Here is a 121,896-nt window from a genome sequence, read left to right as displayed (position 1 = left end):
TGGGAGTTTGCCCAGCCACATGTGTTTTGTGGACCTGGAGAAGGCATTCAACCGTGTCCTGCAAGAAATCCTGTGGTGGGTAATCCGGGAATATGGGGTACCAAACCCTGTCACATGGGCTATTAGGTCCCTGTATGATCGGTATTGGAGCTCGCTCCGCATTGCCGGTTGTAAGTCGGGCCCGTTTCTGATGAGTGTTGGACTTCGCCAGGCTGCCCTTTGTCACCGATTCTTTTCATAACTTTTATGGACAGAATTTTTAGGCACGGCCAGGGCGTCGGGGGGATCCCGTTCGGTGGCTGCAGGATCGAGTCTCCGCTTTTTGCAGATGATGTGGTTCTGTTGATTTCATCAGGCCATGATCTCCAGCTCTCACTGGAGCGGTACGCAGCCGAGTGTGAAGCTGTCGGGATGAGAATCAACACCTCCATATCCGAGACCATGGTGGTCAACCGGAAACCGGTGGAATGCCCACTCCGGGTTGAGGAAGTGGGGATTCCATTACTAATGATTATAATAAAATTAAATAAAGCATGGTAAAATATGGATCATTTACTTCCTTATGACACCCGTGTTACCAATCAATGCTCTTAATATTTTTCCGAAAATAAACTATCTTTTTCCCACCTATCTAACAGATCAGTCCACATTTTTATACTGACATAAACTGAATAACATAGCAGGAAATACTACGTCACGCTTTATTTATTTATAATATGCAGCATTCAAATCCTTGGATCGCAGTGGCGGTCATCAACCACGTGGGACAAGTGGGAATTGTACTCACTTCCTTAGCAACGTGTATCCGAACCAGGAAGTACTTACATGCATTGCAGCTAACCAGCTAAACGCTGTAGCACTGGAGTGAGAGCGTATGAGAGCAAAGTTTTTGAAGTTCCACTACGCTTTATGCGCATTAGACTCATATAGTACAACCGTTGCTGTAAACACACGCTTTTCTCGTCGATAGGAGAGGAATTATAGATTGTAAGTTCGATGGTATTTCATTTGCGTTAACAAGGTATTAGCCTGCAAGCTAACGAAACATAGGGCATGTCTACATTGACAGTGTTAATGACAGAGTACTACATTGTTAAGCGTTTAAAACCATGGAATGTAGTTGATTCTCGACGTTAATAGATTTGAATCAACATTGCGTACAGAAACGGTTCATGCGGGAGTTTAAGAACATCTGAAATTGTCAATTAAAGCTGAATGAGACTTAACGGATGTTTAAATGGACCAATGTCTTCGTAAGCTAATGACACAATTTCAGATGGTACATTAAACCGTCAAACTAATATGTGGTCTGAAGTAAATTTGACATTGATTGTTGTCCATCTCTGTCATCGATCACATCAAGTTTAGAAAACCAGACTATTGATTTAGGACTTCAATCGCCTATGTTCAGGTTAATTCATTAACACTAGCGGATAAGCGTAGAGACCTGAAGCTTACCCCCAGCAATGATATAATTTTCCCTCCACAGATGTTTGCTTCAAAATGTCTTTCTCTCAATTGTTTGATAGGCTATGATAGGCTATGCAGGGGTTATGGAAAGTCTCATAAATTCTGCTGATAAGCAGCAGTCCCCCTTTAACCTGTCCAATCCATGGTCCAGTAAGCTTGAATCCAGCAAGAGTCAAAAGCCAAGTGTTGGTGGATTTGTTTTAGTACATGCAGGTAAGTATGTGCGTTATCATTTATCATCCGAATAGAGAATCAAGACAACGCAGGATACTATGAATTTAAGTATACTAATTAAGTAAATATTGAATAGATATAGGGAAAGAGAAAGGTCTCCACAGTCAGAAGATTATTATTCTAATTTGATGTTGATTTTTTTGCTCACCACTTTTGTATCATATTTACTGCTCTTGAAAAAATTATAAGACTACTGAAATTTTTTGATTTTCAGCCCTCAAATATTGCAAAAAAAACACATTCATATTAATTTAAACAACACATTACTAATGTTTTGACTTCAGAATTATTCAGATATCAATATTTGGTGGAATAATCCTGATATGCTATCATAGCTTTCATGTGTCTTGGCATGGTCTCCATCAGTCTTTCACATTGCTGTTGGGAGACTTAATGCGATTCCTGGTGCAAGAATTAAAGCAGCTCAGCTTCGTTTGATGTCTTGTGACTGTCCATCTTCCTCTTGATCACATTCTAGAGGTTTTCAGTGGGGTTCAAGTCTGGAGATTTGGCTGGCCATGAGAAGGTCTTGATCCAGGGGTACTTCATTCACGTCTTGATCGACCTCGCCATGTGGCATGGAACATTGTCCTGCTGAAGAAAACAGTCCTCAGAGTTTGGGAACAATTTAGAGCAGAAAGCAGCAAGTATTCTTATGGGATTACCTTGTGCATTACGTTGTTGATTCACGCGTCCTTCGTGGTAAAGACGCATCTGCCTGACTCCAGCCCTGCTGGAGCCTCCCCTTATCATCACTGATCCTCCACCAAATTTCACAGTGTAAGACACTGTGGCTTGTAGTCCTCTCTAGGTCTCCATATATCCATGAGACAACCAGGTGTTGGACAAAACTGAAAAGTGACTTTGCTCTAGTCCTCTGTGGTTCAAGCGTTAAGGTCTTTTGCAACTTAAGCCTGGCTCTTCACTGCTTCTCATTGACAAAGGGCTTTTTCTTGCTTTACACAACTTGAGCTCTGCCTCTAAGGTCCTGTTTGAATGACGTTTCACCATTTGCTATTCTTTTCGAGGGTTACTTGATGTCATCCTATGGTTCTTGAGTGACATCCGAGTAAGGTGACCATCTAACTGGTCAGTGGAGAGTTGTTTTCGGCTTTTGCCAGACTGTAGCTTTGTTGGAGAGGAATGTCTGCTGCTTGACCTTATGCTCATGAAACGGTGTCTTGGAAATTTTATGAATGGAAGCAACCTGACCCTCACTGTATCTATCTCCTAGTAAAGCAAGAATAGAACCCTTCGTTTCCCCACTCAAAACTTTTTTCGGCATGGTCAGTATATATATATATATTTTTTTTTTTATTCCCCTAATTACTTTTGATGAACTACTAGCACTGTTTTTGCCTTACAGGTGGTCCTATTCCAAGGGGATAGTGATGACTACAGAAATGGCCTTATTACTTTTCCCTGTTAAATAAGATTAGTTTCAGGTAGTCATCTCAGCAGTACATTATTAGGTATTAGGTAGAAACCGGTGTCTTTGTGTTGGGATTCAAGAGAGCATATTTTACAGTAAAACCTTTTAACCGAGGTCAAGGTGCCAAATTCATTAAATGCGTACCTGTAACCCCCAAGAACAGTAGAAACACAAATCAAGTTACTTATAATTCATGATCTAAAGTCCATGATTTAACATTTAATGGATGTAATTTGAAATGCCGACTGGTCAAGGGTGTACCTTGCCTCACGCCTGATGTGAACAGGGACAGGTTCCAGCCTTCTGCTACCTTGAGTGCAGGATCAGTGGTATAAATGATTAATGAATGAATGAATGAATGAATGAAGGAACATAAAGGTAGTGTTGACACACGACAATTCAACTAGGGTGGAGATTAGGTAACTGCTCATCTTTTTCCTGTGTCTCATTAACTTTAGATATTAAGTTTTGCTCATAAATTTTCCATAATATTTGTGATTATTACTAGAAGCATCATCTCTATTTTTAGAGGAGAATATTAAACAACAAACCATACATCAAGTATAAAAAAAAAAACGTTGTAATGCTAATCAGCGGGACAAGCACTAGATTTCATACATTTTTGTTTCATTGCCCCAGGCTGTTTCTTTGACCTTTTGAATATTTTATAAATTATCAGTGGATTCTTCTCAGTGCTGTAGCTGTAATATGATATTTACTATCTAATTGGTGTTACATGGCTGTGTCTGCTTTATAAATTAACATAGCATATTTCCTTTTGAAACATAGAGTGCTGAAAATTCTTCTGTATTGGAATATCCACAAATATTTAATGAATATACATTTTATAATCATTCATTGTTCTCTCAAATAGTTTGAACAACACTTTGGGCAGTGAAACAAGGAGCTTTAAATGTCACCAATGTCACCATGCCAGCCATGTCACCAAGTCGCAAGAATCCACTTCCAACAACATAACAAGCATTCACGTTATTATGTTTTTGTTTGTGTTTATCAGCACAAATACATGAAAGAGCACATATGTCATTGTGTTAAAACTAATGTGGCAGTTGAATTGCATGTCTGGATGTGGTCTTGCATGTAATGTATGTAATGTATAAGAATAAGAATGGGCCATCATTGTCCCTTACAATATGAACGATCCCTACTGGCACATAGATGAGCCCAAGCTGGAACTGAGAGTCAAAGTTCAATTTGTTTAAAAAAATAGTAATAAATCTTAGCTAACTGGATTGCCCTTCTTATGATAGCATCCTTTTAGGGTTTCGGGAAGAAGAGTTTTATTTTATGGTCATTATGTGTTCAATTTTTTACTTAATACCATGTTGTTTGCTTTCAGGAGCAGGATACCATTCTGAATCAAAGGCCAAAGAATACAAACATGTGTGCAAAAGAGCCTGCCAGCGAGTAAGTTAATTTAAAGGTGTTACCAAAAAATTGTACACCAAAGTGATTCGATACAAAAACTACTAATTTATAAGCATAGTGTGTTTCGCTGTCTTCCGTCTCTCGATATCTGCCTCTGGGACGCCTTTGAACAGTGATGATACTAAATGGCTTAGACTGCAGTTATACTGTTGAAGGAAGGCCATTCAAAGAACACCACCATGACTAAGTAAAGGTTAAAAAGAAGTACGGTACATTTTACTGTTATTTATATGGGTTTGTGAATTTTGACTTAGTAGAATAGCATTTTTTGCAGAAACGTAAATGTTCAAATACAGATAATCTGCCGCGTTAAATAAATGTTGTCAAAGGCTACACAAATGAAGCTGTTCAGTTTTTTTTTTAAAGGGATTTTTATTAATTGGTCAACATACCTGTGACTTCAATAGTTATTTGAATCTACTAATTTTGCTGTTAAAAAGGTCTGCGGGACTCAAATGTTTCTTTGTCCCATGCTTGACACTGATTTGGAAATGCAGCTGTTAGGATGTTGCCATTTATCCTTTCTCTTTCTCTTTCTCTTTGTCCTTCTCTCCGTCTCTCCTTCTCTCCAACTCTCCCTCTCCCTCACCCCCCTCTCTCTTGGTTGTTTTTGTAAAAATGCAGAAATTAATTGGATATTCATTTATACCCTTTTTGGTTTATAAAACAAGCTTCAGAGGTGTACCTGTCTTTTTCAGGCTGTGGATCGGCTCAGAGCTGGAGCACTTGCAGTTGACGCTGTAGCAGCAGCACTTGTTGAGCTTGAGGTTGGTTTATATATGGCTAAGATATGATTATATATATTCAGCTCTTAAACATGGTTAAATAAGTATTATAACACACTGTGCCCCAACATACCGCCATTATTAAGAGGAGATGACTAGTTCGATCAAACAACATCGAAAACGCTTTCAGTGCTTATAGGGCAGGGATGGGATTTGTCTTTTAATCCGGCCAACCAAAGATTGGTACAGAAATCATACTTGATTTAAATGATTGGATCAGTGAATGTGGGAGTTCAAACAGGAGATTATTTCATTTTTGAGGCTACTTGAGAACACTTGACAATTTTCCTGAGCTGAATGACACAGATTGGCTTTTTGATTTAGCCTTTACTGTGGACATACTGACACATGAATTAGCTGGATGTGAAGCTACAAGGAGAAAACCGGTTTGTGCATGAAATGCAAGCAAATGTGAGAGCCTTCAAAACCAAGCTGGTTTTATTTTCAAAGCAAATGTCAGATGATTCTGATATGTACTGTTAACAAATGCGTTTTTATATGTGGTGATCCTGCCTGTCTGTCAAATTTTAACTCAATGTGGCCCCTGAGCCAAAAGGTTTGGCCACCCCTGTTATAGGGAAACATCATTTGACACATATATGTATTTATCACAAACAGCTTTATTCTGCTCCAACTTTTGATGCATGTACGTACATCCTGTGGGATAATGTAAGAGGTAATTTTCCATGGGGCTGGGCTTGAAGAGGGAACAATTCATTTATAGTAGTCTGCTCAGATCAAAGGTGTCATGGGACATAAAAGTCCAGGGAAACAAGAAACCAAGAAAAGAAACAAATATTCAAAACAATATACAGGTTCCTTCTTCATTGACTGAGGCATTCTCATTTTATTGATTACTGTATTGTTTAAATTAATTTTATGATTAAATGTTACTGCATCTGAAATATTACCTTATATTAGTGTTTGGGAAATATCTTTGTATGCCGGTAATATACTGACAGAAATATTCTAAAGAAATAGTTTCCTACTGGTCTTGATTAATTTGCAAAATGGGGAATTCCTTTGTGGTGTAACAAGAAATCATAAAACAGCAAAACCATTTTTAATCTTTATGTAAATCTAATTATGAAGCCCTTAACTGAAGAAGCCAAATTTTTCATTAAGAAAATCAAATATGAGGCATCAAAACAAGGAAACATATCAGAAAAGTCAAGAGCATTAGCCAACTTGTCTTTTCTGTTCAAGAAAAGATTATTATTTTCATCAAGCAGATTGTTCACTGTGCTATACTGGCTATGATGACGGATGTTAACGGCAGTGTTTCAGGGTCTCATTGATGCTGTGGCACAGACAGCAGTTCACACAATCAGGACAATCTACAGGATTGCCTGGATATGGTTGAATCATATTTAAATTAAATTGCCTTAATACTCATTCTGTAAATAATTTTCAGCTGTTTCTGCAGTAAATAAAGCCACATTGTATGCTATGCCTGTCTTATACATCATGCCTATTAAGGAAAGTTCTCACTTCTGCATATTTTCATTTTTCAATTTCTCTCAGGATTCTCCTTTTACAAATGCGGGAATGGGCTCCAACCTTAATTTGTCAGGGGAAATCGAATGTGATGCAAGCATAATGGATGGAAAGTCGCTTCATTATGGAGCTGTAGGTGCCATCAGCGGTGAGCTTCCCAAGTTTGTATTTTATACTGCAATTATGTCACACCTCAAGTTGACTAACCTCAAGTTTATTTTGTACCATCTCTGATTTTCCTAATGCGACTGGGAGATTTAGCGTAAAAATCTTGGACCGGGCCACCACCCACTTTTGCATTAATGGACGTCAAGAAATTGTGTTAACATACACACATCAGCATTCTGAAAACGTTTTCCTTAAATGCTGTTATCAAAGCATGTTTCTTTGCGAAAAACAACCCATGGATGAAAATTTGCACTTTCTTTTTGAGACAACAGATTATTTTAATTACCACACAGGCAACACTAAGCATATGATATATAAATAATAAGTGGAGGTTTATTCGCCAGGCTAAAAATGTGTGCTAGACATTTTTTTGTTGTCTTTGCAACCATAGATTTTTTTTTTCATTGATCATGTTTTAAAAATCAAACAACTTTCCCTCCAATTATTTTTTGCAATTTGTCACATGCTCATGGTCAACAATAACTAACAGTTCCTAATAATATTAATGAATACAACATGCCAATATTTTTTTCCACGGGTTTTCCTATGAAGTACATTGCGATGTTAAATCTGCAAAGTATCAAAATGCGTTTTATAGAAATGCTTAACGTAACTACTACTTTGACTTTGTGATTGCGCCATTTTCAAATAACTCAATACATTGAAGATAGGGTACTTCAAGTAAGGACATTCACATAGTTAAATTCTTAACTATTAGCTATTGTTGCTATTGTTGTTCAAAATCAATATTTAAAATGCAGCTGAACAACAATCAGAAACTTTCTGAACTTGGAGATTTGGAGACTCATTTTACTTGTGTTTTTATTGTCTTTCCCAATGTTATTCTAAACATGTCTTCAGAAATGTATATTTTCATAATTGCATACAAATGTCTCCTTTAAGAATCATTTAACTGACTATTTAATTGTAGTTTAATATGAGTGGAATTTTTTGGGTGATGGTTGAGTTTAGATGTTTTTATACAAGGGGTCATGATTTTCAAAGCACCTGGTCAAATTGTCATCTTTTTTCAGGTATTATGAACCCCGTCTTAGTTGCAAATCATCTACTGAGTGAAGCACAGAAAGGAAAGCTATCAGCTGGCAGAATTCCCCCTTGGTGATTATCTTGGCAATCAATTACTCTTGTGTTCAAATGACTGTATTTCTACATGTTAATTTCATTTTTCAGTTTTTTAGTGGGTAGGGGAGCACATGATTGGGCTCTTAGGCATGGTATTCCTTCATGTCCATCAGAAAAAATGGCCACTAGTAAGTACTTTTGTTGTATCATTTCTGAAATAATTTCTGAGAGAAAAGAAGTGATCCCTTGGCTTTTGTTGATTCAGTCAGATAAGAGTATTTTGTCATATACAGAGTTCAGTTTATCAGCATACAAGAGGAACAAGAGAAAGATGGAGCTGGCAGAGAAAATGGACACAGGACATAATCAAGCAAAGAAAAGACGACAATCATGTGAAAATGTGAGTCCTATTCTCATTTTTAAGTGCTGCATTAATTTGTTTTAAGTATTAATCTGTTTTTCTACTGTAGTTAAGTTAGAATTGGCATGGAGCTCCAACTGATTTTGCCACTATGTCTGCATCTGGCGCATTTTCTTTAAATAATGTGTCATGTTAACGTCTCACCCTATTTGAACAGTTTGCAAGTGGATGAAGTACAGTCAAAAATGTCACAGTAGTAAGATACACCTTAGTTTTAAAGGTTTTTTTTTTAGGTTTAACACTGACCAGGTCAACAAATAGCAGTGGATCTATTAAAGATAACACACTGCATGTTCAGAAGGGCCAGAATGTTACTTAGCCTATTTAAAACAAAAATAAAAATGTAGTTTATTAAACTTAATTGATTTTGTTTTTTGTATTTTATTGTCACCCTTTTGGATCCATTTTTTATCTTTGTGCATCCCTCACTTATGTTACCTATTTCATAGTTTTCTGGTTCTGTTGTTTTTTGTAACTGTTAGTGAAGGCATTGGATCTATCTCTTCTTTTTTACTAGTTGATTGAACAATGCTGTTGTAATCCTGGCTAAGTGTGGGAATATTTAATGCATTCTGTTGTGCAGCAAAAGTGTTGTTTGGAAATAAAAAAATTCACAGATGTTTAGTTTGTGTTGTGTCTACCTTCACTTTAATGTTTGCTCCATGCATGTTTATATACAATGCAGTAATATCGACTCCCACTGGTTGTATGAGATGGGACTCAAGGTTTGAAGCATATGAAAATTTTACATTTTCGCTGCAGATCTACTTTCTTGTAATTTTCTAGTCATTTTCTAAAACTGCAAAAAAAGGAGACAACTTCTTCAAATCACAGACCTTGTTTTAAGTTGAAATTTGGAGGGGATGAAGAAATGTTTTCAAATTTTTGAAAATTATCTTTGCCAGAGAACATCTCCTTCAAAAGAAAGCAGCTTCAAATCACTCCTTTATCTAATATTTATATTATTTTCTGTTCACCAATTTCTTCATGTGTTTCAGGAAAATGTTCCAGGGTGCCTTGACACAGTTGGAGCTGTTGTGGTTGACTTGGAAGGCAATGTAGCTGCAGCTGTTTCGAGCGGGGGGCTGGCCATGAAACACCCTGGTAGGGTTGGCCAGGTAATCATACTTTATTGATTGCGTGTACTTTAAAGATGAATGGTTTGGTTCCAATATATAATCTCAAAGATGAAAAAGTATTAATGTACACTTGTATGCAGTATGTGTCATGTCTTTCAAGGTTTCACTTTATAAGGAAGCGTTGAAGAGATACACGTTACCTGCAGATTCATTGACTTATGTTCCGAACCATGATTAATTCTTTATATCAAACGTGAAAGGGGTTAATCATTATGATTTGATTCCCTCTTGTGTGTACCATAATAATTTGGGGTTTTATAACACTCATTCTTGCTAGACCAAAAACAGGCTTGTGTTTTTTGCTCCGGAACTTTTTCTTCCTCAAGAACAGAGTTGAATATTATTTTCAAATTTTTCATTTAACCAAACCTATGTTGCCTCTTTTTGTTACTTTTAATTGCTAAGTGAATTTCTGGTGCCAAGCCATATTTTTATGGTATTCTATACGGTAATGTTAGTAATTGATCAAATAACAGTTGTCTGTATCTGCTGTTATTCCTGTTATGTAGGTTACTTTATATTTTCGAAGCAATCTTAAAGACATAGACCACCAAATGCAGTTCCCTAACACTTCCCTTGTTCACATCAATTCCTGTTTCAACTGCTGCACTGAAAATTTCTGCATCTACAGGTGGTCATTCACTTATTATCTAAAGAAGATTATAGGTTTGCTACCACTTCAATAGTAAAAATGGTTAAAAAGTACAAAAAACTATAGGTGTTAAATAGGATGAATTAATTTGCAGAACCTTAATGTCTGGAACTGCTGAACGTAATTACTCGTGATAGGCGGATCGATAGGTCAGTCAGTTTTTGGTATTATTTTTGATCATCTTAATCATCAGTCTTCCAGAAGAAGAGATAGAAAGTTGGTTAAAAACACAGTGGCATGAAGCCGCAGAAAGAAAGTAAAGTGCGCTGAAACTGGATTTTAAAAGTCATACTTTTTTTACATAGACACACACACACACACACACACACACACACACACACACACACACACACACACACACACACACACACCTGTATATATGCGGTAGTGGCTTTCCTATCTAAATTGATTTTCTTATTGTACAAGATCAAGTGGTAACATCAGTCCTATTTGACCTTTAACCAACATCGTACAGTACCCTTAATGTCTTTCCAAACCTCTTTTCTCAGGCCGCTCATTATGGATGTGGTTGCTGGGCCGAAAATGCCTGTAATATGAGTCCATACTCCACAGCAGTGAGTACCTCAGGTATAGCACAGCACATTTTCTTCTAACTGGATACATAGCATGTGTGTCGGCATGGGTGCAAGGGAACATGTGATTTATTGTTTTGGGGTTTGTTTTGTTTTTATTTTTTTTCTTTCACATCAAATATTTGTTACTAGCCTATGGATTGTTGATGATGTTATATGCATTAGAAAATTGATATTTAATACAAGCCCCCTAATTCAGAGCCTATGAGTCAAGCTTTGAAAAGCCTGATAATACTTTCCAATTGCCTCCAGCCATTCTTGCTTAGTGACTCTCATCAGTTACTTCCTCAGATGATTGAGTCGTCATTCCCTGCTCCTAGTCATCTGTGTGCCAGGTGCCCTACAAAGCTCTTTGGATTTGCAGTTACATTTTGACCATGAGACACCTGTTATGAAAATAATAATTGAGAACCAGTGGAGTGGTTAGCTTTCAGATTCAGGTGTTGCTGCCTAGAAGGGGGTCCTAATGTACATCTTTCCGTCCATTCATCTTCTGACGCTTATCCTGCACTCAGGGTCACCGGGGATGCTGGGGCCTATCCCAGCTGTCATTGGGCAAGAGGCAGGGTACACCCTGGACTGGACGCCAGTTGGTTGCAGGGTCCAAATGTACCGTAATTGGTTTAAATTTGTGCCATTATATATGCAATTACACCTATCAATTAGAGCCATCTTTTAGATAGTAAATTGTATGTTGTAAAATCATGTCCAAATGGTGTCAAGTATTGTGGTTTGATTTGCTGTGTTAAAATCACAGTTTACAGTTATAGACAATTAAATGCAGTATTTGCAGAGGGACAAAGATCAGAAATGTATTTCACACAGTTCAGATCAGTTCTGTTTATCAATAACTTTGCTCATTGAATTAGTTTGGAGCCTTTCATGTTGTTTTTGGTTTTAAAATTAGCAAAGATAATCCTCATGTCATTACCTTTCTAATATTGTAACCTTGTATTTTGGATGAAGTTTGAAGTCAGTATGGAGAGGTTGTGCACCACATATACAACTCTTTCATTAAATAAGAACACAAGATGTAGCCCTGACACAACATTATTTATAAAAACAAGTGTTTTTGCCACTATTTATTATTGTCTTGTCATGTCTTGAAGGTGCTCTCATGAAACAACACTGGCCACATTTGTGCCACATCTACCTATTAGCTACAGGCACAATTTTCATTGGTGAGGGGTTGCGTCTCCCATGGCACTTGTGTTATATGGTCTCTATGTAAATGCTACATCAACTGAACAAAGTCATTGTCATCTTTTATGACCATTAATTCTCTATGTGGAGCTGCTTTAGTGTTTATCATACTGTTTGTATACATCTCATAGAAATGTACTGAAAAGTGGGTTTTCGTCTCTCAGCTAAAGCAACTTTTCTTGTTGTGAACTCTGCTTTTGAATGTGAAGAAGAGAGGCTACATTAGTCGTCTTTAAGATCTAGCTTCTGAGGAATATTAAAATCATTTGATGTGGATCTGTAGCATAATGCATCTTTGTTCAGATGTGTTTAATCAGACAGAGCAAAGTTGAGTCAAATGTACGGTATGTGAACCACTGAGATGGTTTACATTATGAGCCCCTGATGCTAACTGCACTGGATTATCACAAACACTCAGTGAGAAATTTGTCATAGTGTTACGTTCAAGAAAATTGTCGCAACATCAAAGATCAAGAAAGAAAGAAAAAGTTCCCCAGTGCAATTTTACCATTTATTGATTCACTTGATATACTGTTGTGGTAGATATAGTCACAGACTTCATTCATGCTTTGGATTAGGATTGTACTGCTTGAAGGTGATGAGCACAAGTATTTCATTTTGACCACTACCATTACATGCAATTAAATCAAATATGATAATTCAAAGAGTGTCTTGGTTATGTTCTACTTTTAATCAATTACTCACATAGATAACTGTGGCGATATTTTATTTCGTATGTATTTCCACTCCGTCTTCTGTCCTCCTATATTTTCTTTGATGTTGTGAAAAAAAAGAAAAAGAAAAACTCTTTCCTTATGGGGATGGAGACGATAATGTGTGTTCCAGTACAACACCTGTTTTTAATTTCCTAACATGAAAGGCATTCCCATCAAACAAAACAGAAAACAATCATTTTCATTCTGACATGTGGAGTATGATCCTCGGACTAAATGTCACTCCTTCTTCCCTCATTCAATCTCCCCTTCACCCAACAGCCTCCCCCCACCTACACTATTCAGTTGTTTTTCTAACCTGTGGCACATGTGGGTCTTCTGTTTTATACGTGTTGACTGCTTCATTTGCCCTTTACTTTGCTGGGGCCAGCTCACCGATGGCACTGTTTACTCCTGCTGCCGTTAGCTGTCATATCCTGTGGTTTACTTCTTCGTTTTCCTGTTCAAGCCTGTTCTTGCTGTTACTATATTTCACTGCATTTGTGGTACCTTGATATCCACATCACCTGAAATAGAAAAGTAAGGTCAGTATCTGTAAAGGAGAAATTATTTGCTCCTTTTCACAAGAGGTAATAGGAGTAGATTGCTCAAGGCAACTTGGTTGAACTATTTCCGAACATTTTTCAGTCTGTATCTAAATATCAAGTCAACATGCAGTATATTTTTCTGATATTTTAATGTACCATTCTCTGCCCTTACGTTCTTTTTTTGTCTGTGTGTGTTTGTTTGTATGTGTATGCATAAGCTGTTCTTTGTGAACGTCCAGATCTACACATACTTGTTTTTTTTTATAGGCTGTGGATCACTAACATTTTCACCCAAGGCTTTGCTACCTATCCTTTCTTGATAGCACATGGAGGTTGATGGAAGAGCATTGATTTATATCAGAGCTTTTAGCAATATTCATTAACAGTTTTACTCAGTTTCTCCAGGTTTTTTTTTTCACTTTGATTTAGGAAGAATATTTACTACGTCTTTTGCATTATATTTGAATGTCAACAGATTTATACCTGTGTGGAAAAAAAATCTTTGGCAAGTTTGCATGCAAATATTTCCCTAGATTGTATGGTTAAGTTCTGTTTATAAAAGTGAAAGTGATTCTGGTAGGTTCTGTTTAGTATCTCAGACCAGCCTTTGTTGGCAGAAAAACTGAGAGAACAAAAACCCTACTTCAATAAGCAAGTCAGCTGCCCGAGCTTATGTCACCTTTCCCTGCAATAAGAAATCTTTAAGGCATGGTGCTGATGAGAGCACGACTGTTGTACTAAATCATTTTATACTAACAATATCTGAAAACCCTTTTAGTGTTGCATCATTTTCCATTACCCAACTGAATATTCAGATTTATTGGGGAAAATTGCAACTTGCTTGACCATTTTTGAGTACAATTAATCATGAAGTGCTTGTACGATCTGGTCAAAATGCGCTGAATGATGGGAAATGCCTTTTACTTTAAATACTGATGTAGGAAGTTTGTAATCTATGTGCAACAAACTCAGACGTTAACAGTCTAGGGACCTTGTGCAACTCCGACTGAAGGCTTGTCTGGGTATAACAAAGAAAGCTTTTAATGTAAAAGAGCTATAAATATTGGCTCATATCTGTTTATGTTTTGCCAGGCTGTGGAGAGCATCTGATGCGCACCATGTTGGCCCGGGAATGTTCCGCAGCTATGCAGTCTGAAGATGCCCACCAAGCATTGCTTGAGGCTATGCAAAACAAGTTTATCAGTGAGTCAGGCTGGTTCCTATGTAAATTTTTGATGGCCAAGAACATGTAAAAAAAAACCACAATTATTCACATAAAGAATTAAAAATAACAAACAACAAAGAAATGTTGAAATAATTGAATTAGAAGAGAAATCTCCTGCTTTTTGGATTATTTTCACTGCGTAAACACGATCCTCAAATGGTCCATAGCTGATACCCTCATTTTGGAAAACCAAATGGTTTTGTTTAATATTCCTCTGATTTTTTTTCATAATACTCTCAAAAGTGGTCATTTTGAAAAAAGTCTTTTTAACTGTTTTTGCTGAGCTTATGAATGGTCATTAGCATAGCTCAGAGTAGACAGAAGGAAAAAAAAAGAAAGGACATATGGAAATGTGGTGGTTTCTTACCCCTCCTTGTTTCCCTCAGAAGTCTATTCCAGTTTGGCTTTGTCATGTACATCTGCACCACTAAGACATTTGGACAGGGTGGATGAAGTCAATTTGAAATTAATTCCTATGTTCTCTCTCAAAGCCCTCATGAAATTAAACAAAGCTCAAAAACGCGATATCTGTGATGTGGAGGTAGCTCACTTATGTGATATGATGCATTTGAATCTATAAGGGGAGTTTAAAGACAAATCCATATTTTTTCAGCAGCTTTTTGTGAATTACATTAAGTCTCACTGATTGTACCACTCATCATATCCTATCAAGATAATTATGAATACATTTTTAGAAGCATCTAAATTGTAATACAAATTTAGTTTTTATTTTGCTAATGTTGATCATTTAAGTAAATTTAATTGACAGCAATAATTTATAAATTTAGTTCACAGCAATCCTGTGCATTTTAACCTTTATTGGCATATTTCTAAACATCATTTGATCATACCCTGAATATTTTACAATATAAAGGTTGTCATGAGTCTATGTCATGAGTTACTCAAAAGCATTTTAAATAAGTAAGGGAGATTACATCCAAGATATAAGAGTTGTTTAAAATGCTAAAATGAAACGTAACTAGGTTTGACAAAGAAACACATTTCAATATAGTTCATGATTTATTTCTGGAATATTTATGTTGTGTAATCTAACAATCCTGTTCTATTCCTCTTCTTTCCATAAGATAATGTTTGATTTTTTTTAAGTACAGTCTGAGGTCTAACTACCAGAATTATTTTCTTCACACTTTGATACAGGTAGTATGTAGACTGTAAGTTGATTAAAGTAACAGTTTTAAGCACTCATGTTCTTATGTGTCCATATACATGGGCTGAAATATTTGTATTTAACAATATGCTTAGCAAAATAGATATTGAGACTGAATAATTGCTTTCAGTTGTTTAACTTGGCCAGAAACGAAAAACACAGAACTTAATGGAATGATAACCTTAGTTGATTAAAGAGGCTGTTTTGGTCTAGTATTTGTTTCTTTTGGGTTGACATGTCTTAAGTATTGACACATGATTTATTTGTAAAAGTTGTCATTTTGTACAATGTCTGTGTCATGATGAGTCATTCAAATTTAATGCTTTGTTTGTGTGCCCAGGCTCTCCATTTCTGTCCAGTGAAGACCGTGTTCTGGGCGGAGTAATACTCTTGCGTTGCTGCAGATGTGTGGAACCTCCGTCATCTCAAAATATTCAGGGTATACTGGGTGAGACATAAATCATTTCAGTTCTGTACCCCCTTGAACTTCACGTACTGTTTGGCAAGTATTTGACTGCCAATATTCAAAAATCTATTGGCAAATAGCAGGTAAGGGTACAGACTGCAGCTTTCTTTGCGGGTGGTCTGTGTTCTAACTTCCAGATTCACAGTCTGGTTTCACACCCTTTATCCCACATTCTAACCCAGACCTCCCATTGTGGAATCAACCACTAATCTTTAGAGGTGAAAGCCTCCTTAACACTGCCCAATCTAGAGGATTCTGTTGGTGGATGTTTCCAGCCTTTTGTTCCGTTGTAGGTACAATCATTTTAAATCTGATGTAAAGTCTGATAAATCTCAGAGGAGATAATTTGATATAACAATGAATAATGTATCGCCCTAACTTCTCAGTTTTGTGTAATAGTTTTTTTTTTCCCACATGGAGGATCTCATGTTTAAAATGTTTGTCACCAAACGTGAGTCATCATGAGGTATCACCTGAAGGCATTGTGATAGCATACATATTGTGATACATTGAAATACTCAGAATGATTGATTGAGTTGAATTTCACATATTTTATAGTTTACGATAGTATGCCAAGTTTAGATGTGTTTATCTAAATAACCAAGAGCACTGAGATGTTGACTGACATATCAGGGTCATTCTCATGTTATCTTTGTTGTCAAATTGGTATCATCTCCTTCTGCAAGAAGTCCAGGTTAATTCAGGAGTTACACAATTCAGGTCAGTTCAGGAGTTACACAATACAGTGGCCAGGAAAATGGGTATAGTAATTTCATGAATTGCTGTATGCATATATACAGTTAGGCCCAGAAAAATTTGGACAGTGACACATTCTTACTGATTTGGGCTCTGCATTCCACCACATTGGATTTGGAATGAAACAATTACAATGGATTTGAAGTGCAGACTTTACGGTTGCTTCAAGCGGTTCAACAAAATATATCATTAAACATGTAGGAATTATACAAACGCTTCCAATGCAGCCTTATGTGCCACGGGCCGGTGTCTTCCTGAGCTTGTATGCTCGGTTGGACAGTAAGGAGGGAAAGAATGATATATACAGGTTGGCGAAACAGAAAGATAAAGATGGAAAGGATGTACAACAGGTCCAGGTGATTAAGGATTGTGAGGGAAATGTATTGGCAGATGCTAGAAGAGGGATGGGAAGGTGGAAGGAGTAATTGAAGCGCTGATGAATGTGGAAAATGAAAGGTAGGCGTGGGTAGAAGAGGTGACTATTGTGAACCACAATGTAGCAAAAATTAATAAAAGTGAAGTGAGGAAGCCATTGAAGAGAATGAAGAGTGGAAAGGCATTTGATCGTGATTATATACCTGTGGATGTGCTGAAGTGTCTAGGAGTGGCAGCGGTAGAGTTTCTGACTACATCAGACCTGGCCAACCTGTGGCTCCCGAGCCACATGCGGCTGTCACTCATGTCAATTTCCGTTTTTGTGTGTTTTATTTTTTTTTGCTCTGCGTGGAGAATGCTGGAGAGGCACATGATTGCACAAGTAAAAAACACACAAACACAAAATTCAGCATGAACTTAAGAGCCGCATGCGGCTCAGGAGCCACAGGTTGGCCAGGCCTGGACTAGATTATTCAACAAGATCTTAGAGAGTGAGAAGATGCCTGAAGAATGGAGAAGAAGTGTGATGGTGCCCATTTTTAAGAATAAGAGGAATGTGCATACTTGCGGTAACCAGAGAGGGAGAAAGTTGATGAGCCATACAATGAAGTTATGGGATAGAGTAGAGGAAACTAGACTGAGAGCAGAAGTCAGCATTTGTGAACAGCAGTATGGCTTCATGCCTAGAAAGAGTCCCGGTACTATAGATGCAGTATTTGCTTTGAGAATGCTAATAGAGAAGGCCAGAGGAAGTTGCTATGTGTTTTTGTAGGCTTTGATAAAGCATATGACTGGGTGCCAAGAGAGAACTCTGGTATTGTATGAGGAAATCTTGAGTGGGAGAAAAGTATGTTAGACTGGTGCAGGACATGTATGCTAGCTGTGAGACACTGGTGAGGTATGCTAGGGGGTAACAGTGATGTACATGGGTGGACATGGGACTCCATCAGGGATCAACTCTGAGCTCCCTCTTGTTTGTAGTTGTGACAGATGACATGACAGATGGCAGATGGACAGGTTGACAGATGAGGTTAGGTAGGAATCTCCATGAACCATGATGTTTGCAGACCACATTGTGATCTGTAGTGAGAGCAGAGATCAGGTTGAGGAAAATCTAGAGAGGTGGAGGAATGCTAAAGGAGAATACCGCAGCAAGACAGAGTATATGTATGTGAATAAGAGGAACCCGGCTGGAACGATGAGACTACAGAGAGTGGAGATCAAGAAGTTGGAGGATTTTAGGTTCTTGGGGTCAACAGTCCAGAGCAGTGGATCATGTGGAAAAGAGGGAAAGAGACAGGGTCATGGACATTGGAATGGGTGGAGAAAAGTGTCAGGGGTACTATGCAACAGAAGAGTATTAGCCAGAATGAATGGAAAGGTGTACAAGACAGTGGTGAGACCAGCGATACTGTATGGCCTAGAAAATGTAACAATGACGAAAAGACAGGAGGCAGAGGTCGAGGTGGCAGAGATGAAGATGCTAAGGTTCCCTTTGGGAGTGACCAGGATGGATAGGATCAGGAATTAGTCCATCAGTGGAACAGCACATGTGAGATGTTTTGGAGAGGAGGTCAGAGAAGTCAGACTGAGATGGTTCGGTCATGTACAAAGGAGGAATAGTGAATAGATTGGTAGACAAATGCTGGAATTGGAGTTGCCAGGCAAGAGGTCTAGTTAGACGACCAAAGAGAAGATTTATGTACGTAGTGAGTAAGGATATGAAGGTAGTTGGTGTGAGAGAGTAGGATGCAAAGAATAGGGTTAGATTGAGAAGGTTCATTCACTGTGGCGACCCCTGAAGGGAACAGCAATAAGAGAAGAAGAAGATGATTTGTACAAACGCTCCTCAATTCAGAGGCTCAAAAGTAATCTGACAAATAAAGATAACCCTAAGTAAAACGGTTCTTTTCAATGTTTTGTTGAGAATCCTTTGCAAGCAATGACTGCCTCAAGTCTGGAACCCATGGATATCACCAAATGCTGGCTTTCCTCCTTTGCGATGCTTTGCCAGGCCTTTACTGCAGCTGTCTTCAGTTGTTGCTTGTTTGTGGGTCTTTCTGCCTTAAGGTTTGTTTTGAGCAAGTCAAATGCATGCTCGATTGGATTGAGATCTGGTGATTGACTCGGCCATTGCAGAATATTCCACTACTGTGCTTTGGATCATTGCCCATCTGGACTGTGGAGCGCCGTCCTATCAACTTTCTGCATTTGGCTGAATTTGAGTATTTTCCTATCCACTTCAGGATTCATCCAGCTGCTTCTGTCTTTTGTCACGTCATAAGTAAACACAAGTGACCCTGTGCCATTGGAAGCCATGCATGCCCATGCCATCACTATGCCTCCATCATGTTTTGCAGAAGATGTGGTGTGCTTTGGATCATGAGCTGTTCCAATTCTTCTCCAAACTTTCTTCTCACCATCATTCTGGTACAGGTTGATCTTTGTCTCATCTACCCAAAGAATGCTGTTCCAGAACTGGGCTGCCTTCTTCAGGTGTTTTTTGGCAATATCAATTCTGGCCTTTCTATTTTTGAGGCTGATAAATGGTTTGCACCTTGTGGCAAATCCTTTGTATTCACTCTCTTGAAGTCTTCTGTTTATGGTAGAGTTAGATACTTCACTCTCTTCAAGTCTTCTCTTTATGGAAGACTTAGATACTGATATACTTACTTAATGGAGAGTGTCTCTTCACATGAGTGGATGTTGTGAAGGGGTTTTTTTCTTCACCATGGAAAGGATTCTGCAATCCTCCACCACTGTTGTCCTCCATAGATGTCCAAGCCTTTTTGAGTTCCCAAGCTCACTGGTGCACTCTTTTTTTTCTCAGAATGTACCAAACTGTTGATTTGGCCACTCACAACATTTCTGCTATTTCTCTGATGGATTTCTTCTTTTTTCAGCCTTAGGATGGTCTGTTTCACCTCCACTGAGAGCTGTTTTGACCGCATGTTGTGTGTTCACAGCAACAGGTTCCAAATGCAAATGGAACAACTGGAATCAACTCCAGACCTTTTAACTGCTTAACTGATGACAGGTTGCCAAGGGAAGAGGCCATGCAGCCTTGTTATTTTTTTCAGTCTTCTGAGTCAATTGTCCAATTACTTTTGGTCCCTTGAAAAAGAGGTGGCTATGTATTAAAGAGTTGTAATTCCCAAACCCTTGCTCTAATTTGGATGTGAATGCTCTCAAAGGACAGCTGAGAGTCTGCACTTTAAGCACATACTGATTATATAATTGTATTCTGAATCTGTTTTTGTAAACAGCTAAAATAACAAAACGTGTGTTACTGTCCAAATATTTCCTGCCCTAACTGTATATATCATCCATGAGATGTTATAATCTCAAGAAATATTTTAAGAAATTAAGTGTCCCTACACAGATTCCATCAGTGACCTTAAACATAGATATGAAATGTTTGGACTGCAATGGGCACTTGTTTCTTCAAATTAAACTTTTCATGAAATCCACTGTCCTGTCAGTTGTTCTTACTGTATGCCCCAATCAAATGTCCTATATTTCTAGGTTAACTGAAGTTGAATCACCAGGTTGCCGTTTGTCTCTTGCAGAGGCAGAAGCTGTTTCCATGAATATCTTTCACGTAAATGTTAATGTGTATGCAGGGGGGAATCATTCTTGCCTTTGGTGATTACCTATTTAAAAACATGTTGTATTATAGGTTTAGAGGGAAACATCCATGTGATATCATGCAATGTCAGAGTTTGAGAATACCCACTGCTTTTGAAAAATCGTAATGCTTAAAAAGCCTATGTACTCCTTGGGTAAAAACTAAAACTCCTCTGACAGAGCGTTTTAACAGATTAAAACATGTTGCTAAAAGATTTGGAAGATAACGGAGAAGGCTTCCTTGTGCTTTGAAATGTAAATTTAAGAAACCCAATTTTCATTAAAGAAAAAGGTGGCAAGAAAATGCTTTTTTTATGTACTCTCTGTGTAAATTGTATCGTATTAGTTTTGGTCTCATTGAATAGCAACTTGATATGAGTAATGAGATTTCATTGTAATTTAAATAAACTACACATTACTGTTGTTATTTGAAATATTATTTGAAAAAAATAGGTACTTAAGTTGCCTATTCTATATGTCTCTACAGTGGAGTTTCTATGGAGCCACACCACAGAGAGCATGTGTGTTGGGTACATGTCTGCCCAAGATAGCAAAGCAAAGGTAAGCTTTATAAATTGTTTTAAACAGCAAATACCTTCTCATTTACATTTATAATACCTCAAGAATTAATTGTATTTAATTATGTTAAAAAAAAAACAAGTATATATTTTCATCATAATTCCTCTGCGGTCAGTAAGTTATAGAAATAGATGATTTTCTACATTAAAATTTGATCTGTAAAAAAAAGATTTGAATATTTCCATTGAAGAACACCATTCAAATTATGGTCAAAGACTAACCACCATGTAGCAGATATGAACAGGGATGGAGGAGACCAGCACTACAAAAGTAAGATACAGAGAGATATGAAGCTGACACTAAAACACCTGGAAACATTTTGGAAGAGGATACAGCAACGAAACGTGTTGTAGTAGTCATCAGGTTATCATACTTGCAGCTGTTTTACAGAGTTCTGGTGCTCTGCTTGATTCCACAAGCTCTACAGAATCACAAAAAGTAAGGCTCATTTGGAATAATCCAGTCATAGTAGGCATCTCAGTGTGACAGATACTGTGCGCACATTTCTATGTGTCTTAGCAGACAATTTGTAGAATTTTCTGAAAACCAACAATATCTCCCTAATCTTAAACCATTTCAGCATGGGATCATTAAAGTATATCTCATCTCATCTATTCATACCTCCATTTAAAAGTGGTCTTCATGAAAAACTTATTAGAAAAAAGCATTTCCTCTCTATAATGTGGGTTGGAGGGGGGACGTGATTAGTAAATTACATGTGTATACACATTACTGAATATAACAACACTTACAGTAAACTGATAACTCGAGAATGGCTGGATATCACAGGGCTGAGAAGAGCAATATGCATTTCTACAGATATAAGTTAATCATCACAAAGCTTCCTTAACGGTTTTTGAGTTATATTTTCTCGAAATTGAGTAAAGGGTCTGATCAGTAATATTGTTCTCAAAGGTGGAAACTTTTAACTACCGGTATTATATATCATACATCTGATTACTACCATTCTGCAGCATGTTAGTTCCCCGGCACATACAACAAACATTTAAGATAAAGTGTCTGTCAACAAGAAGTAGCAAAAGCCATGCAGCACTGATCACACCACTGATCTTAACATCATTAATCCAATAACTGCTGTATTAATTCAGAGACAACCAACATTTGGCCTAAAGCCACAGAGGACCTGTGGCATATTCACATTGCATATAAACCTTATCTGCCAAACACTTTGGAAACTTGGTTATTGTCTCTATAGTTTCACTTCAAGATGTGTCAAATTCACATTCTTAATTGATTAGAATTTTTTCTGACAGATGTTCTTACAACCACTAGGAAGAACAAATTAAGTTGCTTTTTACCCGTTACTCATTTGTGAAGGTATACTGCATTATTTGTGACTGATAACTCAATCTTATATGATGAACTATGTTGTCTTATCAGCTTGTCTTTGTTTTGTGCCTAAAACCATCTTCAAAAATTTAATACAATGAATTTAATACAATATGTATCCTCAAAGTTCCACACTGACTCACCCTTATGACACCTATGTGGGTTTTTTTTGACCCTGGCATTTAGATTTTTATGTACTGCTCCGTTTAGCAGCTGTTACCCTTACAATTTGATACACAGAATTTCATTCACCAGCAAGGAAAACTTTTTAATGATTATCTCAATAGCAATGCAGATTATATTACTAGCACACCAGTGAAGCGACAAAAAAGTCAGCATCTTTCTCCCTAGTGTTTGTTTCTCTCAACTAGGTGAGGCCATTGTTATTTGATGTACTTCAGATTGCAAACTAATTTCTCTGTCCTGCTGAGCCAGGGGTGGGGGATGGGATGCTATCTTGCGGTCTATCTCCCTTGACACACACCCAACACAGACCCCTCCTGGACCTTGAGTATGTTAGTGTGCTGACAGCCATGCATCACTATATCAATCTGTAGCTTTATCAGGCTGTCTCTGCATTTGTGTTTTTTTTTGTGGATTGTGAGCCTGCAACCTTTGCTGCCATACTTGTGTCAATATATAGAGTGATTGGAACATTGTAACCGTCAGGTGTGATTTGAATCACTCAGCATAATGTACATTTTATTTTGTTTGCATAAACATGCATTGGCTCTTTGAATTTTAGTGAATGAGAAGAGGGAACTGGAGACATATGTGTGCGATAGTAGTCACCCAGCACTTCATTAATGCTCTCCGTGAAATAGTGTCACTGGAACAGATACTGGAATGTTGTCTGTCACTACTGGTTTTTGGATCCGCTGGGAATGTATTCACTTCCTGTCTTGACACTGAAGTTGACACATTGAAATGTACAACTTAGGATTGGTGACAGATATATCAACTAGTTGAGGGACTGACGCTGCAATGCTTTCATGTTCGTCTGTTTGTCATTTGTATATCAGAGGAGCTGCCTGTTCACTCTCCCAAGCAAGAAGTCCAAATACAAAGTTTCATCCCACCTGTATCCAAACAGCATTTCTCATCTTGTTGAAAGAATAGTTTCATAAGACCTTTGTTTACTCCCTTATTGTTTTTGTTAAAATTCAGCAGTGTTCTTTTCATTTCGCCTGCTCCTTTCAGTAGCTGCCCCAGTGACTCACCTGCCTCCATCTAACCTTATTCTCTTCATCCTCTCGTACCAACTAACTTCATGTACTCTTTGCTGCATTCACAAATCTCCTCTCGGGTCTTCCACTAGGCCTCCTGCCTGGCAGTTCGAACCTCAACATCCTTTTGCCAATATATCCATTATCTCTCCTCTGTACATGTCCAAACCATCTCAGACAGGCCTCTTGACGTTATCTTTAAAACATTTACAATGTGTGTTCCCTCTGATGGACTCATTCTCCATCCTCTCATCCTCCTCCCAAAGAGAAGCTCAACATTTTCATCCCTGTTACCTCTAGTCTGCTTCCTGTATTTTCCTTAATGCCAATATCTCTAAACCCTACAGCATTGCAAGTCTCACCACTGTCTTGTACACCTTTCCTTTCGTTCCAGAAAATACTTTTGCAGCATATCAAAGCTGAAACTTTTCTCCACCCCTTCCAACTTGTTTGCACATGTTTCTTAACGTCTTTTCCAAACTACATTGCTCTGAAATTTTGACCCTATGTACTTAAAAACCTCCATCCTTTTCTCTACTCCCTGGAGCCTCACCATTCTGATTTAGCATTCACAAATATATATTTTGATTTCCAGTGACTCATCTTTCATTCCTCTCCTTTCCATGGCATACCTACACTCTTTCGGATTTCCTCCACCTGTCCCCTGCTCTTAATTCCAGATCCCAATGTTATCTGAAAACACCATAGTCCAGGGTGATTCCTGTTCCCCTCGTCTTTCAGCCTGTCAATCACAATAGCAAACAAGAACGGGCTCAAAGCTTATCCCTAATGCAGTCCGACCGCCATCTTGAACTCCTCTGTCACCACCACGACACATATCACCACTGTCTTACATCTCTCAAACATGTCCTTCATCACTCTAAAATACTTTTCTAGTTAAAAATGTAAAATTAACTTGTATAATAATCTATACATCCATTTCCTGGTTAGTGATTGATATTTCTTAGAAGTCTCAAAGGTACCACTTTGATGCTTATGGTTGGTTCATAAAATAGGGGTTATGGACATTGCAAAGATAAAGGGAAAGGCAATTGATAGAAAGTCACACTAGATAAACTGAACTGTCAAAAGCACTATTGGTTGTTATTTTTTGGGTTTCTAAATATGATATTTTATATATTGTATGTAGTCTATATGTTATTATCCCTACACTAAGATAAGAATTTGATATTCTTTCTAGCTAAAAGTCTACTGTGAAACTTAGTGCTTATGACAAAGCTTGAGCAAAATATTGAATTATTTAACCATATTTTGGTCAGTATGTCATAACAAAAATTTAGATATTATTTGTTTTTCATTGCATTCATGTTTTGTGAATAATTCATATTGCTCAAAGTGTGCACAAGCACAAACTGTTGCTACCCTACAGACATTCCTCTCTTTAGCATCTTACTGTGCTTTGCTAAACCTTTAGTCAGTTTACTGCACTCCCTTTCTGTGGCAGTTACTTGTGCAATTACTTTCCTATAATGAGTAGTTTCTGAGAAATGTTGTATGTGTATTCTTATCCTTTTGACATTTGGCTGTAATATCGGCATAAAACAGCCATGATGCATAGAGAGAGCATCTGGTTTCATTCAAACACTTACCTGTGCATACACTGGATAGGACATCAGAACATCAAGCAGGCTTTAAAGAGGTCCGCCAAGCTACAAGAACAGTCCATCGGGCGGCACTCCTGAAACAGTCCGCCTATTGTATTGTCCATTGTCATGATTGGACAGATGAAAGGGAAGTGTAGGATACACACCACACCAATGCTGCTTTGTTCCCTCATCCTGGACATAATTACCACTACAAAGCCGAATTGCCCAAACTGTGTTCGCCAAAGGAAAATCACATGGCATGGAATATTGGCCTCTGGGACATTGTCTGCTTTCTATGTTACATTACGAATGTCTTTTATTACACTACATTTTGTTTTTATTAAGTATCTTGCATGGAGAATAAATAGCAAATGAATCTTTTTGGTTTTTTTTTTCAATTTATCTTAAAGAAAAAATGTAAAAACCACAACACATAAACAGCAGCAAATTAAGAGACCTGAATTTATAATTTGTTGCACACTGTGGTGTTACTTTGTGGCTTCTGGGGTCTCTAAACACATTTCTATTACCGTAGAGTGTTGAGTCCTCTTGTGCAAATGCACTGGAATCTGTAACGTTTCGTCTCTGCATTAACCCTGTGTCACTTCTTAAGTTCTGTCCTTGGGTCATAACTTTTCAGTTGCACGTTCTCAAAACCTACTGTACTTTTAGGTAACTCTTTCAACCTGGCTCAATGAAAATAGTCTCGACAATAAGGATCAGATGATTCAGTACAGCATGAAGCAGTTATCAAGATGTATATCACCTGCACAAATGGACCAGATTGAAATCAGCTCATCAATGCTTTCAAATGTTATGACACGGGTATTGGTCATTTGTGGGCTACCAACCATTCCTTGAATTAGTGTTTATGCATGTGTTTACTGTCTGAACAATTGTCCTATATGTACTTGGAGCTATTATTGGGGGCTGTAGTTTGGACTACAAAAAAAAGATTTGTAGAAATGGATGCTCTCTGCAAGTAGGGGATCAATGAGTGCATCTCAGTGCACTTTTCACTCAGTAGACTGATCCAGTGTTAGCCTGCTCTGAAAGAGTTGTGCAGATAACAGCTATTATATTCACAGTGAGTTTGTCACCTGGGATCCTTCCTCTTTACCCCATCAAAGATGAATCTAAGGTGACGTTCCCTTTCTCCACTTATTCTGTGCTTCCATTGACAATTTCTGGATGAAGTCCATGTTGTCATGTTCTTGTCATATTACTATTCTCACATTTGTGGATTGCTGAAAGTTTTTGGTTGCAACATCTATAATATGCAAATTTGTGAATTATTTTAAAGGGGAATTTTATTACTTTATGGAAAGTTCTAAGTTACTTTTCATACTATCAACGAAGTTTATACTTTATAAAATAAGATTAAATGTCATACTTAAAATATTTGTTATACAGTTCAGATTTAGTGTCAATCAATTTAGTACTCTGCTTCACCATACTTGTGGTCTTGCAGGTTTATATTAAAAAAGAAAATGTAAACAGCAGCATTCAGATCGGGATCTCAACAATATTATTGTTACCGTACTTGTCTCTGAATCTCAACAATATTATTGTTACCGTACTTGTCTCTGAATCTCAACAATATTATTGTTACTTGTCTATCCAAAGCCACAGGCTAAAAATGAATGTTCAGTTATGTAGCTGACCACATATCTTGAACAAGAGAAGATAACGTTAAGCCATTGTGTGTGGAGTGGGATCAAGTGATGTTGATTGGAAAAGATTTGTAATGTAATTCTGGTCGAAATCTTCTTGTGGCAACTGGAGTTAAGTTTCTTCTTTTGAAAATGTTTCACCTCTCATTTGGCCTCTTTGAGAGGCTTCATCAGTTTGATGATCACGCCTTCAATGCTTCATCATCCAGTCCAGTTGCATGAAAAAGATTTTTACCAGAATTTACCATGACCTGCATGATTGAGAACATCCATGGGCATTTATAATGTAGAAATGTTTAGTGTGGGTATGCTTACCAGCTTAACCACAGCTGGAATAAAAATGAATTGGACTTCCGGCTTATATAGCCATTGGGAGATTTTAATTCATGTTTAAAACAAAACACCCAAAATTTTTGGCAAGCACAAAATATTTACATATTAGTAAAGAAAACTGTAGGACTCTTTTTCCCTTAAGGGGAGGGGTCTTTATTGTGAAGTCTGTTAAAACAAAGAAGGTCAGATAGCAGTGAAACTTCCATCCATCCATCCATCCATCCATCCATCCATCCATCCATCCATCCATCCATCCATCCATCCATCCATCTTCTGCCGCTTATCCTGCACTCGGGGTCGCAAGGGATGCTGGAGCCTAATCCAGCCGTCATCGGGCGATAGGGGGGGTACACCCTGGACTGGGTGCCAGGGGTGCCAGTCAGTCACAGAGCCGAGGAGAAACTTATTAGTCATTATTTTTCCCTTGTTAAAACAATTAAAAAATAAGAAGATATATCTATCTATATATCTTAATGTCCTGGCCCTTCAACCATTTTACATCCTGATTTAGCTGAAGATTGCCCCTGTGAATTCGTGGGAGGGACGTTTTCTGTGCAATTCCCTTTTCTTTACAAGTAGGAGACTGCAAATTTAAACAATTTATGAGAAAAATTAGGCTGTTTTTCAACCTGGCCAATCTGTCATCTTAATCTCAAGAGAAATCTAGTAAAAGAAGAACCTCGGGGGTCAAGTCAAGTTTTAATGGTAAACCTTTTGTCTTTCTTTTTTTGTTGCTTTCAGACCCACATATCCAGATTGCCACCAGGGACAGTTCCTGGGCAATCCTTGGCCATTGAGGGAGGCGTTTGTCGTCTGATGAGTGTTATGGAGTGAGCCACAGTCGCCTTTCTTCGTTACTTCCAAAGCAATTTAAGCAATACTCAAATACAAACATACTCACCTATGTGATGCTTCAACTAATAAGCTTTAGCTGTTTTAACAGGTGTTCAGGAAGAAGAACGGGGTGGTTGCTTCTAGTTAATGCACTTTTACAACTCTGTGTCTACAACATGTGCTCTAAGCCAACTCAACCCCCACCTCTGAGAACAGAGATACACAGACTCACCTGGATTAGACTTGATGCACCATTGCCTTGTTGCACGTTTTCTTTTCTTTGTTACTCTTTTCCAACTATAAGTGGCATTCTTCCTTTTGTGAATAAGCTATTAATTAGAGGTAAACAGGGTGGATGTTGATCTTATTTTATATTGCTAAACAGATGTGACTATTTTCAAACCTTTGGTAATTATGGTGCAAGATCTAAGTTGTAGTCAAAGTGCTTGTCCATGATAAAAATATCATATGCACCTTGTAGAATGCAGGCAACTAAAGTTGATTATTGTGAATGGAGCTTTTATATCCATGTGGGTTGAACAGTGACAATGTGAATTGCAGTGGCAAACACCTTCTGTGTACTAATTCACATATTATTAATCAGCATACTGTATTATGTAGCATACTCTGCATCTTATATAATGTCACATTTAATGTATAACTAATGCAGAAACAGAATTTGTTTTACAGCTATTCTTTTGAAATGTGAACACTTTGCTATTGCATGTACAAAACTTTGCATAAGTCACTACCCATAGATCAGTGTTTGGTCAATCAAGATAATGTACTTAATGCACTTCCAGAGAGACTTTAATACTCAGGTAGCAGTAATTGATCACATTGCTGAAACGTGACTGTTAATCATCATTTAAAAACATTCATGTTTATACTGTTGCAATGACAATAATTTCATTGAAAGGATTAAAAACAGACTGCAGAAGTCCCTGCTCTCAAAAAGCTTTTGAATGAGCGCTATGGGGATTTTACTTTAAAAGAGTAGTGGTCTAACTTGGCACTTCTTTCGATTTGCTGCCTTTCTCTTTCAGTAATGAGAATTCCAACATCAGCCTGACCATTGTAGTGCTTGTTTTATCCTGAAAATGCAAACAATTGACAATTGTTTAAGCTTTGGAAGTGGTAATATGCGCTCTCTTGGCTGCAGTCTCCAGAAGTAAATAAAATCTTTGTTGCTACTTTTTATGTTGCTTATTTTGTGTCTATCTTTAGTTACTCAGGCCTTAAGGCATGAGGCACATTATTTAAATTGCAGTGCTTCTAGTCCAAAAAAGACACATATTGCTATATCTAGAAGAGTTTGTTTAAGGCCTAACAGACAGCATTATAATCTCCACTGTGGATAGCCAAAAATGTATAGTCTAGGAATAAATTACATACTGGGCAGTTTCTGGTATGGAGAAAGAATTGTACATAAGGATTTAAGTATGCCAAATCTGCTTTCTATGCAAAATTAGGTTTACATACAATGTACAACTACAACAGACTTTAAGAGGTGTATCAAGGCAACCTGAGCTACTGTAAATTATTGCCATTTTAAGAACAATGTCAAATAGAGATGAGTTCACGGTATTCGGTGCTCGGATGTGAAACGGAAAAGTGTTTCAGCTACATCTACTGCCAGTTTGCCTTTCGTATGTAGGTGATGTGACAATCTTTTGACATAAAGAATATAAATGAATCTCCTGGTTCAGGAGATGTGGTAGATGATTGATAAGGACAAGCTCTGCTGTCGGTGTTTGTTTTGTCCCACACACTTTCTGACCTTTGATCTGACGTGTTCATCTCAAAGGACATAGATGCCCCTCCCCCAAACTCACACCATTCTCCATTAGCTTGATTATGTGCTGTTATAGAACACCCACTTTTCATCATTGCTAACCTCTGTTGTTGGGAGATCCTCAGCCCTTCTCAGTACTCTGCCCTTCAAACATCATCCCTCTCTGTCCTGGATCCCCTTGGCTTTGAAAAAGGATCCAGAGTCTTTAAAAAGTGGACGAAGCCCTGAGCCATTCAAGGTGTATCCAATGCTTTGTGCTCAGCAAGGCTCTTAAATGCAAAACAGACGGTGGAGCAAATAAAGATCAAAGGCAACAGCCTTGCCTGCCTGGCCTGCTGTCCTCGCATGCCAAGCGTTGCTGTCACAATGAATCACAGCCATGCAGCTTCTGTGCTTATGCACCCTCACCCCAACCCAAATCACCACCTCATGGCCACCAACCCCCTTGTCACTGTCACAGCCCAGTGCTTACCATCAATACACTCAGGGTCAAACCCAACAGTTTGAGCGGGCTTCATCATCTTGTTGACATTGACTTTGAGAAATAGGTATGGTTGGATATGTGTCACCTCCTATCATCCTTCTCACAACACTCGGGCAAACACGAGAGCCGGGCAAGTTCAGTTTCACCACAATATTTCTCAACATGAAAATCTGTATTAAGTGACTCTATGTTCTGTGTATCCGATCACACGTGGAAAGTTCCGTTAAGTTTCTGTTAAATGATGGAATGGAGAAATCATGGCCACTAACAATTCAGAGTGAGGGTGAATACTAAATGTACTTCTTGCTCCATCATTGCACTGCTGCAGGCAAAGTAGCTGCTTCTCTTCCATGTTGTGCTCGCAAGGGCTAAGTAAGGCACCCTGCTGCCCTCGTAGAGGATCTGCCACATGACCTGCTTATTCAGCTGTGACCCCCGACCCACCCCAAGACAAGACTCGCTTTTCCTACGGCAGGCATGGTGCCAGAGTCCTCCCAATCCCCAACTCCAGCAGTTGCTCATAAGATAGGAGAGCTGATGTTGGAGAAGGAGGCACACAGCAACTAGATAAGCAACCACCACATCCAGGTGGGCTGTTCCAGATTAAGAGACCAAAGACAAACCTTTCAATTACTTTTGCCTTGCATTTGTTCCCTGTGATGTGATTTTGAGGCCCAGACACTTCCTGCATTGTGCTACACCACCCATAAAGTAGCAAATTGAGAGACTGAATGAAAGAAAGTAAGGGAAAGGCTAAAAATTGCTCTTCCGCATCTGCGCCACACCACAAAACAAAGAGATGTTGATTGCTGCCATGTTGCGCATTGTGGGAACACCTCCTACACAAGGATCTTTACAGTGAACTTGAGTCATTACAACAAATCACTGGAATCCATGGCAAACATATTATGATTTTTTCTATATATATTCTGTAAATACAGACAAGTAACTTTTAACCAGTCATATATCTCCAGATTTTTTCCTCTATTGAACTCTCTTTTTCTAATTTCCACATTTAGTTCTTGCATGGATTTACTGAGAAAAGACCCACCCTTGTCAGATTTGGTAACAACAGTGTGAGTACTTTGGACTCTTAAGTCCTTCTCAAAACAAAAATAGAGGCAAAATACCAACAATCATATCTTGGTAATTCTTAATGAGCCCTTGCAGATCCTTGACAATATACCACTAATAGGGTGCTTTGCATCCTTTGAAACATACCAGAGAAGAGTCCTGAAAATAGTAACACTAAAACGAGACCTCACTGACGCCTCAGCAGCCAGCACAAGAAGCTTTTCTCTGCAAACAGTTTATCGTGCCACATTCATTTTTACTTTGATTACAGTGACAATTTAAGTCACTCTATTTGTACCTGGAAATACAGGAATCACAGTGCTGGCTTGAAGAATTGGATGGGACAAGATGTAAATATGTTATAGTAACTGGATGTTCTCTAAAAGGATGGTTCCTGTCATTCTTATCAAGACTTCTTCATCAGAGTTTGGTTCTAACATTTTAAAATAAATACAAGCCCCCTGCCATGTTCCTATGCATTCGATAGACTCAGCTAAGATAACAAAGCTTGACAGTGTATATGGGCCTCTGATCATATTTTTTTTCTTTTAAGGATGAGTAGACTTCAGCTTGACCAATAGCAATCTGATCATACAGATATTTATGTTTTAAAAGAATGTTTTGAAGTTATTCCCAACAAGCATCCGATGGTGTGCAGCGAACAAAGGTTTGAGTTTGAAATAAATGGGTAGACTGAGGTATGTGAAGGAATTCTGGGTAAATACTGAAACAACCAGGCGGTTGGTAGTAGCACCTCAGGGGTGTTGAACATGCTGAGGCTTGCTGCATTGCAAAGACAAACCCTGCACCAGGCCAGCTGTGCCACACAGAAGACTCCAGGAATGGGGGCACCATGAATAGCGTTCTCTGTGTGACAATGACTGCAGTACTTAGTGGAAAGAATCGGTAAAGGTCCCTTCTATGGACAGGCAAAACTGTGTGTGTGTGTGTTAGTGTGTGTGTGTGTGAACACACTGTGTACTGAGAAATTACTTAGGTATTTGTGGATGGATGCCAAAGACACAAATAATTTGAGTTGCTTTCAAGGGAATCGTACTGTCCTTGAACCTGAAGAAATATCACAATCCCATCAAAAGGCATGTCCCGAGGGCCACACTAGATGGAACTAATGAAAGTCTTGTGCACTGGCATTAGTCCGAAGGGAGGAGTTTAATTGTTGAGATGTGATGCATTTTTTCTGGTGGATCTATTTCTCTGACAGCAAGAGGAAATTTAACACTAGCTTCTCTGAAGTATTGGTCATACAGTTGACATGCAGAGGCAGTAAGGTGCACAAATTGTTTTTTTTTTTACCAGCAACAGAGTAAGTGACTTTTTAGAATTTTATTTAAAGATTTATAATCTCAAAAATATTTCCATACATTTGCATTCTTACATTCTTTACTCACTATAATTTTCTGTTCATAACTTGAGATGGGGATACACACATTGATGATGGAGTCGAACAAGATAAGTCTCAAATTAACATTCAGCAAAAAAGTGACTAAAAAACACTGTCACACATGCCCGACTCAGGCACAGCTACAACTCAATAAATACTTTACAAAAACATAAGAGACTTTTTTACAATGAAGATCTTTCTGAGAGGGAAAGTGGAGACTGTAGCACTTTATATTCAAAATCATTTTAAACATGTGCATGCTAGATAAATATACAAGTTTACATGAGAACGCGGATACTGCAAATAACTAAATGGGAAAAGCGGCGTACCTGGCCATTTGTACCATCCCACTAATTCCTCAGCACAAGCCTAAAGGAATTCTATTATGCAATTACCACAGGCCTTTCAGTTTCACCAAACATAAACAATCAATGGAGACAATTAAGAGACAATCTAAACAAATTTTCCTATATAATTGATTTTCCCTTTACAAATAGAAACTCAATTCTCCCTTTTGTGATCAGATCTGAAAAATGTATTGGACAAACTTAGCACTTAAAAAATACAGTATCAAAGTCAGGTTTCATTTTTGAAAAATGACATTCCTCTGTGCCTACATTTAGAGAAGTCAAGAATAGTTTGGCGTGTCCAAGTGTTCAAAACTCATGTTCATATCCCCTTGGTTCAAAAGACCAGCAGTAGCACTTATTCATCGTAATGTACGTTTGTATGCTTTTTGACCGAAGAAAGATTTCAGCTTCATATTTCAGGTTGAGCTGAGCACTCGAGCCGTGTATTTTCCTTTCACTTTTGAAGACAGTTAGAATTCTCTTGCTTCTTCAAATTGCTTGTAGTAGTCCTCATCCTGTGGGTTGTCATGACATTTCTGACCATTATTTGGTGGCCTGGCTTGGTTGTATCGGCTCCAGTCTCCTTTGCATATGATCCAGGGCAAGATGTCCACTTTATGGTGCAAGTCAGCTGAGAACTCGGTGCTTATGAGGTTCGGCGTCCCGGCCCCTTTGCCGCGAGTGATGAGCTTCATATTGTCATCATAGCAACAGTGCTGGGCAGCCAGTGTAGTGGATTCCAGTGTCAGCATTGAGCGGATGCAGTAACGTGCCGTGGGTTTATAAATCTCCAGCCTCTCCTTTGGCCCGCTGGCATCTTTCCAACGGAAATCCCGACGCGATGGGGCATCGTGTACGTCGGCTGTGCTGTACGCCACCTCGGTCGGGTATGAGCAGGGGCAGCTAGGGAGGTCGTTCGCCACTTTACTCATGTATTTCTTCAAGAAGTCACTCTTGCAGTTCATCCACCGCTCACAGCTATCTGTGTCTAGAAGATATGTAATCATTCTCAAAATGGATATTCTTCTTCTTATTGAAAAATAACAAGATTAGAGATAAAGTTTATTTTGTGATGCATGATTTGATTGTTTGTCTTTCCTAATTTAAGTGGCAGAAACAGAGGCCGCTACAGCATTTAATGAAGTCCACTGAAGTGTACTCGTGATATACAGTGACTGCATGAGAAAACCAAGGGTGTGCAGGAATGCTGCCGCCAGATGAATGCCTTTGATAGAGTAAGAAGAACATTTGATTGAGGGATAATCTGGACGCCTCTTACCAACAAGAAAGAGCTCCGTGGCGTTGAATCCATCTGTTCCAGCTAACAGGCTAACTTCAGTCGCTGCTGTCTTGAAGGCATCTTCAATACCTTTAGTCGCAAAATGAAGATTGGGTCAAAAATGGAGAGCCTCCACCTAAAAAACGATCTTACATTTGGCTTATACACTTTGATACACTTTTGATTTCCAGTTTTTACCTGGGCAGTTCGGCAAATCACAAGTCCTAGACTCTGTGGCTGTGCAGGCGTAACCGCAAGACCTTGTTCTCTTCTGGTTACCATGTCCACAAGTGACACTGCATGCTGACCAGTTGCTCCAGTCCCCCTCTCCATCCATGTAGTCTGAATCCGAGAGAAAGAGAAGCTCTGATGTAGACCACATGCTGAACATACTCGAGCCTGTTAGCATGCCTCACTAATAATAAGTGGGAGGAAGACATGAAAGGGGAAGTGGGGGGCTCAAAAATCTCTTGACTTGCCCCTCAAAGTAAATATCCAGCAAGCCTGTCTGCACACACATACAGACAACACACACTCTTTGTTATACAGTCCATAGTAACTTGGAGTTGTTCAAGTTTGTGTGTGAACTAACAGAGAAGAAAATGTCCTTCAGTGCTACACAACATCTTGAAGATAGAATACAAATTTACATTTCCTCCAGTGCCTGAATATCATTGGTACTTTCACACACACACTGGCACACGGGACACCGTTCACGCACCGTGATTCATTGGTTTGAAAATGGAAAGTGAAATGGCAACAAATCCTATTTAACTCCAATTATTGAGCAGATCCCTGTAATGGGTATACATGGAAACAGTTATACTGGGCTCTACCCCATCCACACAACCACATGCAAACTCACACATGCACACTCTTAAAAGCAGTACTCCATCAATGAGGAGAATTAATGTGGGCATGTTGGGATGGAAGTATTTCTGGCCAAGGTCCAAACCCTCCTATACACCTCCTCCACTGCCATCTGCCCCTCATTATGATGAGATAGCCATCCAGCGCTGCCTCGCTCCACTTCCATAGGTTATAACTGTTAAAGAGCTGGTCGCTGCTCAAAAACATAGCAAAAACCAGCTAATAATTCAAAGAAATGTAAGTCATGCTAAGTCATGCCTGGTCTCATCCCACAGATGAGATTAATGAAAGCACAAAACATGATCTTATAGTGGATAATCCAGATTAATTCTCACTCACAGGTCTAAATCTACAGCTGAGATGCAGATAAGTAATTTCCTTAGACATTAGTCGAGTTTAAACAAAAGGAATGAGAATGAGACCGGATAAAGTGATAAGCCAGAGACTATCGACGTTGTACCTTGTTTGACTGAAAATGGTTATCAAGTTGTACTCTCAACCACCGTATTGCTAGAGCGGGTACATGAAAATTATATTTTCCACACTTACATCCAACCGCACAGGTTTAGGTATGCAGCAACTGGACTTGGGCTAGACGTACGCTTGTACATTGTATGGACTGCACCACAGGTACATTCTTCCGCAAAAGGTTTATCCTACTTTTGGTGAGTGTTTTTACAATAGTGTGGCTGGCGATGTGTGCTCCGGGCCTCGCTGCAACTTTGATGTTGTGAGGCATTTAAACTGTGACACGTAGCTAGCTCCACGCCATAAAGGAATCTGTCTCATAAAAGAGTGTTAAGGGCTTCAATCAGCGGCTCCCAAAGGCCCGCCTGGGATAACAGCACTTATTATGGTGACAGCCTAAATCAGCAAATCTGTAAATTACAGATATCACATCAGACTGTGGCCCTCTGTGGAAAGGCTGAAGATCAGTGCTTAAATAAGAGACTACGTGTCCTGGTAAAAACTCTAGAGTGCATTAGCTTAACTGCAAACACGCAAACTTCCTTTAATTCTCACCATATTCGGATGGAGATTTGCCTCCTCTCCTTTCCCAGTCCACTGGCGGACGGAGAAAATTGCTGTCCTCACTGTTGCTTCCGTAGGAGCGATCGCGGTCTTCTGTTTGATGAGTCGTGGAGGACGAAGTTGAGGAGTGAGGCCACCAGTTTTTCCAGTTGGGAGAAGCCCAGTTAGGTTTACTCTCCTTGTGAAGACCTTTTTCTGGTTCATGTGCTTCCAACCCATCCACCACTTCAATGGTCACCTGTATTTATCAACAACAATAACAATTTCAAAACATTACAAGTCAGATAGCTGATGATCATACCGTATCTAAATCCACCAGTACACCATCATTGTTAAAATGTTGACAATTGGCTGGACATAGAGAGGCATCCCTGTCAATAGGGAGCGAACCGACAGATTAGGATGTTGATGACATTTAATATTGATGTTTTGACATAAGATCACATAATTCTTAAACAATTTAAGTTAAAATGTTTTTAGATTCTTTTTGATTTGATACCTAATTTCATTTTTACTTCCTTTTGAACTTTTTTTGTAACCTGAGGTACTCGGGGATATATCATTAGCGTTTTTGGAGGATTACGTTTTTTTTTTTAACTGGTCGCATATACACTCGAGCTGATATCGAGAAAGCCTTAGCACCGTTCTTTTGTTAGACCCAGTATTTTTTTTGACCGAGAACTAACTGCAAAGCATTTGCTGATTTGTTTGAGGTAGTTTAGTTTACTTTACTTGATCATCACACTTTGGATTTTTGCTTGATCTAATTTGTTTTTCCAATTTCACAACACTGACTGCGTTGACTTCAGATCCTGCTCTTTTTTTACAAACCCCATATGTACCGCCTTCTCTCGAAACCTATTTTGCGAATCGGTTTTGAAAGATGCTATAACTAAAGTTTGTTACCGGTATTATTTTATCAGTAGTAGTAGTAGTAGTGTTATAGATGGGTCAACTGGGTTTGGGGAGGTGACACTTTCTGATACCCCTCCACTCAATTTTGCCTCCCCTGTTTCTGTACAAATACATGTGCCTCCCAGATGAGTTGGGACCACTACCCCTTCTCCAAAGCAACCCTCCCACCTCTTGGGCTCACTCCACCTAAACACAAAGTTCAAAGGGCTACTCAGCCTCCTCCAGACCATGAAAGCCAGATGAATCCAAGGATCAAAGAAAGCCCTATCCTCCCCCTCCTTCTCTCCCACAGCCTCACGCCCTTGCTCAATTGGTTGTCCCACTCTTTTCCCACATCTTGAGATGTTAATACACTTTGTTCATCTTCGGATTTAACTGTGATGCCCTCAGAAATGGAAAGACCCCCTCGCTGGATTAGACAGGAGAATGATTTAAACATGACAGCGGTTACCCGGCCATCTGCACTCAGAGGGACTTATGGGTGAGGGCCGGCCACACATTTACATAAGCTGCCGTCTGTCTTCCTGCACATGGGTTAGGGAGTAAGGCATCGGTTAGTCTCAGCCTTTATGATGGACCCCGGTGTCTATTTTAAGCTTCCCTACCAGCCAGAAAGTGTGAAAGGAGGAGTAAAAGCATTGAAGTTCAATGACAGGTGCAAATATAAATAGACGATCACCTGGATGTTAGGGTTCTGTCCATTGATATCAGCTTTGGAGAGGTCTGGAAAATTGTGCAAGTCCAGGAAGAAGGCTCCGGGACCGTCCATGTGTATGTTACTGGCCGTGCCTTGTGACCAGGGGAGGTTGGCCGGCCAGCGGGGCAACCGATGCTCCGGACCGGACCTCCGGGTATCTGGAGTCAGTTGGACTGATGAGCTGCTCTTTACATTTATGATGTTCTGCTAGGGAGAGTAATTAACACAAAATAATATAAATTCATTGCAGTTTAATGAAAATAAACGTTTTCTTCTAACATAGGTAAAAATATGACCCTATATTTCACTTGGCAGACTTAAACTCAGCAGCATTAAAATGATCTCTCATGTTGACAAGGAGTTCATGTGACCATGACCCTTGTCATAAATCTTGCAGACAGTGGGCTCCAGACTACTTCTTGAGGTCCAGAAAGAAGTAGACACTGGAAAAAATAGGATAGGCAGACTGAAAACTCTGTCACCATCTGCTTTAACAAAAACACAGTTTGTCTCGCGGATGCGTAGAGAGCCAATGTCAGTTAGACTGTATGGGTTTCCATTTTTAACTGACAGAATGTTGCTGTATTGCCCTAGTGATATGATGTGGACATATATAGCATGTTCGGGTTTCGGCCGGGAGAAAAGAATTACATGAGACTGATGGTTTTCCAACACAGAGGCTATACAGAGAAGCCTAAACAAACATTGCAAAATCATTACTTCTGGTTTCTTGTAGACAGAAAACATTTGGTCCTCTGACAGGGGGTTGTAAATTCATCCCAGAACGACTGCTGAGGCATATGTCCCCTGTCAGGTATGCATAGAAGGAACAATTACTCCTCAATCAGACAGAAAGCCATAAGTAGTCAGCAATCATCCATTTGGGGGTGGCAGAAAATAAGTACAAAGAAAGCCATCAATCTTTTCCTTGTTTTCTTTTTTCACGTGTCATTTCTTCCGTCCAGGCGTTTTTGCGGCCGCTTTAGGCCCGAAGACACAGCAGCGGTGCTATACTGTTGCGGTAGCCAGTTGCAGACAAAGTGTCAGCTCAGCCACATTGTGGTGGGCATAAAAGCCCCCAGTGGAGCAGCTTGTGTCCGTCCAGCCAAGGTACACTCTGCAACAATACAAGCTCTATAAATGTAGATGTTGCTGCGCTGGAGGAAGACTTATCTATGTACAGGTACTGTACATGTAACTTAAATTCAACTACAAAGGGTAGAGTGGCTGCACACATTAATTCAGAATTAGCTCCATCAATACAACACTAGATCAAGATGCATTTAAAATGACAGATTCTTAAATACAAACTACTGTAATTAAAAGGAATTAAAGAAACTACCCTGTATTTCCTCTTTAGGTTACAGTTCACTTGTAAACACCTAAGAGAAGGTTTCAGATATTATAACAGGATACTGGAAGCTCTTTTTTTTTATTTTATTTTTTTTATTGAGTACATAATACCAGTAAAAATAAAGAGAAGAAAAGATAATGCCTGTTTTGCTGAACCAAATACTTAAGCCTGAAAAAGTCAATTGAATTCGGGTAGCTTGCATGATCCAACCTTCATGGTAGCATCACTGAGCCCCATTTACTTCTTTTGGAAGCAGTGAAGCTTTGAATTGACCATGTGTTGGTTCTGCTTGGTCATTCACTAGATACACACTAGATACTTCATTGGGAGTAACGCCTTACATTTAAAACTAAAAGGTAAATACTGTAGAATATATCTGGTTTCTTAATCTAAATTTTAAATACTTTTTGATATATTTAAAAAAAAAACAATGTTCCAAGTTATTTCTTGATTCACATTCTTTGGGTATTTTAATTTTACTAACCTACCAATATCAATTGAACATATTCCTGGCAGATTAATATGTTTTACCGTACAGATTTCCTTATTGAAGGTGACTCTCACGTAATGCCTAAAAGATTTTGCTGTAACTTCTAGTGAGTTCCTTCAAATTCATGCTTTATTTCAGCAAATTATTCCCAAGTATTGCAATATTCAACATATGGTGCATCATACTACCGAAAAAAATTCCGCCTGCCTGAATTAACCAACCACACAATAACTAAACTCTCAGTCACTATTAGGAAGCAAATGCTAACTTTTTCAAAATACAGAAAATATTGCATGTTAATCTTCCATTATCTTCCATTATCTGTTATGATTCAATATAAATAGAGATGCTTTATATTACGCTGCATAACACAAGGAAGACTGATTATCTAATCCTGATACAAATGTGAATTATCTAAATTCAAATTTTGCCTTGTAGTAAACAGGGGATGATGTTAAGATGAAGGAAGCTCAGGAGTTTAATGCTGAAACTGTACCTGTTTGTATGATACACCTTTCTTTACCTCGGCTCATATGTCACATTACTTTCACAATAATATGATTTAATTTCACACAGCACTTGCATTGTACTTTGTAAATATTACAAACAGGAGAGCCAGAAGGAAGACAGCTAATTCCTGTTGGACAACCACTGTAAGCTCAAATAAGATGAATCCTTTGCTGTAAAACTCATCACGTCTGCAAGTATCTATTAAATAATGAGAATTAAATGGAAAAAGCTTGATTATTTTAACAATGTAAATACCAATATCTGCTACATTTGAGCTAATTTTCCAAAATGAATGCTGATTTTTAAAATGCACAACCATTACATTATGCTTAATATAAAAGTGACCCTCCAGTGCTTCAAGAAAATAATTGGAACATTTTTTTTCCTCAAAATGATTATATAATGGTGTGGACGCTGCTATGATTTTAAAATACCTTTTCTGAGTAAAATTAGATGGTACCCGTTTAACTTGCTATGGGTTATGGCACACTGCTTTCACGTTTTATGTAACCAAATACAGGCCTCAAATATTGAATGTTAGCAACTTCCCTTACATGTGATGATATTGAAAGAAATGAAATCGATATGCATGTTATCCCTTTTTTAAGTATTGTGTCAGGTTTCAGTATTTGTCCAATTCACATTAAGTTTTCTGTTTTCCCAGGTTTCAGCAGAAAGTTACACAAAAAAACTAATTTCTTGGCCATAATTTGACGACTTGTTTCTTGCAGTGTAGCATGAGTAACAAAATACCGAAATATTGCTGACAACCAGGATGTATTCTCTTACAAGCACAAGGTTTCTTTATACCTTGATCTCTACTGGGGACTCAGCTCTCTACACGTTCAAAAATTCTAATGAAAAACAAGTGTCTTAAGAAATAACAGGAAAATGATAAACAAGCCAATTAGCTATCAAAGAGGCATTGACTTTTTAATTCCTCTTCCTTCTGCTGCAGGGAATCTTCAAATCTTTGGACTTAAAACCTTAAAACACTTTATAGCCTTGACTTTGACACTTTATAGTTTTATTTGTATTTCTTATCCCCCCCCCCCTTTTTTTTTTTTACTGTTTATACAATTTCCTACTATTATTTATTATTGTTATGTTTTACTTGAAACTCTGGCACAACAATTTACTTTGGGATAAATAAAGTTGTTCTTATTCTTATTCTTATTCTTATTCTTATTCTTATTCTTATTCTTATTCTTATTCTTATTCTTATTCTTATTGCAGTGGAATGGTGTGACTTTCATCAGTCCCAAATAGTCAGGATGAACATTGCTCGCTCACTTTTCCAAAAAACACTCGGTGGAAAGTAACCATTAAAACACACTGTTCCCTTCCATAAGCCAAACGTGTAAGATTAAGCAGGAGTTAAACTCGCAACGCTAAAAAAAGTACAGACCCCATCACTCGTCTGCAGGCGCTCTCAATGAGGTACGAGCTTTAATTTGGAGATCAAAAGTGACAAACCATTCCTCAGTTCATTTGGGGCCCTCCCAGGATGTCACCGCCTTTTCTAAAAAGGAATGAATGAACACTTGCACACACAGGCCACCCCTTCTCGCTCCTCAAAGTGTCTCCTCTTCTTTCCCGCTTCCCCCTTTTTTTTTTTTTTTTTTTTGAACTTTGTGAGGGCTGCTTAAAGGGGCATGACTCCATTTTCAATTTGGAACAACTCGGGGGTTCGTTCCCCAGGGAGGCTGGCAGGAAATGAAGGCGGTGCACATTGTGCCAGATGCTTTTCTTATGTAGGTGGAAGAGAAAACTATCCATCTCCTGTCATGCGTATCATGCTGAGTGTACCAATGTGTTCATTTACCTGATCACACAGAGAAGATACACAGCTGTGAGATCAAATGTGCACATGGTGGATTTAAAAACACAAGTTTAAAAACACGAGCAGGATTTAATCACCAAACTTTTTAATGTTCTAATCTTTCAATTAGGAACATAGAAAGTTTGATTTTTACAATAATTAAATTTATGCTGCTCTTGAATGTGCCTCTTGACCAGAATCTCAGCAGCGCAGACGCATGAAGTTCCGCCCTGTTTTGTGTTCTTGTTAATCCCATTTTAAATATGACACCTTGGATTGACAATGCAATCAATGGGGTGTGACAAGCCGAGTCAAAAGATGACATCACCATTCTAAGAAGAGGGTTTCTATTTGGAATCAGTGACATGTGTTCGGTACGGGGAATCCCTCCCGCTTTGCCCTCGCTTTGCCAAATCTGGCGTTGTGACAAATATTGAGTACATTTTTGAAATATTTTCTCTACTTTGCATGCTTTGATATCCAAGCGAATACAGGCCTGCTGCAAAATTGTTTGGCTGTAAGGATGGCACTGATACAAATCATGACAAAAGTCAGAGGGGGAAAAAAAAAAACAATTTCCCCTGTTCACTAATAAAGCATTTATGAGCTGTCACCATTCCAGTGGGCATAAATACCCATTTATCACTGGAACATGGAGAAAATATTTCAGTAGCAAGCTAAATATACATCAAAAGCAGCTGAGGGATGCTTAACACTCTTTGAAAAAGCCTGTTGATCCCGGACCAAAGTTAACCCCCGGGTCATGATTTGAAATAGGCAGTTAAAACAACAGTATGAAAACCACTCTTTCATGGTGTCATGATGTCAAACGGTTCCCCTTGTGAAACCCTGTCGGGGCACCGCGGCCCAAACTACGGCACAACCCAAATAGATGTCAGGAGTTGCACATGGTGTCACCGGAGCTGCATTTTGGACAAAGCCGAAACTCCAAATCAGAATAGAACAAAACCATGAAGGTGAAAGTTTCTCGTGTTTTCTTCAAGAAACAGTGAATCTATTGGCGAGACCCAAAGATTCCTTGTCCGGTATAGAATATAAAGCATAACTAATAGATTATTCGCAACTGGTTACTTGATCTGCTGCAGGCAACAAGTCCAAGATGGGGTGGGGAGGGAATCTGACCCGCCACCTCATCAACCGACCGCCAGGATGACAGTGATGATTCCCTGCTGACAGAAGTGCCGGCGGCTTGCGTTTAACCCCTTGACAACAGGAGGTGTCTCTGGAATGGGGGTCTGATCCCTGACCCTTCATCGTCTCCTAGTCCTCCACTGAATGACTGGCACCGCCGATCGGAAGAACGCGCCCGTGTTTTTAGGTCAACCATCCCCCTGGAGACTCACCGGTACCCCCAGGAAATCTCAGCTTCCCCACGTGGAGATTCCACGTGAGGAAAGAATGATTTAAAAAAAAAAAAAAAAAAAAAGTTAAAAGTCATCAAATGTTTCCCCAAGGCAATGTTTGCGTAAAAAGTGCGCAGGTGACTCACCTCAGTCCGAGCGGCGTCCTGGCGGTTCACAGTTCCATTTCCCTGCGGCAGCGGGCTGCTCCGCAGCACGGTGATGTGCAAGGTGAGGAGGAGAAGTCCCAGGAGGAGCAGAAGTTCCGCCGTCAGTCGCACCATCCTTTTGACACGGCCGCCTTTGGGAGTCCGCAGCACTGGCGAAGGTCCAACTCCGCCTCCTCCCGGTGCAGAGACCCCGATCTCCGGATCCGCCGGGGACGAGGAGCCGCAACACCACTTCGGAGCCACGTCGGGGATCACAATTGCAAAACGGATCAGAAAAAAAGATCGGGAATGCGGTCCTAACGAAAAAAAAAAAAAAAAAAAAAAAAAGGTCCACTTTGGAGATGAGGATAAATTCCGTGGTTTTCTTTGGGGGTTTGTGGGTTTGACCCTCAAATATGAAATTCTCCTAGTTTACTGATTGTTAATGTTTTTCAGTAACTGCAAGGCTGACCCCGCGCTTTTCCTCAGATCTTAAGTCTTAACTCTCCACATTCTCAGCCTCAAAATTGACTTTTACCAAGTTCCACCGCAGACGCTTTACGCATTTCTTGTTGTGTCCACATTCTGCGCAATCAGTCTGCTGGATCCGACGCGTATTTTAGAATTTAAAAGAAGAATAAACAAAAACCCAGATCTGCCAAAAACAGATCTTCCTGGTGAAAATCGCCCAGCTTCATAAAGCATTTCCATCCATGACGGTGCGGATCGTCTAACCACACGGCTGGCGTGCGTCTCTGACTGGTTGTGCTGCAGGAAACGAGTCAAACAATATCACACGCTTGTCTTGTGCGCTCTTGAAGTACTGTTATACTATACGCCCCCCGTGCCGCCCCCTCTTAACCCTTTCATCCCTCTTCACGACTCCTGGCCAAACTACAGCCCGACTGGAGACCTGCGACATTTCTATTCATGGCTTCCTGCGGGGACGCGTGTGGGTCACGCACATATTCGGAGGAAGAACCTTCTTCCGAGTCCGGTATCGCCACAACGCAGCGTAACACGTTTACGCGAATACACATGTTCGAGGAATATCATCGCAAAGTCCTCAAAATGTAAAGTTTCAGTATAAGTTCAACCGCAGAGTGCTCGAAAACGGCCCTCCGCAGGGTATCAGCTTCAAATGGAATTAAGAAAACACCCCAGGGCTGCCCCGCAGAGCGGATTCTCTCCGAAACAGCCTCCAGCAACCTCCGGTGGTCCCCGGAGGCGCACCGGGCACGCTGGCGCGTCGTTGCGCAAAGGAAAGACACCTGGAGGCGCGCCTTGTCTGCGACGGAGGGTCCCGTAACGCCTCACTTCGGCGAGACAAATGGTGCACAACGTGGGTCCCCTTTGTTAGTTGTTTTTTTTTTTTTTTTTTTTTTATTGTCCCCCTTTTAAACGATGACTTTTGTCAAATTAGAGCGGATGCGGTTGCAGCTCCGGCGGATCACAAAGGAGACAACCAAGAGAGACGGAAGCTTGAATCATGTGTGGCGAGAAAATTAGATTACATCTGATGCAGTTCCTAGATGAAACCTTTGAAGATAAACATTCTAACATAACATTTGCTCCTTTTTTTTTGTGGTTCAATGATATTGTCAGCCGATGATGCGCGACGCACTGGTCAGACTGCGCAAAGACAACGCACCATCAGATGAGCTGGCTTATTATCGAATCCGATCCGCTATTGCCTTATAAGTCAATTAAAAAGCAAATAATGATATAAAAACATCAAATGCGAGTAGCTTATTATGACAGGGGTGACTTTAAAATCCATCTGACTCTTTTTTTTTTTTTCCTTCCACCACATGGCACGTTGTGTGTCAGGCAGTATCTATAACGCTGTTGACTCGGAATCTGTTGTAAAAGCGCCAAGATGTCGTCATGAAACATTTTATGGGTTGGATTATATTATTCACACTCGTATGAGCTTGTCAACTACAAGGAGGGCTCGTATAAACCATGTCTGTCAATCTTTCGGCATGACGTGGGAAAACAAAATCTGACACAGCCCTTGAAATGGACTCAGGTAAAACTACCAGCTGCCAAGTCTATAAATGCCATGAAGTCCATTTGAAAGACAGCAACACTGGAAATTGACAACGATGAGTAATGAGGAGCCCTGCAGTCATTAGATCATAAATGTATCTGGTCTTCAATGCTTTCATTTCCGACATAAACCAACCAGTTTTCAAATGGCTATCGAAGGGCCCAAAAAAAGCAATTGCTCTCCGTACAAACCCTTTATTCCTTCGACACGTGATCGTCAGAGCGGGGCTTTGTCACAGTATTTGCATCTTTTACTTACTCCAGGCACAGCGAACTGTCTGAATCATGTAAATCTGTCCTTTGTCTGTTCAACTTCAAAAATCACTTTCCAGAATTGCAAAATCTTTCTGCAAATGGAAAACAGAGAGTGGTGCAAATACTCAGACTGCTTTGGACACTGTGGTGGACATCAAAGGGGTAGCAGAGGATTCCCCTTCAGAATAGCAGCTACATGCCATTCCAATAAGTGCAGTGTATTTGGATCTGCAGTTCAAAAGGGGCTGTTGCAGGCAGGCCTCTGGGGCCTTGCCACCAGTAGTCTGGCTGCACAGATGTTTTGAATGCCAGCAGAGACCATTTGCTACTTCTGCTGAAGCAGAGGGCAGTTCGAAGTGATGCTTGGGAAGTTTGGCAGGTTGTCCAGGTCTCGTGACAGCTGGTGATTATTACGAAGGGGGAAGCGACGGTACGATGAAAATAATAATGACGATGATAAGCTTGTGGGGTAAAACATTTTTTGTTTATGCTATCTCTTATAGCCACCACCCCCGGGGAATTGGGTTTGGTCAAGCGAATATATTTTGAAAATCTCAATTTCAAATGATGCCTATATGCGGTGACTGCAATAAAGTCTATTTAGTCAAGTACTGGGCAAAGCGCTGTGCAAGTAGGACTGTAGATGTACTGGTTATTTACTTGATGATATCCCTATTCTGACACCTTCTCAGCCTTTGGGCCAGCTAGGTTTCTTACGGTCATGGGGCTAAAAACAGACTTTTTTTTCTGATCCGATGAAAAGTTATTTTAGTGATAGTTGTGACAGCAGTAAACACAGCAGTAAAATGCAAACCTATACGTGCAACCAAAAGCAGCCATACAAAAAGATGATAACATCACATGATAGTCGAACACTAATTTGACAATTTTATTGCATAATAATTGCATTAATACTTAAAAGTACAATTTGTTCATGGAAACCCGTCTTTACATATGCAATGTGGAACATGATCAATGTGCTGTATTACTGTTTTTACAAGAACTCTTCATCCATCCATGGTATACCTTGACACTAGCATTACCTCTGCTGAGCTATTGAAGTCATGTTTGTCGTTTTCATAGTGATAATTCCTTTTAAAAACACACTGTCCGGTATTTTTTTAAAAGAAAAACATCTACATTTATTCTGTCATAGAATCTCCAGTTTCTCCAAATTCCCTTTTATAGCAAAGAAAATGTGTTGACTGTAAGTATGACTGATATGACTGGCCCCTGCTTATATTTGGAAACCTCTATGTGCTTTCATTGTAATATAAAGAAAAGAGCTTTTATACTTACCTGGAACAAAGATGTGGTTATTCAACCAGAAAACTTCTCACAGTTGGACACGCAGAAGGTGCAATCAAGGTTTTCACTATCATTTTTGGAGTTGCAGTGTTTAAATTAGGCCTCCACCAGACGCAGCTCACAGATCTGTCTTCCAGGAGTCATTGTGATTCTCATGTCTGAAAATGGATGAACGCAAAAAGCTGTTAGAAAAACACAATGTCTTCTTTGAGCTTCACGATGAAATATGCATTTCTCTTGCTGTGCTAATATTATGTGCAAAAATGTTGCTGGTATGTCTGTACAAGTTGGAGTTTGCCTTCGTGCAGATCAACAATAGAGCTTAATATTTGAATACTCCACACGGGCAAAGGAGTGGGGTATTTTTGAGATAGAATCCAAACTTTAACATTTCTTTTAAGATACCCGCTTTCGAATGTACATCAAGTCAAGTAACTGTGTTTACATTTTGACCGAAGGTAAAAACTAAAAAAAGAGAATGCTGAAGATGGATACACATTTCACTGTGAATCAAAAACCAACTTTTCTGAACTATCTTATGTTTATGAAGTGGTTTGTGAGAGGATTAATGAAACAGTTTTCCATTGTTTGAGCTATAGGAGCCAGATGTGAATATTCACTTACAGGACAATGTCACCCAGTTCACCACAAAGCCTTCAGTTTTTTTTATCCCTTTAACTTTGAAGTCTCAGAACCTCCTTTTTTGCCTGTGTTTGTATTTGAGATTCATCTGATGTGTTTTACAACCAGGGTTAGATATTGTTCTTTTAGCTCATCTTGTAAAATGTTATCACTTGGTTGTTTATATGAAAGAGAAAACACAAACCTGGTCATGTCCCGAAGGCAAGTGTTGACTACAGTCAATGTGACACATTGTGAAAACACATTTATTATCCATCTATAATCCTTCCTGCGTTAATCAAATGATTACCCTATACCGCGAGAATTTAGAGTTCAGTGCTAATTGCCGGTTTCGTTTTTTTGTTGGCTCAGGTGCTGCATACCCTGCATGCTTACCTTCACAACTGTTGCGAAGTTTGCGTGAAACAGAAAAGCAGGTCTTTAAAACATCAGCAATTAAGCTGTTAAGACCTGGTGAATAAGAAGTCTCTCCGCAAAACAAGCCATAACATCTTTTATACAGTACAGTGTTTGTTGAAATTTCTTTGCATGTCAAGGAGGTAATTCCAGAATGATGTATTATTCACAGAATGGGGTTATCATTTCAGTGGAAGTGAAAATAGTATACAGCAATCAGATCAGCCATGGTGAAGTAAATGTGTGCAAGGAAATGAATAATTTAAAAAGTTCAAGACTTGAAAACTTTTCTTTTGGAAAATGAATGGTACATCCTAATTGAGAACACATTGACGAGACTCCTATGCATTGTGTACGTGCTTTTAATTGAAAAAATACAAAAAGATCAGCATATTAATAAGCAATAAACCAGCGGGAGACAAACTTTCATTTCTCTTAAAACAAAACAAAACATCGATGTAAGAAATGAAAGGTGAGATTAAACTTTGAACAAACACAAAAGTCTCATTAAATGATTAATCAAAACCATCTGAAAGAATATGACTGCAATTAAAGAGCTAAAGATACTTTCATAAGCCAAACAATATGCAACCATCATCATGGTTACAATCTAAACAGGCAAACTGTAATGTGTTTGACTCAAAAGTCATTTATTGACAAGTTAAGATACCATGGTCAAGAAGCATAAATAACATGTTAAATCACAAAGGTTTTCAAACACAGAAAGCAGCTGCCAAACATTTGGTCCACCCTCCAATGTGAGACGAGGCTGTGACCCTGTGTCTAGACTGCAAAGTGTGACACACAAGTTCTTCACTTGCACATCTCACTCAACAGATATGTTCTCATTTTCATCTCTGCAGCTGTTCTCCCGCTCTGTAGGCCAACACCTCTGCTGACCCCAGGCCTGACAAAAAGGCACTGAATTATCATATGAGCCTATATTTCCGAAATAGGTATTTTATTACTTTAATGCTTCTGCTTTGGTAAAAAGTATCATGTTGTAATTTTACATAATATCTTGAAATATAAAAATAAATGTAATCCTGAATTGATATATTAATGTTTGAAGGCACTACCTATGTGTCTATTCTATATTACATTGATCATCTCATTTAATCGTCACATATATTTGATATACATTTAATTAGTTAACAATTTTGAAACAGCTTTAAAACAACTTGTCATAGGGCCTATCAATGGATATTCTGGGATTTTGTTATCAGATTTAAAACTGTGATACAAAATGTTTCCATCTTAATTCAGATCACAATTAATTTTAACAAATTATTTCATTGGTTTAAAAGAAAAATACTATAAAATTCGACACTTTGTCTACAGGTTGGACAAACAAACAAACAAACAAACCCATATATCACCACAAATAAATCATCTAGCGTGGAAACAAAACATTTTTCAAAACTGCAATCAATTTTTCAAAGACTTCAAATCAAATGACCCATTGCTGTTAATATATAGGAAAAGTAAATAAAAACTCCTAAAACAGACGATGATTTTCAAACTGATTTTACAAACTATTTACAAATCATTGCATACTTTGTTTTAAAAAAGCAATTTCTAAAATACACCTCCCAACTGCCAACATAATCTTGCAGAACATGTAAACTTAAAAAAAAGAACAACAACCCTGATGGAACAAGCAGCCACAAGTAAAGCAAAAGTGAACAAGTCATTTCTGCAGGCATGTACTGCATTTTCAGCCTCTCAGCTGGTTCAAAATGTGCAGACAAGATGGGACGTCTATAGTCAGTCAATGCTCGCATCTCACGACTGCGGTGCTAACCTGATTTCTCTTGTCTAGACACAAGGTAACGGCTACTTTGCGCATTTATAGGCCCACTGTGGACTGGACAATTAGTGTTAAGCACTGTGCCAAAGGTCATGTCAGCTGTCCAGCTCAAAGTCTGTCTCTTCGCCTGTGTCAGACTTTGGGCGATATTTCCGCCGCGAGAACTTCAGGCAGAGAAGGTCTCCTACTTCGTTCAGATGATATAGGACCTGAGGGGAAAGAGTGTGAGTTTGTTTACTTTAGTCAACCAAAGAATCAGTGTCTCAGAAGAAAAGGTAAAAAGGTGTGTATAAATTATGTGTACCTGATTCAGCATGTCTCTGGTGTGCGCAGCAGAAATACAGAAGCGAGCACGCGCTTCTGTGATCGGTGTTGCCGGAAAGCCAACCACAACAACACCAATTTTCCTCTCCAGCATTTCTCGAGCGAAAGCCCTAATTGATCAGTCACACACACGCACATACATGCACAAACACACACACACACACACAAACAAATTGTTTTTAATCTTCGAGAATAGCAATTCAAAAAAGTATCCTACGAAAAGGTAACAAGGATTTCTCTGATTAAATATTATCAATCAGTGTAATAATTCCCCATACAAAAGAAAAGGCAAAGGAGAGATGTATTACTTTATATTTTACTCAGTAATGTGTAATCAAAGGCAACTTTACTTAAATCAACATCTTAATACAGTAGATAAACCATGCTTCTTTTTCAGTAGGGCTACACTAGTGACAGTTCTTCACAGTTCCTAAACCCAGATAGCAGCAGCTCAACCAGACGGTAACGGTCAAAGTCCAACACATTTCAACAGTTGTTAAACACTTGAAGTGACTTCCTGTGAGTCAAATGATAGACTATTTGTCTTTAGCACCAAATGGCACTGTTGCTACAAAGATGTCTGATTTACTTGCCCATTATTAATTACTCTGATTTCTCTGGTCGCATGGGCCAGGTTTACCCACAGTTCCGAGGACCAGAACCAAACAAAATCAAAAGAGTTTTTAGTTACTTTGTCCCACTTTTGAGCAAAAGGTCAGCTCATTTAAAGAGTTGTTTTATGTCTTCCTAGTGCCTTGGAAAAAAACGCCTCACCTTACTATGATCAAACAAAGTAATATTTTCTCATTACCCCATTGATAAGATTGATTTGGACATGAAATATTGGAAATGTGTAAGGAAGGCTACTCGATGCTTTCTCTTGAGTGGTCTAGGTTATGCATAATAGATACTGGGTATTTTCTATTCAGACAGACACGGCATCAAAGTGTGCAATGTGTCTACCATTTAAAACAGACAGGAAATGCTGTGCCTGGAAATTGCTTGGGCAACAAAATCTATAGCCTCAGGTGATTTCAAATGAGTCTAGGCAAAATTAAATGAAATTAAAATCACATTCACACCTAACAGTGGAAAGGTAATATGGTGACAATTTAAGCATGCTTACACCACTTTGCCCGGCATGTAGAGCAGGATGGGAACCACGGGTGAGTCATCGTTGCCGTAAATGATGAAACCCATCTCCTTCAGTCTGGCCCTGAAGTATCTAGTGTTCTCTGCCAGTTGGTGGATACGTCTGATACCTTGAATTGAAACAAAGACACAACCAGATAAGCATGAGCAAAGCATCAAGCCACTTAAAATCTATTTTGCAAATTTCCACTGGGCCTTCAGCTAAATACATCAACAGTTTATAGTAGCTCATTCCGCAGGAGCCATCTCATCCTAATTCCTCTAGATCCACCTTGGCCATTAAAGCCTCCCCCATTATCTTTATCATGAGAGAGAAAAATAAAGATAGTTGGCCTGTATCCACCACTCACTATGGTGTAAACTGTTCCAGGTCACCGAAATGAGGTTTTGCACCTGTTTTTTGATGTTTTTTTTGCAGAATGACTGACTCCAGAATGCAATAACTAGAATGGTAAATGAGTATTGGTAGAAAGTAACTTATATAATCAGGTAATTGGAAATGGAAAATGAATCAAACACAGCAAAGGTAGTTTACTCTGCTCACCCTCGCTGTTCCCTAATGATGTGAATAACTGCAGAGCTGGGCGGCTCTGTAGCCGCAGCACTGTTTGGCACGCCTTAGTCTTGGAACACAACTCACTTTCCCCTCTGATTACCTGAGAACAGATTGGCACCTCTTTCAAAGAGATTTAAGGGAGCACTTAAAATCTCCTTATCTCAGCAGAGAGGAGGGGGGGGGGTGCATAACACTGGCATCTGCCAAAACACACAGCGCCCATTTTGTAAATTGTTTCTCTCTGCAAAGAGAGGTCAGTGAAGTCAAAAACCTGCTGCCAGACGCAAAAATCATATGGATCGGTGACAACATGTGGATGCTGCTCTCTGTCAGAGTTTTCCTCTATTTTGGAGCTATTGCCACTAGTTTGCTTTGATGTGTACATTTTAGAGATGAATGAGGGAGGCAGGGGGAACACTGAGCAGGAGAGAGTAAAACATAGTAAAAACAAAGATCAATTACCACATCTTGTCACAGTGTGCAACAGAAAAGGTGTTGTTGTAAAAGACCACACAGATTCTTGTTTCCATGCCACTCTAAGACAGGTTCCAGATTTCCCAATATTTTCAGGAAATCTTTGCCTGGGACATTTTCAGCGCCAGTCTATCTGGTACAACAAACAGGGATAGCATCCAAGCAACAATGTCTTTGTTAAGTGTTGAAAGACATTTACTTCTAATTTGGTCAGCAGATAGACTTTTTGAGTAATGACATATTCAAGTGATTATTTCATGGATTGAAATGATTTATACGTTATTTATACATGAAATGATTTTTACAAGAAATAAATGGTAAATAGTAATTTTATAAATAAAATATAACCAACATTTTATTTTGATTTAAGGAAAATTTGTATTATTAATTATTCCATCAAATAGTATTATGTCAAAACATAATTAAATCCATATCATGTTCTGGCCCTTTAATGCAATAGAAAATCCAAATAACTATCTAGGGCATCACGGAGGTATTCGGGATATTTTTATTCCTTCATTTGACGGCGCAGGTTTTCTAGATTTTGTTGGAATTTTGCAGGTAAAGACTGCAAGACAGATTTCTTCTCCACTCAGCTATTTTGATTGGCTATTAAATGTATCAACTATGTTGGCTTTAATCAGGACAATTAGTTAAGTCATCGGATTAAAAATCCACGGTAACTACAAGGTTTTGGGAAAAAGGATTCGGGGAAAAAAAAAAACTCAACCTAAAGCTACTAATATCTGCACTATTTACAACTTGTATCACAACTACAATGGAGTCCGACTGCCCTGAAATTACCAAAGTTGAAATAAGTCCAGAGGAATTTCTTTGGCAGTATTGCAACTGCTTTAGTAATGACTGCTTCCCTGGCCTCATGTCTGATGCCATTAAAACAGAAACTTTTCAGAGGTACAGAGTTCGTCAAAACACACACATGAAAATGATTTCCTCCATGTTAGGGTCACGTGTGCTCAGGGCCTGCCCTCCCCTTGCAGACCTCTATAATTGTTACCACATTTTCTGACCAAGCAGCTGTTAGTCTTCCACTACAGGTCTGGACTCACTCCTGATGTTAACACCGGTAATGTCCTCCAGATCCGGTTTGCTATTGTTTCACATGTAATTATGGAAAGGTGGGAAACTTTTCATAAGATAGATAATGTATGTCTAAGCAAAAAAAAAAAAAAAGTACTGACATAATATTACAATGACTATGAGGGACCCCCATTAGTTGATTGACTTTACCTTCTGAGCTCCTGTCTTTTCCTGTAATGCACTTTATGGCGCGGATGATCTGCTCAGTGACAGGGGGAGACATGGCTGAGGAGTATACTGCACTGTGAGATTGGCATCGCAGGTAGTCCACCAGCTCCTGAAAACAAAAGACTCAAAGTTTCATGTGTCATGTCACCAAAATGACTACGTACAGCATGTTTTATAAATGACACCATGTCTTTCTTTGATAGGAAGCGAGTCTCATCGATTATGTCAAAAAGCTACTGAAAATTAACTTTATTCCATATTTTGTTGTTTGATTATCTGTGGTTTCCCTTGTTTAAGGCATAGGAAAATGTATAACTTGAGCTGTTAAACCCATAATAGCGGACTGCTGTTGCACAGGAGCTGGAGTAGGAAGTTAAAAAGTAAATTTAAGCAAGGTTAATTTTTAGGACATGGTCCCAGCTCAGTATGTTAAAACTAAATTAGGCACGAGGTAGCGGGCTAAAGTAGGAAATCTGTTGTATCCTTGGTTGTTTGATACGCCTTGGCTGTAGTTTTATTTTAGTAGCATGTTTGCTCGCTGTCCATGAAAAATAAAAAAAAAAAGTGTCATCTCCTGTCATTTGGATCAAGCCTTTGAAAGAATGGCACTTGAATAAGGAAAAAAAGATGACTTCAATGAGCAAATTAATCAGAAACAGTGATTGTATTTATGATTGCAACATTGTCATATGTTTTAAAGAAAATAGTAATAAACTTGCAGCTTAATTTTGTCTTAAGTTCGTTTATCGGGTGTTTAAGCCTAAATTTAGCTTAAGATTTAGATTAAGATATCTTACGGAAACATACCTTTAATCCCCTGTGTGAAAGAATAACTTTTCAATAATGGACGATCGTAGAGAACTAATGTATTGTCAACACTTGAAAATGGCTGAACAAAACTTCTCCAAATGTCTACCTTGGAATTGACTGCTAAAGAGCTCAAGAGCCTTGGGAGGCAGCTACTGCACTAGTTTAATGAAAAAGCAATGTCAAAGTGAGCTAGAGTAGGGACTCACACTCATTATTTCAGAATGTCAGCAAGACACTAATTCCTCCAGGAGGAGAACAGCAAGATTTCAGGAAAGTGATTTGATCATGCATCCCAAGAGCACGTGTGCGAGTGGTTTGAGGTTGGAGTGGGCTCTAAGTAGTGATGCGCTGCTGCTGCTGCTTGGTGGCTGGTTGGTGGGCAGCGGGTGCGAGGTGATGACACTTAGCCAGAGAGGCTGTCTGGCCAGCACTTCCACTCTCTCCATCTGTCCCCACTGGGTGGTGGCTGCGGCTTCCTCACATACATAATGGGGAGGAATTTTAGGGGGAATGCTAAAATGTAGTTCAAGAACCCTGAACCAGCTTGACATCTGTTTTCATTTAAAGCAGGGGATTTTCACTGCAGGATTTTGGTATGACCAAGATCAACCAGTTAAGAGAACACGTCCGAAATCCATGCACATCTGGGGTGGGGAGTGACAGCCCGGAGTTGTTCCTCACAGAGTTGTATCATTACCTACAATGCGCCATAAGGAGCCATCCAACACACATAGAACACACTCAATTCAAGGTGAAAGTGAATTAGGCTTTGGAATCTATTCATTTGTGCAAATATTTTTGGCACGCTTACAAAATAACAAATAGCCCCCCCCCCCAACAGGCAGTATTCATACTGAGCAGTTCCGATCACTGCCACAAGAAGGGGCTGGACGTTTGCCAGCTTTACCTTCTTATTATGGCAAAGCAGGGCTTAGCTGACATAAGGCGAGGGCAGGAAGGGTCCCTCTCTGAATCCCTAATTTAAACAACATGGTTGTTTCCTCCGCTGGTTTCTAATCAACTGCCACAAAAACCGGAGCAGTTATGTGCTGTAGTGTACATTTAATGGAGTAAAAGAGAGTTACAAAAGACCAAAGTTACAGCCTGTAGAACATTTGTTGAATGCATGAAAGCTTTAAAAGGGAGATTTTGTCAAGATTAATTTGTGTAAGCCATTTATACAGTTTTCCAAACAGATAAAGGTACATTATCAATGAAAAAGGATTTTCATTGCAAGGTACATTTTTAATCTAATTTTTGAGCAGACAATGTCATTTGTGTCCACGTTGACAATGGCCCAATATGAGTGCAAGTCATATTCAGCCATATTGATTTTATAACTCAGTTTACCAAGGGGAAAAACAAGGAATTTTCGTCTTTGTATTAAAATTCATGGTCACGCAGTTCTGGGCATTGTAATCACTCAGACTGTAACCAGCGTCACTGATTTATTTCTTCACGATAGAAAGGTCAATGGGTCTATTGCAGTGTTTCAAAGATTGATGAGTCACTTATGATCAAGGGTACTTTAATTCAAAACAGATGGAATTATGTACAAAATTTGATGAATAAAATCCACCTTGACATCCAAAGTCCATGGAGTTTTCTTGTTAGCTGACAATTAATTAATGTTCAGACAACTCACATTTTGAGATCTTAACAGATAAGTTATTCATTCTTCCGTATGAATGATGATGAAGTTTAATGTCAGCCTACACTGGTTTTCAATATCAGTCTGGTTTCAATACTTTGCTGTGTTCAAAGTCATACAAATGTATAACTGTCATCCCCTCGTATCTGTGGTGTTCCAGACTTGTGTTACAGGAAGTTAAACAGTCATTATGTTGGAATTCAATTTCTGGCTTTCTTTCTTTTCATGATATATGACTAACATACCACATTAACCAATATACTTTGAACTTCTCTCTGGACCAAACTTTCTGTTACTGTCACTAAAATCTAAACCAGCTGAAAATATGTTAGTATATCTTACGTTACTTAAACAAGCCTTGCTTTCTCAAAAGGAACCAAAATTAAACAGTGCAATGTCATTAATTTCCATCAAATGCTATTATGGTGAAAATGAAAACCACGAGACTCAGTTCTTCTGCAGTGTTTGTCAGAAAATTGATATCTAAATGCAGGTGCAGACTTTCAGTTCCTTTGTATTCTTTCTAGTTTAGTGCGTTCAGCAGTGCAATAGTAGTGTCAGATTTAGATTGTAGAAATAAACATGTTAACATAATTAACATATTAGCATAATTAATTCCCATCTCCATGTAACATCAACGCACAGGCTCAGAAGGAGGTATGAGATAAATGTCTGTCAGCCTCGACCTCTTTATGTAAACAAATGGGGGGATTGCAATGAGGTGAACATTAATTAACTCTGTGCATAAAAAGTTGTTTACTTTTGATATTTTATTTACCTTTTCTGTGGCATAACTTATGAATTGTCAATGAATATACTTTGAATATCAGCTAAAATACAGATTTATTTTTTCTTCAAGCTTCTTTTATCTTAATCTGCTCCAAAAGTCCTTATCAGAATTTTTGCCTTTTCTCCCAACATATTGTTAACATGTCTGGTGAAATTGTAGATGAATACAGCTTGTTTGAGTTTGAAGTATGCCCCTATTTCTACAAATAACTGATGGATTAAAATAAAATACAAAATGAAATCTTCAATTTAGATATCTTGGATAAGACTGTATTAATTTTATTGGGAATTATTACAATTATGAGACAGAAAATTCAAACAGTAAAAGGCCACAAACCTTCTTTCCAGCAATATAGCCTCCAGCAGCCCCAAAGCTCTTAGTGAAGGTGCCCATCATCACATCGATGTCAGCTGGGTTCACAGCAAACAGCTCTGTCACGCCCCTCCCTGATGGTCCCACTGCTCCGATGCTGTGGGCCTCATCGAGGTACAGATATGCTTTGTATTTCTTCTTCAAAGCTATAATCTCAGGAAGTCGCACTACTGAGCCTTCCATGCTAATGACAAAGAATCACACAATTACTGCGAGAAACAACATGAGCACACGTTTAAACAATTACACACAAAATTTGGGGGTGATCATGTTTAAAAGAAAAATATTCTGACCCCAACCCCACTTTATTCAATGTAGTTAATACAGGTTACATCATTTCACATGCCCCAATATCCCAAGAATCTTTTGGCAAGACTCATTTACTCATTTCATTTACTCCCACCTCACTCTAATCTCTTCCTTCCCAAGGACCCTAACCTTTTAAGGACACAAATAGACAGCAAGAATGGGTATATGGCAGGAAAAATTGAGAAATCCCAGACATATCCTTGCAATGGTAGACAATGTCAGCAGTCCGAAGGAGATAAGGCAGGGTTTGGGAGGGACCAAAGTGGACATCAAAGCGGGGCCCAGGATATACCTAAAGCATGCTTACACTTTATCCAAGCCTTTTGATGTTACTGGGAATTCGATAGATGGAGCATTGGCTTTTCAGTACTGAAAAGTACATGAGAGAGTGCAATGCATGGTGTCGGCTCTAAACCAGACATTGGATACTTCCTGATAAAGGGTTTTTGATGTTGTATAAATTGGTTATTTTTCAAATGATCAGGATTGTTGTGCAACTGAATATTAAGGTAAGACCAACCGGTTGCCAGACTCATGGTTTCATTTTAATTTCATCAAATGTTTTTACCTAGACTATCTAGGAAATGAAATAACACATGCTAATTAAAAACAATGTGAATGATCCATGATCCGGTTGAGTGGAACATAAATGTAGGCACAACATAGGACAAAAAGACAAAAGGCAAGTAGAAAGGAGAGCGGCTATGACAAATAGTTGGAGATGGGATTATAGCGGAGTCAATCTCTGTAGCTCCATTTGGCCTTGATTTGGAGCTAATGAGCAGATGGAGAGAGTCACTAACACTCATGCTAGCTCACTTCCAGGAGAGACTCAAAATACCTTTCTTCTCTGTGGTAATCAAACAGAACCCAGCCCTGAGCGTGCACGCACACATCTATCTGAGCGGGGACATTCGATCCAAGTCAAGTCCCTTAACCTAAACCTCAGAGGGAGAGCATTACCTCAGAGACGAGGACTGCTCAACAAAGAAACTCTCCCAAGACTGAAATATGGATGATGAAATATGATTAATTCAACCTCAGTAGGGAGGTTCATTGTTCATCATCTCTGATTCAGACCAGCCGCAATCACATACTTACAAAGACAGATAGTGCATATCAATTGACCCAAGGTCTGTGTCAGTGATAGCAATAGCTTCTTTGTGTGCTAGGGTGTGTGTGTGTGTGTGTATGTGGGTGTGTGTGGGTGGGTGAGTGTATGTGTGTGATAGAACTTCAGCTGACCTATAGATGCCTTCAACCATAATGAGGATCTTCCTCCATGGCCTGTGGGTCCGAGGCTGCCCTGAGCAAACAGCCTCTCTTAGCATCTTCTCCAAACTGAGCATGTCTGTCAACAACGCGCGCACACGCACGCACACGCACACGCACACACACACGCACACGCACACACACACACACTTTGTGAATGCATATAACCTTAAAATTTTGTATACATAACAGAGAAAACACTTGAGTGACGTCTTTCGAGGATGTACAGAGCGAATGATGCTGTAAGATAATGATTTCCAGCAAACAGAACAAATCACCCCAACTTTTGTAAGAAAACACCTTCCTCAAACTAGCCATGACACTTCCTCATGCTGCCTTCGAAGATCAAATATCAAATGTTCAATTGTTTACTGAAGGATAGATCTGGGACGCCAGGCAAATTGTTCACAAACGAGAGATACATTGTACTTCTTCAGAAGAACTTCATTTTCAGTGATTGAAATATATGAGTGATGGTTACTTTCTGCTTTCTACCAACAGATGGCAATATTATACAGCTTTTTGTGCTTGAGACGGTTCAATTCATGACCAACTACTTTGAGCTGTAGAACGAACCTTATTCTCCTATCTCTACTTGCCACGGGTTTCTGGTATTGCTGCTATGACACAGTAACAGGTTTGTTAGAACCAGTAGACATTTTTTTGATAAAATCTACTTGTGGTGCTCAGAAATGCACGGTACAAACAATGCTAGTAACATCAACATTGAGGAAACAGTTTTTTGCTGGGTATATGTATAGGAAAGAGGAGTTTGCTTTAAAATTAACCTTATATGGGTTATAATTGAAGGATTGTCTCTTCAAGAGATGCATAAATGTGTGATCCAGATATCCAGAGAACTATTGGGTGTTTGTCAAAGAACATTTATGTGGTCTGGAACCTTAAAAACCAAAGATTATCCTCCCAAGCCAGACAGTTTATCATTAGACTGAAAGAGTTTCAATCTTCAAAGGAGACATTTTTATCTATGGCTATTTCAAGTATTTACAAACATAAGCCAGACATTGCTAGAATGGTCAGATTAATTTATCTGCATTTTGGTATGAACCATTCAAATCTTAAACATGTCAAATATCCTTGATGTGAATACCTTTTCTGTCTTTGATTTGGCAATGATGAATGTTTTACATATCTTGGAACATAATGGTTGTCTCTTAAAAAAACAAAAGCATGGAGTCTGCTGTCGCAGTGTCAGCTGCGAAGGTATAGAGGCAGGGAGGGGGTCAACTGCTCAGGTGCCTACAGGCTCTTTGCCTTTAGAAAGGCCTCTGGGATCTGCTTGGAGGACCCATAACTGACTCTGCTTGTACCTGTCAGAACACATTTGCTGCCAGAGGGCTGCCTCATTTGTCCTGTCTCCTGAAAGAGGGCTGGATGTTCCAAATGTAAGCACAATGAATGATGTATCTTTCATGTTTAATAATTCTTTCATATGCTCTGGTGGCATAATGTAAATTCAACAAAGTAATAGAGGGCAGATTGCAGGGAAATTACAATTTCATTTAAATATACTTGTGTTTCTGTGCTCTGTTGCTGATGGATAAACACAGTCGTGACTGTAAACCGAACCCACTGCATTAAAGCTCTTAGATTTTCAGCTCCAAACACAGAATGCTAAGTAGGTCTATCCTAAGGCAAATCCTGTACAACAAAGAAAGTGATGTGTTCCTTACTGCAACAATAGTTTGAAATGTTGAGAGGAAATACTGGAATTGTGTGAGCTGCGGTGGCTTTATAAACATTGTTTTAAACTTAAGCTAAAGCAATTCTTGATCAAGCCATATGAACTTACTGTTGTGTTTGAACACCCGGATAGTTGCTCCTGACAGTCTTGCACCTAAGATGAGAGATGTGTGATTGAGCTCATCACTCAGGATCAAACAGCCCTGAAAATAAAAATACAGAATATTTCAACTGGCTTTGCTAAAGTATGCACAAGCAAGAGAGAGAACAATAACAGGCATCATTAAGCAAGTCCTCAAACAACATGGGATCACAGTTCTATCCTTTCAGTTTCCCCCAAAAGGATCAAAATACATGCAGCAGAACAAGACATGGCATCATTTTATTCAATGCATTCATCTCCCTGGTGTCATTCTGGAAACTTTGGTCTATAATGCGCTGTGGCTTTATTTATTCAACTGTGGAGATTTGGGTTTATTGTGCTAGTTATGCAGGACAAGCTATCCTACTAACCAATTTTAGAAACTGGCTGCAGGTATGATGAAGACATCTGTATTGAATGAGCTTTCTTCACTTACATAATGGACTGGTTTTACCCTGAGACTGAAAATATTGACCTACTAAAGGGAAAATCTTGTTCACTTTAGTAATAATGAGCTATAATCAGGCTTTATTGGGCTTTCAGACTGGAACTTGTCCTGCATTAATAAACTCACCATTTTTCAAAATCACTCAGGATCTCAACAATTAAGATTACCTCCAAAAAGAACAACATAAAATATTATTGTTTGACTGTTTTAGGATATGGGGTTTTGCAAAGTCTATGGGTGAGTATAAACACGTGCATTGGGGATATGAATCAAGACTAGTTATTATAGTTGAAAAAACTCCCTACATGCTGATCATTATTTAAAAAAAGCATCTTCTATTATTTGACAAATAGATATTCCTTTGCTTATTTCACATGCCTTCCAGCAGGACCTTCAATGGCTCAAGTATGCTTACCTGTCCTGTATATGCTGTGTTTTTGATTGTACACACCATATATGTTACTTCAGCAAATCTCTAGTGTTTTATGGACATCACATAAATAGATAAATAAATAAACATTTTTGAAATGGAAATGATAGTATATCAACTTCCAAAGGGATATCAGCATGCAAATTAATTCCGTGTGTTGGAATTTTTTTCAGTATCCTAGTATATTCACACTGAGACTTGAGGACTGCACAAGTCTGAATGAACTCCTCAGAGGTAATGCTGACACTGTCTCAGTGACAGACGCCCTCAGTTTTGCCGAGTGTCCAGCTGGCCTGCTACATAGCTACAAGCAGCTGTCACTCTAATGTACAGTAGTCCTGCCTAAACAGAAAAGCTCTCCTGGCACTGCCTTTTCCCATTGGACAGCGTTGGCAGAGTGGTTTGACCTTCAGCCCTGGGTTACAGTGGGGGCTGATGCTTAAGGACCTGCTACATCTCTTGAGCTGCATAAATGACCACATTTTCATCACTTAAACAGTCAATGCCCCCTTTACCCTGTCTGGTCCAATCACAGAGTCATGCAGTATGTCGCCCATGGTAATCCATGGATGTCTGTGTGAGCTGACTGGTGTGCTAAAAGGCAAAAGTATGGGTAATCCTACCCTTGAGTTGTGCTTTTAAAAAAATCTGCCCTTCCTGAAAGCAATTATGCATAGTTAGGGTTTTATCCTGCTGGCTACTGTAATGATTAATTATGATTTTCATTAATCGTGTTAGAATTTGTTTGCAGCCCAGTTGGTTTAAATGATAATCATTTGCTTGGACAATTTACAAGAAAGGGACAAATATAATTGAATTACAAATACAATTATTTTCTGTTGTATTGTGAAAACTGCGCTTACATGAGGTCAGACATCCTTTGCATGTTGTGTGATGTTTGGGATGTTAAATTGCATACCTTGCCAACAAGAGCTGGGATGTTCATTGAGTTTGTGGCAAAACCCATTCCAAAAGTCATGCAGGACTCCACCCCTAAGAAATTAGCGACAAGTTGCTCGAGCTCTTCATGAATGCTGAGGTTACCTAAGTGACAGGCATCACAAAAGATAACTCAACCTGAGGAAGACTACTGTATGTTCATTGTAGTTTATCTGATGGTCAAAAAGGAACCTGTGCAAGCACTCATGTTAACTGGCATTTTAGAATTATGAAGGCACATCCTAATGGGATAAAAATGTTAGAAAGAGAAATTTTGTTACAGGAATGGACCAGAATTTAATTACAATTTGTCTGTTATCATATATCAGTAAGAGTTTTCCCATGTTATTGGATTAGAAGTTCTATGGTGAAGTAATAGTGGGCGAGTAGACTTAAGTTAATACATCTAATATTGCAAGTTTTGAGGCTATATGGCAAAAATATGCAAAGGCATGGATACAACAAACAGAAAAATATTTAGCTATATTTATATGTTCATTTTTATTTGACCCACAACACACTTGATAAATCATATTCTCAACATCAAGGAAAAATATAGGATTTAACCCTCTGCAAATGGAGGGCTGCTTATTGTGAACTACAGAAACCTGCTGTAAGCGATGCACTTTGTTGCCATTGGTAGTTGGGCTCCTTTTACTTATAATATATCCTCTGCTGACACTGGTCACCAAGCAGAAGTTGGGTATGTAACTCAGTCCAGTCAGAACGTTACTGTGTCATCCACTGACATGCACACAAATGTATTCCTAACTTATATCTTAATACATACACAACAAAGGGATTGAGGTGTCATATCATAAAATCATGGAACCAATCCAAATCGGAAAACTGTCCATTAATTGGCTGTAAAGATACTGATCACAACAATCAAATTCAATAACAGTTTCATCTGTGAACAGAAACTGAAAGCATGAGGGGCTTAAATATTTTATGAAGGTCTGGAAAATGGATATTGAGTGATCTCTTTAAAAACATAATGTGGCGAAACAGCTCTGTTTTTATGGTGATTCTCATTTGGTTCATTCCATCAGGCTATGTGCCAAAGTTAAAATTGACATGCATTGCCTCAACCACACAGGCTCCCCAATGGCAAGTACAGACTTTTTATATAAAGAAAATTGTCATTTTCTCTCATTTAAGGATAATTTCCTCTGCCATAGCTTTATAGGCATGCCTTTCATTTTTTCCATATTCTGATTTCATATTCCATATTTCTGGGTCTTGATAACCATCAGGCAAGACAGAATAGACGACAATTCCACCACATGACTTAAGTAGATATAAATGACATATAAATATACTTTCATTAAACCTAGTCAACTGCTGTCTGATTTAGTCTGTTTATCTTTGAGCCATCATGATTATCACAGCACATTGACATTTGCCAGTCACAACCTATAAAGTAATTAGTGGTTAAGCTGTGAGGGGAAAAAAAAACAAAACAAAAAACTCATTATTCAAGACAAGAAAAAAGGAAGAAAAGAGAAACTCAGCCTATAAGCATTACTCAAGTTCTATCAATAATTGTAACTACGGATCTATCAGAACAGATAAATACTTCATACTCCCCCTTATAATACTTAGATACTAGCAGCAAACATGCAATTAAAGAAAACAACTTGACTATGAACTTTGAAGCTAGACATACATATTGCCTGGCAATTACTTATTTATTTGAATGCATGACATCATTGTGTAATTTATCTTTTGTTAATGATTGTAAGCCGAGTGTAGACATTGAGCTATCTATTAATAGAGGTCCGTGAATGTTTGACATGTCTATTTATTTTATATTTCAACGTGCTCTCACTGACCTTTGAAAGTGTTTTCACATTTTCATTGTGTAAAGCTTGGTATCAAAAAGTATATATGACATTATAGAGAGTATATTGGGTACAAAGGTTTGTATTTTTGTAACTATGAACTGAAGCTAGCTGCACTTTGACAATGGGTGGAAGTGACTGGTATCTCACTTCACCAGGAGATTGATCATACACTGTGCATCCGCAAACGGTTGAGATGTTTCAAAGCAAGGCTTGGACAAATATCACCGGGCACAGACACAACAAATATCATCATACCTCTGCACCGAGGATACCGCTGTCAACTAATACTAAAAACAGCAATAGCACGGAGACAGAAGAATATTGATGTACCACAGCATTTTCATTCTTTTTTTTTTTTTTTTTTTACAAAACTTATTGGCAAGTATGTATTACAATTCAATGAATTAATTACCCAACATGTCTTTCTTTCTCAAAGATGTCCCACTTCTCATCTGACAGGGTTCTAGAGTGAAGAGCTGATATTAAAGAAGTCCAGCTTTCTCAAAAGATTTTGGCAAATACATGATTTGGATTTCTGAGAATCTTCACAGATATAAGTATTGCAGTGTAACCCTCTTCTTCGTCAAGCAGTCACTTCAAACTAACATTCCTTGAATACACCTTTTTTAATATAATGAAATTTCAATACACTGAATTTAGAGCAGTTTGGAAAAGTGAGATGAGTCAACCCTATGTTCAGATTGTACTCATAATAGCTAAGTTGAAAAGTTCAACCACAAAGTAAACTTGGATAAGAGTTTTGCTGTTTTTCTCATTTTTTTTTGTCTGGTTAAAAAGTGCTACAAGGTCTTCTGATTAACCACTAATGGTGGTGTTTGCAAACACTGAGTGGAACTGAATCCCAAGGCTTCACTGGTGAGGTTTCTCCTCAAAAATGAGAACTCTTGGCATCTATTAACACTCAACCTGAACAAAAGTATTAGTGGATACCGATGTTTCTTAAAGCCTGGTTCACATGTAAGAGTTGTCATGAACTTAAAGAGTATGCCAGATAAGCAGGGTATTTAAATGTTTGTACCATTTTATTTATTTGAGTTTATGTGTGTGTGTGTGTTTGCTTATAAGCTCACAGCTCATATCAGTTGTTTGGAAGTGTTGTTTTCCACGCTATCCTGCTCTGATGTCGAGATGAGAAGATCATCAATTTTTCCTTTTTGGTGAACTTTTCCTTTGAATTTTCAGTCATACAATGCACTAACAAGGTATGAAATGTGCCATATTTAATTATAGTATTTCTGTTTTCATAAAAATGAGTTTCTTTAGTAAATGCTTTACTTAAATACACAACAAGGAAAGCAGGATTTTCTGAGGCCTTTCTGTATCTAACCAGTACAAAACACTGCATTTCAAGTGAGGCTTTGGTTATGATAGTGTCACTGCTCCTTCTGAGACACTAAGGTCTTTAATAATTGATACCTAATAACATATCATGGGATAAATACTTATTTCTAAACTCTCTGCGAGCTAACAAACACAAATTCTGAAATCCATAAAAAGCAGTCCCGTTTTGGAGGGGAAATAAACACAGAAATAAATAGAAGTGATGAATCATCAAAAGTGCAGGAGTACCTGAACTTTGACAAACATGCATATATAATCAGATAAGATTTAATTCCACTGCATTTTTTTAGTGTTGTCAAAATGCTGATATCATGGAAATGTGTAGCCAAGGCAGTCACTCACACCTGTTTGTCAACTCGCCCTTTGCTAGCATGGCTACAGTAGACATATGGCACTATTCTGTCAGGAGTGACATAAACGAAAACCTGCCTGATACAAAGATAATTAAAAAAAACTTCCCTCAAAAATATTTTAAATGTGAACCATTGAGTGTGTTCTAATTGACATAACCATTTGCAAAAGGCTTATGGCTTGTCATCGGTTTTATCCACAGCCAAATGAAGACACTGGCAAGTTATAACCTGAGAGACACAGCTTCTAATACACCATCACTAACACTGCTGGAGTTCAGAGGCTAACATGCCATTCAAAATGCATTTGAAATCACAAATTCCACTGTCTGGTCCTTGCTAACACTTAACAAAATTCATTTTTTCATCTAACCTAATGTCCGGGGCATAATCTTATAATTCATACAAGGGACAATTTCCATGCTGCTTTGCTTGGATAAGTATGTAATAATACCAGCTTATGCCCAAAGGATACAAAATTTAACACAGGCTCAATAACCCACAAGGGATTGTAACCACTGGATAATAATAAAAATATCAGGTAGGAATTCAGGAACAGATATTGGATGATGATGTGTTATAAAGGATATGGAGTTCATCACAAATTTGATACTCAGCCTGCTTAAGGTCTAGCTCTGCTTATAACAGACATTCAAGACATTTGAGTCACTGTAAGATATAGTGAAAGGAAAGTAACCAAATGTTCACTATGTTCTTGCCGAAATGTGTCAATGACCCATGTGGCACACTTAGTTGCACGTTGGAACATCGATAGCACACTCACCTATTTCCTGTCTTGTGCTGGAAACACCAACCCCATAGTCCTGAATTTTGTCCGCCACAGTTTCAAGGAAAGCAGCATTATTCTCAGCAAATCCAAGATAGTTGTAGGAGCCCATGTTGATAACATTATGTATTGTCCTACCAGTTAATCTGCAGGGAAGTAAAGATTAGCGGGAATCAATTCCCTTTACAAAGTTTTGCACTGAGACAACCCAATTTCAAGGTAAAAAATCTAATTAGAAACTTAAAAACAAGTAACTTCAACATCAGTCTATTCATGAGAAATGTAATTATTTCTGTGAGTATTGACAGGAACACCAGTTTTATTCAAATTATACAAATACATATGATGTCTATGCCAAAAGTATTTAATTGCATTTGTAGGGGTTTCCAAATCAATTTATAAGCATAAGAGAAAAAAAACAACTTAATGTAGAGTAAAGCATCTTCCTGCAAAGCAGTGATAATTGTTTTTTTTTATTTTTTTTATAGTTCTTACTTCTTCAAAGGCTACCACAATCTCTCTTTACTCACATCTACACTCCTCACTCCATACTGATACATTGGACAAAAGGTCATGTTCCCAAAAGGTTGGGAAAATAGCAAAGTCAGCTTAGAAGGATATAACAGAAAGACAGCTCTAATCTCTTAATCTACATAGCGCAGTACCTGAATGTCCAGTTGTAGTCATCAGAAACTCTCTCCATCAAGTCAAAAACAGGTCCTGGAAGGCTGCATACAGGCCGGTTCCAATTGTCTCTTACCCTCATGTACAAATTCCGAGTGTAAAAGTTTTCAAAATCTTGGTAAAGGGGTACAAAATTCTAAAAATAAACAAATAAATAAATAAACAAACAAACAAACAGATATGTGCATTCACATGGCTTGCAGAAAGCCACTGGCGACCATTTTAAAGTGGTTCCTGATGAACCCCTGGGCAACTATGAAAGCTAATTTACAATCATTAGATCCTTAAGAAAGTATTACACAGTGATAAAAAAACAAATTATCTAAAACAATATAATTTGAGATCCTCTTGTTTAATGAAGGGAAATGCAGGGAAAATAGCATGATTGACAAAGAGACAAAGAGACAAAGAGAAAGACAACAGTTTCTATGAGATTTAATTAGGTCTTCAACAGATACTCTCCATGGTGTCCTGTCTCACCCCTGGCAACGATAAAGTGCCACGGAATATGTATAGAGAAGGAGAGGGACAGCTTAAGAGCAAACATTCAAATAATTTGAGCAAAAACAAAAGCATGTTGACAAAACATAGAATGGAATAGCTCCCTGGTCAAATGTTTTATGTGTGGCAGCAGTATATGGGTGCCTGCAACGGTTATGACTACAAAATGCATCTTTCACTGACCTTCTGTTGCTGTCTTTCCTGAGCAACATGGCACTTCTCCAAGCCTATAGCTCTCAGAAAGTCTCTGAAGTAGCCAAACAGGGTGACAATACCAAAGCCCAGGTATGTCATGACAGCCACGTACATGGGCGCCTGTTCAAACGACTCCTGCCTGTGTTGCCTGGAGGCGACTCCAGTCCCTGGACCATTTTTCTATACAAAAAGAGATCTGCATAAAGCGATCTTACATTGCAAATGAGACCAGACAAAACAATACCGGTTGAATAAATGTGGCTTGATTTCAAACAAGTGGTTTCTATCAGACCAGTTAAGGGGGGATAAAAATTGAATGGACATGTACTTCTGAGAATTTGGCTTCATTCAATCTGAGGGTTTGACTTTGGCAGGGCAGCAAGCAAAACAGGACCCCAACACTTAGGCAGCTCAATGACATCCAGCCATGGGTTTTGCAACAGATCAAAATGACTTCCCAACATGGCACTTTGTTATATTAATTTTAAGTGACATTGAGCAATTTCGATCTATGTGGATGTCAAAGAAAATAAGAAATAGTTATGAAGTATAGATTCCATGTATACCAAAAAATCTGTTATTAGGTGTTAGGCAAGCAAACTGAGATTTCATTCTTACTTCTGTATCCATTTAATTTTTTAACAGCATGCTCACATTATCCTCGATACCAATGATTTGATCAAGTCAAGATCCATGGTTGATTTTCTTTTTTTTTAATTTGAAACTCAGTTTGATCAGACAACTGGTAATCAGGAGATAAAACTGTTTTTTGCCCAAGTTGAGAAGTGGCTGGTGGTGTCGCTGACTTGGTGTTTGATTTACAGAAAAAAGGGGGGTTCATTCACTCTGTTAACATTTTGAATCAGGTTAAACAAGCAGCCCCATCACCCATGGGGTTTGGACTGGAAAATGAAACGATAATGGCCCAGCAAATGGGCCTGAACTTCAACAAGAAAGTGCTGAAGCTTCGATAATAATTGGGAAAATCATTGTTCCTTTTCGTACCTTCTTATTTAAAACTCACATTGGTAAATGCTATGGATAGCTTATGAACAGAATGTCAATGACACATTAGAATTACAACAATACCTACTGAGATTGAGATGTGAGCTGTAAAGAGTATCAACATTAGTATGATTGGTACATAACAATGTTTGTATATAAATGTGACAGCCACGTTACATCAAACTGTGCAGTTTGAAGTGTAAAAGGGATTCAAACAAGGAATTAAAAGTACAAAAGTACAGCACTGAGCAGTCATTTCCTTTTAGCCTCAAGGCCAAGGAAACCTGCTTCAGCTAGAGAAAGCATTTTAAGGCGGGGTCATGCCTTTGTTTATTGCAGCTAAATTCCGTGTTTGACAAATATATCCCATCACCCAATAAAAAGAACACGCAAATGAAACAAAACCAAAAATAAATACATATATTACTGGATTAAATGATAAAAAAATCCATTAAGGGGGATGCATTTTGCAGTGGAGTGGAGGCTTCAAGGTGAGCAGCCTCCAGGGAGCGACAACATAGAGGTCGTCTCAGGTAAGGAGACAACTTGAAATCCCGCTTTTTTTGGCGTTCAAAAGACTGAAATTAATATTCTATTTAAAAGAAAACATATCTCAATAAAAACTCGCAGATTCGAGCTCCTCGAAGCTGAGGGACTTAAGGAGAGTAGCACAACAGAAGAAGTAGAAAAATATCGCAGTGTTTTAGTCAGGGCAACACCCAGGTGACGGTAAAACATTTGTTTAGTGAGCAATAGCTGTTTTTGGCCACAACACACCACACAAGCCAGCAATACAACTAACTGTTCCCGCTTAATTCCAGGTAAATAAAACCCAGAATTCAACGCACCCCAAACCACACCCACATAATTCCCAGCAACCCCGAAAATCCCACAGAAAACAAGCAACAACACGAACCCCAACATTCGTGACTCACTACAATATTGTGGTCTTAAGTGAAACCGTCCGCCGACGACGGACGTACCGTTCCCCGGTTGTGATAGCCGTTTCTGACGGTTTCCTCCTGTTTCGGCCCATTCAGGTTCGAGGTTCCGTTCACGGCTGTCCTCGACATGTTCCTCAAAAACACAGGCGCGGCCGCGTCTCCTGCCAAATCATCAGGTAGGAAATCTTCGCACGCAAGTCGCACAGGTGACTTCCTCCTTTTTTAGCACCTCGGCTCATCCGTTGCTGCTCTTTGGACGCTACACTTGAAGTAATGTCTCACTTCCTGCCTTGTTTAGGTTTTTGATGCGTCAACTTTCACTTCCTTTTTATTTCAAAATGGAAATTTGTCTCACGCTGCGGCGCTGTATGTGACTCTTATCAACAATCAAAAATGTAAAACAGAAGAATGACATTCATGAATATCGCAGTAAACTGGTTCCACCCGGTTTCAGTGACACCACCTGCGTTTTAATCGGTGCAAGTTTTATTTAAGGGGTGACATTTCTAATGTGTCTGTGGAGGTCATGGTTAATACTTGACAAATTATTTTTCTCGTAGCAACTGGACTTGATTTTTTTTTCTCTTACAGACATTTCACCTATCACCCGAGAGGCGACTTCAGTTTAAATAGACTGTGGGGAGTTTTTAAATTATTCAGAAAGAAAATCAAGTCCTGTTGCCACAAGAAGAAGATTTTGCCAAGAACTTCTCATGAGATATTCTTACATTGTAGACATTTTGCAGAATGGCAGTGATTCCCAAATAGATCTCAGAAAGTTATGCTGCTTAAATATGAGGGCAAAAATCTCAAAAGAAATTATATATTGTACATTGTTCTGAACATGGATTATCAACTGTACTTCCAGTGGCCTGATACAGCCAAGGACAGAAAAATCATTTTTTGAAATTTATGAAAATCTGTTTTATCACTGTCTCTGACCCATGTTACTGCTAACAGTCAAGACAATTCATATTTCATTGTATTTCTTATTCTTCCTCCTTTCTACTATTTTCTATTACTGCTATGTTTTTTTACTTGAAACTCTGGCACAACAATTTCCTTCGGGATTAATAAAATTGTTCTCATCTCATCTCATGTTGGAAATCACACGTTTTTAAGTGAGTGTTTAAAAGGGAAAAAAAAGAACTGTTGTTTGTCGCTATTAAATAGAGTTGTAATCCTCAAATTAGCCAATGTGTCAACTAATACAAATACATCCAATCTGTCCCCATGCAGGCTATGTTTACTCAGTGATAAAAGCTTAGAAGTTTGCAAAAAAAAAAAAAAAGATACATGCACCTGTGTAATGCAGTGTAGTGTGAATGGGTGCTGTGATTTACTGTACATTTTAATTGCATTAAGAGTCCAAGTCAGAGTTAAAAGTTACAAACTGAAGACAAAATTCTCAGAATCTTATTTTTACATTTTTGTCTGCTCAGCTAGACTCTATGCTCTCCACTCTGTTTCAACTTTCGCATCATTTTAAAGTACAAGTTGCTTGTGTTGTGGCCCATTTGCTTAGTGCCAGATCTTTTTTGATCCCCTGCTTTGCTTCCACAAAGCAGACTGAGGATTGTGGCATGGAGGCAAAAGGCTGAATAAACTTAATTAACGTAATCAAGATTGAAGTCAGTTGCAGATTCTAAGCCTGGATTTTCAGTGCATTTATCAATTGTTTGGGGTTTTATCTTGTTTATATAAACATATTTTCTACTCTTCCTGGAGCAATAGGATTCTGTTGGTTTGTTCTCTCGGCAAAAGTCCTAACTCTGTCCTAACTCTGCTGTCTCCCTTATCCTTGTTTTTCCCAGTCTGCACACATCCAGCCTATTTTTGTTTATTTATTTAATTCATTGCCATTTATTTTTGTGACTCTATTTATATTTTTATTTAGTTCTTTTTGTGTATTTTTCACCCTCACTGTTTTTAAAGTTGCCCATTGTTATCCCTGATGTTGTTGTTGTCTGCTGTCTTTATTTAATTATTTGCTGTCTATTTATTTGTACATTTTTTTTTGTCCTTTTTTTGTCTATCCTCTGTCTTCTGCCTTTCTATTTCTATTTATATTTATTTCCTTTTTTTGACATTAAACTGATACGCTGCTGTGACAAAGGAATTCCCTGTGGGGATCAAAAAAGTTGATCTTAAAAATGTTATACATATTCTTTGGACACCCTGCTTATGCATGCATTGGGGCTTGAACTCCATCCATCCATCTTTCCCCACGTATCCGAGTCAGGTTTCGGGGGTGACTTGAACTTCAAGGGGAAGAGGCAGAACCTCTTCCTCGACCCAGAGTGGGCATTCCACCCATTTCCGGTTGAGCACCATGGTCTTGGATTTGGAGGTTCTGATTCTCATCTTGGCTGCTTCACGCTCGGCTGCGAACCGTTCCAGTGAATGCTAGAGATCGTGGCCTGATGAAGCCATGAGAACTACTTGAAGCTTGATCCTATGGCCACCAAACTGGATCTCTTTGACACCCTGGCTGCTCCCAGAAATTCTGTCCATAAAGGTTATGAACAGAATTGGTGACAAAGGGCAGCCCTGGCAGAGTCCAACTCTCACTGGAAACAGGTCAGACTTACATCCGGCAATGTGGACCAAGCTCTGACGGCGATCATACAGGAACAGCCCATAAGACAGGGTTCGGTATCCCATACTCCCAGAGCACCCCCCATAGCAATTCCCAAAGGACACAGTCGAATGCCTTCTCCAAGTCCACAAAACACATGTAGACTGGTTGGGCAAACTCCCATGCCCCCTCCAGGATCCTGCCAAGGGTGTAGAGCTGGCCCACTGTTCACTGACACCTTTATGCCTGAGCACGGTGTTTGTTATGGACAATCCGTGACAAGCACAGATGTCCAGTAACAGAGCCCCGCTTGGGCTCAGATCAGGGGCGCCTGTCCTCCCAATCACGCCCTTCCAAGTTGCACTGTCGTTGCTCACGTGAGCGTTGAAGTCTCCCTGTAGAGTGAGGGATTCCCCGATAGGAGTGCTCTCGAGCAGCCCCTCCAGGGACCTCAAGAAGGGTGGATAAACTGTTTTTGGGTGTTGTTGGGTGTTGTTGGGTGCATAGCCACAAACAACAGTCAGAACCCGTCCCCCCACCTGAAGGTGGAGGGAGGCTACCCTCTCGTCCACTGGGTTGAACCCCAACGTGCAGGCACCGAGACGGGGAGCAATCAATATGTCCACACCTGCCCGGCACCAGTCACCGGGGGCAACTCCAGAATCAAAAAGAGTCCAGCCCCTCTTGAAAGGCCTGGTTCCAGATGCCACGCTGTGCGCCAAGGTGAGTCCGACTATATCTAGTCGGTATGTCTCAGCCTTATGCACCAGCTAGGGCTCCTTCCCTGCCAGAGAGGTGACATTCCATGTTCCAAGAGCCAGCCTCTGCAGCTGAGGATCGGACTGCAAGGTCCCCCGTCCTGGCTACCGCCCGGCTCACACTGCACCCAACCCCCTTGGTCCCTCCTGTGGGTAGTGAGCCACCAGGCGCTCGCCGCCAAGCTCTGTCCCTGGCTCCACAGAGGGGCCCCTGTGACCTGTGTCCAGGCAAAGGAAAACTGAGTCCAATTGTTTTCTTCTTCATGGGAGGTCTTCTGAGCGGCCCGAGTATTGAAATCAAACTTTGTAATAACATCAATATTCCTTCTGCTACTGAAATTGTTTTTTCATCACCTTCTTAAGGTAATTGCCAAGTCTTTTTTTTTTGACAAAAATTGTTTTTGCTTGATTCACTCCTTATTCATTCTATAGCTCAGTTTTTTGTGTTTTCTGAAAAAGTTGAACAAGGACTTATGCTATTATTTTAAGAAGGTGACTATATTATCTTTCACCCTGTTGGTAAATGTTTGATTATAGCAGCTTGTACATCATTTGAGATTTTTCTAGCTTTCTTTTTTTATAATACATTTTTGTTTAAGAATAATTACTAATTGTGCACACATGAGGCAAGACACAATGCAGGAAATTATGCACCACATTAGGAATTGTTTTGGCAGGAATATTTGTAACTGTGTATGCAGTGGCACACCTTTGAATTAAGACCTGCAATTAGGCTGATTTTATAGTCCTTTGGTCGAGAGACAATGTACAAATATCATCTGCCATCACCTCAAAGCTGCTTCTATCAATACGCAAAACTGTTGGCAGTTACAGGTGTGAGAACACTAGGTCTTGCTTGCTTAACTTTAACTTAGAAGGACTGAAAGAGGAGTGCAGATATTGGTATGGGTCTTGAAGTTTCTGAGAAAAAGACAGAAAGAGACATCGAGGGAATCCTGATTAGTCAGGCTGCTTCCAGCTGTTACAGAGTGGCAGGGAGTGCAGTCTCAGTAAATTAAAAGTATCTGCAGCTCTCACGTCCTTTTAGCTCAGTTTGGTGCGTTGAATTGAGCTGTCACAGTGGCTGGTGCCTCCATGCCTTCACTGATTGCTTTCAGTGGCACCAGATGTAACCTACATCTGTCAGGCTTCATTAGCTGTATCAGTCTATATTGCACTGTTCATTTTGGCTTTACAATAAATTTTACACATTAAGCCAATAACTGTTTGTGCTGTGAAAAATGTCTTTACTCGGCTTGCCATTCTTTCATCTTGCAACAGAACATTTGGAATTTGAAATGAACTGAATTAATTTGGCCTTTAAGCAATACCAGAAATGATGCCCACCTCCACTGGGAAAGTCTTCATTACGCTACAACAAACATCTTTCAAGCTTTCGCGTGCCAGTGAAGGTTGGATGTATTTGCATGGTTTGAAAACTACACTGTTTGTTATTGATTGATGTTTTAATAACTGTACAAGAGTGATCCAGTTTCTCTTTGCTGCATTTATGATCATGAAATGCCTTTTTTTCTGAAAGATGTGATGCAGGAAAATAATTTTTTTAGCCACTATTAAAAGTGAGCAAGGTAAAAATCCTTACCTTGAATGCATATCATATGTCAGACCATGTGTCTGTCAAAAGCTGCGTGCATCTTCATTGGGATGTTTCGCTATACTTTCATTTGAATGCCATCTGAATGCGCTATCATTACATTCCATCATTACATTAGTCATTTGGCAGACGCTTTTATCCAAAGCGACTTAGAAAAAGTGCAATTCCGAAGTACCAGTAGTCGGAAGTCAGAAGTGACCACTCTACCAAATAGCCATCTCAAAACCATATACATACATTAATTTCTTCTTTTTCTTTTTTTTTTTTTGGGGGGGGGAGTGAAAAGAGGGGTGTTAGATATATTGAATACAAATCCTTGTTTGACCTTTTTGGAAACTTTTATGTGGCGTATATGATTTGCCTTACATTGTTAGAAAATGTTAATTAATTTTGGCTGAATGAATAAAAACAATAAATGTGAAGTTTCTCCACCTAGTGGTAGTGCAGGGCAAAACTCACAGAATCAGGCCATCCTAAATATTCTATATACTCATTAGAATAAAATATCTGAAGGAAAATGTTTTTATTGTGACAGTCTGACATGTTCTCCCTTCAGTGATGGTTCCATAATGCTTTGGTAGAGGTTGTTCTTACTAGAATTTAGTTGTATTTTTTTTTTTTCTAAAACTCATGCCATATTATTCTGTCGGAGGCCAGACATGATGTAGAGCTATATTTAAACTTCCCCTGGGGTACCATTAAATCATTAAATTTCTTCGTCAAGCTTGGCTGACCTCATTTTAATACCCACATCATACAGCATCAAGAAGAAAACATTTTCCAAAATGGGAATTTGCATCGACTGTAACATCTTACATTTACACATTACATTATACTTTTTATCCCTTCGCAGACAGATTATCATGTAATCCTTGACAAAAGCATAAAAAACCTCAGGTTTATCATATTTGTATAGTAAAATAACACGGAAAGGATATAATGCGTTGTGATGCCTTTGTTTTTGTTTGGGGTTCCAGCCAAGAGGGATACTTGAAATTGTGTCTGTGCATAGTGCTGCAAAGTGCTGAATCCCATTTGAGCCTGCAGGTGAAATGAGACAATCCCACAAGGTATGATCATAAAATGCCTGCATTTCTGCTTGTCACCGTGTTGAAGAAAGAGCTGTTGAATGTGGTTCACTCAGTTTAACACAAGACATTCATTCGGTTTCACAGGATGGTAGATCAAGAAGCAGGTTAAAACATTGTTTTCTATCAAAGCAATTTTAACTGAAAAATAACCACAAAAATAATAACTCTTCCTTACATATCAGCAAAATGGATATCTATTGACAAATAAAGCTGCTGACCCAACAAATGACTTAAATAATCCCCTTTTTCCTGTAGAAACCTGAGACTTCAAGCTCCTGCTGCTGCTGTACTCTCAATCTTGAGTGGGTGTTCAGATGCACAGGAGATGGAAGATTCTGTAGTTTTTTTCAGATAAAGCGAGGGGCGGGGTGAGGGGTTGGGGGATGCAGACTCAGAGACAGATATTTATAGGGAGAGTGGGATAAACTGAAACTGTGACTTGAAAGGTTTAAGTAAGAAAGAGCATCAGAATGACATGGAAGCAGAATGACAGAGTTGTTGGGTGCAGTAGGAGATGGTGGTATAGAATGATGAAGTAGGCAAAACAATAGAGATGATGCTTAACACTGAATGGCTATGGTGACTGTGCTTTACATTTCATTTTCTCTTTTTGAACAAAGTCATGTGTCATTGTCTGGGTTGACATTAAGTTTTTTGATATTGTAAATGAAATAAAGATAAGGGAAAATAGCATAATTTTTGTGAGGTATGTCCTAGTTGTTTCCATTGTTTGTCATGCATTCCTCGTCTGTCCCCTATGCTCCTAAACCTGCACAGAGCGAGTATGCTGGTGCTGTGAAAGATACTACTAATTCAGAATTATTGTCACTGGATCTAATACCTGGATCTAATACCTTATAATTTAATAATTTATGTTGAATAGGTCATACAATATCAAAGCAGACAACTAAATGTGTAGAGCTCCTTATTTCAAATCCAAATTACAATTGTTTTCTTACATTTACCACCTGAGTGACCCTTTTTTCCAGGTAACCAGGATTCTATCGGCCCAGTGACATGAAATCTGTGCATGTCTCAAGACTACCCCTAAGACACCCACTCAGCGGTAATTACTGCATCCTATCTATTGTATTTGCCTCAACCAGGCCCACTGAGACTAAATCACCTTGATGTTAGTCAGCCACCAAGATGGTAGATGGACATTCAGGAGACGGTGAACTCCTCAGGGTGGTTGATGTATAGATCAACCTGATTTTAATAGCTTCTTTTTCGCAGTGGGCTGTTCCAAAATCACTGTCTGATGTGTTAAGATGTGTTAAGAAGGATAGATGGGAGTGTGGCATGTTCAGGATAGGGTATAGAAAATCTTGTTGCGTGGACACACAGCTGATGAGATAGAAAGATGCAGCGTACTATGTTCCAGTGTGTAAATGGTCTTTTTAGGACCTCAGCTGTCAAGGAAAGAAATGGGAAAGGAAGAGGCCTCTATTTTTCAGTGAATACCAACCTTATTGGTTTGTTCTCATTACATTTAAACCATCAACCAGTAAAGGAGGTTGAAAAATACATTCAGTCTTACTAACCTGGCAGTCCCAGTTGTTGTTCATCTTGTTTTCTGTAAAACTGCATATACATTTCGAACATTTCTAAGTAAATAAGCTTCAGTCTTAGTGGCTTCCTTTTTCATCAGCCAAGCATTTGCCTCATGTGCATGAGCAACAGATTCTGTCCCAGTCATGGTTAAAACTCAGTTTTAACCATGTGAGGCTGGAAGCCAACAAAGGAAATGCTGCTACCATTGAGTCATAACCTCTTTACCCACTCTGTGGGAGAGGGATCTCTTTGAAGCGAGGGACTATGGAAGATTATTTTTATGTGATTTCACTTTCTTCACAAAGCATTTTTTGATATTAGTTAGCCTTATTTAATTGATTGCAAGTTTGTTATAAGCTTTATTCAATTTTACTGTGGAAAATAATACCTTTTCTAGAGCATGTAATACCCTCTGAATTGCATTGTGTTGTTATTTTTTTCCTTTTTTCAATATTCAATATTCCTATATTCTCTACCATGCTAAATACGTTTTTGAGATTCTCCTGAATTCACTTTTTTTTCTGATTCATGAGTCTAAATCAGTGGACTCAACCTTTTCCATCTAACTATGTTCTCTGCAAACTCCTTTGTCACACCAACCAAGTTTATATCCTCTCTCACTATGTCATAAATCTTCTCTTTGGTCAGACCTCCTGCCCGGCAGCTCCAATTCCAGCATCCTTCTACCAATATATCCCTCCTCTGTACAAGACCAGACCATCTCAGTCTGGCTTCTCTAACCTTCTCTCCAAAACGTCTATCATGTGCTGTTCCTCTGATAGACTAATCCTGTCCATTATCATCACTCCCAAAGAGAACCATAGCATCTTCATCTCTGTGATCTCCAGCTCTGCCTCCTGTCTTTTCGCCATTGTTAGTGTTTCTAGGCCATGAAGCATCACTGGTCTCACCATTGTCGTGTACAGCAGATCACAACTGTAGTGTGACAATCTCCCTTTTAACCCTACAGCACACCTCACCACTGTCTCACAGCTAGCATACATGTCCTGCACCAGTCTAATATACTTCTTTACCACACCAGACTTCCTCATACAATAGCGGCAGTGATGTACAACTATTTTAAAGGAGCAAGTACTCAATCAGGACCCTCTGGTCCTGAAGAACATTCTGACTCAGATGAAGGCCCAAGTATGAGTAGTGGTCAGAAAAAAGTAGAAAAGGTGTGCTTAAGGCAATACAGTGAAAGTTAGAATGTGTTTCTTGAGTTCTTGCAAGAACATCTGCTTTGTGTTCAACCAAACAGGGACAGATGTCATACTAAGGAAGTAAATTGAGTACAGTTTCATTCTATTTCATTAAAAACATTTTTGACTTATTGGTGGTGTGCCGTGTAATTTTTGTAATGTAAAATATGTGCCGTGGCTCAAAAGAGGTTGGGAAACACTGCTCTAAAATACATGAACAATGTGAACATTTTGCTTTAGAAAAGAATAATGGAAAATTGACTATCTGATTGAAACAGTTTATTACATGATTATGCTAATAAAGAAAAGTAAGAAAAAGTACAGCACATATGCAAAGAAGCGAACAGTGACAAGTAGACATTTGATAATTCTCATTATACACTGACTCACAACAACTCAAAGCAGCATGTCAGTTCTTATAGATGGCATGACCAATTGTTCATTGAGATGGCTTGCCAAGCCATCAAAATTGCATTAGTAGAAAAATTGAAATTGAAATATTAAGTGTAAGAGAGACAGATTGCTGAAGGGTGTTTTTTTTTCATCTTTTTTTTTTTTTTTTTTTTTTTTAATTTAAAAGCCTGCTCAGTCAAGCTGTTATGAGTGTATCAATGTGCAATACAACACATTGCTGCTCCACTCATTAACAGCATGTCGCATATCCTCAAATGGAAATATTACAATATTTAAAAGTCACATTCAATAATTGCAATTCTTGTAATTTTGTCAAACTAGAAAGTTAATGAGCTAAATAGGCAATACTGACATTTGACTCCTTGTCAGCATGGTAGGTTTGGCCTGGTTTGAGTGAAACAAGTGCCATAATGTTTGAAATATTCTTGAAACTAGGCACACATGCTTTGGTTAGAGTAAATTTAGAATTCAAGTGTTCAACAACTGAGTAACTTAAATATATTCAGTTTTTAAAAGTTAGGTATCAGTACACTTTGAATTGCATCAATATTGGTCATTCACAAAAGCTAATTTTACCTCTTAAAGCAGTTCAGTTGCTGCTCTTTGGAAGCTTCCAGCAGGAGAATGGGTCGATTCAAAATACTCACAGAGCAAAGAAGTTAATTGTTCACTTTCAACCCATGCAAGAGGGAATCAATAAAGCAAATGGTTACATTGAACACAGTATTTGTGAAATTTTTGAAACGGTCTTTTAAAATAAACGTTTGGCAGTGGGATAAGCATGTTGTCGTGTTGTTGTGTTTTTTCTCCACAGTGGTAGATTTTCCTATCACTTTTTGGCTGTTCTATTTTGACTAGTTAGGCCATGCAAGTGGTAAACTTTAATTGAACATGGTCTGCTCAGGTTGCAGTGCATTATTTACAACTATTGCAACATATATTCCGTCACACAATTGCCAGAAGCTCAGGATTGTCTTTGCCATCTACTGTCTGAAGGACCCTCTTCTAAGAGAGGCTGTGTTTAATGGTATTGTTTTTGCATGGCAAACTCATCAACATCTCTCCTTGGAATCATTTTGAAAGAAAGTCAAAAATGATCTCCACCATTGATAACCTCATTTGCCCCAGGGAGTCAGTTGAAGATCATTTGGTGCCCAGTCTGACTTATGTCACTTGGTCTTACACATACAGCCTGTCTGGATAAAGCCTAAATAATTTCAGGTTTGTGGTGGATGTATGAAAGATAGCTGAAATGAGAAAAGATGATGGCAGGCTGTGACAGTGATGGCAAAAAGCCTGTGCGTCTAGGCACAAATGTGTGGGGTTTGCAAGCTGGGGGTCGGGGAGTAATAAAGAGGTGACTGACTGATGAGCATGTGTGAACCTCCAATGGAAAATGTCAGTGGGGCGACAAGGGTGACTCGCTAATTAGGGCGAGATGTCAAACTCCCTGTCACTCCTCATCATCTTTAACAAATGTGTTTGGAGGCAAAAATAAGCTGAAATGAATGACTGAATGATTGGGGAGTAGTCAGGAACATAAATTCTTTGTTTAGCTTCATCATCCATTTTGATGAAGCTAAACTGTTATTTGAAAGATTGTCACTTCAATGTAGCCGGCCACCCTAGCTGCCTGCTAAACCATAGAGTATCTGGGAAAACAATTTAGCAATGCAATTTGGAGATGGGCTGTCAAGGCTCTATTTACTCTGTTTATTTTTTTTTGGACAAAATAAGTATCGTATATTGTCATGATAGCATCATAGCAAAGGGTCAGCCTTCTAGCTGACCTTGTCTTTATTTTACCATCTCCCGTGACCTGAGATGCTGCGCAGTAACCCAAAAGAGTTAGAGAGCATGTTTCAGTCTAATGTTGGACATATTAGTCCACTGTGCTGCTTAATCAGCATGAAAAAATAAGCAAAATAGATGAATACTTGAATTTCTTCAAGTCCAGTTGCCACAAGAAGATTTCAACAAGAATTCATCATGAACTGAATGACTGCGAATCTCCACACAAAATAGATAAATACATAAAATATAGGGACAGCGGTAACAAAGGTAAGCATGTCTAGCAATTGTTGTATGTGTTACATGCTTTACTACTGCTCATGAATCTTTCAGACTATGAGTGCAATAACGACACATGGGATTCGTTGTACTGCTAAAAAAAAGTGGTTTTGAAAACAACTATATTCTTCCTCCTACAAATGGTTAATTATTTTTAACATTCTTCTTAAAAGCCACCAGTTCTCTGTACATATAGTTACTTTACCACATTTTACATGGGAATGTCATGCGACTGACATTTTCCCTTACCTTTTTGTAACATAATGGTTTTCTTCCCGTTCTTCAATGCAACAGTCCTAACAAGCAAACTCTGGTTCAATACGATAAGCTTGAGAAACATATCTTTTTTCCATTTCCTCATAGTGGGGAAAACAACAGCAATTTTGGCGCTGGTATTAGCATGAAGTGACACCCCCGAACTACAGTCATAGAGCTGCCTGGTAATTGGCCCCTAGGTGTACAGGGGGTGCTTTGTGGGCTGGTCCTGCCTCTGTAGATGGCAGACAGCTTGCTGCCCTCAGAGCCAGCTGAAACATTTCATAACCAAACAAATGATTTGAAAAGGGTCACAGAGAGAGAGACTCCTACAGCACATCTCTCTGAAGACGTTTGCTGTGGCTCTAACACCATATGATGCACAGTGTGAAGATCATTTGCATGCAGACAGCTGCTTTTTAGAAAGACAGTTTCATGTCTGAGACTCCAGGCTGGACTCCAGAGGGCTCCAGAGTGTTAATTGAGGTGTACTGTCTACTGAGGTTTGCTATACTTATGGGGTCAAATTAACTAAAACAGGATTCCTATTAGTACTCTATATTTTCTTCAACATTAATTCTACAGTTGTAACATTACTCTGAACTGACATTGATTACATTATCAAAAACAAAACATTGACATATGATTTACTTTGCATCTAAGGTTGAATCAGATAGTTACGGGATAGTCAGATTCCTACATAGCTCTCTATTATGTTTTCAACATAATTACTTGATTGTGCATTATAATTTTGAGTCAAACTCAGGTTGAGATGAGCACCAAGTCATTCATGCACTGATGGATTTTTCTACAAATGTACAAATCCTAATATACTTGCACATTAAGAGCTACACTGTAATGTCGTGCACAAAAAAATATTGAATACAGATTTGCAAATCTCGTTATGCATTTGTAAATAGTAAAACAACAAGGGGTCCATACATTTTGAATGGATAATTGCAGTGATTTTGCAATCATAATTACTACTTAGTAACATAGCCCTTCTCGCTTACCAGCAACAACCACAAAGACTTAATGTTGGCAGGGTTTAAGTACACATAATGTTACTTGTTACACACTCAGTGACAGTCCTCTCTCCTCAGTTACTTGACACCAGAATCCATCATTCAGCATCATTTGCTGAACATATCTCTAGAGATCTGGGGGAGTCTGGAGATGTCAGACTTAATCCAATGTTTCCGTCTGGTGACCATTGATGCAAAACATGTCAACATGTGTCACGTTTCGAACGGACATGTTTTAGGTGATCTACAGACCTCAATCTGTTCATTCTTATCCATTAGATAAATATTTTTTCCGAAAATTTACAAGTGAGTCATAATCTTTGGATATCCTAATTGTCAAAACATCTCTCGAGGTTTACAAGGAAACTTTAACAGATTCCCTCGACACATCTAAAGTAACTGGTAGAAAATTTTCAACATAATATCATAGTCTTTGCTTCTGTACTTAAAATATCCTCAGGCACTTATTTCTGGACTGTATTATAATTTTCATAGGAGGCGTCTGAAAAATTTAGCAGCTTGCCTCCCAGCGATCTTCAGCATCTAGATTCATGTTTGCAGATACTATGAATGGTGTTGGTGTTTTCTTTCTGTTTCACGAATTGTGTGACAGTCTAATCAAGAGAGATTTATTTTCTAAAATTCCAAACCACAACCCAATTATCTCATGAATCTTTACAGATAATTACCTTGGAAAAATTACCCAGCTGTGAGAATGTGTGAAAGGTTGTTTGTCTATATGTTGCCCTGGGATTGACTGGTGACTGTTTCAGTAACCAAAATCTTGCAAAATGACAGCAGGGATAGGAGGCTCGAGCATCCCCTTGACCCTGACTGCATGATGAGTGGTAGATCATGGATGGATGGGCTTTTCATAGCAGGTCTATATTATACTCTTGAAGATTATTTACAAAAACCCATCATCCCCTCATGAACAAGCACCTGATAATAGTGGCAATAAAACTTACTCCTCACTGGGCACAAACTTCAGCCTTTGATCTAGACTGAGACAGAGAAAAAGAGACAGAGCGAGAGGATAGAGGGGGTTTGGAGGAACAGGCATAAACTATCTATAACAACAAATACCAGTATTGGCAACACTTACATTGTAATACCAGAAATTATGCAATAATAGCTTTGATATTCATGAAAGAAATAACAACGGTGGACACCTTGCAAGACCACTGCAGTAGATCAAGCAACAGGCCATGGGAACCAACGTTATGTGTAATTAGTTCTGAATATTGCATTTAATGAGCTCTCATTTTTTGTGTTAACTGTTCCTTTATGTCATTCTGGCCACTGAAATATTCATGTTACACTATATATTACGTTTTTGCCTTGCAAAAGAAAAGTGAATACCAGGTGATATCTCCTCAGCAGACATCAGCAAAATCACAACTGTACACAGTTGAAAGGATATATCACTGTTTACAGGAAGCATAAAATGTATGTTTGAATAACTGCACTTACTTTCATGAACTGACCTTTAAATTGTTCAATTACAAAATGGCATTAAAAGACAGAAAAGGAGGGAATGACAAATTTATCTAAAAACAGCTATTCATACACGATTAGATAGCAACATTTAATAATGGAATTTCCTTTTATTTAGAACAGAGGCTGATACTTCACACAGGTCGATGGTGAATATATTCTGCCTTGGACTAATAATGCACTTTTCCAATGCAGAATGTGTCCAAGCCATGTGATGTATTGACATACCACATCAAGGCTTTCTGCATGACATAAACATGTGTTGTGTTTGGTAGATGAAAATACACATTGCTACCAAAGACCATGGAACCACACATAAAGCAAGTTGTTATCAAGGGTACGCATTATCCACAATCTCCTGGGTTTAACACTCTCACCTTTCCATCCTTTATCAAGTCCCTGGTCTGGGGTGTCCACCTAAGTATTATCACCCATATCTTGAACTGCTATAGACTAATTTATGCAATCAGATAATACGCAACACTTTCTATAGGCCGTATGTTGTTGGTGAGGCTTGAATATGAGAAGATGTCTTGGTTAAGAACAGAAATAGCATTGGTTGACTGAATACCTTTGTATTTTGATGTTCCTTGTTATGAAACCCTTTTAGCAGACTCCAAAAAATAGTTTTTAAAAGAGCAAGGAGAGGCAGGGAGAAACTGATATCAGATGATGTTGGAAATGACAAGGTAGATTAAAAATGAAATAGCACTGAAAGTCTATAGCATTTGTTGCAAGGCTTGTGGCAATGCAGATTATATTACTGCATTTACTTCCAGTGATAAAAGAAATGTCTATATCTCTGAAACAAACCATCACCTGGTCTGTTAATGCGACGTTAAGTATAAAGGCACAAACAATGTCAAATCAAAGTCTTTACTCTCTGTTTCAACACAATGAACATCTTTTATCTGCTTGACAGCATTCCACTCCTAAGGCATGCAAGAGACAACACAAAGGGAATACTAGTCAAGCATTTCACTTATGAAGAGTGTGTATGATAAAGAGAGCAAGAGAGACAACATGGTGAGAGAGAGAGTGAGAAAAAAAAAGACAGAGAGAGAGATACGGCCATTGTCAGCATTTATGGAAACATGACATGATGTGATCTTGCTGTCCTTGTGCTTGTGAAGGAAGTTTTAAACCTCTAAGTCTTATATTCCATATCAGACATCTATGTCTCATTGTGAAAGAGAAGTGGCAGATGAGTCAGCTGCTTTATTCAATTAGAAATTGTACAAACACAAACTAAAGGCCTTTTGATATATAATTAGCAAATCTGAACAAAGAAACTATTGGATGCTTGGTATACAGTTGGCTAAAGCACATCAGCACTGGATAGCTTATATTTAGAGGGTTGGATGTTAGCTTTTTTTTTTACTTTTAAATTTGATAAATAAAGCCAAAAGTCTTGGGACATTTTATCGCTTAAAGAATCAAACTCTGTGTCAAGTGTTCCTTCAAAATTGCTTTGGTTTTTAGTTGAAAGAAGCAGTGAAGAGGGACTAAGGTGATGGAGGACTTTCTCTGTGATGCAGAGAGCTGCTCTCATTGATAATGCATCAGGAGAAGAAATCCATCAGGACCACATCTATTTAATGCATGAAGGAGACTTTTATGCATGACAGTGCGTGTGGCCTGTCTCTCTGAACCTGTGGCCTGGCTTTGCGGAGATTGTCGTCTCTGGACTGTCACCGTCTGTTGTAGTTCAGGACAAAGGAACACGAAGACTCCCCACTTGACATCATTTCTGCCCAGTTCTAGACAGAAATGAAAGATTTCTATTTGATAATGGCAGTCCATATTGTTTGGTTATTGTGGCCTCCTTTTTGAATCTGGTGTCTCAACCTATAGAGATTACCAGTGTCAACATTAACCTGGTATTGAATGATTATTGGATCCCCTCCTACAGAGGAAGGACTGGCATTTCTCTCTCTTTGTTGTGCATCTGACCTTTGAAAATATCACAGATTAAATCTTTAATTATTTATGAAGGCTAGTGGTGGTGATGGGAGAAGAGAGGGGGATGTTGCAGTATGTGATTCTTAATTAAAAAAAAAAAGCCATTTTTGTTGTATTGCAAGTCAGGCAAGTAATTCAATTCATTTCATGTTAGACAGTATGTCATGTGTTTGCAATGTTGTGCTTACAGTCCCCTCCTCTCCTAATACTATGTTGTACGATTTAAATGTAAAGTTAGATGTGAAGAGTAACCTATTCCTCGCATGTGTTTTGCTTTGTTTTGTGAACCTAAAACAGAAATCCCTTAGATCTCCCCAGCTCCCCATGTCATCAACCCTGAAGTGCTAAGCATCCCTGACAAACATTTTAGAATAACAAAATAACCATGACGAAAAAAAACAGAGCGGAAAAAAACTAGTATCTGGAAAAAGTTGTTCCTTTGAGAATTGAATAACCAGTGTTTGATATGCAAATTTTCCTTTTCATCATAACCCCCTGCAAATGTCAGAGAGGGACACTGGGGAGGCTATGAACATCTCAATTAAAGGGTGTTAACATGCATCATTCCAAACAACCCATGAAATAATGAAATAGAAGGCCTCATTTAGATTGATCTGCTGCATCTTTTTGAATAAATCCATTACAACCTCATAGTGTAACACTCCTGGGACCACCTAAAAATTGCTAATAGTTGGCTCTCGTCCCCCCAACAACTGCTTCAATTTATGAATCTGATGGTATATATTCTATGTGATTGTGAAATGGTTACTATCACTTTAAAACCATATGATAAACTTACGACAAGTAATTTTATACAGTGAAGTAACAAAATTTGAATGAAAAAAATATTTGTGGCTCTTCTTCACTAGGGGCACCTGACAGTAACATTAGTAAATATTCTCAGGGTTGCTTTAAACATACTGTGTCTGTGCTAACTTTGTGAAGGCTAAATTATCTGCACAGGTCTTTTAAGATATGTGCCTCATGTGCATTCTTTGCAAGTTGCTGTCTGCTGTCGGATATGTCGAAAAATGGTGTTTATTATTTGTAGTAAACATCATAAAAGTGTCATTTCCAGTAAGGAAGGGCTCTGGCATTCAGCTCAATTTATTTAGTGCAAGAACACGCCAATAAATCACATTCTTTAAACAAGTGTCGTGACCTGTTTACACCACACATTTCTATGCCCTAAATATGCCCCAACTTGAAAGCTGCAAGTATTCCAATCAAGATTAGGATGAATCCCAATTCGTCTCTAGTGAAGACTTGCAATTTGATCTACCATAATAGCACTGTATACAAAGAAAACTTTAATGCGCTTACTTGAACAAGAAGTAGCCAGCTGTGTGCTTGTCTCTGCTGGATTAAATGAAAACAATTGAATAACCCATTCCTCACCCTGATCATTGGGAATTAGCAAATATATTTTTAACACTCATAATGCACCGGAAAAGGCTTTTAAACTTTTCAGATATTACTAAGAGGTTACTGTACCTGATTTGAGAACCAAAAAGGGTGCACAGTTTTGCTTTAGCAGAGGATAATACACTGCCCTTTATTGAGTCCTTGACATATTTAAATAGGTCCATACATCGACTGCTGAAATAACATGGCCTTTATATTTAAAGGTTTTGTGAATTGGGCCAAACAATCAGATATTATCATATTTTACATGTACTTGAATGTAATATATAATAGTTATATTGACAACCCCCTGTCACTCCCCCACTGAGTTTGCTATTTAACCATGGAGGTTGGAAATATTTGGATGCTGCATTATGAGAAGTCATATTACTGTTGTCACATCAGAAGGTTTTAGAGGGAGCTTTAGAGCAAGAGAGAGAGAGAGAGAGTGAGAAAGACCCAGGGAGAGAGAGAGCAATACCGTTTTTTTGAGTCAGAAACATTACAATCATAAAAGAAGAATAAAACATCAAATTATTAGCAACAGGATTTTTTATAATTGTAAATATGTGTTGATAAAGGGCGGCAAAGTGGCGTAGGGGTTGGCGCTTCAGCCTCACAGCACAGCACCCTGGTTCATTTCCGACAAGAGGACCTTCCTGTGTGGAGTTTGCATGTTTTCCCTGTGTCTGCATGGGCTTCCTCCAGGTTCCCCGGTTTCCTCTCATAGTCCAAAAACATGCGGCATGTTAACTGGAAGAAAATTAGGGAAAAATTGTCCTGAATGAATGAGTGAGTGAATAATTGTTTGTCTGTATATGGAGCTCTGCGATTGGCTGGCGACCAGTCCGGGATGTACCCTGCCAGGGTTAAGCCTGCCTCTCGCCCGATGACAGCTGGGATAGGCTGCTGCATCCCCTGTGACCCTGAGTGCAGGATAAACAGCAGATGATGGATGGATGTGTTGATAAATTGTCTTTAGGTTACACTTAATGCACTGTGTATAAGTAAGCCAAATTTTAACTGTCAGAACATGACATGGATGTTGTGTATGGCCATCGGTTTTACTTAGACAATGATCTAGGACGGTTTAGCTGGTTATGCAGCTCAAAACATTCTCTAGCTGTATGCAAATTGGAATTCAAGTTTAAGATGCTCAAGATTAAAAGAAATACTTGGAATCTTAAAAAAAGCCTGCATTTAAGGCTTTATATGACCCAGTTTCCAGGCACCCATCTCGTAGATTAGTTGCTCTGTAGGCTTCCAAATGTGAATATATATTCACTACGCTGTGTGTTTGTGTGTGTGTGTGTGTGTGTGTGGGTGTGTGTGTGCGCAAATGTGTGTGTTTGTGATTATCCGCAATTTTGCACATGCTTGCAGATGTTTTTTGTATTTATTTGCTTTCTATTATGTGGGTGTCTTTCACTTGTGTTGGCTGGAACATATTTAGATCTTGTAAAAAAAAACGACAAAAAACACAGCATCCCAGATATAATTAACTCCTACAACCGGCAGAAGTAGCACAGCAACCTTCAATCAGTATCACAGTGCTTCTTGTTTGCAAGTTGAGGTCCTAAAGGAGTCTGATTCTGCATGTCAAACTTGCAAGACACGTCAAGAACCCGATGGAATATGGTAGATGTGTGATAACATTGATATAGTGGTCTCCACCTCTTAAATATACTTCATCTAGTCTAAAACAAATATTGAAACATGCGCCTTCAGTATCTCCTTCACTATTCTGTTAAAGCAAGTACTCAATTTTCTCTGTTTTGCATGCATATAAAGCAAATTGTATGCTCGTCTTTTCAGTTAAACTTAGATTAATGTGACACACGCGGACTTTTGGACTAGAATCTTTTAAAATGTATCAAGACTACCCTAAATGTTAAACATGAAAGTAACATTAAGTCTTGAAAGTAAACATGAAAATATATAAACACACCACTAAACTAAATAAGGCATTCATATCAAAACTTGATATTGAAATCAAATGGCAGGGGAAATTCTTGGTTTATTTGTGCTGCAGATATAAAATATACATTTCCATCACCAGATCAATGTCATGATTTATACTGTTCAAAAAATAAAGGGAACAGTTAAACAACACAATGTAACTCCAAGTCAATCACACTTCTATGAAATCAAACTCTCCACTTGGGAAGCAACACTGATTCATTTTGACTTGTTTTAAGGATATTACATCAAAGTTGGATCAGCCTGTTGTGTGTTTTTCAACTTAATTTTGAGTGTGACTTCAAATCCAGACCTCCATGGGTTAATACATTTGATTTCCATTGATCATTTTTGTGTGATTTTGTTGTCAGCACATTTAACTATGCAAAGACCAAAGTATCTAATAAGAATATTTCATTCATTCATTCACTTATTTTAGTGTTCCCTTTATTTCTTTGAGCCGTGTATATTGATAAGGACGGAAAGGGGCTATAAGAATCATTTCTTCTTCTCTGCTGCCTATCCATACTCTCAATTATAAAAAATGATATATGTTCAACTGTATAATTTTTCTCTAACCTTTCTCCCTCATCTGATCTGAATGCTAAACAAGTATACACATCGCTGGCTACATTGTAAAATCTTCACCAGAGCGTGAGATTCTTATTATGTTTGCTTTAAACCTAGTAATTTGATTTAATTTGACTAGCTTATTGTTAATACATTCAAACCATTTTCTTCAAAATAATAGCCTGGATAGCTTTGTTGGCAATATTATGTTATTACAACTAACAAGAATGCCTCTGCAATTCATTTGATATGATCTAATTTGTGATTACTGCTCATTTTCCTTACTTTCTCAAGAGGCTAGGAGTTTCTGAAGGCGTCTTAAAAGATCAAGATCTGTTTAGTACTTCATGCATGTATTTCTATGTACTAATTATGAGTCTGATCACTTTTCCTTGCATGTTCACCATGTTAAAGGACAGAAAATAAGAATTAATGTGGTTACAAATGGAGAAGTAAACTTCAGACAATAATAAATTATACTTGACAAGATTAGATCCACGGTGATTTGAGGACTATTCTGTGAGCACAATGTCCCCGTACTTTTGGGGGGATAGAAATTATACAGCAGATTTTTTTTGAGTAATCCACTACCAATGATATTCTAAATATTATGTCTAAAAGTTAATTTGATTAAACAGTCATCATACACACTGCACACTTTAACTATGGTTGGTTCTCTTTTTATAAAGATACAAACGAAAATACTTACAAAAATATTACATCATCAAATAAACTTACGAGGCTACTTTGTGATGAAGCAAAAGTTAATCTAATAACTATGAGTTTTGTATTGTTTTGTGGCTTTTTTTTCCCACAATGTGAGCAGTTGAATAAATCAAAGTATGAATTTTAACATATTGTTTTGGTTCAATCTTTTTAAGAATGGCAGTGTAATAGAGAATCTTACCACCACAGAGTTCTACCTTGGGCTGGGGGATTATATGTGCTGCATACACGTCAAAGCCTCTAAACCCTTGAATCCATAGAATTGATCTGCCTACACAATCATCCCTCTTCACTCCACTGGCCATGAGGCCCATGTTCTCCGAGGATGCTGGCTGCTTACTTCCAGATCAGACCATGAGTCAGTCAGACCATAAGAAAATTTGTCAGATAGCCTCCTTGTACACTAGAGAGATTACTAGATTACCCTCAAACTCAATATCAGTTCATTATAGTTGACCTTGATAAGAATGAAATCTTCTCTCATTACATATATATATATATATATATATATCTGTTTATTGTGTGGCCAAAAATGGGGGCAAATATAAAAAATGTTGAAATTTAGTTTCTTGAACTTTGAACTCCTGACATGGACTGACTTGTCTCCAGAAAGACACACGAGAAATGCCGACGCACATACCTGCACCTCCATGAACACACAACACATCTGCAATTTCAAGGTGTGAATTGAGGACCTGGAGCCAAGGAATACCATGTGGTGCAAAGCCTTTTTCAATCAGCCCCTGGCAGTTCTTCACCCTTACCTATCGTCATTGCATCACATTTCAATATTGCACAGAGGTGTGTCGCCAACACACTGCTGACACATCAAAGGGCCGCAGTAAATCTACTCTGCCAGTTGGTCTCACAGCTATGTTACAGCCGTTGACAGGGTAGGCCAGATGAGCACAGGGAGAGGCCCGGCATGACTGAGGACCTTAGCAGACATATTAAAAAATTGATTCTCTATTTCCCACTTCAACAAGTTAAAGTTATTTGGCCTGCCTTGGGGCAGAGCCGGTCCATCATGGGGTGCTTAACTCTGAGGGTTAAGGAGAGATGATCTGAATCACGAGATGCATAGATGTGATTAATGCATTTTTAAAGTGCAGCACACTCTAACACTCATTTTCGCTGTTTATTATTGTGTTCTGGCCAAAACTTCTGTTGGTGGACAAAGAACTTAACTTTGAGTTCATACCCAAGTAAGATATGTGCAAATTGTGTGCAAAGCAGGAAGTTCAAACATGTGACATTGAATCGAATAATGCCAATGCTATCCTTAGTTAAACTCCAGAAGGATACTTACCAAATCATAATTCAAAACCCTTTATTCAGTTTCTTCATCCCTTCCTTCATTCGCATTTAGTTATATATGCAAAAAAAATTCAACAGACAGTAAAAGCTTGAATAATACTTCATCCAATATTGAAAAATTCAAGCCCCTTGATGAAATTCATGCGACTCTTTTTAGTCACTGGAGCAAAACTGTTCGGTGATCACCGAATACATCTGAACAAAAATAATACAATGGGAATTGTGGAAGGAACAATATTTTGTTTGTTGTGTCAGCAACTACAAAAACAATATAGTTTACTGTAATTAATATAGCTCAGTTTTGTATATCCCTGTGTTTATATCTTTGTTGCTGTCAAATTGTGCAGCTGTGAGACAGAGTTTAGTGCCTTACAAAGATGTTAATTTATTATAATGTACAACTATATTCATATCTGTATTATGTAAGGCGTGGGTTGCAAGGTGGCGCCGTGGGCAGCACTTCTACCTCACAGCGACATGAGGAGACGGGGGACACGACAGGGGACCTTTCTGTGTGGAGTTTGCATGTTCCTCCTGTGTCTGCATGGGTTTCCTCCGGGTTCTATGGTTTACACCTGCAGTCCAAAAACATGCAGCAATTGGCAAAATTGGGAAAATTTCCAAATGTTTGAACAAGAGATTGAATGGTTTGTCTGTCTGCATATGTGGCCCTGCGATTGACCAGCGACCAGTCCAGGGTGTGCCCCACCTCTTGCCCAATGGCAGCTAGGCTAAGCTCCGGCCTACCCAGTGATCCCATGTAGGATAAACGGAAGTGGATGGATGGATTATGTATGGCACAGTACACAATATTTTCACTCAAAAATGAAACAAAAATAGTGCTAGTTCATTCAATGTCCATAAAATAGTATAATAGGGACACAGAGTAAATTGAAATATCATTTAACCATTAATGTATTAATTCCAATTTTCATGTTTATTCCTGTCACTCCTGGGCCAGCCTGAGGACTAAAAGTAATACGTATCCACCATGCTATTTTATACATTAATATATTGTTTTAAATTCTGTGTATACAGTTGCATTTGGATTTTTTGGTGATTGCACAACAGCCTCCACTTATTGAAATATGTGAACTAGTTTAATGAAAAAGAAGAAGGACAAATCCTGGTATCTGTAAATATTCAGATCTGGCTTGCCTATATTGAGTTTCAGCTTGTTCAACCATTAGTTTCTTGAACATGCAATATGTGCTGACCACACATTCTATTGGCACGGGTAAGAGCACGTAATAACTGAATTTTAACCTTTAGATAATTATTTTTTTTTAATTTTCACAGTGTACCCCTTCATCACCTTTGGATTTGTCTCTTTGCTTCGACAATGCCTGTTCTCTGCCTCTTTTCTTTAGGCCATATTGGATAGTGTTCCAAATTGAATTCCATCTTCATGTATTTTTTCCAGAGGGCTCTCTAATGAGGAATTTAATTATGGCTAAGAGCATAACCCATGCAACAAAACCCTCTCATGTTTTAAACATCTTTCATGTGCTCTCTTCTGAAAGTGCAATTTCTAGAAGTTTGGGGGTGACCTGAAGGTAATCTACACTATATACACATATGCTAAAAGCCTGCTAATGAAATCATGACAGTGAGAATACAATACTGGTCCTACTGATGTTATTAATATTAAAGTTGAATATGCACACTGCAAATCCCTTAAAGCTTAGAGATAAAATCCAACAAGAGTAACCGTCCATCTATCCATCCATTGTCTTCCGCCTATGCTACTCAGGGTTTGGGGGAGGGGGGATGCTAGACCCTATCCCAGCTGCTGTTGGGCGACTGCCAGGATATACTATGTTCTCCCTAACGATTTTTGCAATTAACCTGCTCCATGTTTTTGGACTGTGGGAGGAATCCACCTTCGTGCTGTGAGGCCAAAGCGCTCACCAGTGCGCCTCCGTGCCAACCCAGAAAGTAATTGTTATTCAAAGTATTTAAAACATTTTTTCACTGTGTTTACTTTCAATTTTTTACACCACATTTCAGTTGTTGTTACAATTATTGAACAAACCAAATCAATAGCATTATGTGATTATTATTATTTTAATTATTAATGATACAAATGACTTAAAGGTAATAAATCTAAATAACAAAACAGTCGTGTAATCTTTTCCAACCACAGCTTTCATTTCAAGACTAATCTTGCACACACACCCACCACACACAGTCACACACTCAGAAGATAAACGCAGCATGCACTGCAGCTGTCGATTATTAGCCAAAATCATATTTGACTGCCATTATTAACTTAGATGGTTGTGGGCAACCAACTTGGATGGTTGTGGGACTCACCCCTACTAACCCCAGGGCCACTTCTTTTAGAGGATCCATACGTTCCACCCATTCAGTTCACATTCCACATTTCTCTCTCCATCATGCAGACCCTCTGATCTTGGCTTTGTGTGTCAACCCTTGGCAGGTATTCATCATAAACTGATGTTTCAGAGAACTGTGACCTCCAATTGTTGTTTCAGGAAAATGAGTACTTGGCAACATTGCTGATTGGAAAACTGCAGAGCAAAGAGGGCGTTGTCATTTTGAGTAATACTAGCTACTCTTAGGTCATAAGGTCGGTTAATCCCCCTTAGCAATGAAGACAGCAATAGCGCATGTGAGAGGGCCCTAATTGCTGCTGTCCATGGCCTGACATAAGGATAAAGCTGGAGTCCAAGAGATGTCAAGAGGCAGCCCATCTAAGTTGCCCAAGTCAATATTTTGTTGTTTAAAGCCTTTTACCTCGATTACAGTTAATGAGCTAATAGTCTGTATCCTATTTGATATTATTGCTCTATTCAGAGCCCAAATTAGTATCAGTGATTCACGTGTTTTAACCTGCCAGTGTTGAACTAGCAGTGCCACATTAAGGTTTGTATTGTCCACACCTCCAATTTTAGTTTCAATGAACAAAGAGTGGCACATAATGTTGTGTTATTTTAAGGTGACAATCAAACAACACACGGCTTGAGGAATTATTTTGCAAAGAAAATTATCTGACGTTGCTATGATTAATGCCTTAAATTGTACCTGTTATGGGACTGTAATCGTCACAAATAATGTTAAAGCACACTCACATGGATGTATATTCATGTACTGACACACGCACACACACACACACACACACACACACACACACACACACACACACACACACAATTTGCATGTTCTCTTTAGTATTCCTTTCATTTATCTTTTCTTTTTTGCCAGTGTTGGACAAAGGCTTAAACTAGTAATCCAGCAGCATAAATAGGTGCAATATCTATACTTATCACTGATAATCAAGTCATTTGTGCATTTGTGTATTGCATATTATGAGGAAACTCATTTATAAATGTGTTCTCCATTTGTGTGTAAGGAAAGCAAATCATATGAAACATGTTTTGGCTATAGAGCAGTATGTACAGCAGAAAAAGAACAAAGCAACCAACCTATTTAATGAAAGACAATTTCTGTTGGTTTTATTATATTTACATGAATTATTAGTTTATGATTTTTTAATGTAATCAAGCAAAATCTGGGATATTTAAGTATCAAGTCAAAAAATTGAAAATGTAAAAATGAATTTATTAATTAGGAGTTTCACTTATTTCCCGTTTGAATGTTTCAGTTACTGTTTGACAATTACTGTATAAAACTCGATGAATTTATTAGTACAATCCAGCAATTAAAGACAAATGCAAAGAATATGCGAAGCAATATACAGGACTATCTCAGAAAATTAGAATATTGTGATAAAGTTCTTTATCTTCTAAAATGCATAAATAAACAAAAATGACTTATTCATGATATTCTAATATTTTGAGATAGGATTTTTGAGATTTCTTAAGATGTCAGCAATATCAAAATAATAAAAGGCTTGCTATACCTCAGTTGATTTGTAATGAATCCAGAATGTATGACATTTTTGTTTTTGTAATTGCATTACAGAAGATAAAGAAGTTTATCACAATATTCTAATTTTCTGAGACAGTCCTGTATCAAGGCACTTGATTTATAATTAAAATACAGCTAAAATGGCAACATAGTGATGGCACTTCTGTATTTGTTATCAATGTAAGCTAGGCACTGTATAATGGATTGGTTAAGCAACATCTCAGGGAGATTATGGGATGACATGGTTGCCCAGTGACATGATACATGAAAAATTCTGCATTCCCATCTTACATGAAAGGCTTGGATAGATTCATCAAAGGATGCATTTACTGAACATTATCACAACTTCCATAATGAAAGTGATAAAGAGCACTCATTTCTTTCTCTTTGTATCGCTGCATGCGGTTCTATAATTATGTTCCAAAATTAGTAATTAATAGAAAGGCATGCACATAATCGTATGACATAATCTATTACACTAGATTTCAGAGTCAAGTCACTGTGCCGTGAAACTACTTTAGATTTTAATTTCTCCTTCCATGAGTCTTCGTCAGCCTCCACATCCCATCCTCTTCACCATCCCATTCTGGCTCATTCTGGTTTGTTTTTTTAAGAAGATTTTCTAAGCTGAAGCTGATGTCAAGTCAATTTCCCTGGCCATGATTCAGCAGTTATACTGTGTGGCATTTGAGTACCTGCAGCTTTTTCAATGTCCCTCCATCATCAGTTTCCATTTTTTTCCGTACAGTGTATATGATAATTCTGCTTTCTTCCTCTGTTTCCTTACCGTCTTGAAGCTGTGAAATATCTCTAATGTCCCAAAAAATGTACCTTTGAAAAAGGAAGTCAGACTCTGGGTCTATATTTAACACTTTCCCCCCAAAAGCATTTTATGATCCAGTTACACACATTGGAACATTTTGATAAGTTAATACAGCTTTTAGGAGCATTAAAATCAAAAGGAACCTTTCAAGATAATTGTTAAGGTTGAGATTTTGTTCAAAATAAATTGTAGCTCCAAGCCTTTTCTTGCAAAACTGTTTAAAGAGTGCAATGCGCTGTGTCTGAGAGGCCATGTTCGACAGTGTTGTGTAACTCGTATCTCTTCAGCTCTAATGAAGTCTACAAATGTGTCAAGTGGAAAGGGAGGCGTACGCCAGCAGCAAGGTAAACAACAAACAATTACATTGCTTGCATAATGATTCTTTACTCCAGCATAGTGCACACTTGCAGGGAGCCAGTGCATCTAATGCAGGGGCAAGGATGAGTTTACTATAAGCGTTCATGAGGGAACTATTTAATTTGATACATGTTAAAAAACATATGGTAGTTCATTAAAATCTTCATTCTAAGGTTATTTTTTGATTAGATCATTCCATTTTCAGATTTTGATCATTTCTTCTGTGAATGATCCTTTACAGTGGTTTGTCCATTTAGTTTGATGTTCTCATTTATAATACAGAATTGCCTTGACAATTTAATCTGTTTAGGGGGGTCCTGGAATACTGTTAGTAGCACTGCATTTTATCACATGACAATTTTGAGAAAGACAGAAAATAGAATTCAAACAGCAGCCATAAGTCAGACAGATTACAGGAAGGGAAAGGAAAGGGAAGGAAAGAGATGGAAAGAATATGACTTGCCATCTGGATGTTTCCTGATGTCAGCCTCAGGCAAGATCGGCCTATGTGAGGGGCTTTTTCTTCTAGATACTGATGATATGTGATGATATTTTTGGATTTGTTCTTTATGTAAGTGTTATGTAACAGATGCAGTCAACAAGTTTGTTTCCCACTGATTTCAGATATAACTACTTTTATGTTCATTCACTTTTCAAGGTGTGTGTGTGTATTTTTTTTTTCAATCCGTGTGGTCCTTTGTACCAAGTCTTGTCCTAGTCTAAGTTTGATAACCTGGTGATGTATTGATCTTTTTCCTGCTATGTTTCAATGGCTCTGGTTGTAAATAAAAGTCTTATCACTAAAGCCATGCAAAAGCAAATGAATCAATTTGTATATTTTTTTATAATTTAACAACAATTTCTGCCACATTAAAATCTTCTGATATCAGACCTTCTCAAAGTGAGGTACAAATTAACCCCAGGCGCTATATTTATTTGTCTCTAACTGTGGCATGCATTTTGTTCTATATGTATCGAACAGTTGATTAGCAGATGATTAGCTATTGACCTCAGGACATGGAACGGGCAAGGATGAAGAAATGTAAGTTGTTTGACCGCATCACTTGTTTTCATGTCTCACTGTTTACAGTCGTTCAGTCAATATATTATAAAGAGGCTGAAAGAAAGCTTGTCTTTCATTTCTGTACAATTAGTAATTCATGATGACCAGATTCAGCTAAAGGTGCCTCATTATATAGCTTTCTAAGACAATAGAAATCAATGTTTTGATGTCTTTCTTCCTATCAGAAAGCATACATTACTCGCCGAAATCCATACACATTCACATCCATCGTGCAATTGAGCTAAAAATAGCATGAGACTTTTATTAAGACATTGTTGATGTTCATTTTCAGTGAAGACCTGTCTTATTATAGTGGGCAAGGCATGTATAGAGATTCATCTATTCGAATACAGAAAGCTGTAACAGAGGTATTCCTCCCCACAATATCAACCTCACCTTTCAGGAAAATATTGTGGGACAGTTGCCATATCACTGGCAGAAGGAGCATACCTCTCAGGAGTCTATAATCATATTTCACCGCAGAATGTGGCAGTTCTGATATGATGCGAGCCTGTTTTTACTCAAAGGCAGGGCATAGGGACTATTATCTCTAGAGCTTTTCAAGGAGGTCATACTTAATGATACAGATATTCTAAATCTCATTAACTGTCAGTGTTTCAGTGCTAACATGCAAATCGGCAGTTTCTTCACCGTGTGTGAACGTGACATACCCAGAACTAAAGTATGTGCTTTACTTTATTCTGCAGGGACAAAAGTCAGCACCCATCGAGCCCTCTTGGGGGTTTAAATTAGTTACACCCCTGTCTTTCTGTGGCCTCTGAAGCCTTCTCACTTCCACTGCAAAGGGTTACACCATGTCTCCAGTGGCAGGGCTTACTTGAAGCCCTACCCACATACTGTATCAAAACATGAGCTATCTTTGAGAATAACCTTGGAAAAGTAGGGCTGGAGGGGAGGGTTTTGGTTCACTTGACTTGTCTCCTCTACAATAAGACTACATGATTTGGCCTCTCCGGACTGCCTGTCACATGTGTGGAATGCATTTAATGCTTCTGCCCAATGCAGAGCAGTTGTGTTAATTCAGTGTAAAATGAAAAATAAAATTTTGTGTTTCATTGGAATCACAACTAACCAAACATCAAAAAAATGGGATTAAATTATATACTCTACGTCCTACCTTGAAAAACCTGAAATATGATTCTTCGGTCAGAGGAGGAGAGAGGATTCCCCTGTTAGCCTATTAAAACAGAGGCCAAGAGGGGAATTTTGCATTTGGGTATGCCATTGTTCAGTCTCATGAAAGCCAAGATAATGGACAAACTACACTTTAGTGTTCATGTGCACATTTGTTTGCAGTGCAGACTCAACCTTATGCTAATGCAACCCCCAAAATCCATTATACAAACTTTCCTCTTAACTAAACTACCCTTTGGCCAGCACTACTTTCAGCTTTGTGGTTCTTGCCTTGAAATATTCACAATACTCTGAGTCATGTTTAACTGCATGGAGAGGTGTGTTTCTCTATCTTGTTCACAGATCAGACTAGCTAAGGGGAATCATTGTTCACTTTGATCCTTTGCTGGGCCTCCTGACAAAATTCTTACTTTTTCCATGCTAAGTCTGCTCCATCTTTGTCTCTCATTCACCCTACAGTGGCACCCTCCTCTTTCTGTCTTATTCTTCTTATTGCAACTTGAATAAATGATGACATGAATGGATAAAACCTTTGTGACTAAAGAGAAAAATACACAAGGAGAATATCCCAACACTAAGGTGTATTGCGGTGTGTCCGTTACCCTTTTCACATTCACTTCAACCTGATGCAACTTTAAATTTTGTGAAGTAGGGTTCTAAGAAGCTGTTTATGATCAGCAGTTAAATACCTATGATTTGTGAGAGCTATGATGGGAGCTCAGGGTCTTTGGTGTAAAGAGATGCTGAATTAATAAAAACAAAGCAGCAATGATTTATCTCACCTTGGGCTTTTTAGCTTTGGAATTGGGTAGCAGTATATTTCTCAGTCATATGGCGTTTGTCTGGACATTTATTCCCCTGGGAGTATGAATGGACATCCAGTAACACATGAATGACCAAAGAAAATAAGGTAGAACTTCTCTTGTAATTAATGTTGGGTGGCACTTGAGTTGTATCTCGTATTTGGCATTCACTGCAGATCATGTGTGTTTTTAGTGAGGCAGTTTTGTGTTCTTTTTCTGAGACAAAACAGGCTCTGAAACATTTAGATCCACAAAAGTTAAAGTGGCCAACTGTAAACAAGGCTGTTTTTGAATTTGTTCAATAGGACTCATTATTGTGTTTGCATGTATCATTGGATCTTGGTCTATCCTTCATCTATTGTGAGGGGAAGGTCTTTGAAGGTCAAGGTCTTTGATGGACAAAGACAACCAGGTATCAGAAAAAAAAATTCAAATTGCTACAATAATGACACATCAGTGCCAGACTGCAGTTGCCCTGTGAGTCTAATACCTGAACATGTGGTCTGCATCATCAGTCCTCAGTTGTAAGGAAAAAAGAAGAAATCTACACCAGACTACAATATTCCAAAATTACTTATCATGGACCTACAATTGAAGTTTAGATAGCAGTTGTGCACAATTAAACCGAGATTATTTTTTACAGCTAAAACCCGACTGAAAAGAAGAAGAGTTTTCTAATATTGACAAGATTTTTTCGTTGTCATAGGACTGAACAAAGTTTCAAAGTATATCGTCCCCTTGCTTTTTTTGATATGTCTTTTCTATATTATCGATGGAGTGAATAAATAGTTTCAGTCGAAATTGGAGAAAAACTTTGAAAAGAAAATTCTGTGTGTACATGTAGCAAAGACAGGTCTTTGGTGATGAAGGTGGGTTATTGAACAGAATACTCATCTCACAGGAGGATTAGGATGTTCATGTATGCTTTTAACAGAAATCTTAATCAGTGATGAACAAACATTGGGGAATTCTCAACAGAAACAAAAAGGACCAAGGACATTATTTGCCTCATCTTTGAACAGAAACAAAATATACCGCTTGAGATGAATGCAAATTAGAAATGTTCCGTCTTTATCCAGGCTTCAACAGTCTCTTCCCATTTTCAGTATATATGTTAAACTCTATGATGCCACAAGGAATGAGCTCCTTTTAATGAAACATAATCTTATTTGTGTTTCCTAATAGCTTAATTGCAAATGTCCCATTTGAATTGTTCTAATGAGTGTAATTTGAAGGAGTCCTCTTAACATCAAGTGGTTGCAGAGTTGCTCCCTTGACACCCAGAAAAAAAGAGGACATTTCAAGAAAATGCCTGCCCAGAAAACCAATCAGCTAATTTGGTGTCTCTGAAAGCCAATCAGAGACAGAGGTGATTTCAAATTAAGAAGTCATTATGTTTGAGTTCTTACATAACTGATATCCAAAGAAGATAGGAGCAATTGAACCATTAATTTTTATGGTGGGAAGTGTTCTCACGCTTCTTCTGGTCACTGTAAGACTGCAGATTGCTGTGTTACAGTGTTGTGGAGGTATTCGACCGGGGTTGGTAGATTATCTGAAGGTGGCAGGGTCAGTACAGATTTCACAATATGCAATGGTAGTGTGTTCAGTGGATGCCCGTAAAATACCTTAAGAAGATCTTGCCCTCTGGATGAAAATGCAACATCGTGAAATGTGCTGAGAGTTATCTGACCTCCAAGCCTTGGTTACCTTATCAAGGCTTGGAGAGCATGGTGTTGGCAAAAGCCTGGTGTGGAATTAACACCACACACCAATAGGTACAGTTACGTTTCATCGAGGAATGGAATGGAACTGAAAGAGAGGGAATCAATGATGAAGACCTATAAAGAATAATATCAAAAATATGCTTTGGAAAAGCAGCACAACAGGTATAGTTTTTGTGGGTTTCATGTAGCAATGAAAAGACAGCAAGTTAGTTGTCACATATGAAGATACTAAGATCTAGACTTTTTCTTTTTAATGACATGATGAAGTCCCCAAAATCCATATGAGCTGCAAACTCAAACTTGAACAATACAGAAAGCCTCCCTTAATTCGTTGTTGTACTTTGCTTTTAGTCAGCTCAACCCCCCCAAAATAAGCTTTCCCTCACGATTTTCCTTTTTTGTTTTGATTTGTCATTTTTGTACCTTCTGCTTTCGCCTTGTTTTCCTTCTTTCCTTTAGGAGCCCTGCTTGACTGATGTTTACTACTAACAATCTTCCAACTGATTATTTTTTCTATACACTTGCCCACCTCCTATATAACTATTAACTAAACCATAAAACCATACATGGTATTGCGGCCATTTATTTCAGGTGCAGCTACCATCATCCAGAGAAGCAGTCAAGTCCATTGACATTTACTCTAGCCTCATTTTTTTTTTCGCTCAAGGGCCCTTGAGCACATGCTCAGATTATGATACATCTGGGCCAGGTACTGGAATATCAACATTTAGATGAAGACAACTGCTGCTCTGCCAAAAGCATGCAGCCCTGCAAGTTGCAAGAGTATGTAGCTGCCTGTATGTTTTAAGTGAGAACACTTTCCCCACAGGCATGATTGGCATTTTATTTTCTCCTTAAACAAGTTTTGAAGGTGAGAGAAAAAAAAAAAAAAAGCGGAAGTGCAAGGCACTGTTGAACATTGTACATACTATGCGGCAGTTGCTCATAAACTTTCACAGACAAGGTACCTCTGTAACTGTAAATATTTTATTTGAGGCTATACAATTCTAATAACTGGGTGAGTAAGTACTATGACACCTACTTAGGTAAACGTGACATCATTTGTGACATTTTGTGGATCGCTTTCGAACAGCATCTTTTTATTCTCCATGTTAAAACACTGGTCTTTAAACAGTGACATTGATTACTGAAAATATACTGTGGTATACCCATAATACACAATGTTTCTTTTAACCACAGTTCAATACCACAGCGACTGTGATCAAGGTCAGCTATCATCCTCCAGCACTGATTTCCCTTGTCAGTATTCCAAGCACCTCAGAAGATGTTGGCAACAGTTTTTACTTGGCAGAAACCCCCCCAACCCAATAGGGCACATGGAAGAGACGCATACTGAATAGTCGATTCTTCCAACCTGTGGTCAGCATTCCTCATGCGTCCCTCCAAGCTAAACGCTCTTCCTCTCCGCTCCTTCTAAGCCCTCTGACAGGAAGGATGTGATATTGCACCTGGCCTATTTCATGGCTCCCTCCCCCTTGGCCTCAGCCTCATCATGGAAATGTTTCACCACTGCTAATTGTTCATTCCTCTCATCCTGCTGTGATATTCTTTACCATCAGAGGCTGTTGGCTCAAAGGTTGAGAATAGAGACCAGCTAGTTATTCAAATTCTTCCACAAATCAGTCCAGAAGCAAGTAGTTGGAAGACATTGTTAATTAAAGGGTTTTCTTTCCTGGGCTTTTCTGATGCCAGAATGAATGAATGAATGAATAAAATTTGCCGCAGAAGTAAAAGGAGTGTGTAGCCCAGTAACAGTGTAGTAAGGAAGACCTACCCGGTAAAGATCATAACAAACCTAATACTATCTAATGACTCCCTTTAGGAGTTTTAGGTCCTAGTATGATGTACCAATGAGTTAGGCTCACTTCCTAAATGTGAAGTAAAAATCTGCAAACACACACAAATGACAAGATACATCTTCACATTTTCAGCCAAGCAAGCAACACAACCAAAAACAGGAATTACTGAATTTCCAATGACACGCATTGGAATCGCCCTTTTGGGACAATGTTCATTTCAGCATCATGTTGATAATGTTGTAAATGTAATCTTTTTTTTATTTGTAATAAATCTATTCTCATTTGAAGCAGTTCTCCAAACCAAATTAACAATCGTGGCACCTACAAAAGGATGTTGATAGACAGTTTATTATGAGAAGATGCATCCTGCTTTTGATTGTAATTGATCAAAATAATACCGTTCCTTTCAATCTACATTTCAGTTTGCTTAATGTTTTTTTTGAAATTCTGTTTTGTAAAATGTGGCTTTCCTTCAACAGCATCATGTTTTGATTATTTATTAATGTATTGGAATATTTAATTGTTGCCAGTAATTCGTGGTAACATGGGCTGTCTGTGTGATGTGTACAGTGGATCAATGAAGATCCTCCAGCATGGATACTGGCCTTGTTATGCATGTGTGGGATGGGCAGGGGGGGGTGGATTAAAGCAGCTTTGTCTGTACATAAGTAGATTATCAGCAGGTAGAGTGCTCCCTGTGTTTCTGCAGCGATTGTGTTAGTGCACTTCCTGCCTGGCCACAGAGAGGACCATCTGTCATTTAGTGCTGATAGATAGTCCCAAGCAGACGTCAGTCTCCTCTTTGTAGAACACCAACTGAATCCTAATCAGTCTGTTGGTTCATATTCTTTAAACCCATAACTTTGTCACTACTGCATTATTTCCTTTGTCCTACAGTTTAAACAGTAATATGCATATATATATATATATGCACAGTTACAACAAACTGGTGTAACAAGAAACAGATTTGGGGGCTGAACTAACTGGTATTAACTGGTATTATTTCACTATACACTGCATCATACACCTATATAAATAGGCCTCATTCTAAACTGCATTATACTCAGCTCTAATTGTGTCAGTGAACAGATTACAATATTTTGACTGGCATCAAATAGACAATAGTTGTGCCAATTCCTACAAGGATTGTGTGGCTTGAAGAATAAACTCACCTAGTAACAGCACTGTTGATTTTATGCACATGTTAGAGGTAGAAGAAAAAAAGCCAAATAACACAGAAAGTTGAAAGGTTCAAAGTCAATAAAAAATGATCAGAGAGGTACATCAATTAGAAGAGCTAATTTTTTTTACATCTGTTTGCATAAAGAATATCAAAGTTCCATTATGATATCACAGATTAGACCATTGTTCGAGACTGTTCCATTAAGTTGAAATACTTTTCAAGGTGCCGCAGAACCATCAAAGAGTGGAAGAATTATTTATTAAACACAAAACAGAACAGATAAACTTTCAGGTTAGCATATTCAAAAAGGCAATCTGTTGCGCAATATATTTGTTAACAAAACCTATATGAACATGCCACTTTCAAATGCTGCAAATAGAACATGCTCTTTGCACATTTTTTTTTTTTCACTTATGTCCTCAAAAGTTAAAGCTATTTTCTCATAAAGACACTTTTACACCCAACAACAATGTTTGGGTGGTGCGACTGTCAGTCACAGAACAAAACAATGTTTTGTGTCAGCTTGCACACTATTGACCCTCCCAATGTGGCATGGATGCTCTCTTTCCGATCAGGAGCTGAGATAGCCACCAAACGACATGCAGAAGAAAGACCTTGTCTCCCCTTCACAACCATTTCCTACCACTCGTCACGTTATCTCATCAAGCCACCCACCAGAAACAGTTTGGAATACTGATAATGCAGAGTAAATAGAAACACGGCAGTTTTGGTACATGTGGCTGACAGTCCTGTGTAGCATTTTTATATCAGTTATTGTTAAAGTAAAACTCTGCTGCAATAATAATTGCTTGTATACTCAAATAATCAAACATGAAATGCTACCAGTTTGAGGTTGGAACTACTAAGAAAGAGGCTTAGAGGAAGATACAAGAGGATACAAAGAACAGGGTTGGACGGGGTTAGAAGTTCATTCACTGCGGTGGAAGAAAAAGGAGAAGAAAAGTTTTCAGTTCACTATAGTCTGCTATTGACAAATGTTACTTTCACCAAAAAAAAAAAACTCAATGATTTTTGCAGTTTGTCTTGGTGGGGAAAATACATATGTGTGTATGTATATATGTTCATGTACGGAAATATTTGGACAGTGACACAATCTTCATGATTTGGGCTCTGCATGCCACATAAGATTTGAAATGAAACAACAACAACGGAATTGACGTGTAGACTTTAAGGTTTAATTCAAGGGGTTGACCAAAAATATATGATAAAGCATGGAGGAATTGTAGCTATTTTTATATAAACGCTCCTCATTTCAGGTAAAATGAAAGTAAAGTAAAATGTTATTTTTCAATATTTTGTTGAGAATCCTTTGTAGGCAATGACTGCCTGAAAATCTGGAACCCATGGACATCACCAACTGCTGGGTGTGCTCCTTTGTGATGCTTTGCCAGGCCTTTACTGCACCTGCTTCCGTTGTTGCTTGTTTTTTGGGTCTTTCTGCCATTAGTTTTGTCTTAATTAAGTGAAATGCATGTTGATTGGGTTGAGACCTAGTGATTGACTTAGCCATTGCAGAATATTCCATTTCTTTGTTTTAATCTGAAGTATATCCCTTTACACTTCAGAATTTATCCAGCTGCTTCTGTCTTCTGTCCCATTATCAATAAACATAAGTGACCCAGTACCACTGGAAGTCATGCATGCTCATGCGATCACACTGCCTCCACCATGTTTTGCAGAAGATATGGGGTGCTTTGGTTCACGAGCTGCTCCAATTCTTCTCTAAACTTTCTTCTTCCCATCATTCTGGTACAAGTTGATCTTTGTCTCATCTGGCCAAAGAATGCTGTTCCAGAACTGAGCTGCCTTCTTCAGGTGTTTTTTGGCAATGTCAAGTCTGGACTTTCTATTTTTGAAGCTGATTAATGGTTTGCGCCGAGTGGTGAATCCTTTCCATTTACTGTCATGAAATCTTCTCTGTTTGGTAGATTTAGAGATTGGTACAACTACTTCCTGGAGTGTTCTTCATTTAATTTCCTTCTATTATTTAACATTGTTATGTTTTCCTTGAAACTCTGGCACAACAGTATCCTCCGGGATAAATAAAGTTGTTCTTATTCTTATTCTTATTCTTGTGTCACAAAGGGGTTTTTCCTCACCATGGAAAGGATTCTGAGATCATCCATCACCGTTGTCTTCGGTGGACATCCAGGTGTTTTTGAGTTCCTTAGCTCACCAGTGCACTCTTTTTTTTTCTCAGAATGCACCAAACTGTTGATTTGGCCACTCCTAATATTTCTGCCCTCTCTGAGGGATTTCTTTTTTTTGTAACCTCAGGATGGTTTGTTTTACCTCCATTGAGAGGTAACATGACCACATGTTGTGTGTTCACAGCAGTTTCCAAATGCAAACGCCACACCTAGAATCAACTCCAGACCTTTCAACTGCTTAATTGATGGGAAGTTACCGAGGGAAGAGCCCTTGTGGCCTTATTATTTTTTTTGCAGCCTTCTGAGTAAATTGTTTGATTACTTTTGGTCCCATGAAAAAGAGGCATCTACATATTAAAGAGCTGTAATTCCTAAACCCTTGCTCCAATTTGGATGTGAATAGGCTGAAATTACAGCTGAGAGTCTGCACTTAAAGCCCATATTGATTATATAATTGTATCCTGAATATATTTCGTAAACAGCTAAAATAAGAAATCTTGTATCACTGTCGAAATATTTCTGGGCCTAACTGTACATAATATATATTGTGGCAGACACTAAGGTGCATGACCTCTCACCCCACGGGACTAGGGGTTGGGAGGCGTGGTTAGGTTGAGGGGGATTGTAGTCCATGTACATTCACAGTAAACTGTTGTTGGTATTTGTTAAATAAAGATTGAACTCGTCCACAGCTCCTATATCCTCCCTCACTGTACCACAATATATTTGTTTTCTTTTTTTTCTTGAATGGAACAAGGTTATTTTGGCAAACACTCTTGCTTCACAGCATGAAGGTTTCTGGAACACTGCGGATTTTGGAGGTTGCTTGTTGTTGTTTGTTGCTGTGCCTGCCTGGGTTCTCTCAGTTCTTTGGGCTCCTTCCCACAGACCAAACTCCTGCAGGGGATAAATGAAAATAAAAAAATAAAATAAAAAAATTCTAATCCAGTTGCAACAACAAGAAGATTTTGACAAGAATTCACCATGACCTGGATGACTGAGAACCTCCACAGAAAAACCCTATGTATTCTCTAGGTGTGAATAACAGAACAAATTCATGTATATTCATCTATGGCCCTGAGAGCAAAGTGTGACTGGTCTCTCTCTCACCAAATGTCAGCTCCAACCTAGTGACCCTGTTTAGAACCATATAGTGTAGATGTTGTATAATTTTTCTTTTTCTTTTTTTTTCCCTTAAAAATATATTTTAAAAAAAGTAATACAGTTTGAAGCAACTTCCCAACATGTTGGAAAATTTGGGACTTTCCTTTCGTTGTGCCATCTGGCAACAATGGATACAACCGTATACATGATTGATTACTGATGCCCTTTTGGCTTCAAATAAATTGACGAAATTAAAACAGCAGTATCTATTGTCTTCTTTTGGGGAATCCTCATTGAACTCATTCCGGGGTCAGAATCATGTGGAATTTGCCAATAATCAGATTTCACAGGAGAAAATTGCAGCAATCAGACAAAGATGTATAAACAAAACATCAAACACAGCTTTGGCTAAAAAAAAAGCCAATGATTTTATGACTCTTATCTTCTCTGTCAATTTTTAATCTATTTTTGATTTTGGTCACACTTTGTGTAATTTTTTTCTTTATTTAATTTATGTGAATTTTTTTTTCAGAGCACAAGATTTTATTTCATATATATCCATCCATGCATGCATCCATCTTCGACTGCTTATCTGGGATTGGGTAGCTGGGACAGCAGCCTAAGTTGAGAGGCCCAGACTCTCCACGGCCACTTGGTCCAGCTCTTCTGGGGCGAATCCAGCTGCTTCTTTTATATCTGTGACCAATACATCTTTATATGTTGTGGTATATGTTCCCCCATTTAAAGATATGGATCAATTCCATGCGTTTGTTTGCTGATTTCATAATAATCTTCACTAAATCAGCTCAGCATTGCCTTTCACTGCCTCAGGCCACTGAGATTTTATCAAAACGAGAATGGCCATCTCTCACCAACTGCAGAGCCTTTTCACCTTCCCTCTTTATAGTTGGTTGCTGCTGCTCTTATAGCATTGAGAACACTGAAGGGTGAATGAATGGACGTAAGTCCACGGTAGTGCCCAAAGTTTATTTTTCTCAAATCATTGCAAATAATTATAGTAACTGTCATTGTTTATAATTTGGTGCTCGATGCATCTTAACGTAGTCAGCTTTTAAAGCTTAAGTGATCCAACTGCCCATCAAATACAGCCTCTAACTCTTGAATCCTGATTTGAACCCAATGCGTCTTTCATCTTCCTCTCCCAAGTACAAAGTGAATAGTGTTCTGCTGTTGGGATCCAGCCAGCTGCGGAAGGAATCAACAACTCAGACACTGACTATAAACTCACTCTCACTGTCCCCCCCTTCCTTACTTTCTGCTCTCTCCTTTTCTTCCCCCCTCTCTCCAAGCTCAAAATGCCTGGTCTTCCATTTTATAGAAACACATTTTGGTGCAACTGCTGTGCTGTTCATTTTCTTGGCTGCACGATTACAGTCTATAATCAGGCCTTTAGATATACGCTGGCAGACCAGTGTCCCACTGACCCTCCAAAGCATGCAATTTAGCAGGGTTATTTATGGAGTGAGGAGAACACATCCTCCCGCCTACTGCTCCTCTCTACTTTCATGATGCTGGACAGCCGCAGAGGCCCCTTCACACTTGTGCTTTAGCTTTCCCCTATTTATTGAGCATGGCACTTTTTCTGAGGCAAAATCCTATTACCCCTCTGCGAACCCATGGTGGGGTGATAAGAGCAGCCTGGCAGCCTAGAAGATGGGTAGCACTGAGTCTCCTTTAGCTGTGGTAGGTGGCTTAACTATAGGAAGAATGCTTTACAGAGCTTATGAACTCATTTCGCTTTTGCGATAGATTTTCCGAAATGGTTGTTTACTTACGGAATATGAACCAGTTGTCACGTACCGTATGTGATTATCGTCTTGTGATGATATGCTGTTTCAAACAGCAAATTACGGCAGGAAATTAGACTCAATAGTGAAAGGTAAAAAATTGGAAATTCATTTGAACTATTATTCCTTCATTTGGGACATTTTAATGTACATTCACATTTAATATTGACCATTTTACAATTCATATTTCATTATATTTCTTATTCTACAATTCATATTTCATTATATTTCTTATTCTTCCTCCTTTCTACTTTTATCTATTACTGTTATGTTTTTGCACTTGAAACTCTGGCACAACAATTTCCTTTGGGATTAATAAAGTTGTTCTCATCTCTTCTGTGTACTCATTGTTATCTGCTATTGCATGAGGATGAGATCTATCATATTCCCAAGTTTTAGTTTAGGAGCAAGTGTTAGAAGGATGCAGGTAGCAGGTTAGGTTATTTTAAGGCAAAAGAGAAAAAAAAATGCAAACTCAAGGGATTACTTCACACATGCAAAAATAAAACGGTATGCAATGAGTTGTAGTAGTGTGTAGTGCCGCTAAGGTGGCGAGATTTGAACTGGGTTCACAGACGTACAGCATGTTTGCAACTACCTGGGATGTAATGACCTTTGTTTAAGAGAATGATGACTTTTTAAGATTGCCTGAATTTCACTGGTGATCATGTAATTCAATTCAAGTCTTCTTTTTTGCGTTATTCTTGCAAGGTTTTGTTTAAATTGTGCAAGGGGTAGACAACAATGCCACAAAACTGACAGGAGCCAGGGTTCTTTGTCAGTACTTAGTCCAGTCTAGTATTTTACACTATGTGACTCCCTAACTGCTGACCTCTGTGAAGGATTGCACATGTGATTTTTCTCTCAAAACTCCTCCTACAAACCTTTTCTGTCCTAAGCATATATTTTAGAGTAAATACAAGATACAAACTTGGGCAGGACTAGCTATGACAGCTATCCAGATATTGAAGTAAGTATTACATATTTCTAAATCAAAACCAAAAGGGTTTGGATTCTGCAAAAGGAATTGATTATACAGATCCCTAATTCTCACCAACTAAAAAGAATCACATTTTACATCCTCTAAATGGGCTTTCTTTAATTTTAAAGGTGCCTCTCAGATGGCCTTTTTGCAACATGGGACTGCTTTTCATATCTCCACTCCTGAAAGTGAACTGCATTTAGCTTTGATTACCCTTTTTCATGCAATAGGTGCTTCGACTACATTAATCACATGCTACATGTGTAATAGATTTTTGGTCCGATTTTTGTGTCCAGGTTTCATGCATGGATGACGGCTGACAGGATGTTTCATTACAACATAAGTAAGAGTCAGTATGCTGACAGGACTCTTTATACTTTCCTCAAAGACCCAGCTTCCTTGTGAACCCTTCCTCAGTCAGGCAGTTATGCAAGCATCAGACTCTGCTCAGCCATCTACTCTGGGCTTAATTATGCCAGGGCCACCATAAGAAGTATAGGGTGCCTTCACTGTAGAACGAGAAAGAGGTAACAGGATAAAAGGATGGTTAATTAGGAATCTGGTCCCATTTCCTTTTTAACTTTTTTCTATCCCTCTCTCTCAGTCTGGCTCCATCTGCACATTGGTTTGTTCAATTACTTAGGCAGTACCCATAGTTGCTTTTACATCCGTCACCAGGAGAAGAGAAGAGAGAAAAAGTGATTGGATGGGGGGGGGGTTAGAATAGTCTGAAATAAGATTGAAGATGTGGCATACATATATATTATAACTCCTGAGATTGTCCTGTTATTTAGTCTCTTCTTTTCTCACAAATTGAATCAAATGGACACACAGGTGTTAAATATTTTTGAATTGGGGACTCATTTGTGTGTGCTGAGTTGTGGGGGGCTTTTTAAAAAGAAGTGTTATATAGTGAAAGAATGCCATAGTTGACACTGCTCTTTATGAGTCATTGACTTCATATCAGTCATCATTAAGGGCAGCAGTTTTAAATGGCAGTAAAATCAATCTCATTGAAATATTGACCAATTTGTGACCCCAAAGCAGCACATACACAGATTCTAGTGTGTGCATAGACCCAGCATGAATGCAGCCACAAGCAAATGTAGAGGCATGCAGGGTGAAACACCCAATCGCACGATTTTGCTGAATCAGCTGTGGGGAGGACACTACACTATGGGTGGGAAGGTGAAGGTGACTTGAACCTGGCAAGGTAAGCAAGTAAGTAAGTTAGTAAGCTATTGTATCAATGTAAGCTTTAAACCCTTATTGAAGTGGGAAATAATGTAAATGTAATGTAAAATGATTTATTGATTTGTGTGTGTGTGTGTGTGTATACAGATGATGATATAGTTGAATGTATGTATGTATGTATGTATGTATGTTTGTATGTATGTATGTGTGTATGTGTGTATGTATATATGTATAAGCAGTATGCCTCTCTTGTTTTACATTGAACTCAGAGGATATGTTAAGCCAAACCACGATAATCACAACAACCACAAAAGCCTAAAACAAAATATTCTAAAAGTATCTCTATAATATATAACATTTTGGATGATTTCCAAGCATGGATCACTAACATTCTTGTTGAAATCTTCTTGTCTTGGCAACCGGACTTGAATTTCTTCACTTGAAGACATTTCACCCTCATCTGAGAGGCTTCTTCAGTTCTGACATGTCTGTGGAGGTTCTCATCCAGGTCATGGTGAATTCTTGTCGAAGCCACTCGGATGAGGGGTGAATTGTCTTCAAGTAAAGAAATTCAAGTCCAGTTGTCAAGAGAAGAATATTGTGACAAGAACTCACCATGACCTGGATGACTTAGAACCTCAACAGACATTGCTAACATTGAAACTCTTTAGAATTGTGGCCTCTGAATATGTTCACAGTGTCTGGATTCGAAACCCTAATAATTGCACCTCACTTCTTGAACCTGATATCAGGTTGGATATAAGAGCTTTTTGATGGAAAAGTTTTCTATACTTGGCTTACCTCAAATAAGCCATCAAGAGAACACATTATAGTGAGGACAATGTCACTTAGCTGCAGCCATTACCTTACATTCTCACTTGGAAAGGCATTGAAGAACTTTCCTTCCCACAATTTTCTTCGGCTGGCTTTCTACAGAATTTTTTTTTTTTCTCTTTTTCAGTTGCCTTTAGTTTACCCTTGAATAGAAGACAGCAAAAATCTGTCCCATCTTCTTTTGCTGGTTGTTCAGTATCAGCCCATGTTTTGATCTGCTGCTCACTTTGCAAAGATTGTAATGTACTTATTCACAGGGCTTGCTGTGGCTATGCATGAATTAAATTAACACACTTGGATATACTTGTTTAGCTTATACCGCAACACACACACACACACACACACATACACACACACACAAACAAACAACATACTCAACAACGTCCCCTGAATATAAATTTAGCAGGTAAGAATGGACACTAAATTGCCTCTGGCTGTTATAAGTAGCCTTATTAAAAACATACTGTGGTATGGAAGACTTAATGTGGGTACAAGTTCATAGTAGAGACCGACCTAATTTATTTGGTTTGGGAGTGTTGCATAGAAATAATCTACAGTACTCCACTCACTGTATCTTTTGAACCATCCTAAACACATCAGCGTCCTGGCATTATTAATTACTGGATGGCTTCCATGATATTAATATGGGGGCCTTGCCAGGGATGTGACACTCCAGGCCAAATAGACTTGCACCCAAATATGTTAAGAAAATAACAGATTGCAGAAAGACAATTTTGGGTAACACAATACACAACAGATTAACAGAGAACCATATTAACCTTCAGGTGCATCTAATTGTTGGGAAATTGAATGCAGCTCTCAGTGTGAGGGAATCAATATATTGAACTGGCTTAGAGTACAACCTCTAATCCTGCAAATCTTCTTGAGGTCCTGAAGTACTCTACTGAATATCTGAATGACTCAGAGAGCTCCGCTCAAGCAAAATTTATGTAATGCATCCACCTGTGTCCAGATTCATCGCTCGCTATTTTTAAGATAAGTTTGTTTATCTGACCAATGAAGAACGCTTTGCACAAAAACCTTCTATGCTGCTATATCCACTGTCTAAGATAATTGAGTCTGCATCCACTCTGATCCTTTCTAATCTCATCAGGCATTTGCTTGATCAGAATACTAGTTACCTGCAACCACAGAAAAAAGAAACATCTTAGGCTATTGATCTCAGTTTGGATGGTTCATTCTTTTACAAATCTGCTGTGGTGTAAATTCATGAACAAATAAACCTTCTACTTTGTTTAGGAGCTGCACATTGAATGCAGTCAGAATGTCACACATTCAGAGATCTCTGTCTTCTGATTTGTTGGATTTTGGCAGGAACGTGCAATGCTCACAAAGCTTACAATATCATCACTGTGCTTTAAGTCAAATGACACACCCCACCTCAAACCATGTTTTCTCCCATTTGTCCTTATTATGTTTGAAAATGAGGTGTATGACTGCAAATTCCTTGAGCACAGTTTTTTTTAAATGAACCCACTTGTGTTTCTTACTTGGTAAGAGTAACTTTAAAGTGCAAAGCACATAGCATATGTATAAATAATATTTAAAGTGAACCAGGTGTGCACACACTCACTAAAATACACACATTGGCAACAAACTGCATTTTGGCATGTATGCATGGTCAGAATGGCCCGCCTCGGTTCAAACCATCCAAATCAGGAAGAGAGAGGATTCATGTAACTTTGAACATAGTGTGAACATAGCATTGGTGCCATATGGGCCTGTCTAGTATTTCAGTCCTCTGATCTATAGGGATTTTTAGACAGAGGCATCTCCAGAGTTTACAGAGAATGGCCTGTAAAAGAGAAAGTGCCCAGTAAGTGGCTATTTTCTGTGCAAAAACAGCTTGTTAATGCCACAGGTCGGAGTAGAATGGCTAGACTGGTTTGTAATAATAACTAAAGAATGCAGATGAGCATCTCCTAAACACAAGATGTAGAACCTTGAAATAGGTCACTAGACTGCACCAGAGTCCACTCCTGTCAACCAAGGACAACTGAGGCTAAATTGAGGCGAAAATTCAGACTGACTCACTAAATTGGATGAGAAGACAGAAGAACTTTCCTGATCTAATAAGTCACAATTTCTCTGATGACTTTGGATGGTAAGCTTATAGGTCGGAGTGGTGTATTCTATATAGAAGCTTAGCTTTTTCTTGAATCATCAGTTCAGCTGGTGGAGTAATATTGTGGGGAATACACACTTTGCACCCCGCAGTACCAATTGAGAATTGTCTAAACACTACAGCCAAGCTGAGAACTGTTGCTGGCCCCTTTGTGGCAACAGTGTATTCATCTTCTGATAATTACCTCCAGAGGGATAATGTGTGCAACACTCAAATCACCTCAACAAGTTTCTGGAATATGGAAATGAGACCATTCAATGGCCTCAAAAGTCAACACATCTCAATCCAATAGAGCACCTTGTGATGTGAAAGAGCACAAGATTAGCATCATGGCTGTGTAACTGAAAAATCTATAACTGCTATGCAACGTTACAATGTTATAATGGGGAATGAAATCTCAGAGGAATGTCTCTAACACCTTGCTGAATCTATGGCAAGAAGGACTTTAAGGAAGTTTGTACCGAATTCAATTGCTACTGAATGTACAGTATGTACTGTAGATATACTTCTTCTTAATCATAAAATGACTTTCAATCATGTTAAATTTTGCAACTTTAGTTTCTAAAGATGACTCTAGATCAATTTAAAAGTCCATATGCAGAGGATAATAATTATCATTATAAAATGATATTGATCAAAGTTCAATAACTCTCATCATTGTGAATTTCCAGCCATTGGAGACTGAAGATAAAGATTATAACTAGTAAAAAGGGTTGCTCTTTTGAAACTACAGTTGTTGCAGGTAGTCCATCACTGAACGGGGCTCAGCCTCGAATGCTCCCCACTGCAGAAACACACACAGTACTGGACTTTGCCCTTGTAAACGTTATTATACTATCATTATTAGTATTAGATATAGTCTATTGCAAAGAATAGTCATACCAAAAAATGTCAAGTAGGGTATTCTCAAGTAAATAAAGGTGAAAAAAACACTTTATGCACATTTCACCTGTACAACATATTTACAAGACTGGAATCTCTGTAGTGTCATTACCTTGCTATGAGGAACCAGCCTTTGTGTTTGTTTCAATGCAAAATAGTCTCAATAGATGTATATGGGTTACACACCTTGCAGTTTCAAAGTGCTTTACATTAAATAGCTTTCACCAATTCACATACACACATCAGTGGAGTCAGAGCTGCCATGCAATGCAATAACCAGGCCATCTGGAGCAACTGGGGGTCAAAAATCTCCTTCCCAAGCACACTTTGGCATGCAGACAGATGGAGATGGGAGTCAAACCAACCTTCCAATGGAGGAACGCCCACTCTTCCAACTAAGCCACAGCTGCCCCCATTATATTTTGAAACCCCCTAACTGGGGGAATGTATACATTTGCTAACTGAATGAGACAGCTAAAAACTGATTTGTCACTCGAGATTGACTTTGGTTGTTTCAGAGCCAGGAAAACTGTTATATCTGCTGTGAGTTTCCAAAGTGTCTTGATCATATCTTAATTATAATTTTATTACACAAATGTTATATTTTCAGCTCCATAATTCTACAACACCCTGTCCTGACTGCCCGCCATAAACCCTTCGGTCTGTAACCTCAGTCACAGGTTACTGTGCCACTTGTCATATGCAGTCAGTTATTTAGAGGCTACCATTAGGCTCTTCCTTGGTGTTTAGTGGTTCTGTTAAATTAGAGTGACTCCTGGCAGAGACCTCAGCTGAAATAGCCCTTCTTTTCAGCTCATCATTTTTATTAGTAGATCCCTGATGAAATCCTACGATTCTACAAATTTGCAGCTCCTTCCTTCAGCTTCTGTCTCAAGATACTGATGAAATGTCTGTTTAAAATGGTTTATTCAAATACAGGGGGCTAACTTGCAGTCATCACAGACTGTAGCTAGTGAATTATAAACTTGAAACATTAAATTTAGTTTTTATTAATCGGGGGCTTGTCATGTTGAGATATTGGTGAGCGATGTTATTTTTAACAATTAAAGGCAATGGCAAATATCCCAACTATTCCTGGAAGTAAGTGTTTTGGTAAGACAGCCTTCTTAAGGCCGTTTACAGTTCCACTTTGCCATATAGAATACATTTTCTGCACCTTTGTTATGCAAAACAGGCCTGATGAAAAGAATTTCATCATTTAGAAATGGAATTGCAACTGCCCCTCCTCCTTCCCAGTGGTCGAGCAAGATGCTGTAGGTATAGCTCTGAACATTGGAGGAAAATCCCCTCCACTCTAATCTTGTTGAGCGCTGATGTAGAGTACATGGCCTTTTGAAATTTCATGTGCTTCCTCCATGCAATAGAGGGATTGACAGGGAGATGCTGAGAAGGGATGCACATGGCAGGAACACTTTTATATTCGCACCATGGGTGCTGAAACTCAGGCCTGTATGGCTTTTTATGCATCAACTTTTGATGAAACATATTAATTATCCACATAACATCTTGCTTACACTATCATTCATTTTACCTTTATGTACAAATGCTAATAGTAAAATGAATAAAAAAAAACAAAAAAAAAACAAGAAAAATATTTTGAAAACCATTTTTTTTTTTTCTGTTTTATTTTGGAGCACTATGATAACTGTTATAAGAGACAATATGAAATTTGTTAGTTTTGTTTGTAACAGGTTTGATACTTTTTGCCAATCTCTATTGCTGTTTAAAAGAAGAAAGACCTTTATTGTCTCATTCAATTATACATAGAGCACAACATCAGCAAAATTCAACCACAGCATTTAACCTATCATAGATGAACCATGAGCAGAAGGCAGCCAGGGGGTTCAGTATCTTGCTCAACAACACTTCAACAGGCAAGGAGGAGCGTTGGAATCAAACCAGGATTAATCGGTTCCAAGGAGGACCGTTCCAACCCTCTGAGCCATGCCACCCCAAAGGGGCTCTTATGAGAAAAAAATAGATTCCTGTGCTTTTGCCTTTTAGACATGAGACCACACTGTTGCAGCACATGTTTATTGTGTCAGGGTTAAAAGCTAAACCTAAACAGTCGTAAATATTTGTAATATGTGATTATAAAGCACAGCTCATACAATTTCTTCTTCAAATTTTTTTTCCGCTCATTTGATTACCACCACCTTCAAGATAAATATAACAGAGCATATATAAATGCACATATATTTAGTTATATATATCCCGCTCACAGGTCAGCAATTTTAATGTTGACAACATAATACCCCAAAAAAGTAAATCTATATTCTATTCACTGAATGACTTTTGGAGGACCACTACTATATTTATCACACATACCATGTGGGCTTCTGCTGCACAAAGCGTTCATAATGCATTTAATCATTAGCAACAGAGCTCAAAAAAGATTACACATATACTGATGAGGAAAATTTCCACAAAACACAATGATTTAATTCACCTTATGTCCTGGGATAATTTCCAGCAGCTCAGAGGGAGAAAAGCTTCAGTATCTCAAAGGGAAATGAAAATACCGCCAAGGTAAGGCACAGCAAAGCTTAAATTGAGGCCATTACTGAGGGCAGTGAGGGAACGGGGTGGGGTTTGACCCAAAAATGCTTAGGCAGAGAGAGTTTTAGTTAGATTTAGATGAGCAGCAGTCCCTACAAATCTCTCGGATCTCTTAAGGCATAAACATTGAATGCACACCAATTAGAGAGGGAAAGACTTATTAAATCTACAAATATGTTGGCAGTTTTTCTTTTCCTCACTTAACGTATAGAGATCACCTCGTGTTTTCGGGCGACTTTAAAAACAAATGCTGTTGTCTATAACTGTTTAGACAGCTACAACTAATTATTGGAGATAATGATAAGATGAGGAAAGACACTTTGCTTTGCCAATATCAGATTCAGATTCATCATCAGCGTGACAATAAGGCCAGGATCATGCAGCCGTGGGCAGGCTTATGCTCACAGATTATGGAAATGTGACGCTGCTGTGAATGCAGGTGTATTATCTCAATCCCTTTTTGATTGAACACTGACTCTCTGCTTAAAAGATTTAATGAATTGTGTGACACTACCTTTCACAGTTTGCATTTAGTTGCATTTGCCGTGGTAATAGCTTTCTGAACGATACTAAATGTAATGTGTGGACCTGAGGTACTGTACTTGTTTTGCCTGTGATAAAGAGGACATAAATGGTAGAGGAACAGAAGATATTGCTCAATGTTATGAATTGGGCCACAAAAGCAGCCCGGTAGACCTCATTTGGTTTTAAAAAGAACTTAATACATATAAATTGCTTGACAGCTCCCAATATAGTCCTTGCAATATATCAGGCGGTAAAAGCCTGTGTGGGAAAAGGATGGGTCAGTTTTCTGTTAGCCTAAAATCAGGCATTCAATAACCAAAATTCATTTTTTTTGCAGAATTAAGTGATACAAAATGCATTGCTGCAGGACGGTAAAAAATGCTGACTCCCAGCCTTGCTGATGTTCCTTATTCACCTGACAAAAGAAATACCTTGTTTCCACCAGAATGTGTCTGATTACCAGACTCCCTGCTGACAAATGATAAGATGCTACGGCAGATAATGTCTGAATAAGAGAAATGACAATGGCAAACCATATAGCTCTTTTCAATTTGTATTTGGACACATTCCAGCCATGATGCAGTAATTTCAAATCTGCACATTATTGTCTTCATGATTTAATTAAACTGGGAGGCATATTTCCTGATTTAGCACTCACAATGCCAGACTTCTGCACTTCTCTATACGCTATCTCTGCATCACATCAAAAACATTGTACCCCCACCCCCATACACACAGAAATGTGTAGAGATAGATTTGTACAAATGAATCAGTGCTGTTTGTTGTTTGGTTTCAGGCTCAAGCTTTTTCAAGTAGCTTATTTGGGAGAGCTGCAGATCATGTTTAGTAAGCTCACTCTCATTAAATCAGACCCTGGGGAGAGAAGGGCCCGCTCACTCCATACTATCAAAGCGACGGAGCTGCCTTAGAGGACATGCTTCAGTATGAATAGAGGGTCTAGAGTACATACAAAAAGTAGCATGCTCAGCCCTCATCACCTCTCTCAGTGGGAAGCTGCCAGGATTCAAGGTTTTGATCAAGCCTTAACATACTGGCAATGGATGACAGGTATATGCAGCCGTAGTTGCAAGAATAAATAGCTTGATGAGCATCATGCATGAACAACAAATTACCTTAGTGGGGGGAAATTACAAAACACATTTGCAAGCAAGGTATTCACTGGTGAGAAATCTAATTTATTTCCATTGTGCCCTTGATACACCATTTTCTATAGGTTTGACTGCTCTGAATAGATTGTTAAGCTGCCATTGCCCAACAAAACTGCCTTTTTTTTAAGCAATATTTTTTTCTAACAGTATACAGAGCATTTACCTCCAGAAATCGCATCCTCCTATTGATTCATCAGGAGCTAAGCATCAGCGCTATAAACAGGCTAATCTAACATAAAAGCTGGCCTTTCAATGGCCCAGCCTGTTGAAACGATTTAGTTCTGGCTGGTAGCAATGAATAAATAAATAGCTAAATGAGACGCACAATCACAGGGCTGATCCTCCAGAACACTGCACAAATGCATATAACTGGAAGCAAAAGGCCCGGGATAGATTATATCAAATGATATCCCTTAACTGCTCAGGGGGGCTTAACATGCAAGTGACAGAAGTCTTTCATCAGTCACACTCCTGTCATCCCGTTGACGTCAACATCACCCTCTTATTGAATTTTACGACCTTTTGACATTCCCATGCGGGAATATGTTCTGCTCTTACATTCCAGTAATACTTCTTAAAATAATTATTAGGAAATTCAAATCTTTACCTTGAATTTACTCAAGCCATATTTGAATTCCATTTTCCAAATGGTTGTGGATTGAGTTTAGCGCCAGGGGCTCAAAGAGATAGTCAAGATTATAGCAAT

At 38.6% G+C, this 121,896-nt stretch overlaps 3 protein-coding genes across 7 annotated transcripts; 1 reads left to right on the top strand and 2 right to left on the bottom strand.

Annotated features, from left to right (window-relative positions):
- Positions 1 to 839: 839 nt before the first annotated feature.
- Positions 840 to 29,769, top strand: tasp1 (taspase, threonine aspartase, 1). Of its 3 annotated transcripts, XM_086161432.1 has the most exons (15): positions 840 to 987; positions 1,530 to 1,683; positions 4,497 to 4,564; positions 5,284 to 5,352; positions 6,895 to 7,015; positions 8,070 to 8,154; positions 8,227 to 8,306; positions 8,412 to 8,518; positions 9,538 to 9,657; positions 10,840 to 10,918; positions 14,480 to 14,590; positions 16,121 to 16,228; positions 21,492 to 21,565; positions 28,514 to 28,602; positions 28,716 to 29,769. In XM_086161432.1, the coding sequence occupies exons 2-15, from the start codon at positions 1,533 to 1,535 to the stop codon at positions 28,966 to 28,968; spliced, it is 1,515 nt and encodes a 504-aa protein (XP_086017558.1). In that variant the 5' UTR covers positions 840 to 987; positions 1,530 to 1,532; the 3' UTR covers positions 28,969 to 29,769. The 3 variants fall into 3 exon arrangements, with proteins under 3 accessions (XP_086017558.1, XP_086017577.1, XP_086017568.1); XM_086161451.1 differs by lacking the exon at positions 1,530 to 1,683; XM_086161442.1 differs by having other exon boundaries at positions 28,514 to 28,856.
- A 3,521-nt stretch (positions 29,770 to 33,290) lies between these two features.
- On the bottom strand, positions 33,291 to 44,952 carry ism1 (isthmin 1). Of its 2 annotated transcripts, none has more exons than XM_086167051.1 (6): positions 44,191 to 44,952; positions 38,487 to 38,711; positions 36,884 to 37,130; positions 35,189 to 35,332; positions 34,991 to 35,080; positions 33,291 to 34,699 (listed from the first exon to the last, which is right to left on the bottom strand). In XM_086167051.1, the coding sequence occupies exons 1-6, from the start codon at positions 44,323 to 44,325 to the stop codon at positions 34,182 to 34,184; spliced, it is 1,359 nt and encodes a 452-aa protein (XP_086023177.1). In that variant the 5' UTR covers positions 44,326 to 44,952; the 3' UTR covers positions 33,291 to 34,181. The 2 variants fall into 2 exon arrangements, with proteins under 2 accessions (XP_086023177.1, XP_086023185.1); XM_086167059.1 differs by having other exon boundaries at positions 38,487 to 38,708; positions 44,191 to 44,471.
- Positions 44,953 to 49,189: 4,237 nt separating this feature from the next.
- sptlc3 (serine palmitoyltransferase, long chain base subunit 3) lies at positions 49,190 to 71,223 on the bottom strand. 2 transcript variants are annotated; one of them, XM_086167016.1, is made up of 12 exons: positions 71,010 to 71,223; positions 69,010 to 69,201; positions 68,307 to 68,461; positions 67,639 to 67,787; positions 63,276 to 63,400; positions 61,446 to 61,539; positions 59,606 to 59,711; positions 58,016 to 58,235; positions 54,411 to 54,537; positions 52,104 to 52,239; positions 50,958 to 51,087; positions 49,190 to 50,862 (listed from the first exon to the last, which is right to left on the bottom strand). In XM_086167016.1, exons 1-12 carry the CDS (start codon positions 71,097 to 71,099, stop codon positions 50,749 to 50,751), a joined length of 1,638 nt encoding a protein of 545 aa, XP_086023142.1. In that variant the 5' UTR covers positions 71,100 to 71,223; the 3' UTR covers positions 49,190 to 50,748. The 2 variants fall into 2 exon arrangements, with proteins under 2 accessions (XP_086023142.1, XP_086023151.1); XM_086167025.1 differs by lacking the exon at positions 71,010 to 71,223 and adding an exon at positions 70,962 to 70,986.
- Positions 71,224 to 121,896: the final 50,673 nt, after the last annotated feature.

Source organism: Fistularia commersonii, chromosome 2 (assembly GCF_037954325.1).
Source record: "Fistularia commersonii isolate RoL2024-O1a breed Wild chromosome 2, RoL_Fcom_v1.0, whole genome shotgun sequence".
Lineage (NCBI taxonomy): Eukaryota > Metazoa > Chordata > Actinopteri > Syngnathiformes > Fistulariidae > Fistularia > Fistularia commersonii.
The sequence above is the reverse complement of the archived record's forward strand: the minus strand, read 5'-3'. Positions and strand labels throughout refer to the sequence as shown.

Bases quoted from the DNA above. Each gene is read 5' to 3' on its own strand.
- tasp1 (XM_086161432.1), top strand. From the start codon at position 1,533: ATGATAGGCTATGCAGGGGTTATGGAAAGTCTCATAAATTCTGCTGAT. The intron at 5,353-6,894 runs GTTGGTTTATAT...AATTTCTCTCAG, and splicing joins CAGCACTTGTTGAGCTTGAG to GATTCTCCTTTTACAAATGC. The intron at 16,229-21,491 runs GTGAGACATAAA...ATGTCTCTACAG, and splicing joins AAATATTCAGGGTATACTGG to TGGAGTTTCTATGGAGCCAC.
- ism1 (XM_086167051.1), bottom strand. From the start codon at position 44,325: ATGGTGCGACTGACGGCGGAACTTCTGCTCCTCCTGGGACTTCTCCTC. The intron at 35,333-36,883 runs GTGAGAATTAAA...TCTCGGATTCAG, and splicing joins CAAATCTCCATCCGAATATG to ACTACATGGATGGAGAGGGG. The intron at 35,081-35,188 runs GTAAAAACTGGA...TTGCGACTAAAG, and splicing joins TGATTTGCCGAACTGCCCAG to GTATTGAAGATGCCTTCAAG.
- sptlc3 (XM_086167016.1), bottom strand. From the start codon at position 71,099: ATGTCGAGGACAGCCGTGAACGGAACCTCGAACCTGAATGGGCCGAAA. The intron at 67,788-68,306 runs GTACTGCGCTAT...ACTTCCCTGCAG, and splicing joins GACTACAACTGGACATTCAG to ATTAACTGGTAGGACAATAC. The intron at 52,240-54,410 runs GTAAAGTCAATC...TTTCAATTCAAG, and splicing joins AAAAGACAGGAGCTCAGAAG to GTATCAGACGTATCCACCAA.